At 38.6% G+C, this 120,746-nt stretch overlaps 15 protein-coding genes across 17 annotated transcripts; 7 read left to right on the top strand and 8 right to left on the bottom strand.

Annotated features, from left to right (window-relative positions):
* The first annotated feature begins 21,407 nt into the window (after positions 1 to 21,407).
* Positions 21,408 to 22,546, top strand: LOC133722724 (NAC domain-containing protein 17-like). The gene is made up of 2 exons (XM_062149596.1): positions 21,408 to 22,163; positions 22,418 to 22,546. Exons 1-2 carry the CDS (start codon positions 21,408 to 21,410, stop codon positions 22,544 to 22,546), a joined length of 885 nt encoding a protein of 294 aa, XP_062005580.1.
* Positions 22,547 to 30,368: 7,822 nt separating this feature from the next.
* LOC133722725 (uncharacterized) lies at positions 30,369 to 30,992 on the top strand. Its single transcript, XM_062149597.1, has one exon. The coding sequence runs from the start codon at positions 30,369 to 30,371 to the stop codon at positions 30,990 to 30,992; it is 624 nt and encodes a 207-aa protein (XP_062005581.1).
* A 6,811-nt stretch (positions 30,993 to 37,803) lies between these two features.
* Positions 37,804 to 40,283, bottom strand: LOC133722534 (uncharacterized). The gene is made up of 3 exons (XM_062149416.1): positions 40,069 to 40,283; positions 39,766 to 39,934; positions 37,804 to 38,202 (listed from the first exon to the last, which is right to left on the bottom strand). The coding sequence occupies exons 1-3, from the start codon at positions 40,126 to 40,128 to the stop codon at positions 38,006 to 38,008; spliced, it is 426 nt and encodes a 141-aa protein (XP_062005400.1). The 5' UTR covers positions 40,129 to 40,283; the 3' UTR covers positions 37,804 to 38,005.
* Positions 40,284 to 40,408: 125 nt separating this feature from the next.
* LOC133722532 (ABC transporter I family member 20) lies at positions 40,409 to 41,812 on the top strand. Its single transcript, XM_062149414.1, has 3 exons — positions 40,409 to 40,956; positions 41,049 to 41,279; positions 41,372 to 41,812. The coding sequence occupies exons 1-3, from the start codon at positions 40,438 to 40,440 to the stop codon at positions 41,576 to 41,578; spliced, it is 957 nt and encodes a 318-aa protein (XP_062005398.1). The 5' UTR covers positions 40,409 to 40,437; the 3' UTR covers positions 41,579 to 41,812.
* Positions 41,813 to 42,055: 243 nt separating this feature from the next.
* Positions 42,056 to 45,211, bottom strand: LOC133722533 (ADP-ribosylation factor-like). Its single transcript, XM_062149415.1, has 7 exons — positions 45,103 to 45,211; positions 44,302 to 44,460; positions 44,113 to 44,183; positions 42,857 to 42,976; positions 42,650 to 42,768; positions 42,455 to 42,536; positions 42,056 to 42,359 (listed from the first exon to the last, which is right to left on the bottom strand). Exons 2-7 carry the CDS (start codon positions 44,447 to 44,449, stop codon positions 42,354 to 42,356), a joined length of 546 nt encoding a protein of 181 aa, XP_062005399.1. The 5' UTR covers positions 44,450 to 44,460; positions 45,103 to 45,211; the 3' UTR covers positions 42,056 to 42,353.
* Positions 45,212 to 46,089: 878 nt separating this feature from the next.
* LOC133722531 (WAT1-related protein At1g09380) lies at positions 46,090 to 49,566 on the bottom strand. Its single transcript, XM_062149413.1, has 7 exons — positions 49,292 to 49,566; positions 47,708 to 47,770; positions 47,504 to 47,620; positions 47,162 to 47,411; positions 46,814 to 46,972; positions 46,577 to 46,728; positions 46,090 to 46,486 (listed from the first exon to the last, which is right to left on the bottom strand). The coding sequence occupies exons 1-7, from the start codon at positions 49,477 to 49,479 to the stop codon at positions 46,321 to 46,323; spliced, it is 1,095 nt and encodes a 364-aa protein (XP_062005397.1). The 5' UTR covers positions 49,480 to 49,566; the 3' UTR covers positions 46,090 to 46,320.
* Positions 49,567 to 60,457: 10,891 nt separating this feature from the next.
* LOC133723392 (GDSL esterase/lipase At1g09390) lies at positions 60,458 to 69,957 on the top strand. Its single transcript, XM_062150219.1, has 7 exons — positions 60,458 to 60,819; positions 62,461 to 62,728; positions 63,791 to 63,961; positions 64,153 to 64,313; positions 64,427 to 64,691; positions 64,793 to 65,071; positions 69,897 to 69,957. Exons 1-6 carry the CDS (start codon positions 60,613 to 60,615, stop codon positions 65,023 to 65,025), a joined length of 1,305 nt encoding a protein of 434 aa, XP_062006203.1. The 5' UTR covers positions 60,458 to 60,612; the 3' UTR covers positions 65,026 to 65,071; positions 69,897 to 69,957.
* Positions 69,958 to 77,546: 7,589 nt separating this feature from the next.
* Positions 77,547 to 79,928, top strand: LOC133719784 (pentatricopeptide repeat-containing protein At1g56690, mitochondrial-like). Its single transcript, XM_062145955.1, has one exon. It carries the CDS (start codon positions 77,702 to 77,704, stop codon positions 79,811 to 79,813), a length of 2,112 nt encoding a protein of 703 aa, XP_062001939.1. The 5' UTR covers positions 77,547 to 77,701; the 3' UTR covers positions 79,814 to 79,928.
* A 1,773-nt stretch (positions 79,929 to 81,701) lies between these two features.
* Positions 81,702 to 82,421, bottom strand: LOC133723472 (protein NIM1-INTERACTING 3-like). Its single transcript, XM_062150291.1, has one exon. The coding sequence runs from the start codon at positions 82,294 to 82,296 to the stop codon at positions 81,901 to 81,903; it is 396 nt and encodes a 131-aa protein (XP_062006275.1). The 5' UTR covers positions 82,297 to 82,421; the 3' UTR covers positions 81,702 to 81,900.
* An 8,729-nt stretch (positions 82,422 to 91,150) lies between these two features.
* Positions 91,151 to 93,432, top strand: LOC133720116 (uncharacterized). The gene is made up of 2 exons (XM_062146297.1): positions 91,151 to 91,242; positions 91,959 to 93,432. The coding sequence occupies exons 1-2, from the start codon at positions 91,206 to 91,208 to the stop codon at positions 92,354 to 92,356; spliced, it is 435 nt and encodes a 144-aa protein (XP_062002281.1). The 5' UTR covers positions 91,151 to 91,205; the 3' UTR covers positions 92,357 to 93,432.
* A 462-nt stretch (positions 93,433 to 93,894) lies between these two features.
* Positions 93,895 to 94,508, bottom strand: LOC133723053 (protein NIM1-INTERACTING 3-like). The gene has a single exon (XM_062149887.1). The coding sequence runs from the start codon at positions 94,394 to 94,396 to the stop codon at positions 94,049 to 94,051; it is 348 nt and encodes a 115-aa protein (XP_062005871.1). The 5' UTR covers positions 94,397 to 94,508; the 3' UTR covers positions 93,895 to 94,048.
* A 1,042-nt stretch (positions 94,509 to 95,550) lies between these two features.
* LOC133720981 (inactive glucose-6-phosphate 1-dehydrogenase 4, chloroplastic) lies at positions 95,551 to 99,988 on the bottom strand. 2 transcript variants are annotated; one of them, XM_062147474.1, is made up of 12 exons: positions 99,752 to 99,986; positions 98,720 to 98,918; positions 98,317 to 98,579; positions 98,021 to 98,115; positions 97,751 to 97,865; positions 97,426 to 97,631; positions 97,231 to 97,339; positions 97,095 to 97,132; positions 96,868 to 96,988; positions 96,586 to 96,788; positions 96,120 to 96,320; positions 95,551 to 96,005 (listed from the first exon to the last, which is right to left on the bottom strand). In XM_062147474.1, exons 1-12 carry the CDS (start codon positions 99,848 to 99,850, stop codon positions 95,768 to 95,770), a joined length of 1,887 nt encoding a protein of 628 aa, XP_062003458.1. In that variant the 5' UTR covers positions 99,851 to 99,986; the 3' UTR covers positions 95,551 to 95,767. The 2 variants fall into 2 exon arrangements, with proteins under 2 accessions (XP_062003458.1, XP_062003459.1); XM_062147475.1 differs by having other exon boundaries at positions 95,865 to 96,005; positions 96,102 to 96,320; positions 99,752 to 99,988.
* Positions 99,989 to 101,470: 1,482 nt separating this feature from the next.
* On the top strand, positions 101,471 to 104,142 carry LOC133721977 (uncharacterized). Of its 2 annotated transcripts, none has more exons than XM_062148759.1 (5): positions 101,471 to 101,657; positions 102,445 to 102,770; positions 103,231 to 103,335; positions 103,455 to 103,502; positions 103,681 to 104,142. In XM_062148759.1, the coding sequence occupies exons 2-5, from the start codon at positions 102,510 to 102,512 to the stop codon at positions 103,918 to 103,920; spliced, it is 654 nt and encodes a 217-aa protein (XP_062004743.1). In that variant the 5' UTR covers positions 101,471 to 101,657; positions 102,445 to 102,509; the 3' UTR covers positions 103,921 to 104,142. The 2 variants fall into 2 exon arrangements, with proteins under 2 accessions (XP_062004743.1, XP_062004744.1); XM_062148760.1 differs by having other exon boundaries at positions 101,471 to 101,628.
* Positions 104,143 to 105,354: 1,212 nt separating this feature from the next.
* Positions 105,355 to 107,912, bottom strand: LOC133723364 (polygalacturonase At1g48100-like). Its single transcript, XM_062150180.1, has 6 exons — positions 107,434 to 107,912; positions 107,171 to 107,338; positions 106,552 to 106,596; positions 106,241 to 106,448; positions 106,072 to 106,153; positions 105,355 to 105,926 (listed from the first exon to the last, which is right to left on the bottom strand). The coding sequence occupies exons 1-6, from the start codon at positions 107,803 to 107,805 to the stop codon at positions 105,422 to 105,424; spliced, it is 1,380 nt and encodes a 459-aa protein (XP_062006164.1). The 5' UTR covers positions 107,806 to 107,912; the 3' UTR covers positions 105,355 to 105,421.
* Positions 107,913 to 110,211: 2,299 nt separating this feature from the next.
* On the bottom strand, positions 110,212 to 111,588 carry LOC133722726 (zinc finger CCCH domain-containing protein 19-like). Its single transcript, XM_062149598.1, has one exon. It carries the CDS (start codon positions 111,586 to 111,588, stop codon positions 110,212 to 110,214), a length of 1,377 nt encoding a protein of 458 aa, XP_062005582.1.
* Between the last annotated feature and the right edge of the window lie 9,158 nt (positions 111,589 to 120,746).

Genomic DNA, 120,746 nt, shown 5'->3' on the forward strand with positions numbered 1-120,746 from the left:
GGAGATTCAGTCTCTCAAGCAATCTCTTCGAAACAAGTTTGCTATTAAGGATTTGGGAATTCTCAAGTATTTTCTTGGCATAGAAATGGCTACTTCTCATAAAGGCCTCTTTCTCAATCAGAGAAAGTACATACTTGATCTGCTGCAAGATGCAGATATGGAGGATTGCAAACCAGCTCGCACTCCTCTTGACAGCAAGCTGCAACTTAATGTATCAAGTGAGCCTTTCGTAAATCTAACCTCCTATCAACGGTTAGTTGGTAAGCTTATCTATCTCACAATCACTCGACCTGACATCTCTTATGCTGTAAGCATTGTCAGTCAATTCATGCATGCTCCAACTTTAGCTCATCTTCACATTGTGAAGAGAATTCTTCGTTATCTCAAAAGTTCTGTTGGAAGAGGTATTTTGATGAAAAACAATGGAAACACTCACATAATGGGATACACTGATGCTGATTGGGCAGGCAACTCACTTGATCGAAAATCCACAACTGGCTTCTGTACATTTGTTGGTGGAAATCTGGTTACTTGGAAGAGCAAGAAACAAACTGTTGTTGCTCGTTCTAGTGCAGAGGCTGAATATAGAGCTATGACTTCCACTGCATGTGAGCTTATTTGGTTAAAAGGTCTCTTATCAGATTTGGGATTTCCAAGCTGTCAACCAATGTCACTCTTCTGTGACAATCAAGCTGCAATGCATATTGCCTCTAATCCGGTATTTCATGAAAGAACCAAACACATTGAGGTTGATTGTAATTACATTCGAGCTCAAGTTCAATCCAAGGTCATTGATACACATTATACTCGAAGTCATGATCAATTGGCTGACATTTTTACCAAATCTCTGCCTACTGCTCAGTTTCTCAGAATTTTGGGCAAGCTTGGCTCAATGAATCCTCTTGATCCAGCTTGAGGGGGAGTATTGGAAATAGTGACAGTATGGGGTTGAGTATGGTTGCGTGGCAGTATGGAAGCAGCATGGCTGCAGCATGACTAGCACGACTTGATTACTGTTTTGTACTTACCTAGCATGGTTCACTGATTTGTACATTACCTTCTACTGTTCATATCTTACCTTAGTTGTTATTCTTAGTTGAGAGTTTAGGTGGTAGACTTTGTATATCTATTGTATCCGTGTACTCAGTTTTTTCAACATATGAAGTAATACAAGAAAACTTTCCACAAGTCTCTTGCTTGTTTTCTTCAGAAAGGAGTTAATAAAAGGAAGGTTTTTAAATTAAAAAAGAAGTTGGAAAATTTCCAGTTAAAACTTTGGCACATGCAAGCTCTGTTACTCTCAGTCCAAATGGTTGGTCTTCATCCTTATTTTACAGCTAAGTATAGCAGGGAGGGACCAGAAATTAGTGGTATTTATCTTGACAAGCTTTGTGTGCAGGTAGGCGGTTGTTCTGGGCAAGATCAATTTGGTTTGGTCAAAGAGTGTCTGCATGCATGTGCACTCTTTTCTCTCTCTCTACATATGCTGCAGAAACATTTCTTGTTTCTTGTATATGAAATTTTTTTAGACAAATTAAAATTTTTAGTTTTTATTTACCATTTGATTTATTGATACGTAATATTTGTTTTGAGCAGAGTTTTTGATTTTGCGACCAGACGCCTTCCTTTTTGGTTCTTTGTTTGCTGGAAATTGCTGTTCAAACATGAGGTTATCTGTAAATAACCGAATTTATAGTATTCAATTACAGTGGGTGTTGGAGGCAAACAGAGAAATAATAGTTCGATTTAATTCTGTAGTTCGATTTAGTTCGAGTTCAGAAAGGAATAAATATGATTTGGGGATTTAGATGGGAATTAATCACACAGATTTTTATCATTAGCTATATGGTTAATCCAGTCCATCAACCATGCTTTGATAATTAATGACCATCCTATATTGTTAATCCCAATATTTGGGTACTGCCAGCAGTCCCTGATAGAGTAGGGTTGTAATACCCCGAAAAATCCAAATTAAATTCCGTGGATTTTTAGAAATGATTTCACGATAATAGGAGCGAGTACGAAGCTTGGAAAAGTTGTGGAATTAGTTCGAACGATTTAATTTTCGAAAACGAACGTTTTTAGGGGGTCAACAAAGTTGACTTTTTATACGTTCAAAATTTGGGAAAACTTCCTTCATGAAAGTTGTAGAGCTCGTCGATACGAGTTCGTGGACATGTGGAACGCAATATTCGGAGTTCGTATGATTAAGTTATGAATATTTGAAAATTGGGAATTTTCTATAAATATCGAAAAAAAAATCAGAAATTTCATTTGAGGACGAAATTTTATTCTTTTTGCTGAACGGTCCCCGAAACCCTCCGTTCTCTCTCCTCAGAACCGTCGGGTACCAGCTGACCCGACCCGGATTTTCTGCCGCCTCCGGCGTCCTCTGGCTCAGGACCCGGCGCCTCCCGAACTCGCCGCCGCACGCTCAGTCACCTGGTGGTGTCATCTTGCTCCGCCGCTGCCCCCAGAAGTGGATCGAAGCCCCCCCGAAGCTAGAACCCGACCCGACCGGAAAACCACTTTTCCGGCGTTGCACGGGCCGATCCTCCCCATTTTTGTGATCTCCTCCTTCCCCTGATCATCCTCATATCCTCCTTGCTTGACGATTTGGAGTGTGGAGTGAAAGATCACGAGTTGAAAATTTCGACGTCCCTGATTCAATCTGGAATCTGATCAGACGCACGAGATTAATCCAACTTCAACGCTTGATCTAGGACGATCTAGGCCAAACCAGACTTAGCTCCAGGTATGGAAGTCGACCACCCTTTCATTTTGAACCAGTTTGTAGTTGGTCACTTTAGCATCTGAGGTGGTTGGCCGGCGTTGACCGCCGCGTTGACCGCCGTCTGACCTCCGCATGTGGCGGCGCGTCGGACCATATTTTGAGTTTATATTATCTGGACGGTGATCTATGCATCCATACGAGCGTTTTGATATATTACAAGGTTATGTTAGAAAAAGTTGGTAAATAGTGGATTTACGTTTTTACGTTACTATTTACGGTTTTTACGTTTTATCTTCGGTTTACGATCTGCGAAGATCAGACCATCGGTTTTACTTCAAATTTTAGTATGTTGATCGTATGACTGTCCCGGTGACTTTGTGAGGTCACGGGCGAAGATCCGACCGTTGGATCTTCGTATAATTGAGAAATAGTGATTCGGAAGGCGATTCGTGAGAATCTGACCGTCGGATTTTCATATAATTTTGTGGAGATGTTAGTAAGGGCGATTCAGGAAGATCTGACCGTTGGATCTTCGTGATAATTTTGGAGGATGATCCTAAGGGCGATCCGTGAGGATTCGACCGTTGGATCATCATATAAATTTGATCTGACCGTTGGATCATCATTAAATTAGAATCCGACCGTTGGATTTCTGTATATGTGTGGTCTATGAATGATTTCTAAGTTAAGATCGTGTTTGACTAGGTGGTTGATGGATTGATTGGTGAACGATTTCGGATCGTTGTTTTTGAGCTGTTAAGAAGACGCAGCGGGAATTTAGAGGTGAGTAAACCTCACGTGGTTCATATTACGAACCGAGTACCTTTAATTACTTTATTTTCTGTAGTAATTGTGTGAAAATATTTATGGAATAAATATTTGTTTTAAATCATATGGACTTGATCAACTACGGTCCATAGGTAAGTAAAATGATTTAATTATACAAAATGAATTTCATGATTTTCTTGTGTGAACTATAGTTGGTATTAGTGGTCATTCCTGAGTGGGTGATTACGTATATATATATATATATTTACGTGATTATATGTGGAATGGTGTGACATTGAAGAGTGTGGAATTGTGATGATTTATTTATTATGGTTTGAAATTTGACTTATCATATTTATATGTGATGATCATGATTGATGAGTTCTTGTTAATATTCATGATTTACATTGGAGTATGTATAGAGTTGGAGAATGTAGGATTCTGAGGACGAGGTGTCCGAAGTTTGACGGTTATGGATAACCGGAGTGTTTGTGTACTGAGGACGGGGATGTCCAAAGTGCGACGGTTTATTATTAACCGAAGTTGTGTACTGAGGACGGGGATGTCCAAAGTGCGACGGTTTATTATTAACCGAAGTTGTGTACCGAGGACGGGGATGTCCAAAGTGCGACGGTTTATTATTAACCGAAGTATATGGTGCTGAGGATGGGGATGTCCAAAGCGCGACGGTTATAGTGTTAACCGAAGTATTTTTGCCGTTGCTTGACCCTAGGCCAAGGTGTCAGAGGTAACGAGGCAGTTAGAGCTCTAACGTGTTATTGGGATGGACCAGAGTGGTGTTATGTGGGTTGGGTGTTTGCAGGACCAGTGTGGTGTATTGTGATTTGAGGATTGTGAAAATGTATTCCTTGTGGTTTTCCATGAGTGGTTTGATGTCTCTTTGCAGACGTAATACTGTTGAATTTTACTTGAATTGTAATTTAATAAATCAACAGTTCTTTCTTGTTTACTCATACTGGCTGTAAAAAGCTTACCGGGTTTTGTGTTGTTGCAACTCCCGGTACACTATTCAAATTGTGTAGCGGGTAATCCTACAGGACAGGAGAACCAGGACGGTGATCGTGCGGTTAGAGCAATGGTTATAGTTTTACAGCAATTGTAATAGTGAGGCGAGTTAAGCTCATTTGAGCCTTACAATTTGATTTGGTGGGAGTGTGCTGTAATAAATAACTTGAGGATTTGGGTTATTGTAAATTTGAGAGTTGTGAAGTGTGGTTGTTTGTGAGAAAAAAATTCAGGATGTTAGTTGTAATTTGTTATTATTCATGTTTCGGATTTGAATTGATTATTCAAAATTCGGGGCGTGACAAGGGTACAGTGGGAGTCTAGCTTGGGTCTCTTCCTCCTCTATATTGGAATTAATCCAGTCAAATATCATCCCAACTTTGCTGACTGAGCAGGTAAAAACAAAATTAATCTTGGTTACGTTCTGGCCTGACATTTTAACTACTTGATATTTGCCCTGTTAGAAAACCTGATGAACAAGACATTACATAGAAACCTTGAATGTACATCATATACACTTAAGTAAACGTATTTGTTAGAGTTTGTATTTAAAATAAGTTTAAATACTTATCCTAATCTGTTTGGATTGATTTGAAATCAAATTAGGACAGTTGCAAGAAGTTATATATTTGAAATGGCAGTTACAGGGTGATGGCAGTTTCTTGATGGAAGAAACTGTTATTACATTGCTATATATATAACGTTTTGGTCCCTTTTGATTAGGGGTGGGCTCGCGAAACCGAAAACCGAAAAAAACCGAGCCGAAACCCGAACCGAAGTCGAAAAAACCGAACCGAACAAGGAAAAATCGAACTGAACCGATTCTGAACGGTTCGGTTTTCAGTTTCGGTTCTCCAAGAACCGAACCGAACCGAGAACCGAATTCATGGAAACGACGTCGTTTTATGCTAGTTTTCCAACCCTAATTTATCTTCGTCAGTTCGAGACTTCGATCACTTTGATGCCCGCAGCCCCCGATATTTCACTTCCCTCTAATCCTTTCCTCTCGTCCTCTCGAGCCTTCGTGAAGACGTGAATCAAGCAGCCTAAATCATCACATCGGTCGCTCGCCGGAGGTCCGCCCATCAACCGCCAGCCTTCGTGATATCAGAAAACCTCGTCCTCTCGAGCCTTCATGAAGACGTGAATCAAGCAGCCTAAATCATCACATCGGTCGCTCGCCGGAGGTCCGCCCAGCCTAAATATTATCCGATCCAGGTAATATCACGCATCGAACTCAAACTCTCAGTCTTTACATCGACCTCATCAAGCTTTTGGAACATCTTCAGTCCCTAATTTGGAGTTGTGTGAAGAAGCGGAAAGAGGTAATTGTTTCTATTTTCTCATTTAATGTTTTTGGGATTAATGAAGTTGTAATTTTTATGTTATAGATGATTGTATGTATTTCAATGTCTAATGTCTTTCTTTTTACTATTCTCTTATGCCAATGTAGAATTGCTTAAGATGCCATGTGGAGCTGCGGTGGGGAGTAGTCGGAGTGGTATGTTACCTCCAAAGTCGAACACTTCATCTTTCCGAGCTTGAGATCATGCCTTCCTTGAGTTCCTTCATATGTTGATGTTTGTTCATTATCTTTGTGATGTTTAATCTTTTAGTGAACTTAAACATTTTCAATTTGTGAGGTTAGTGTTGATGACTTGATGGACATTATAAACTTTGGACTTTATATTTTTTGACCATTTCATATGTTGATGGACTATATTGTTGAAATGTTGATGGACTTTATAAATTTTGGACTAAATTTATTGTTTTGAAGCTTTGAACTTTGAAGTTTGAATTGTGAACTATGGAATATGGATATGGATTATGGGGTATAGATTATTGCCTATTGAATGTATAGGTTCGAAGAAACAAAAAACTTCCGGACTTAAAATACCGAAGAGGTAGAATTAAAAGTGGTAAAAATCTGTTAAAAAAAAAAAAAAAAAAAACCGAACTGGAACGAACCGAACCGAACCGGACCGGTCAGTTCGGTTTTCGGTTTCAACTTCTGAAAAACACAGAACCGAACCGAAGTCCAAGTTCGGTTCAATTCTCAGTTTAGGCCCAAAACCGACCCGATTTGACCCGAACCCACCCCTACTTTTGATACACGATCTGTTCTCATAAATTAGTCCCATCATACTAAGAGAATACTGGAGGTGGAATCAGGAGAAGACTAAGATGAATGATTCAAGTGCATCATGTAAGATTCCTTCATATATTGTACAGTTTATATACATTGCACATATCAGGATAGATATGATGTTTTAGTCCTATATTAGGATACGACTAGTATATCACTCCTAAATAGTTTATCCATATATTATGATAGACATGCTTCTGCAATCCTAATATACTATGCGTTTACTATTGCAATCCTAAATATAGTTCACACATATAACATTGTTTACATGTGCTCTTTCTGAGATAGATTTATAGCATTAGATTAGTGTAGTTCTAACATGCCCGACTTGTTGAACATGCTCTTTTCAGAAAAAAGTACAAGCACAAACAAATTAGCATAAACCAAATAAACCACACATTCCCTGCTCCCATGGTGTATAGAATGCGTAGGGAATCATCAAACTAGAGGTGGTGCAAATTGCCTTAACAACTCAAATCCATGCATAGTGTTGTGTTTACTTGCATGGATTTTTTGATATTCAATAATTAGTTCCCATATTCTATATGAAAGAATGAATAATGCACCACAGATATATAGGATGGTCATTAATTATCAAAGCATGCTTTCAATTCAAAAGTGAGGATAAACTCTCGTCAGTGGCTTTACAGAGAAATTAGCCGTAGCAGCTAGCATTATAAGACACATTACAAATTATAACTCATATAATCTTTGTGACAGAAGTAAAACCTTGAATCCAGCACTGTATGCACTGCTGCACGTGATATATTTGACGTTCCAGCTATTTTCTATAACACAGCATCTCAGACCATATATGGGGGAATCCCGAACCAACTCTGTTTATTTGTGCAGCTTCTTTATATTTCTCTACTCTATGGTACAGATTTGACATGTGAAATCTAATTGCTTTCTCAAAAAAGGTGAATGAGTTGTGCGTGTTAGGCGCCATAAGAGTGAAGAGAAATCCCGTATCCATCGCGCCCAGTACGTGGCTAGCTCATGGTCAGAACTCAGAACTCTACAGGACTCTGTTCATCACTGTATAGACAATATGTCCATTCACCAGTCATCTATCTGGAACTGTTTTCACTAACTTGTGATCCTAGCTTAATGAACACTTTTGAAAATGAGCTATTTTTGAGATGGAATGCTAAAGACAGAGAATAATTTATGGCAATCGAGAAGTATTAAGCTATGATAAACACTTGACGGTGTGGTAGCAACATGACAATAAGGCAAATGAGAAACTGGTGGAGATTGGTCAAGAAGATAGAAGCCTTGAAATCAAAAGCAAAGCAAAAGACAGTAGAGAAGGAATTATCAAAACTAGAAGGCTACTTGATGATAGGAGGGAGTACTAAAAGGATGGTGGAACACATGGTATAGATAGAGTCTAAGGGAAAATAATGAGGGGAATGGAATACACAGTAGAGTTTAAATAGGAAAGAGGAAAGAAAAATAGGAATTTCTAAAATTAAAAGCAAAGTAAGGAGTATTTCAGTCAACACTTTGGCACATGCAAGCTCTCAGTCCAACTGGTTGGTGTAGTCTTCACCATTATCTCCCTGATGGATGAAAATAAAACAAGCTAGCAGGGAAGGAAGGACCACTCAATTCTTGGTGAGGATGAAAGGTATTTATCTTCACAGACTTTGTGTGAAGATGGAGTTGGTAAAATTAATTGGCTTTGGTCAAAGTTTGCTTGCATGTGTACCCCTTTCTTCTGTTATGGTGCCGATTTTGGCAGGAATTGGAAAGCTATCATTGTGAAGAATTATTCAAAATGCTATACATCGTGAAATGACAGCGTAATAGTGATTGAGAAAGGCATATGAATACATATTTAGCGAACTTTCTTGGTATTTAACGACATATATGGTGTACAAGATGCAATTTCTGGGGGAATTGAACGCAGACTTTCATGATTACGAGATTAATCTATGCAATCAAGGATTATCTATGATTACAGATTTTCATAATATATGTTCCTTAAAAATACTTTTGAAGACCAACAACAGCAGTAAGACGTGCACTGGCCTTGCTGACAGAAGGCAATGAACATCAGAGTCGGTTATCCACAGCTTACAATTCGATGCTGATTAAACTTATAATAGCCGAAATAACGAGCGGCAGAATCAAGTCTTGGCATATATAAATTCAGTTAGTCCAACATGAGTGAACTAATGATCAAGTGATTAATTGAATGCGTGATTAAATACAATATATTTCATGACCAAACCAAAACCATGGAAACATAAATTCCCTCTTAATCATATTGATATAGAACAGTAAAGCTGTAGATTAAGCTATTACTACAATATTTAAACAATGCCCGAGAGGATTTCACAAAAAAAAAATGTTGAGGATATCGGAATATTATCAACCAGCTGTTAGACAATGTTGTCAATGGCAATAAAAAAATGTTGTCTTTACATGGGAAAATGTCCTAGTCTTTTGAACCGGGTGTACATACTAATTCTGTTTGCAAAATGTTTAGTCTCCCTGTAGAAATGACTGTAAAAGTGTAAAGTATAAGAGACAGGATTGTATTGATGGAAAAAAAGGCAACTAAAGTCCTAACTCCTAAGCTGTTTTAAGAAAGCTTTCGTGTACAAAGACCCATATCATCTAATGAAAATCTTTAAAGCCAAGCATTAAAAGAGAAATTATAGTTCCGATAAGAAGTTGAAGGCCAATAAAGTTACTAAGACATGCCCCTGGCCTTTGTGGAGCGAGGGCAATGAACATATCGGTCATATCCAAGATCATTAGTCCCACATGAGTAAACTAATGATGGTATACAATATATGACATTACCATATCAAAACAATAGAAATATAAATCCCCCCTTGATAATATTGTGGTACTAGGTATTTAAAGAGTGCCCCAACCCCAAGAGACTGCTTCTCACAAGCAAAGAAAAAGAATAACAAAGAAGATACAATGGAGATATTCAACTCTTCAAGGAAGTAGGAAACACTGAAGAGAAGTGCAACGACCCGACAATGTTCAGTCGATCGGCTGAAAAACTTTGCCCCAGTTTCTCCCTCACGTGTTTCAACCGAAAAGCAAGGAGCGATGGCATACACTGTCCCTTTAGCCTGTTCTTGCTGTGGGTCACAAAGTGCTGCCTGAATTTCATATAACTTGTGATCCTAACTTAATTAATAGAGTCCATTCCATACATAGGGCCTTGTGAGCTATTGAAGGCCTTCCTTGCAAGACAGAATTTAGTTTCTGCAACTCATGGAGTAATTTCTGGATATGAGAGGTGGAGATGGATAAGGATGGTGTTTAGAAGATGAGAGGGGAATATATACAAGGGTTGATATGGAATAGAAATCTAACAGAAGGTGGAGATTATATAATTGTGAACATCAGAGCTTGGGGAGAAAAGGAGGGTACTTGAAGGTTTGATTTCTGAATGGAGATTGAGATTCTCTGTGTTTGTACTATTTTTACTGAACAAAACTGAAGGTCAAAGCTATATTATTTGCTTCTGCCAGCTGCTTGTGCAGATCGGACTGCAAGCTTATATTACAGTTATTGCAACGAATATATGTGGTGTGTAAAAAAAGTTAAAAAAATACTATTCAAATCGGATTTACAGAACACTATTGCTTGTGCACTGACCTAATTACTTATAGAAGTTAAAAAGCCAGTTGACAAATTGATTTAAAACATGCCCAAGAACTTGTTCCTACTGAGTAAGATAGGTGCTATACAACATTAACTAGATACTTAATTGCTACTTAAGAGTTTAGAGCAATACCAACTGACAGGCAGTCTCGAGTTGATCACGGTAGAAAGCCAAAGTCATTTATGCTGACAATTTTATTGATCAATTATGCACATTTTCACTGGAAAGATGAGTAGTGCACAGGTTCACACACACACACAGAAGACAAGATTTTAAGCCAAGATATATTTCACAATGATGTATTCAAATAGGGGCAATAGTAGACAAAGTTTGAGTAAAAATTCCCCATAAGTACATGACTGAAGACCAAAGAACAGGTTTACTGCAAACTCCTCGATACAGAAATAAAATTGTCCCAAAATGGGGACGACCATAGATACATAGTCGTAAAAAAGACATAACTCAATTACTTGGCATGGTGGGGTGGGATTGTGTTTCAGCTTTTCACAGCTAGAGATGAATTCAAAAGTGAAGCATTTCTCACGATCTTGCTTCCATTCCAGGATTTCATCCGTGGTATATATCTCTCTTCTTTGTTGGCTAGTTGTCTCTCATTTCTTGCCAGCAAATAAAGAGGTGGTGAAACCAGCCCTTCTGTATTACAGTACGCATGTGATATGAGGATGTAGCTTCTACGTGTGTGTGACACTATGCCATAAGCACACTATCCATTTCACCCTAAATACAGTTTCAAAAGCACAGGGTAAGGGTATCCTAAAGCATGGTTTGGCCACTAAGATTGTGAATATCCCCACTTCATCACAGACTGAAATATCTATAAATTGTGATCCCTAACTTAATTAGTGATCCATATTGAAGGCTTTCTAAGATAGAAGACATGCTTTGCAACAGAAGGAACTTAGTTGCAAGCTGAAGTTAACACAATAGGTTCTTGAATCTGGATGGATGATGTATTAAGCTATGGCAGCTATTACTTTGATGGTGTGGCCGGTGACATGACATGGAACCAGAAGCAACAAGTTAATACAGCAAAGATAATAGATTGTGTTAGATGAGAGAGAATGATGGAGAATGAAGAGATTGTGTAAAACTACAATTGGTAAAACACCAGAACTACTTGATAATAGAAAGAGAGTGGAACACAGCACTGACACATAGTAAAGCTATGGATATAGCTAGGCTCATAGTCTGAGGGAAAACAATGAGGGAATGAAAATATAGAAGGGTTAAAATAACAAAGGAGAAGATTTTCAAATTCAAAGCAATACTGAATTTTTTTTTCTTTGAACTGAAAGCTCTGCTATCAATTGAATTAGATATTGGTGTATTAATTATCTTCACAGGTTCAGCAATTAAGCTGGTGGTGGTTGGCAAGAGAAAAACCATTTGGAGAAAGCTAGCTAGGGTGCCTACAGGAATGCGTATGTATACCTTTTCTCTAGTCTAGGCAGATAAGTTACATTTGCTAAAGATCCAGACTGACTACACAAGCTGATGCATATTTAGTTGTAATTTAAGACTTGGAGCAATGCCTAACAGCTGGTTCCCATAAGATAATTGAGTAGCATAAATGTATATCATGAAATACTCTCAGGATCCAGATGGGTGTTTGGTTTTGATCATTATTTCTCTGATGATGAAATTAAAGCATCGTAGCAGGGAAGCACCAAGAAATAAGTGGTGTGAATTAGAGGGTATTAATCTTCAGTCTTCATGTGCAGTTGATAGTAGGCAAATTCAATTGGTTTTGGTCTCTAGGGTTTAGGGAGCAAAGTAGCCATGCATGTGTAGCTTTTTTTTTTTTTTTTTTTTCCCTCTATATGAAACAGAAATATTAAGGCTACATAACAATCCCAGTGTACATAATAAGTTCTGATGAGTTTAAAAGGGTTTAACATCTGTGTTACTAGCATAATATGAGATTTCAAGCAGAGTCAAGAAGTAATGATCTGGGGACTTGAATCTATCCATATCAAAGACCAAGTCTTTTTTCTTTTTCATTTTTGGACAGAATCAAAGATTGAGACATACCATTATATATATCCATATCGTGCAACACTCTGTACAGTAATTGGGTTTGATTTCTTGTTTTCATTCGGGGGCTGCCGCCGTGCTCCGAGTTGTGGTGGCATGTTTGGTGGTGGAGGATGTTGTACATGTTGAAGGTTTCATGGAGTGGGGAGGGTCCATTCAGGCTTTTTGGGTCTGTTTGATTAGGTTGTGAAGTTTTGATGGTTGGTAGACTTGGGCCTGCAGACGTGGGTTCCAGGCAGGTATGGGATCCGGATTCATGGTGGATCCATATATAGCTCCGATAGTTAATTTTTGTATATGACCGATTGACCGGTAATGTTGAGCAGGGTTTATCGGTGTGGTTACGTTGAAGACTCTATAATTGGTTTATACAGAAATCTACAATAGCTTACTCTATAACATGCTTAATAGTGGGTATTGCATTATGTGTACGTACTAATGTCTCATATTTGTCGTGCAACTCAATTAGGGTGATCGAACTTTCCCGAGCAACCGCCCCAAACCTAGACCTTTTCCAACAAAACCATACCAAATTGTGGTGGCGGCCGGGTTGTCGTTCCATTTCGCTTGGTTGGTGATAATTGAGTTAGTAAGATGCAGAGCTTACAAAGACACAAGCAGACCACTACCTAAGGCTTTTAAGAACTAGGCAAGATTGCAAGAATACCAGCGAGCCTCAGTTGAAAAGGGAATTATGAGGTCTGTGTTGGACTTTACAAGGAAACAAAAAGCCTTATTGAGCCACTCGATCGAGAAATCTCTAAGTCTCTAACACCATGAACTACATCCATCAACTTCAGTTTTGACAGGATCGACATGGAAAACGTACATCTATCAATTAATAAAGTTCAGGTAAGAAATTGAAGACCAATTAACAACGGTAATACAACAGTATGTAACATTACCAATTCAAGACCATAAAAATACATAAGTACGTTCCACCTAAATAATATTGTGGTGTAGAACAGTTGAAATAGCTATAGGTTGAGCTGGTTCTACAATATCAAAGAATGTCCCAAGAGATTGTTCCCCACAATGTACGTAAGATTTAGAATAACAAGGAAAATAAAGATGAAGATATTGTCAACCAGCAGCTAGAAGACATGGATGACTGTTGTTGGCATTCTTGCGCAAATGGTGGGAACTCGTTCAATTTCTGATGTTGCCACCCCTACAGAATCACAAGCGATAACTAGGCTGAAAACTTTGGCTCACCTGTTGCCAATCATACAGAACTATAAAGAGTAACGGCATCCCCTCATCCGGTATTTCAAAAATGCGCTGCTTCACGCTCCTGCTATGTTTGTAACTTGTGATCATAACTTAATTAATATCGTCTGACCATTCCATAATCAGGGATTTCTCAGAGGGATCATGGCAGGCCTTATTTTCAAGAGAAAGAGTAATTGCAGTAAATCATGGAGTAAATTCCTGAAATGAGAGATGAGAAAGATGGGAAGATGGAGTCTAGATGACGAGGAGGGTATAAAAGGGTTGGGATGGAAAAGAAAACTAACAGAAGTTGAGATTTTATAATTGCAAATATCAGAGCTTGGAGATAAAAGGAGAGCACACGGTAAATTTTTCTAGTCAAAAGCTTGAAGATTTGATTTCTGTATGGAGATTGAGATTCGTTGTGCATGTACTGGTCTTACCAGACAAACTGTCAAAGCTATGATATTTGCTTCTGCAGACCAAACTGCACCCATATAGCCGTGATATTGCAACGAATATCTGTGAAGAGTAAAAGCATTTTAGAAAATTACTCCTTAATCGGAATTAAAGGTCTCATTATTGCTTCAAAGTCGAAACAGAGTAAACAGTACTACTAGTCCAAAAAAAATAAGTACTACTAGTGCACTGACCTAATAGCTTTAGAAGTTGGAACCCAATTAACAAAATAATTTGAAACAACTTCTTCCTACTAAGATAGATTCATAAATACCATGATCGAATTTGATACTTTATCTCTTGCGCTGTGACTTTTGGGGCACCGGGGGATTAGGCAAGACAACCCCAACTTTGTTGTTGCTTAAGATTAACACCAACTCATATAGGTACCGAGTTTCGAGTTAATCACATAGGAACATAGGATAGGATTTTTTATGATTATATTAGATGATAACAAAAGTCCATGTTGGGCGATAGAAAGCCAAAGTCAAGTTATGCTGACATTTTAATCAATTGTACAAATTCTCTTGTAGTTCTGCAAATCCACTTCTGTGTTCCAGTTAACTTAGAATAGGCATGCACTAAACTAAAGGGGATGCAATTTTCCTTGCCAGTTAAAACCATAGTGCTGAATCCTCTAATTGATTTAATAATTTTCATTATATTATAACCCTATTGTAAAATGGATAACTGTATTCAACTGTTGAGCTTAGAAAGCAGAGTGTTATGGTCTTCTGGGACTGTATAGTGCAAATATATGCCATATCGATTCGGTCTTTGTACTGGATTTTGCTGTTAAAGCAAGCCTTATATATGTGAAACAGAAAATCCAAACTACAGTGAACGTTGGGGAAGAAGGAAAATATTCTAAAAGAAGATCCAAAGATTCTTAGTTTTCTTTAAAAAAAAAAGAGTACGTAGGTTCCTTCATCCTATACGGACGAGAACATAACATAAACATATATAAAAGAAAAACTGGGGCATCAAAATCAGAACAAGATCCAATCAGTGGCTTAATATCATTACCAACTTCATAGTGTAGCTTCCATATATGGCCCAATTCTACTATTTGATACTTCAAGACCGATCGATAAGAAACAATTGCAGCAGACTCCTCGTTTATACGTCAACAATACCAATTTTTGGGACCAACCAAGACCCTAACTATTTCACAACGAAAACACTCTTTTGAATACAAATTGCATCTTTACTTCCACTCCTGCTGCTCCTCAATGGTAGCGTCTGCAAGATTTTCTTCCTTGGTTCTTCAAGCTCCTCTTTGCTGGAAAATAAAGAGGTGGTGATGGTCTCCGTTGGCATTTTGGACACCCTATTCATTTCCCCTTCAGAGTTTTCAAGAGCAATGTGCAGGAATTTTCTACAGCACGAAGCGATGAGTTTCTCAACCGGCTCAAATTTCTATAACTTGTTGTCCTGACTTAATTAGTGGTCCATGTTTACGGCTTTTCAAGATGGAAGGCATGATTTCCAAGACAAGACTAGGAAAACTTAGTTGCAAGCTGAAGATAATATCCGGAGTGGACGAGGCCTATTAAGCTATTACAGCAACTACTTTGATGGTGTAGACAGGACAAGAAGAAGAAGCCAGTAAGGTAATGGAACAGCAAAGATTACAGATGCTGTTAGATTAGAGAGAGTGACGGATGACGGAGAACGGTGAAGAATGAGAGAACGAAGAGAATATAAAAAACTACAATGGTAATTATCACAGCGACTTGATAATAAATAGGAAGTGTAACACAACGGACACACATAGTTGATGAATTAATAGATGGATAGGCTGAAGGAAAACAATGAAGGAATGCTTATATATAAAAGGGTTGATATAACAAGGAGAAGATTTTCACATCTCAAAGAAAAACTGAATTTTGCATTCAGAACTGTGGCACCAAATCACCAATTATAAGCAGGTGGTGTTGGCAAAAGAAAAACCATTTGGTGGTCCAAGTTTGCCTGCAGTTTTGTGTACCTTCTCTGTTTTCTATATATGCAGAGAAGTGTTACAGGCTAAACGATCCAGATTGACCACACAGAAGCTGATGCATAACCTTTAAGTGGCATTTAGTCCTAGAAACAGCTTGTTCCCATATATTAGATAATTAAGATGCAAAAAATAGTACTGATTGTAATTCTTGATGAAAACCATTTGATCAAGGAAATTACTAGCATCATTGGCCACTATAACACTCTGAACATCAACTTGGTAAGACCTCACTTTTGAAGGGAAATGGCTACTTATCATTGTGAGAGATGATCTTCAAAACGTAAGCTATCATTGTGAACATATAATATGTTGAAATATAGTTTCAATTTTCATATTAGCATATTGTCACCGCAGTTCAAATCAGTATTACGTACTAAAGAAACCAAAGCGGTGTGTGTATACTCCTGTTGATCAAAAAATTCTACTTAGAAGTTGCTTTAACTTCTAATCTCCGAGGTATAATGCACCCGCTACATATTGCCATGTTCTTCACTCTATTGTTGCGTATTATTGGAGACAAAATCAAGATTGTCTCCAAAATCTCTGATGTGATTCAAATTGTACAAATTTTTATTGATTTCAACTGGTATTTTGGGGTTTCTTTTTCAGCATTCGAGAGAGACCAACTTGAAAGTGATGCATGATCTTGCTTCCAATCCAGAGTACATCCACGGATGATCTGCCACTTTTTCTCTTCTCTGTCTTGGTCAGTTATGTACTAATGTGTCTACTCTTCCCGGCAAATAAGGAGGTGGTGAGTTGGTGACAGTAATAGGTATTTCAAATATTTAGAAAGAGATGCATTCAAAACGTTAAATAAAAATAAGGTGGTCTCCGACGACATTTTAAAACAGTGCAGTAAACTAAGCTGAAAGGACTTCGAAATGAAAATTGGACTCTTTTTCTTTTTTTTGAGAAGATTTTTTTTTCCCTACTTGAAATGACATACACCTATAAGATAAAATAAACCCATCACATTGTACCAAAAAAAAAAAAAAAAAAAAAAAACCCATCACACCCACTACTACAAAAGTGGACTATAGACTCCATTCCAAATGGTGCCATTTGGCCCTACATCAACCTTTATTTGGTGACTATGAGCAATAGCAACGGCTGAGATACCATTTTAGTGACGGTTTCTTTTGCTCTCGTGACAAATACACAAAAACGTCACTAAAAAACTAATAGTGATTTCATTTCAAATTTTGAACTTTGTCGGTCTCGTCCCTTTGTCCATTGTTAACTCTTTGAAACAAATATATATCATTGATCGAATGGTGATATTTTGCATGCTATCATTTTAATATAAAATTCAAATACTCAATGACAAATGCTCAGTGTTGGAAAGAGTACCAATACCGTATACAATAGTAACATTCTGCACAACTCACAAAAAAAAAAAAAAAAAAAAAAAAAAATATTCATAATACCAAGTAGAGTACAGTATTCATAACACCAGGTAGAGTACAATATTGTCTGAAGCATTAATTTGTACACTTCTGTATTTCTCTACATACATCTTTGATGCAAATTTTATAGGCTGGTTCCTTCATCTTCTTCAACTAAAAAGAATCAGTTGCTTTCAAACTTCTGAAAATCCAATAGAAACATAAACTATCTAGATTTTTTTTTTTTTTTTTTTTTAAGAAAAGTTATGTGTGTCCAGGCGTCCAGCTTTCACATGATTTGGGCATGAACTATATTTACCAAAAAAAAAATTTAACTCTTTTTTTTCTTTTACCTTGAAAATAAAAAATAATTTTGTATTTACTATTATAAATTATAATATAGGCTCTATGTCCCAATTCTGTCCCACGAATAATAATTTGCCACCTAATCAATAGTCTACCAGCCCACTAACTCTGTTAACTCTCATTTAAAAAAAAAAAAAACGTTTTCTCTTCCTTGATACAGAATTTCAGATCGATTCTGATAAAAAAAAAAAAAAAAATTTCAGATCGATTGAGCCCAGAAGAAAATGTTTCAAATCCCAAATCATCTAATTGTTTCAAATCTGAACGAGTAAACTCATCTCTTCACCCTTGCCTCTACAGTCTCATACCCATCTTTGTTTTTGGTCTCTCTGTCTCCGTCTTCATTCTCATTGCGGTCCACAACGCCCTCTTCCTTTTGCTCTCTGCTCTCGTCCTCGCTTTCATTATCTGGAACACTCGTCATTGGGCAACCAAAGCTGCAGTCTTGTTCTTTCTCAACTCTGTTCCTGAGTCTGACCTTCGTGTGGCTCAGCATGGAGAGCTGGTCAAGATCACTTTGGAGATCTACCAATCCAAATGGGACGTTTCCCCAATTTTTCAATCTTCTACAATTTTTTACTTTCTATTGTTAGATCAATTTTTTTTTATTTTTTTATCTAGATTTGTTAGATCAATTGGGTTCCTTTAAATGAAAATTTGAAGAATTCATTTCTGGCTTTTACCAATTGCTGGGTATCTAGAGATTGATAGAAACTCTATCTTTGACAATCTGGGCCACTGTGAGAAAGAAAAAGGAAGAGACTTTGGTTTGGTGGAGAGCATTTTTGTTTTGGGTTATTTTTGCTTGATTGAAGGAAGCAGCCATGATTGTGATGATGAAGTTTTGGAGTGTAAAAGGCAATGGATTTCAGAAAGAGGATGGAGAGTTTTGCACTTTCTCTCTGCTTTAATGGTGTACAGATAGTAAGAAACAGGGCCAATTTTGATGGGATTGGAATTTGGGGAAGGTGGAAAGAGAACATGATCAGAAGGTGACTAGTAAGAAACAAGGTCAATTTTAATGGGATTGGAAGGAAACCCTCCTGGGTTTTGAAATTAAAAATAATATAACTTAAGGCCCCGTTTGTTAGCCAGTAAATCAAATCTATTTCACATTCAGTTTCTCATTCCATTAAATTGTCGTGTTTGGTTAAATCATAAGTCTGGAAAAGAAAGTAAAATAAATGAGTTGACCGGAGTTCAATTCCATAAAAGAGGCGGAATAGAAATACCATCTAGGGTGTGGTATTTCAATTCCTTTACTCAATGGAATTGAAAATTTACTTGTTTAGCCCCTCATAAAATCTGGTCAATTAATAATTCCTATCTCCACTCATTCATTTTTAATCTTCCATATTTAATTTGATTGGGTATTATTGGAAAATCATTAACAAATTAATTCTCTTAAATCATTTTCTAATCTCAAGTCTTGAATCCTTCCAAACATCACAAATGGAAATGCTAAATCAATTCCATTCCATCCTTGAAAGGAAAATTAGTACAATTCATTTTCCCACCGTAACATTCCGGTCAACCAAACGGGTCCTAACAGTGTGAGGTTTCTGTTAGTGGAAAAACACATGGCAGATTATTATTCGTGGGACAGAATTGGAACATAAAGTTTGGGGACAGGTGATTTCCTCCCGCACGTTAAAAGATTAGAGCCTTGCAAATTGCAATGACACCAATGATTAAGATCATATTATATCATGCAACTTTCAGAGCACCAAAACATCAAGTGCACCGAAAAAAAATATAAAAATTCCAATGCTGTTTGCTCCGAGTTTTCTGGAGAGACGAAAAAAGTTTGCGAGCGATTCGTGCTTCCTTCTTCCTTCTTCCTTCCGGCGGCGCATCCTTGGGATGTCGTCGTCAGACGGGTAGGTTCTGTTAGTCAGTCCATCAGTGAAGGTCGGAGTCAGAGTCGCAAGAAGGACCGGGAGGAGCGATGGTGGAGCACTGTGTTTCAGCGGCGATATTTGCAACCACCAACTTGGGTCACCGACGCTTATACCTCCCTCTTTCCGGGATCGTGGAGGCCTAGTGGAGAGCGCTATAATAAATCCGGGTTGCTTTCCGGATCCAGGCACAGACACAAGGGTGGGCTGAGGTGTGCTACAGCCCACCTCAACATTTTGGGGGGAAAAAATGATTATATATATATACCAAGTTATAGCACCCCTAAAAAAAAAAAAAAAAAAAAAAAAAAAAAAGTCAAACATATATATATAATTGATTCAAATTCGATTATTGATGAGTTTTATGCTTTAGGTAATCGAAGAGCACAACTTAAGTAGTTGAATTTGTATTAACATTGAATATTTAACTTTCAATTGTTTCAATTTTCTATTGTTAGATTTGAGTAATAAAATGCATTTTGTGGATGATATTTTAGCAAGTGTTATGCAATTAAGATATTCCATCAAAACAAAATAGACTTTGCCAAATTTTTAAGAATAATTTTTCTTGCCAGGATAAGGTAAATTTAGCCCACCTCAAATTTAATTCCTGGTTCCGTCCCTGTCCAGATCCAACTGGTTATTGAGAGCCACGGCGACCCGACGTGCTTCGACGGGCAGGGGGCGATGTACTTCTAGGTATTTCTTCTTCACGGTTCGTCCTTCGTGTTCGCCAACGGGAGGTTTGGACAGTGGCCTAGTTCGGCCATTGATGCCAGTCACGGTTCGACTGAAGCATGCGTGGACATCGGTGGGCAGGCACGAGGGCAATCTAGGTCATGGGCCTGTTATCTGTTCTTGGGCCATTGCTGGTGGACTTCTAGTACGTATTTATTTTCAATAGTTTGTTTAATGCTTATGTGTATTTATTTACAATAAATACCTATATAGTTTTTGTAGGGAGAGTCGGGCTGAATGTCCATGTCTGCACTCAATGTGCCTTGTATGTCCTAGTGAGGAGTCGAGTCATTATCAAATGGACGAATCCTCCTAGTGGCAAGATGAAACCTAGTGCCACCAGTTATAGTTCTGGTCGGCAGCATATTGGGAAAGCAGGTTTAATTGCTATATGGCTTTGTATGAGATTTATCTTTTCGGTATGTCACCCTTGTGAAGCAAATGGTGTTGCCCAGATATCTGGTCGGTGCATGTTTGAGTACATAAGATTAGTGGGGGTTCATGTTATTAATTATTCGGGATGCTCTCTCTGTACTTATTGTAATTCGGGGTTCAGTCTTTACGTCTCTCCCCTATTATATTCAACAGTTTCATTAATGAAAGCTTGAGGGCGGCTGCACCTGCAGCCCTTGTTTCAAAAAACAATAATCAAGTGCACTGTAAAATTTTCGCTCTTTAACCGCGAATTCCTTAAAAACCTCGCTTGGTGCCGTAGATTCCCTGGTCCAACCGGGGGGGGGGCGGTCATGGCCTTTTTTTCGTCGGTACTTTGGTGCTCGGTCTGTCCGTACAACTATGTTTCCTTCTGCAATCAGGCTTTCGTAACTTTATCCCATCCTGTATTTAAGTATTTAAACTCCCTTTCCTAGACGTATTCGAAACTAGAGAACCTTTTCCTCAACCTCGTGGAGTTGTTTCTTTTAGGGTTTTGAGTTTTTGACCCGTTTTCTGATCTTTCTACAAGACCTAACGATGGTATCAGCAGACGACTTGGTGATCGTCTTTCGCCAGCAACCAGGGTTCCGGTTCCATCCCACCGAAGAGGAACTCGTCCTCTACTATCTGAAACGAAAAATCTGCCACAAAAGGTTCAAGCTCAACATCATCACTGAAACCAACGTCTACAAGTGCGAGCCGGAGGAGCTTCCCGGTTTGTCTTTATTACAAACCGGAGACCGGCAATGGTTCTTTTTCAGCCCTAGAAATTGTAAGTACCCTAACAAACCTACAAGAATAAACAGGGCGACCAGACATGGCTACTGGAAAGTTACTGGAAAAGATCGCACGATTACGAATAATTCACGGTCGGTTGGAGTAAAGAAAACCCTAGTTTTCTATACAGGCCGTGCGCCTAGTGGGAATCGCACTGACTGGGTGATGCATGAGTATACTTTGCACGATGAGGAGCTGAAGAGATGTGGGACTGTACCGGATGCTTATGCTCTTTGCAAGGTTTACAAGAAAAGTGGACTGGGTCCAAAAAACGGTGAGCAATATGGGGCGCCGTTTAAGGAGGAAGACTGCTTTGATATGGATGAAGTCCAAGAAGCCCCAGTGAAGCAAATTGAAAATCAGATTAGTAGGGCGAAAGGAGGAGTTAATCCAGTCATTAACAGTTACAGTGATAGTTATGAAATCCCACATCCTTCTTCGTTTGATAGGGACATGGAGGAGTTCATGAAAAAGATTGCTGGTGAGGCTGAGCATGACATATGTATCATGAAGCAGGCATGTTTCTACATGACTTGAGGCCTAATTTTGATCAACATCTATATATATATGGATCCAGAGCTGGACTGGGGTAATTATATTGACCATGATCAGCTGAACTCAGAAGAATAAAGTCAATTTAACAATCGGCATGAATGATAGTACTAGTGTGAACTGACTGTAGACGACATTAATCATGGCTGACGATTATATATTTAATACTTTGGACAATAACCTAGAAAGTTATTAAGTTCTTGCATATGCTTTTACAGGGTCGAAGGCTGTACTCTTGCCTTGATATTGAGTCAGCTTCTAAAAGGCTTATGTCTTTGGGACCGAGTTTGCAATATGTAGTTCGATTGCCACCTTGCACGACGGTATTCCCTTCATGCCAACATTGAGAATGGCTTAATTAGGCTCCGTATATTATCAATATACAGATTCTTGGTAAAATTATGTCGATTTTGGCGAAAATAATAACAATAATGATAATCTCTCAAGTTAATTATTTTACTTTTCCTAGTTCCAACTTGAATTGTTGGACTACAAATGTTACCATAACAACAGAAACAAGTTGAGGGGTGACACCAAGAAGTCTCGACATCTTTACTAAATTAAATTACATAATGAACGACACACATGCAACGTACCGTACCCTAATCTTTCTTCAACTTGTATTTGGTAGTATGAAATTTTTGAGCCAATTAATTAACACACATACAACAAACAGTACCCTAAATATATTATAATAGAAATTTAAGCATCTACAACCCAAAATTAATTAATTATCAAGTACTAAGGACGGCTCCATGGGAATGTGGTTAAGAAATTTTTTAATTTCTAATAAAATATTGGAGATATTCTAAACTCAAATTCCCCTTCCTCGATTTTTTAGTTAGAGAAAATCTCAAGAACGTATGCCAAAGTATATGCACTTGCATGCATGTACAACCATTTATAATATAGATGAGTTTTCTTTGAACAGAATGTTAATGTGTAGTCAATATTTACTATAAAATCAAGTCAATGCGTGATGTATAATTGCAGGCATGCATGACAAGCAATTGAACAACATTTATATATGATGATGAAAACAAAGACTGAAAAGGGTTGGATTAACTTCACAGGCCGGCAAAATGACAGTCCCATATATATAATCAAACGACCCTTTAACCTCAGCAGGAGTTCTATTTGGCCGCATACATTTCCCATTAGTCGGCTACAACATTGGATAATACAAGTATATATAGGGATATATTACTATAATATGTATAGTACTTTTTTTATATCAGGTAGTTAGCTGTTAGTAATTCACACACCCATGTAGGGGTGGGTTCGGTTCCGATCGGTTCGGTTCTGTGCCAAAACCGAAAACCGAACCGAATTTAGATTCGGTGCGGTTCGGTTCTGTTTTTGTGTTTTGAGAAGTTGCCACCGAAAACCAAACCGACCCGAACGGTTCGGTTCGGTCCGGCCCAGTTTCGGTTTTTTTTTTTTTTTTTTTTTTGAAAAACAGTTTTTTACCAAATATACTTCTTTGATATTAACTCGAGAAGTTTTTGTTTCTTCAAACTTATAATAACAATCTATAACAATGACTTTACAAGTTTACTAATGCATGCTTTGTACTTCAATAGACAATAAACTATAATTCCATACTTCATAGTCCATAATCCATATAATTCAATTGACATAGTCCATCAAAGTTCTAGCATCAACATATGAAATGGTCAAAAAATATAGAGTCCAAAGTTTATAAAAGTCCATCATTACATCAACACTAACCTCACAAATTAAAAATGTATAAGTTCACTAAAAGATTAAACATCACAAAAAGAATGAACCAACATCAACATATGAAGGAGGGCAATGGCACGATCTCAAGCTCGGAAAGATGAAGTCTTTGACCTTTGAGATGATGAAGTCGATTTCAGATGAGCACCCGAACTAGTAGCAGCTGATTTAGATTTGCCTCTTCATTTTCTAGATATGCAAATTACTCCTATTCAAATCAGTAAACAGAAACGTGAGTATAGAGGTCAAGAACACATTTTTAGACCAAAAAGCTACTGTATAGACTATAGAGGATTAGAGGACAGGTTTGCAAAGCTATAAAAAAAAAATAGGGAAAATGCTCATTTACCCAATTTTAGCTTAAAATGTGCCCACTTGCCCGACTAAGAGTTTTTAAACCCCATTTACCCAAAACACTCTAAGGGATTATTTCCCCTTTACCCAATTAATTCTTTTTATTAATTTTTGGGACTTTTTTGCCCTCTCCTTCAATCTCTCTACTCTCAGTTTCTCTCTCTCTCTCTCTCCCCCTCACTGATTTCTCTCTCCTCCCCCCTCACCGATTTCTCTATCTCTCTCTCTCTCTCTCTCTCTCTCTCCAGAAGACGTCGGATCTCTCTCTCCCTCCCTCCATCCCTCCGGCAGGTCGCCCACGACGCCTGCTCTAGCCATCGCCGCGCCGAAACTCGTCGTCGTGCTCTCCGCTGCCAGGCTCGACGCCAAGCCGACGGTCCTCGTCGCTGAGAAGCTCGGCGAGGCCGGGGTTGACCTTCTGAAGGAATCGACGACGGACTGAAAATGGCTATCTGCTATTGTGCAGTCATAACCATAAAAGTTGTAACATTAGTGCCCCCCAGTAGACTTTGTATTGGGGGCCAATGATGACTGCTTTATTTATAGACGGACTGAAAACTGCTATTCCAAAGTAAATGTAGTGTTAAATTACAGTAGTTGATCAATGAAAAAAATTGTGTTGTTTGTGTCAGTCTAGTGGGGGGCAGTAGACAGAATATTGACCCTCATAATGTGGGTTTTTAGACATTATCTGTTGTTTTGAGTGTGAATAACTTGTATAATCTGCGAAACATAGGAAGCGGTGTAATGTTTGATGGTCTATTGGGGGGCAGTAGACACATTAGTGCCACCCAATAATGTCTTTCTTAGGAGACAGTAATCATCTCTTGTTGATTTGTTTGTGATAAAGTGCAATACACTGTGAATCCTTGAAACTGGTGCAAGTTTTAATGGTTTAGTGGGGGGCAGTAGACACATTACTGCCCCCAAATAATGTCTTCATACGAAGTCAGAACCCTTCACTTAACTGGTGCAAGTTTTAATGGTTTACTGGGGGGCAGTAGACACATTACTGCCCCCAAATAATGTCTTCATACGAAGTCAGAACCCTTCACAAAACTGGGGCAAGTTTTAATGGTTTAGTGGGGGGCAGTAATAATGGTTTAGTGGGGGGCAGTAGACACATTACTGCCCCCAAATAATGTCTTCGTGTTAAGTTTAGGGTTTAGGGGCAGCGTTAGGGGCAGTAGACACATTGCCGATGAACTGCGACGAGGACGTTGGAGTGGCTGGATCGCCGATCAATCGAACGGCGACGAGAACGTTGGATCGCCGACTGGAGCTTCATCGTCGTGTTCAGATTTGGACTGCATCTCCGGCGCGGCGATCAGAGAGAGAGAGACAGACCGGAGGTGGAGATCATGGGGAGGAGAGAGAGAGAGAGAGAGAGAGAGAGTGGAGGTGGAGATCGGGGGGAGAGAGAGAGAGTTTGGGAAGGAGAGAGAGACTGATAAGAGATGGATGGGTTTTAATTTAATTAACAGGGGCTAAAATGTCAATAGATGTAAGATTGGGTAAATGGGGTTAAAAAACTCTTTGTGGAGTAAGTGGGCATTTTTTGGGCTAAAAATGGGTAACTGGTCACAGCCCCAAAAAAATATATGGACAGATAGCAATTATCCATATTAAATCAATTATACATAGGTTTGTAAAGCTATGAATTGAAATTTGATCAGTGCACCTTTGGGGCCGTGTAACTTGTTCCAATCACAGTTGAATACAATTAATATGCAGTCATGTATGATGTCTGCACAATTAGATTTTTTTTCTCTTTCACTATTTGGTAAGCAGGAAAGAAATAAATCCGCTTTCCTTGATATGGAAAAACTGCTTTTTCTAACAGCTCTGCCACATGTTTGTAAACTTAGATATTCATGAAAGAACTTTCTCAAAGGTCCCTTATATGAAAGTGAAATCATGGAAATCAATCAAAGAGCAGCAAACCACCAATGGAACAAGAGTTCAATTTGTGCCTGTGTGTGAGAGAAGGAAGAAACAAACAGAAAAAAAAAAGTTTAAAATGAAACAACCATGAGAAAAATCTTACTTGTGCCTAAAAGCCAGAGCAAAGAAACTAAGAAAGTAAACCGGTACAGCTCAAAGCTTTCAAAATGTCTAACCCCTCTCATGCGAGGGAAGAAGTTGAGGGAAATTAAAATTCCTTTCTTTGTGTTCTGATTATCATTTATGTACGAAGTCAAGCAGAATCAATCAACCAGACTAGTAACGAAACAGAGAAGATAAACGCACACCAGATATGACCAGAAATGATAGATCTATGATAAATTCTACATATAAAAACAAAACTAGTGTTTCAAACTAACATTGAATACAATTAATATGCAGTCATGTATGATGTCTGCACAATTAGACTTTTTTTCTCTTTCACTATTTGTTTCTAATTAGACTTTATTTCAATTCAAAAAGAATGGAACCAAAACAATCCCACAAAATAGAACTCAAGATCATGACATTTAAATTAGAAGCACACCCTTTATCATGAACCAATAAATATACAAAATGACCAAATACCATCTCAAAGGCCACCCTTTGAGATGCGGTTTTGTTCGGCTTCGGTTCGGGTTTCGGTGCGGTTTTTTTCGGTTTTCAGTTTCGCGAGCCCACCCCTACACCCATGTAGTGGTATCCCAGAGCCAGGACACATGCACCGACATTGCGGCGAAAGTCAGCCAAAGCCAGACTAATCCACTGCACCGCAGACGCACGAATTCAAAGGATCCCTCAAATCTGTTGGCTACAGGATGGAGTTGGGATTCGAACGCTAGACCTGGGGGTTCCAGACTAGGCCGTTCGACCAACACACCACACCACATGGTTATGTATAGTACTTGTTGACCTTAATTGTTAATTTTATATAATGTATTCTCACACCCATAAAAGTACTTTAAAGAGAAAAGATACAAAAATGAGGGAGAAAAACTGAAAGAAACACAATTTCAACTAAGTTACCAGTTTCGTTTCTAGTTCTGGTCCTCATGCAACATGACAACTTGAATCCATCCTCAAGCCAAGAAACCCAACAACTAATCACGAACTTAACCAGAGTTGGTAGGGATGACAAAACACTTGCTTGCGTGGAACTCTCACTAAAGTTCAAGCCCTAACATTCACAAGTCCCTCATTGATAGGTTGCTAAGTACTAGGATCATGCGGGATTCATGTGACGCTAATGAATGTGTCAGCTTCCAGAGAGTCTGCGTGACTGCGTCATCATGAGACCCGACAGTCGGATGCCTAAGGGCAAGTTCACCCGTTGGGTCACCAGGTCACCCACTATTCACTACTTTTTAGTGTTAATTTCGTGCCCTGGGTCACGACCACAGTGTATTTCGTGTCCTGGGTCACCCGGTACAGTGTTCTGGGTCACCATGGTGACCTGCACAGTGTATTTCGTGCCCTGGGTCACGAGCACAGTGTCTTTCGTGACCCAGAGAATGAAAATATACACTAAAAAGCAGTGAATAGTAGGTGACCCGGTGACCCAACGGGTGAACTTGCTCTAAGGGCTTTCGAAGTGGAAAATCTTGGGCCAACGGAGTCTGACTTCTCTCACGTGGTAATCAGCACTAGACCAAGATATTAGTTGAGTTCCTGCAGGCCTCGGGTGGTTCATAATGTTTCTAGATTGGAAGGTAGCCCTCCCCATCCAAATACCATGTAAAAAAAAAAAAAAAAAACTCATAGATCGTGCTAAAGATAATGCAACCGATCGAGACAGTACTCGACTTCGTCAAGCAACTCCTTCAAAACACAACCATCTCCAAACCACACAAAAGGATGCTCTCACAGCTTGCGAGAATGCTTATGTTATCGTGTCTTGGTCATTCGACGAGGCTGCCGTGGAGTTTTCCCAAAAAGATTATGGTAGTGCATGTGGCCAAGTCCGAGTCTATAACGCCGAGAGTTGAAGACAGCTGTCAGCAGTCGATCAAGACGCTGCCTTCAGCTCAGTACCGCTGGTTGACAGAAACCGGCAGATGAGGATTCTGATTGCCATGTCTGCGGTTTCAGTGCAAGAACTCCATAATACTAGGGTTCATCCCCCAACTTCTATCTAACGACTAATTAATCAATAGCTTAGTTTTAAACATTCATTCATGCAGCATGCAAAACTACATATATCTATAAAATTATACATTATAGAAGATGAATTGATTAATTATTATTAATGCTAGTAAGAGTACGTGTACATTAGACTAGTTGTCTATTACAAATTTACAATAGTAACTTGGATGAATTTTATTGATGAATAAAAAAAATTAATTATTGGTTACTTATTTGCCAATATGAGTCAATGAGTCGTGCTGGTTAGGGTTTGTAATGAGTCAACATTAGTCAATATAGAGCTAAGTGTGGATTTTCATTTTATTCTCTGCCACGTTTTAATATAGCCGCATGTGTTTTCACAAAAAATTTAATAAAAGTTTAAATATCCGCGAATTTAAGAATCAATGTCAATTATACAAATATATCACATGTTTTTACGTACATCACGTGTCATCTCGATCGATTTAATTGAAGTGATGTCTATCAACATTATTCTAGTATTGATGGTTATAGATCAAGACTGAATTACGCAATTACCTATGACAATTAAATCATTAACTAAAGTTTTTCAATAAAAAAATGACATTTTAGTCCCATTTTCAATATTTTTGAGCCACCTATCTTCTCTTAAATATAATACATATGACCACTAAAGACTAGAGATATGAACCATGAGTAAGTTATTTCACCCGGTCGTACATAGGATGAAAATAAAATCAATTGCATATATTTTCTTGGAATGACATTTGTACATACTACTAGGTAGTTCACTAGGTTTGGCAGCCAACTGGGGCCCATAGGAGGACCCAGGTACCAGACCACGGGCCGGGTTCACATCCCACCATGATGGTTCTCGTCAGAGACGGCACCCTGGGCACGGAGGTGTCCGGACCTTATCAGCACGGTTCATCTAAATATACACCAAAAAGCTGATATAGCTGCAAGGGGACAACATGCGTCCCACATCATCGAAGATAAGGGGAAACCCCTTTCCCTTGCTTGAGTATTAAAGCATCAGCACAACCACCTTTTACGGGTAATAACTCTTTTATCCACTATTCCTATAATTCATTTATATATTAGTATCTTACTTAGGCATCGGAGGGGCGTAAACCGTCCGGTACGGTTTACCCCTTTAACGCTGTGTTCCTAGTACAGGGTTTAGAAGTTGGATCGGTACCCCAGGTGGTATAGCATTCTGTGTGAAGTACCCGGAGAACGCCACCAGAAACAACATTTAACATATATAACATATACGATCGATCAGTTTTGACTGAATGCAAGTGCTTTGTATTACAATCTATAGACCCATATTAACTGGGAGTACATAGGGGTTAAGTGCTTTGTACCTCTTGAGTAGTGAGAGGTCCAAGTACATGGTATATCCAAGTAATCATTTTCACACCCAATCATACATAGTAATTAAATCAAGAAATCTATATATGGTGTACATGGTTGTTTTAATTTTTAGTTTTTTGACTGGATATAGATGGTATAGTTAAATGGTGTCTCTATTCAGCGATTCATTTTGGATTTAAACGGTATGTGTTGCATCAAGAATTAGTACGTACGTACCAAGGCATCCACTCCCTTTCTTTTCACCCTCACTTTAGCCAGTTTCTGATACGTACGTAATCACATCGGCAAAAATTAATGGCTTCTGCTAATCACTATTGGCCTATTGCTACATGCTTCTTCCTTTTCTATTCATAATCCTCATGAATATCCATCCTTGTTTGAGTTTTGACCGGCAAACTGAAAGAGGGTCCAGAAAATAAATGGTATGGTACATATTTTCAAATTTTGTTAATTAATAAGCTGGTGTGAATATAAATGGTATGGTTGAATAGCATATATATTCGATTCAAACTTAGCATATATATTGCAACAAGAATTACTACTGCACATAACACAAAGTACTATAAATTACTACTCCTCTCTGCCGTCTAGTATGTACTACTTGTTCTAGCTTCTAATTCTCATTAGTTCCCAACACTGCTAAGATCAATGGCTTTTGCTAGTAAGTTAGTACTTGTTTCATTACTGTTGGTTGTGTTCCTCATGATCAATATCAAACCGTCACTGAGTCAAAGCACACAGCAACTGATCGAGAAGATATGCCGGTCCACAGAGGACTATGGGTTTTGCAGGAGAACTTTCCAAGCACACTTGAAGTCCCCAAATGCCAATATTGTTGACCTAACCCAGATAACCCTAGAGGTGGCAACAGACCACGCAACTAAAACTCACGAGTTTATCAGGCAGACGCTTGAAACAACAAGAGACCCGGCGTTGAAGAACGCTCTTACCGAGTGTGAGAATGCTTATGGTCTAATCATGCATGCATTTGACTTGGCGGTGGTGTCGTTTTTCTTCGGCGACTACAAAAATATTGAGAAGGAGGAGCGCATCACACCGCGAACAGAAGCGAGCTGCGAAGCAACACTCTACACGCCGCCAAATAAGCAGAAGCACATTTTGGACGAAGGAAGCAGGGAAATGAGGATTTTCATTGGCATGTCGCTGGTTTCAGCGCAGGAACTCGTTCGATCAAGGCTTAAGCCTGCACCTGCTCCTGCCCCTGCTCCGCTGTTCGTAACACCACCATCCAAGGCATCCGTTTTTCATTAATGTTTAGACACAGTATATGAAACTATTGAATGGAACAAATAAAGATCAGGATTACGATGTGATCGTGTATTAATTTATTTAGACAATAAAATGAATATTGGCAACACTAGCCATTTTATAGTTAAATTTAGGAGTCTGGTATATCTGCTAAAATGAATAAGTTAAACACTCTTCAAAATAGCTAAGGAGCCAAGATAGAGAATATACTAAAGATGCTTTTAGCAATGCTAGCCATTTTATAGTCAAATTTAGCCAAAATAGCTGAAAAATTATTTTGGAAAATTATTTAAAATGTATTTACAAATTACATAAAATAACTTAAAATGGATGTATTAAATTAACAAAATAAATACAGAGTCTCATCTCGCTTTTGATGTTTAAGAGCGAATAGTTAAATGGTGGTTCTAGTTGGACCTTCAAATTTAATATTTAAATCTCAATCTTTTTTCAATTGTTTTATTTTTGAAATAGGACGTCAAGCCTTTCATATATTCAAATATAAATGATTACACAACATGACCTACCCCCGAGATGGCCACATCAATATCAAGCCATGCATGCTACCCTAAAGCAACCAAATGAAATCACTATGGTAATAGGACCGAGAACCAAAACCTAGACAATGTTAGGGCAAGAAAGAAAAATAAAAACCCCAACTAATTTGACAAAACCTAGGACCACCCTGCACAAAGGGGGCTCCCCTAGGATCCCAAATGCGAACCCAATGATTGGGCCTGAGAACCTTAGCCCACAAGAGGCCAACTGGAAGCAATGCCCAAGCCCAAGCAAAAGAGGCCCAGGCCCAACAAAAATTGCTCTGGGCACCCAAGCAAGCTGCACACCACCACCCTCAGTTACGTCGCGCCGGGAGAGGAAAAAAGTCGTCGAAGCCAACCATGAAGTCGGATGATAGGAGCATAATTATGCGATATTAATAACGTTAATCTCTATACTTTCTTTGTTAGTTTAGTATATTTTTTCATTATTTACGTTGTTTATTTGTTTTATAGGTATCTTGAAGCAAAGAAGGAGAAAAGAAGCAAAAGAGGGATTGAAAGGCAAAATCGGCAAATCTACTTGTGCAGATCAGTCAACTTCGACAGATCACTGAGACCAGATCACAACGATCCAGAGAATTATCTTTATATTGATGGAAAGCCTTGGATGTCTAGTTTCCATATCTTTTTACAACTCGTCAATATCATTTTTCTAGAAAACGTTATGGCCGATTTAGTACAAAAAGGTCAGGCTGCGCGTGAATCTGAGGTTGGACGGGAATTTATGTTTCGAGGCCCAAATCACACCAAGAAGCCCGAGGACGAGTTTGTGCTTCATATTTTAGCTTAATATGGACAAATGGCATGATGTGAATGGTTGGAATAAGTCATCAAGTTCAAGAGCCAATAGGAAAACTCCACCTAAGCACGTGAACCCTAATTCTTTTAGGTTTTGAATTTCCTACACAACAAGAAAGATGAAGGCAACCTCTAAGCATATAAAAGGAGATCAATCTGCAGCAGCTCTCTCTCTAGCTCTCTCTCTTCCTCCCCTTCTTTAGTTAGTTTTTCTTCTATGTTTAACTAGTTTTTATTAGTTAGGGGGCTGCTTGAAGCCCCTAGACATGAACTACAAGATGATTTGACCTTTGATGTTATTTTCTTTTAATTCACTATGAGACTCTAGTTTACTACTTTTCCATTGATGAATGCTTGCTTGTATGCTTTGAGTGCACGCTTAGTATGCATGTTAGAGTTTGATGCCTGTGTCAACAGTTGGACTCCTCAAACCTTCTAGAGAAGCAATTGTTAGTTTTCACTATCAAGTAAACTAAGTCCTAGGTTCAGCAAGGCGCTAAGTTTATTGCGATGCCTAGTGATGTCTCAAAGTCTTTTAGACCTTAATGATCTCTTCTTGTTAAATCTAATAAGCGTACATTTAGGTTGCATGTTAGAGAATAGCCTAGGTGTAGAGCACTTCTTGCCTAGCATACGAAGTAAGAAAGGGTAATAGGTTGTGTTCAAGCGTACCGAGCCAACCTGAGCATCTTCATCTAGATTATTTGAATTAACATTGAACAAATTATTTTGTGTGTGATTGTCTGGGGTGGATGCATCTTCCCTAGCTAGCTTTATTTTCATTGATTTCAAAACCCATCTCAAGACCAGTTTTTGTTATTTTCAGTTTCTGTACTCTATTTTTTCGTATTTATTTTATACAGTAAACGATCTCCGAATAATCCAAAATTTTGTGTGCTCGACGCTCTGTGTGTCTAGTACATCTTTATAAATTTTCATAATTTTCTGAGTAGTTTAGAGTAGGTTTTCGACTGCTGTTCGCTAGGAACAGTGGTCACTTTTGTGACATTGTTTTGAGTAGTTAGAACCATAGTCTTTTGCGGGAAAGACCCTTGTTTACCCTTGCTACAATTGACAATCTTAAGTGTGAATAAGGAAAATCAATAGCTTATAAATTTAGCTATCACCGGACCCCCCGAACCCATACTTCCAGCCTTACTTCGACGCAACCCCGCCCATACAATCAGCATGTCAGAGGTCGAGGATCGACCACTACCAAGAGGAGGAGTGGCCTGCCACTCAGAAGCCACCCACCACTCTCTAGCATTCCATATCGGACCCCGCCTCCAGCCAACGTCAAACATCGTCCCAGATAGAAACCAAACTCCTCTGTCGTCGGTTGCATCAACCAAACTTGCCCGGCCACCATCGCAGCAACTCCTTCTGCCCCGCAAAAGAGAAGAGGCAGATCCAGGATCCCAAATGCAAATCGTCTCACACAACACTGCATCGGAGAATAGCCTCCCCCGGTAAGAGTCCTTCAAGCAATCGAAAACCTGACCAAACACCTTTCGACACCGCAGTGAAGGTTTGAAATCAAGAAACGGATACCACAGCCCACAGGTTGAATCGTGGGAACCACGACCTCGAGGAGGGCGGCAGACAGGCTTCACGAGGAGAAGGAGGCTCATTGGAGGCCAAGAAACTCGACGGCAAAAATCCTAGGGCTAGGGTTTGCCGTCGCCAAACAAGAGAAAGGAAAGCTCTCATTTATGAAGTTTTATATAAGAGTCATGTTTTTAACTTTTTTTTTTCTCAATTGTTATTCAATTTGGAGGTCCAACTAGAATCACCCTTTAGCTATCTCCTTCTTAAAGATTAAAAGCGAGATGAGACTCTATTTATTTTGTATCTCTCTATGTAACAAAGTCTAATATCTTGCTCTTTAACTTTTCTCAGCTGCACATAATAAACATGTTAAAAGTTTAATAAGTATGTGCAGCTGATGGTCAAAAAAAAAAAATATGTGCAGCTGCTAAAACAGATAAAAAAAAAACTAAATATGCTTTCTAAAATAACTAAGGATAAGGAGTCTGGTTAAGATGTTCCAAGACTCCTCAATTCTAAGGTAAGAAGAAAATAAATTGTTAATATTATTTAGTTGCTATCCTTTATATTATGGGGTTATTTTACATCAAGTGATAGAATCTCTTGGACTACCATAATTGACTGCAGTAACAAAGGGATATTCAAGCTAGTTTGCTTAGTGTCAGATGACTTTACATTGTCTTGTAGGCTCTTACATATTAACCTTAAGGACTGATAAGTACATTTGAGTGCATACAGATCAACCTTAGTTCTAATGCAAAAATTAATATTAATGGGGGAGTGATAAGTAATTAAGTACATTTCAATGCCTCAGTTCAATTTCAAGGACGATTTTTTGCCGAATTTGCATGTTCTTATTTTTTGATCAAAAATTTCTTATCACTTCTAGAACTAAGTGAACTCAAAAATCACTAAACAATTTTTTGAAGTCCCAAATCAATAAAATTCAGTAAAAAAAATTCTTTTAGGGTTTTGGTGTTCCGTATTCCTTCTAAAAATCATGCTCTTTATGGTCACCGGTCACCGGTGAGCTTATGTACAGGAGAATTTTTTTTAAAAAATAATTTATTATTTTGGGCTTGATTTTTATTTTTTGAACAATTCAATTAACCAAAGGCTTTTTGGGCAATTCGACCAAATTTTGGTGAATCGCTTTAACACCAAATTTGAGCATTCTTTTATAGAAGTAAAGATAAACACATTTCATCCGGGAATACACAGGGGGTAAGTGCTTTGTACCAGTTAAGTGGGAGGTCAAAGTACGTGGTATATCCAAATAATTATTTTCACACTCAATCATACATAGTAAATCAAGAAATCTATGGTGCACATGGTAGTTTTAATTTTTAGTTTTTTGACCGGATATAGATGGTATAGTTGAATGGTGTCTCTATTTTCACGATTCATATTAGATTTAAAGGGGTTATAAGCATGGTGACTTACACCCGTTGCGTGATTGCGCAGGTGGATCGCTTAGTAGTCTAATTCCTCGATCTCTAGGCATCTTGATGTGAACTAGGGACCCTTGAACCGGCTCTAATTTATGTCAAGTGAGTTCCTACGACCCTTGAACCGGAGTAGGAATACCATGAAAGGGAATTTCGGTCCTTGAGCCTTGAACCGCCTTGGATACGACTACCGCCAAAGTAGGAAATTTGCATCTACATTAGATTAGCTTCCGACACATAGAATTTGGGTGAAGGAGCATTCCTAACACCCGACATTCCCATTTATATTGTTTACACTTTTATTAATTTCTTTGCATTTTTATTAGTTGCTTTACATTTTATTACTTTTTTTGTTAAGTTAGAAACAACCCCCAAACATTAAACTTTTCCACTCATTTATGCATATCCATCACTAGGTTCTTAGTTTTGATTAGGCTTTGGTGAAAATCAAAGCCGAGCATTGCTAGGGCTTGGTGCCTTATATTAGTATTTTTATTCACTCTATTTTCCTTTATTTGCTTAGTGACTTTAGTTCTGACTACTCAAGAATTGTGGGTTAGTCACTAATCTCCGTGGTACGATAATTTTAGGCTTAATACTTCCCTATCTTGACACGATTCGTACATATTCAAGTCAATATATCTATTGCATCAAGAACTAGTACCAAGGCATCTACTCCCTTTCTTTTCAGCCTCACTATAGCTAGCTTCCAATACTTGATCACATCATCAAAAATGGCTTATGCTAATCACTGTTGCTACATGCTTCTTCCTTTGCTAGTGATATCTTTAATGAATATACATCCTTGCTTGAATTTTGACCCACCTACTGAACAAAGGGTCCGGAAAATCTGCCGGCAGATGGAGGATTTCGGATTCTGCTACCGAACCTTCACAGAAAGCATCAAGTACCGAACCTTCACACAAAGCATAAAATCGATCTCAATCCGCGGATAATGTTCTTCAGACCCAAGTAACTTTAGAGCAAACCTCCAAAAATGCACACAACGCACACAATATCGTAGTCCAACTTCTTGCAAGAGTGAAAGACCAACCAACAAAGAATGCTCTTATCATGTGAGAATCCTTATTCTGTAGTCTTGCAGGCATTCACGGAAGCCAGAGGAGACTTTGACAGAAGGGATTATGATAACATGGTGAAAGATGAAGGCATAGCACCGAGAGCACAAACCAGCTGTGAGATTACTTTATTACACGACCAAGTCAAGTGAGAATTCTCGTTGCCATGGCCGTGGTCACTGGCCATGGACTTCTTGGTCACTGATAGCTTTATCTGATTTGTTGCTTTTGCTAATATTTGGCTTAGTGCCTTTAGGTTCGAAAACTTAATTTAAAAGTCATGATAGTTGGTCAATATGGTAAAGCTGATGCAGAGACATATTTCTTGATAAGTCATTAAATGGACTCATCCTCACTTCCAATTCCAATACTTTATCACAGCAAAAACGGCTTCTACTAACCCTTACTACATGCTTCTCCCTTTACTGGTTATATTTCTGGTGAATATCCATCCTTGCTCGAGTTTTAACCCCCAAACCGAACAGAGGGTCCAGAAAATCTGCCGACAGATGGAGGATTTTGGATTTTGCTATCAAACCTTCACACAAAACATAAAATCGCAGTCCGCAGATTTTGTTCTCATGACCCAAATAGCCCTAGATCAGATTACAAAAAATGCAATCAACACACACAATGTGGTAGTACAACTTCTTGACGCGTGACTGACCAACCAACAAAGAACTGTCTTACAGCTTGCGAGAATGCTTATAACGTAGTCACACTGTCATTTCAGGATGCCTTTGCAGAGTTCAACAGAGGAGATTATGACAGTATGCTTAAATCTGAAGGCATAGCACCACGAGCACAAGCTAGCAGTGAGATTTCATTCAATACACCACCAAGTCCAGCGGACCCGTTGAAAGAGATAAGTAGGCAGATGAGAATTCTCAATGCCATGGCTATGGTCACTGGTCATGAACTTCTTGGTTATTGATCAGAACCATTCATGATTCATTTTTATATAAATTTGGTTTTATATATTGTGGATCTGTGTTGCTTCATTACCTGCTGTTAACAATGACACTGTTATTTTGGAATAATCATATTGACATGTAGCCGGTGATCATGGTTGAGTTTGATCTCGATCAGACTCGTCAAGAAATTGACCCTGTACTTGTCTATGTTCATTATTTTGCATATTCCAAGTGAACATCTGAAAATCCTAGGACCTAGATACAGCTCTATACTGAGTGGAAGCCAAGGTACGGGTGGCAAATACCCAAATTACCAAATACGTCTCGCGGAGCAAACCCCAGGCTCAAACTTCACATTAAACTGATAAACTCATAAAAGTATGCAAGGTACTGTTGAATCCAATGATTTCATTCTTCCAGATCAATCAAGTTGGTCCTCACAAATGGGCTATTGATTTTCAGAGATACATTAGAAGAACAAAACTTCTGAATATAATGAACATTAACATAAGAAGATATAGCCATTCTTCAATAACCCCGTACTGAACATTGAGGTTATAGTCAACTCAAGTCAAACAACACGTATCTTATATGAATGCAAGATGAGATTGCTCAGAAGATTTACATCTAAAGAAACATAGATCAAGCAAAAAGTAGGTAAGATACATTTCATCGGGCCAACAAGGCAACACGATCCTTTTGTATTGCCTGTGTTAGGTTCATATCAAAGAGCTCGCACCGTATAGGCATCTCCATCTCATAGAAAGGGTTCTTCAAGACATAATCAGTGTACAGCTCATAGATGTGTTTCAAGAGACCTTCCATGTGCTGCGTACCAGGCTCACTGACAACAAAGAACTTTGTCCCTGCAAAAGTGAAATTACCTTATTGAACAGCAGTTTTACAATCCAAAGCACTTTTACTTGCAAGGAATAATTGAACAGTCATAGGAAACAAGAGGCAACCAGCAATCCACGATGCTAAGCCTAAACTAACAGATACAGTTTCCCTGTATTAGGGAAAAGTAAAGCATATAAGAAGTGAATCAAACATAACTTCAGGATGGGAACATTCAGGCCAGGCAAATGAATTTGATATTTTGATGCGACTCCAAGACATAGTACAACAACTCTCTGGCCTTTTGCAATTCAACAACAGCAGTTGCCATGGTGTGTTGTATTTAAAGTGTTGACATCTAGCATCTCCCACACCAGAACAAATACATGTAGTGGACACAAATATTTTTATGTTACCTTTTACCAAACCTTTAACAAACATAGAAGATCCCAAGTAGACCTAAAATTAATACTCGAAAAAAACTCTCGTTGCATGGCCCATCTCCAAAAACAGAGCAAGCTTAGTGCTGCTTAAAGCCTTAAACCCAACAAAAGAAGTCTTAAAATAAAAGAACAACATACAGAACAAAAAAATAATTATAATTTTATCATAGCAAAGGAGATAACAATGCTGACAAGTAACATACAAAACTTCATGTGGACAGAAATCTCTCGGCACAGCTTCTCTTAGGAAACACAGAACAACAAGCTTGACCTTGGTTAAATCTTATGACTTACAAGTCATAATAAGAGTACTAACTGCTGGCATTCTCAAACATGTAGCATATAAACTCCAATGACAATCTTCAGCATTTTCCACAGAGAACTGAAGTTGGGTTTAGGGGATTACAGGTCTGAAACCTCTCAGGTTATCATAGCCACCAAAGTCGTCTATTAAAGATCAACAGATTACAAACAAAATCAGAAAATCCAAAAAGCCTGTCAAAGTCTGGATACCTCAATAGTCCATTTATTTCTATACTTTCTTCAGCAATTCAAATACATTTGCACCACAATTCTTATTCCAGTCTTCCAGAATAGCAAAAGTAGAATCTCAAACCCTCTTCCTCATACCATATTGGTTGCTCATGAATTCCTTCACTTAAATTCAAATTCTATATCAGAAAGCAACAATCCAAAACCTCTGTCACTCACTAAATTACAGACTCCCAGCTATCCCGGAGGACTGAATTGATGCTTCCTGAGAAACAACATCTCATATTTTATTTCTAATAATTCATCCCGAACTAATTTCTATCTAACTAAAAAACATAACAATTTGTTTGTCCCTATTTGATGACAAGGCACTCCATTTCAAAGTATCCAATCTCTGGTTACTCTCAGGCTAGAATGTTATAAATGTTCTCGGGTTGCTTCAATGACAGGGCTAGTGCTATTAACGGCACAAATTCTACATGAATCTATACAATCAATTTCGCAACGAAAACAGTAAATCACACATATCTAATTGAGAATTCGCTGACATATTTAACATCTTGAGTTCATCAAATTCTACCAATGCAACCTAAACCCCCCTTAAAATCACAGTGAGATTTCAAAACAAACAAAAAGGTGAAATCTTTGGAAACTTACCGGTAAGTGACTGGAAGCAATGAAGATCAAAGGTATCAGCTTGGAGAAGCTCGATGCCGGCGCAACCGGAAACCGGAGACAATTGCTGAGAAATGGCGTGCATTGAGTGCCACAAGCTTGCAAGCCTCAAGCTATCATTAGTGTCCATCCTTCCCGCCGATCCATAGTCCTAATTTTTTTTTTTCAAAAATTCAAAAAAGCCATCAGAATTCACCACCGCTAAATTGGGAATTGTAATCGGAAATTTTTCTAAGGTTTTTATTTTCAATTTGATGAGATTTTGAAGATTAGGGTTTTGGGTACCTTGTAGAAGATCAAGCCGCCTGATTTGTTGATGATGTAGAGGCTGTAAATCGCTGCCATTTCCAAAGTCTGTTTCTGAATCTAACTAAATGCGTCGAAGGACGAAGAAGAAGAAGACCAGTGACGGCAGCAAGACCCAATATATGGATCTTACGCCCGACTCGTTTACGGTTCTGCCCGACCCGAGTCAGAAGTCCACTCACCTTTTGTCACGTGTCACACCCTTATTGGACACGGGGACGCACCGAGTCCGCAGCCTCGGATGTGACTGTGAACCGGCCACGCCTCCCCTCGACCACCAACCTCACCGGTCCGAAAGCTTTAAAAACTCCATCAATTCTCACACACTTCCCATCTCTCTAACCAACAATGGGTGTGAAGCAAGGTTCCGAGCCAACGATCGTGATCGACCGTCTAAAGTTCACGTACCCGGGAATCAACGGCCACCCGCCGCCCGGCGCCAAGCCTCTGATCGACGACTTCTCCCTCACGCTCAACGCCGGCGACCGATGCCTCCTAGTCGGATCCAACGGCGCTGGGAAAACCACGATCCTCAAGATTCTCGGAGGCAAGCACATGGTCGACCCCAGCATGGTCCGGGTTCTGGGTCGGTCGGCTTTCCACGACACCGCTCTCACCGGCTCCGGCGACCTGTCGTATCTCGGCGGAGAGTGGCGGCGTGACGTGGCGTTCGCCGGGTTCGACGTTCCGATACAGATGGATGTTTCGGCTGAGAAATTGATTAACGGGGTGGCTGGGATTGACCCGCAAAGGAGAGCTGAGCTGATCAAGGTGTTGGATATTGATCTTTCATGGAGGTTGCATAAGGTCTCAGACGGTCAGAGAAGAAGGGTCCAGATCTGTATGGGTCTGCTCAGACCATACAAGGTACTTTTTTCACTCACATATTATGTAATTTTTTGTTTTTGGTTATGCATTGCACACCATGTGTTTGATGAAATGTGTGTGGATGAATTTAGGTGCTTCTGCTTGATGAGATCACAGTGGACCTTGATGTGCTAGCGAGGGCGGACCTTCTCCAGTTCTTGAGGAAGGAATGTGAGGAGCGAGGTGCTACGATCATTTACGCTACGCATATATTTGACGGGTTGGAGAATTGGCCATCACACATTGTGTATGTTGCTAATGGGAAGCTGCAATTGTCAATGCCGATGGACAAGGTTAGGGAGACGTACAAGCTGTCGCTCATGGTTAGTGTTCCGAACTGTGCATTACACACCATTTACTTTTCGAGTAATTTGATGTTGAGTTTGGATTGGATTTGATTTTATTTTATTTGCAGAGAACAGTTGAGAGTTGGCTGAGGAAGGAGCGCGAGGAGGAGAGGGCGAGAAGAAAAGAGAGGAAGGCAAGAGGTCTTGCCGAGTTTGATGAACAAATTGAGGGCAGCCGTGTGATTAATAATGGTTGGGCGGCCGGGCGCCTCAACTCCACCGTCGCCGGAGAAGAAAACTTTGTGTGGAGCTCAAACAGAGTTCTCAGGCAATAGATATACTTGGTGCCGGTGACAACAGAATTTGAACGTGCTGCCGCTGGTTTATAACATTTTGTGAATGTGATGTATGAGATAATTCTATGACTTTGGTTTCTCACCAGAGATCATTTTCACAGATCCCTTGAATTTGGATCCTTTGTATTTCATTGTATTACTAGCTTGTGTTCAATTTTGTGTGCACATATATTTGAAAAAAAAAAGAATGCCAAATATCAAATTGGAACGGAATACTTTGTTGTACTACATGTAGACAGATACAACTTTTCTCGTGAACGTTTTTTTTTTATACGAACTTTTCTCGTGAATGTTGGTAATAAATTGATCAACTATTCCCATGCTTCCACAGTCATAGCAAAAGTCCTTGTTATCCTCGACTGGCGGAAGTGTTGTTACCTATCCCGGGCATAGTAGTCTTTTTATCTTTCCTTTCAGTTTGGGTACTTTGTCCTCAACAATAGAGACAGTTTCAAATACCAAAAAAGACTAAATTTTATTGACAATCCATGAATGATTCAACACAGCATGCATTAAGTCCATCAAAACATGGTGAAGGGACAGTTAGGTTCAAAATCCATTGATTGGAATCCTAAACCGATACAAACAAATGTGTATGTAGAATGTAGAAGTCTTGAATTATTTAAAATCTACAGCCGTCAATCACTTTGTAATAATATCTAAACAGATACATTCTCGGGGAGCCGAGAAACAGAAGATAATGTGAGCCGTCACACAACTTGCAAACAAGCGGTTGCTGAAGATTACTGATCATTTAAGCCTGCAAAACAAGTAAATACAAGCAAGCAGACATTAGTTTCAGAACAAAGAACAGAGTATAAGTACTATGTCTGCAATGAAGAAACAGAAGCATACCTTGTTTGCGATATTGTTTGAGAGCCAGTCAAGACCCTCATAGAGCCCTTCACCAGAAGTGGCACATGTACTCTGGATGTACCTGCAAAAATAACATTGTATGAGATCTGTTCCAAAATCAAAGCCTTTTTATTTTATTGTGTGCGCGCATATATGGCAAAGGAGAGAGAGGGGTATAAGTATTCTTCAAAGTACCAGTGGCGTTGACGAAGAGAGTGGAGACCGAGTTTGTCAGTGATCTCTGCAGCATTCATAGCATTTGGAAGATCCTGCTTGTTGGCAAATACAAGCAGCACAGCATCCCTCAACTCGTCCTATAAATTCAAGTAGACACATTATGCAAACAGAGCATTCGAGGGAAGATTGCAATGAAAAAAGCAAAGCATTCAGAAGCTTTGGTACCTCATTCAACATGCGGTGCAGCTCATCCCTAGCCTCAACAACACGATCACGATCATTGCTGTCAACCACAAAAATGAGCCCTTGTGTATTTTGGAAGTAGTGTCTCCATAAAGGTCGAATCTACACAAACACAAAAAATTCACAACGTTGGTCAAAATCACAATATATACATCATATGCTGCATAAATAAGCACATTAGTGTAGACATGCAAATAAGAATATGCACGAGGCAAAATCAACAGAATTTCCTATATATTACAAGGGACAACTAAGACAAGTTGGCAGAAGTAGATGTAGTTCATGAATATGTTGTTATACACCGATGGAGTAGCAGCTACTCAACCCAAAACCATCAATAAGCATATGTATGCAGAAAATACAATAGATTTAACATATCCTTGTAACCATATAAATGAAAGGGATGAGGAAAACTGAAAGATAATACAGCTCTGGTCGATATAGCTTCTATCCTAAGAATAAAACATCTAGAAGGCTGTCCATGAACAAAATGTCACCAACTAGCAGCGTCTATATAGATGTCAAACCATGTATACACAGATGTATATGTCCGCCACAGCGTGGATAGCTTTTTCTCACATTAATTAAGAAAAATCTTGAAAAACAAGGTGGCAACAACAATCTAGCTTAGGTTTATGTTGTGTGCTAGTGTAGCAAATCTAACCAGCACACGACCGTCCATAAGCACATAAACCACATGAACTGTAACTATAAAAAAAGGGGTATTCTATAGACACATGTCAAATTTTTGCCAAAGAGTGGATAGCTTTTCCTTGAAGTAATAAGGAAAAACTTGAAAGACAAGGTGGCACAGAACTGTAGCTTAGGTTAATGTTGTGTACTAATGTAGCAAATCTAACCAGCACACGACCGTCCATAAGCACATAAACCAAAAGAACAATAACTAAAAAAATCAAGTCATACTATGTTATATGCACATGTGAAATTTTTGCCAAAGAGTGGATAGCTTTTCCTCAAAATAATTAAGGAGAAACTTGAAAGACAAGGTGGCACGAAACTGTAGCTTAGGTTAATGTTGTGTGCTAATGTAGCAAATCTAACCAACACACGACCGTCCATAAGCACTTAAACCACAGGAAGTATAACTACAATACTCCCGGGTATAAAGTATTGTAGAACCATTTGTACAAATTTAAGACTCAGAAAAACATCAACCCAATCTCAGCCTGAAAAGTGTATACATTGTAATTGAAATTAAATTTAGTAATGTTTTATACCTTGTCCTGACCCCCGACATCCCACACGGTAAAGCTAATGTTCTTGTACTCCACGGTTTCAACATTGAATCCTGAACAAAATTGTGGACATATATTACTTGCTAAGATCTATACATAATCTATATTACTTCTCACATAACCACTGTTAAAGAAAAAGTACAACCGCAAGAAACTGCTACAGAATCTTACCGATGGTAGGAATGGTGGTCACAATCTCTCCGAGCTTGAGCTTGTACAAAATGGTAGTTTTACCCGCAGCATCGAGACCGACCATAAGAATTCTCATTTCCTTCTTGGCAAAAAGCCGACTGAACAACTTGGTGAAAGACAACCCCATCTTTGAATTCACTGGACACAGAAATCAAAGTCAGATACAGGACATCCAACCAAAAATCTCAACATTCAATTTGAATTGGCAACCATTCATACACAATTCTAATAGATCTCGAATAAAACCATTGGATTCATCAAAATCCAAATGCGGCGTAAACATACAACCGAAAGGGACAAAATCATTATTATTTTATGCTATCCTGTTAGAATTCTTTGCAGATCACAGCTACTTGCATCGTTTCCTTTCTTTTAAACTCAAATTTCTCATCTATCCGAACAAATTACATAATCAAAGAACCGGAACACGCACACAGATTATAGATCTGAAAATCAAATACAAAAACAGCCTATGGATTCAAACTAGGAACAAAACCTTCAGCCTAAATTTTGAGAGGAGAAAATTTGAAATCCAAACAAACTCAGATTCAGATCCAAACACAAAACCAGATCCAGATTCAGAAATAGAAAACGATGCATCAATCAGGAACCGAAACAACACCAATGATTACACCAAAACCACACGGACCTAATCATACACCAAATTCACCATTCATTATAATCCGAGATTAAGCTGAAGCTATTCAACCATAGATATGAAAGATATACAGAGAGAAATATATGTGATAGAGAGAGAGAGAGAGAGAGAGAGAGATTTACCTTGGAGGGGGCAGATCTGAGAAGCTGCCCTGGAGAGAAATGAGGGGGACGCGATGAAATGGGCTCTGAAGAGTCTGTTTTGGGAATATAAATACGGGTCCGAGATAACGACGGGAATTAACGACGTTTGGTGCTTTAAGAAGAATTGACTGGCGTTATTGGGACGTTTGGTGCCGTTAGGGTTTGCATTGGTGCGGCAAGGTGTAGAGTAGCGCGTGTGTGCGCACTCCAACGTGGTTCTTTTTCTTTTCTCTTTATTTGCCCTATGCTTTCTCTAATTGCTACTTTCGGCCCCCTCCGAACAGATTCACAAATTATGAAGTTTATTTTTATCGGAGCACTTAGACCACTATTTCTATAAATAATCATATGTAATTTTGTATCTTATGAATGTGGATGGAAGATAGTCTAATACTTTAATCGCAGTATTTTCAACACCAAGACATTTAATATGTTATCTCAATTAAAAAAATGTTATTTAAATACGGATCTGAGATAACGATTTAAATGTCTTATTTTAGATAAATATATTTTTTTTCTAGGTGTAATTATTGGTAGAGTAAATATTTTTTCATGTGTGAACATAAATGTAATCTCAACTAAAAAGAGCTTGCGCCTTTTATTTTAGGTCGTCCACGGTGCATAACACACTGATCCACAACTCACAGTTCTATATTTCACAATTAGGTTGGCGTTTACGGTATATTCTGCTGATTTTAGGAAACAATTAATGAGGGGTTTGTAGAATTTCTTCCCATAAACAAGGGTATTGATCACAAATGAACTTTAGTTAGTGGGAGCAGGTTAGCCCAATCCTTTTATAAAAGATGATATATGTTAGGCTTGAGCTTTACTTTGAACCTAAATCCGGAATACAAACATGACCCCACAATTTGTTATGGCTATGCTCCAATGAATTTGAGAGTACAACACAATTGCCACAAAGATATTTGATGAGATCAATCTCAACTAGGAAACATGCATGCATACATATATATTACATTGGAAACCACTAGAAAATCAAACATCACATTACACACCGAATTCGTTGGACCAGACACCATGCTAATGACACTAAACTAACATTACATGAGATGATGATGATGATGATGAAACAATTTTGAAACAAAACCGGGGCGATTCGACGATGATACGATAGATTATGCTTAATTTGAGCTAATGCATGTCATGAAACATTCAATACAGCAGTGAATCTTCTCACTTGGGCAGCTGCAGCTCCAAGTCGTTTTTCTCAATTTCCTTGGCAGCAGCATTTGGCTTTGTATTTGCGTCTGTTTCTTTGCCCTCATTCTTAGCGGTCTCCTTGGTCTTCCCCCAAAGAACAGAATAGAGCCCGGCCACAATCAAGATCGATCCTAAAGCACTGAATCACCAATTTAGTTAGTACCTTGCAGCACAAGTAAATTAATCGAAGCCTAGCACAAATTCAAATAGACTGTATATATATACTTACGTTCCCAGGTATAATTTCTCATCAAGCAGAGCCCAACTCGAAACAGCCACAACAATGAGCAGCAAAGGGCTGAACACTGACGCATAAAGAGCTCCTTTCCTCTGAATGCTCCATGAAGTGAGGAAAAATGCTACTGCAGAACCCATAATCCCCTGAAATGAATGAAATGGTATCATGTTCGCGATTTAGTACAAAATTTAAGTTACTCGTTAAGTTGATTCACGAATAAGTACATACTGAATAGAGGCTCGCAGTAAGCTTCATGGGATTGGTCAATGACCATGCACGTCCATTATGCTCGACAATTACAGCAATGAGCCCACACTCCAAACTGGCCATGAAACACATCAATGTAGTGCTTGTGTAGGGAGCTGGAAACCTATCACTCACTGTTGCCTGAAATAAAATAAAAGATTAATTAAGTTGTAACTAAGGTTTCTACACAACAAAACTTGGGTCCTGTTTGATTCGCAAAATGGAAATGATTTAGGTTAAAGGACTTCAATGTCCTATGTTTCCCGGCATTTTTATTCATTTCCAACCCTCTAATCTGTGAATCAAACGAGAAGGTGCATAGGAACTTACTTGGATGATGAACCACATTGCCCAACCTAAGGTGCTGATGATGACTAAAAGGGGGCCAACAAAGGAGTTGGCATTGTTTCCTGAGTTTGACTGTCCCATTCTCTGAGCATAACTCCAGTGAATTTTGGATTCACCGATACCAATGTTTTTTCCATGGTAAAATGAGAGTATCATGGCTCCACATACACACACTGCTGTTCCCATCACCTTAGCCAACCCTGCCTTGCTCTTCATTTTTGCTGATTCTTGTCTGAAATTTAACATTGACTCAATTTCAATCTTAGAGAGATAAAAAGAAGAAGTAAAAACACATTAGGTAATACATGGTAAAGTGGTAAAAACCTGAAAAGGACTGCAAGGATAAATGTCATAGCTGGGAGCGTATTTGTCAATGCACAAGCAACGGTTGGAGTGGTTTTGTTCAATCCAAGAAAATAGAAAACTTGGTTTGCAGTTGCTCTGCATTTTTGGGATTCCAGTAATTGGGTCAATTTTGTTGCCATGAAAGAATAGTACATTAGCATAAATATAAATTTGACTACTTACCCAGTTAAGGAACATAGGAAAATCTGGAAAAGGATAGGCATTGTGATCTTGGGTCTTGTTTTCCTATTAGAAATTAATAGAAACAAGCAAACATTAATACGTTATATTACCCATGTTCTCCAGATTTCACAGAGAAAAGCATATATCCCAATTCCAGCAAACATGTCCACTAATGAATTAGAGATCAATAATATAAACTTGACAATTATAGCCAAGTCCAGATATACATATAGAGGCTAAATGTGGCCAACCTAGGGTTCTAGCTAGTGCACTAAATTAGGGTTAGAGAGACCTTTGTGCATGCGCACATAGGGCAGAGTTTTGCCGTGCACACGTGGGGCTTAGGGTTTCTACAAAAATGAACTTTTGCATTTTAGGGACTGTGCTTTATTTGTTCATACTTAATATGCAGGTTTAGTAATTAATTTCTGATCTGCTTTAGCTAATTAAGCCTAGGACGTTGAAACTTGATTTGCCAGCTAGCTCTATATGAATTTACTTAGATCTCGATGCATCCTTATTCCAAAAGAGTCCAGCTCCTACCTACCAATTAGCTATTGCTTTAAAGAGCTAGCTGGCTAGCAATGAAGAAAGACGAAGAAGAAAGAAGAAAGAAGAAGAGGACAAATGATTAAGTTATATGTGGCGACCATGCAAAGCTTATATAACTGAAACTTGTGCCACTCGTCCGAAGAATCCTGATACGTTAAAATTAAACGTCTAAAAACCCAAAACGAAAGAGCCCCACACACCTATCATGCATGGCCTTCTGCGTTTATTGCGTGCATCAATAACCATTTTGCCAAATCTGACTCGCTCACTTTGCAGACAATTAATTCTTCACCAGAAAGTTCTCGGGATTTGGATTTTCCCAGGAACTACTTACTTTTAATTTCACTAATGAGAAGAACAGTTTCAAAACTACTCAATCAAACAAAATAAACTTTTTTTACTGCTGGAAATTAAATCAAATCAGCAATTGAAGCAAGAACAATGATCGAAGAAAGAAAGAAAAGGAAAGATAGTGCAGATTCGAGCTCAGAGGTATGAGTAAATGCTCTCAATCATTAGAGCTCTCAGCTTTCATCAACAAAGCACTTTAAGTTAAAATAATCAGAATGCATGATGAGATAATTTTTTTTCCCTCCTCCCATTTTGATTAATTTAATACAAAAAGAACATTCTCTTCTCCCGTTGGTTTCCCTTTGTTTCGTTTCATAACCAGTCAGAAACCAAAATGAACAATTTGTTCTTTATACTATGGAAATTGACTTTGTAATATAATATGAAAAATCAGGCAAGCAGCAGCTTATTATAAAATAGAAAATTTGGCCCCCATTTCACTCAAATATACCAAACAACAATCCAATATAAGAATCGAAAACTTACATGCATGCATTGAGAAGAATTCACAAAACCCTTTAGCTCTATTGCATGTATCAAAATGAACAGATATATATATATATATATATATATATATATATATATATATATATATATATATATATATATATATATATACATATACATATACATATACATATACATACATATATATATAAAGCAGTTTAATCAATTTATTACCATTCCATCCAATAAGCGAAAGGAGCTAAGGCTACGGTGGCGAAAATTTGTCGATAAGCTACAAGAATAAGAGGGTTCAGCTCCGCCTCCAGAGCAAGCTTTGAAGTGATGTTCATTCCTGCATAGCACACTTGCACAAACACCATGGCCACAAATGGCATATAGCTATTACCATAACCAATTGCCATTGCGTTTTCTGAAATATATAGTACTTTCTTAACTTGTACTATATATTTGCAGAAGCAGCAGAACAAAGAAGCTACAGAAAGAAAGCTAGCTAGAGAGATTTGGAGACTGAGAAATGAGGTATTGGGATTATATAAGGGAAAGGTGAAACAGAAAGGTGAAGAGAATCTTTTGCGTGAAAATAAGAGAAAAGAGAAGCCGTTGGATGATTGATTGCATTGCTTGCAACACTTGGGCTTATGCATGCATACATTTGTCTTAGCTTAATGAGGTGGTTGCCACTAGCACATAGAAACGTTTTCAGTTTTTGTTCTTTTGAGGAGAAATTATTGGGTGGACGTCACACCAAGTGAGCTTTCTAGGCCAAGCTAATAAGCATTGGGGTGTTAGTTGTAGATGTATCTTGATCATTCAAGCTTCATCAATTCAATCTACAAACACTTTTGGGATGTTAGTGATCAATGGCACAATTTATAGGATTTCAACTTACCATACTTAGAAAAAATATATAACTCATCACAGTTAAAATTCTTACGGTAAGTTAATTATCCCACTCACGTTGTCTCACAATCCTTCAATTATAACGTCTATTTGTGATAATTTCCGTTAACGGATGTACAACATGTATGAGAATGCTTTTGGTGTTCATCATCATTTATCAACTCAAATATAATTAATTACGTAAATATCGAATCCGATGATTTATGAAAAGAAATTAGAATTCTTCAAAAAAAAGTGAAAAGAAATTAGAAAGAGAAGTCTCTTGTCTAAATTGCTTTTCTTGGCTTTATTCTATAGGATCAACCAATAATCAATAAATCACATCCTGCCATCAACCACATATATAGACTACACACACATGTAGACACAACTATACGAAAACAAGATTGAGATTTTGAGAGTCGAAGTAAAAGTAGAAGTATATAGCCAAGTGTAGATTCCAATTTGTATTATTATTTTTTTGGTCATACGATTCCAATTTGTATAAAGGATTTATTTGCATACTTGCATGTGGGTGCTCTACTAAAATTGAGAGGTTGGGCTTGTATCCCTATCAGAGTTGTTGGCTCAAGGTCTGAGCGAGCATAGTATATACGGTTGGCCCAAAAGTTAAATAAGTCATTGTGTCAATTTTCGCACACGACGTGAAAAACTTATGTGTGTTTAAAGAAAATTAAAATTGAGAGAGAATTGAATCGTACTTTCATTGATAATAGGGCCTTCTTTATATAGAGGATTACAAGACATAGAATCAGAGTTGTACAAAGAAAAATAATCGTACAATTAATCGGATATCTATATGAATATCTCTAATTCAAAACCCTATTACAATTAGGTCAAGTAACCTAGAGTTTGTGCTAGACACAGATTCTGGATTTACTTGAACACTCCCCCTTGTGTTGCCCAAACGTGGTGCTCATCTCGTTGCCTCATTAAAAACCTTGCCGAGTAACAAAAACCCTGTGGGACAAAAATAACCTCGGTTGAAGGGGAAAAAGAGCACAACACACCCTTCACATTTCGAGACCATACATGTAGACATCTCCACCTGATGTCTGCATCTCCCCCTGATGACTACGATCATGGGAGTTCGGATAACTTCCGCAAATGATGTTACCAACATGTTTCTCGAAAGTGGAATTTAGGCACTGACTTAGTGAGCAAGTCTGCCACACTGTCCTCAGATCGAACCTAGTTCACTTTGATCTTAAGGAGAGTCTATTGTTGCTGATTATGTTTGGTGTTGTCTCTTTTGATGTAGCCTTGCTTCATTCGTTCAAAACAAGCAGCATTATCCTAAATGCTCGTAGGCTCATCTTGGTAGACTTCAAACCACAATTGTTCGAACATGCATAATTATGGATCCAATCCATATAGAAGAGCAATAATCTCCTCATTGTTCGAAGATATAGCGACTAGGGTCTGTTCTGTAGACCTCCAAGATATCGCGGTCTTACCCATGGTGACACTTAACCAGTTTGGGAATGACTTTGTGTGGGTCAAAGAGATACCCAACATCAGCAAAACCTTCCAAAACACATGTCGTTTTGGGATGGGGATAGAGGACGTAGGCTAATGTTGGCGGTGTTCCTGGTGTGTGATGGGTCTGAATCCATCGTCTCTCTGTAGGGATAGAACAAGTCCATATCAATTGTACATCTCAAGTACCGAAAGATATCTTTTACACCAATCCAATGGTGTCGCGTTGGCGCAAAGTTATATATAGTTAGCAAGTTCACTACAAATGAGATGTCCGGTCTTGCGCATTGTACTAAGTACAATAATGCGCCTATTGTACTTAAGCATGACATTTTTGCCTTTAGCACGTCTTCGTCATCATCCTTTGGAAGAAGATGATCCTTTTCAGGATCAGAAAAGGATCAAGACTACGGACGATCATGGGGGTGCTTGAAGGCTTGACTTGTCAAAATGCCTAAGCATCTATCAACACGATGCTCAAGTTCCAAACCGAGACATAATCTTGTTCTTCCAAAATCCTTCATCTCAAACTTGGATTTCAAGTGTTCAACGGTTTCCCTTAACTCTTTAAGGGCTTCCAATGAAGATCATGTCCAACATGAACCGCGATAGAATCCGAAACTTGTTATGGAAACGCGCGGGCATATCTCTTCCCAATCAAGTAGTCACTTTAGTGAGCGTTTCAACCTTATTGTAAACGCGCTCCGTGGTCTAGAGCTACTTGATTTGGGTAAATGAAGTTCACCATGAACCTTCATGTATATTCCGTATCTAGATCCTCATAGAGATACGTAGTGAGCACATTTGTAAGCTGCATGTTCAGTTATTCGTAAACTACCAAACTAACAGGGTAGTGGAGTGCAATGACATCCATTACGAGAGAATATGTCTCATCTAGTCGATTCCATGGCGTTTTGTGAGAAGTCTTGCGCCCTAAGGCGAGATTACCATCTCGTTTTCTCATCACACTTTCTAACGAAGACCCATTAGTCAATAGGTTTTATGTTAGGAGGTGTTGGTATCACTGGCTTGAAAATCTTCCTCTTCGTTAGAGAATCCAACTTAACCTGGATCGCATCTTTCCATTTAGGCCAAATTTCTCTACGTTGGCATTCATTCATCAACGGAGCGTGGTTCGATATCATCGGACTCAACAAACTCATGCGCAACGAAATGCGCGATTACATAATCAATTATGATGGAGTTTCTATCCCACGTCTCATGTACACTAGTGTAATTTTCAAAGAGCTCTATATTCTCAAGAATCGGTTCTGATGTTGAGGCGTCCCTCAACGACAACTATAATCCGGAAGATTCTCATGAGACGGATTTTGAGTGTCGATGATCCAAAAATTGGTTTGTCCCAAAGTATTCTTCGAACCCACGGGCCTCCCACGCATCCTAGCTGGGGCCAAGGCCTATAACACCAGAGTGCCACTCTCTTTAGCGTTGGCGCCATGCCTACCTCTGTGTAGGGTGGCGCTACGTCCTCTCGTAGGGACGTCCTTCCTTGCATGCATGTTTTCAGCAGATATGTGTGATCTTGTCACTTTAGTGGGGATCGAGATGAGACATAGTGGGATCAGGCCACTACAATTCCTGACTTTCCTGCTGAACATTCGTGTTCTTATCTCTCCCTAACGACCGGAATATTGTCTCATCAAAGTGACAATCTGCAAGACATGCGGTAAAGAGATCGCCTAGCAAGGGCATTAAGTGGCGGACGATTGTTGAAATCTCAAATCCAAAGTAGTGGCCCATTCGTCTGTAAGGACCTATCATAGTGCGCTGTGGCGGCGCAATTGGTACATAAGTAGCTCACTCAAATGTGCGCAAGTACAAAATAATTGTACCCAGTCACTAGTTGTAACGCAGAGATAGATTGAGTGGCAGTGGGTCGTAGACGAATTAGCATAGCTGCATGCGATATTGCATCACCCCAAGCGGATATAAGGAGATTGGTGCACATTACCAATATCCGGGCTACCATAGTAGTCGTTTCTGCGAGACCACTTGGGTGTGTTCATGGGAATATGATGTCCAACATCAATCCTATTACAATAATCATCGAAAGTCTTCGATGTAAACTCTCTAGCATTGTCAAATCCAATTGACTGAATAGGATGATCCGGGGAGTGAGCTCGTTGTCATATGATATGTGCTAGGAGTGGAGCATAAGCAGCATTACAAGTGGACAATGGCACTACACGTGACCAACGTGTTTGCTTGTCAACCAACATCATGAGATATTTAAACGTCCGCAAGTTGGTTGAACTAGTCCACAGAATCCCCATGGACTCTATGTAAGAACAAAATGAGTATTTTCATATTCTTTGCACAGAACGGTCTCATTCCTAATTTCCTTAAGGAACAACCTTTGTAAAACGAGCGAGAGGCTTTAGAAGCAACCAATGAGGATTTTGGTTGGGCCTGAGCGTCTGAAACGCTATTTGAAACAAAGTTGGTGATTGCAGCATCACCTAGGGAGCCATCACCATGATGGACGCCATCTATGGCGTTATGGATAGGGACTGTGCCAGCTCTAGGCTGGTGGTGGACGGCTGTGGCGCCAGAGGCAGCGGCGGCGGTCATACTTAGTCCAGGAATCAACTTTTGATTCATGCTTCGTTTCGCTCGAGAGAATGGATGTCCTTGTGAAGTCTTTAGTAGACGGATCATCATATCATGACCAGGATGACGTATTCTATCCTGACAAAGCCAATATGTGTCTAAATTTAAGCGATCTTCTCTCATAAATTTATTGGATTTAATAGCTCGAATAGTGACATAGAGTCCATTAGAGAGACACACAAACTTCTCTAAGATGCAATCATTAGAGGTATTACAAAAGAACTCATTTTTGTTCTCTACATGCGTTTCTGCATGAAATCCATTAGTTATTCATAGGTACGATTTGCCCTAAGAGCGTAGAGAGTTTCTATGACACTAGTCAAGGTGCCATTTGGCAAGGGGAACTTGAGATATTCCATGTCCTTGAATTAATACTGATGGCCCAGTCATTGTAGTCACAAAGTAATATGCTCAGAATCAAAATGAAGTCATAATGAAAAGAACTCGAAATTTTATTCATAAGCCAACAGAGTACATCACTGTCTCTTAACCATTTAGAGAATCTAATCCAATTGCTAGCTAATGCAAAACAAAGATAGTCGTTTGACTTCTTTCGGTAATTTCAAAATAAATATGACCAGGTGAGTAGAGATATTTCGGTGGAGCAAGACTCGCTTAAGTACCACTTATCTCAAAACTTTCCTAGATATCATACTCATTTTGGATGAGCCTATGTGAAGAAAACTAAACCAAGGCATTTACTACAAAGTATATGGCAATTGCCTATTACATCGATCTCTTGAAAAAATAAAGACTTAAACAGAATTAGTGATCTATTGATCCCAGCCAAATTTGTAGTCTTCAACCCTTCACTCTAGATCATCTTTTTGATCTTCTTATTCCACATAGTGAGCTTCTCTTGCTTCACAATATGCTTTGTCGGCGGTGACAATTTCTTCACGAGCTCTACAATTGTGTGCCCAATAACCGAATAATCCACATCGAGAACATACATCTCTGTGCTCAGAATCCATTGATTGAGGCGCTTTGAAAGCGTCATTTGGATGGTTCTTAGTGTTGGTGGCGCCACCAATATGGCCAGAGGCGTTGCCTCCTCTCTCTTTCCAAGTTGACCTCTTCGGTTCCGTGTTCGCCTATTTTGGCGGTTACCTTCCTCATTAGAGCGAGAATATGGACCAGAACGTCCAGAATTATCCCTAGATTTACGGTTTAGCTCTTGGCGCCCTCCCTCAGGGGCGCGACTATAATTGGACTATGGAATATGCTTTGTTCCCACAGGTCTCGAATTATAGTTTTTCACAAGGATGTTGTCATGCTTTTCAGCTACATTCATAGCTCCAATGAGCTCATGAAACCTTATGATCCGTCCTGTAGTAACATCGATTCGACAGTTCTTTGCAACCATCAAAGCAGAGACGGGGAAGGTAGAAATAGTCCTCTCAATCAACATCACATCTGTGATATCTGTTCCACAGAATTTCATTAAGGATTTAATGCGAAGTGCTTCCGAATTGTAGTCAATTACTGACTTGAAATCACAGAAGCGGAGACTATGCCATCGCACTTCCAGTTCAGGAAGCAGGGAGTCACGGACATTGCCAAATCTTTCTTCGAGTGAGACCCACAGTCTTCTAGGAGACCCACAGTCTTCTAGGGTCTTCTTCATTCATATACTCGTACTGGAGCAAATCATCCATATGACGAGTCATTAGGATGATTACTTTCATCTTATTTGCCTCTAAGGCTGCTCTATTTGCTTCCAAAGCTTGAGCTTGCTCAACAGTTAGCACATCCTGGCTAGGCTCAAGAATCGTATCCAGTATTCCATCGGCCTTGAGATGTTGGTAGACATCACGAATCCACTTGTGATATCCAGAGCCAGTTATTCCCAATGGAGCGAAGTCCAGTTTGTTCAGGTTACTCATCCTGAAAGAGAACAAGAAATTAGAGTTAGTTTCAGAGCTTAAAAGGCTACCATGAAAAAACATATAATTTTTCTGAGCGTAGTCGCTCCTAAGAAATTATGAATTTCTGAGCGTAATCACTTCCAAGAAATTAGGGATTTCTGAGCGTAGTCGCTTCCAAGAAATCCGATTCCAAGAGGTATTGGATTAGATCGAAACAATGATGTAAGTGGTTGATCATAAATTCTCTACAAACTCTAAGTTTGGAGATCTCAACAAGCTCCAAGCTTGGAGTGAGCATAATCCCCCACGGTTCGGCTTTTGGTCTTCCCTATGAAGAAGAAAGGGGGAGTAGAAGAAAGGAGTTTGCAAGTTCTCGATAAAAATAAGAGAAATTGAAAAAAAAAACTCAAAAACGGGAATTTTTAGTAAAAAAAATACCTCGAAATAGTTATTGTAAAGTCGACGGAAAATCTCACCGGAAAGGTGCCGGAAAAGTCGCAGGAAATCTGGCCGGAAAATTCGCAGGGAAATTGACCGAAAAAGTCACCGGAGCTGACGTGGCTGTGGGCCAGGTGCGTCAGTGGGCCGAGTCTCATCTGTTGGCCGAGCTCTGTGGCTTTTGGGTTGCGGGCCTCTCCTTCTCTCTTGGGCTGCTTTCTTTTCTTTTTCTGGTTTTTCTTTTCTTTTCTCGCTGGCGGAGTTACTGCCCATCCGGTCACATTGTGGCCGGTTTATGTGGAGGTAATCTCAGTTCCTGGATGCTGGGGTCAGGTTGGCGATGACGGCCAAGTTTGATGATGAAAGGCGGTCTGGAAGCTTGTGAACCGGGCAGGGGTCCCCTTTTTTTCCTTCTTGGAAGGCTGGTTCGATACTTCCGGTGGCCGGTTCGATGGTTTTCCGGCCTGTTCCAGTGGTTCTGCCGCCGGTTCTGAAATCTTGGGATTGAGGGCTTCAATATATGTGGCGGTGGTGGGTAGGGTTTGAAGGCTACGAATTTAGGGTTTCGTGCTGATATTGTGTTTAAGGAAAACTGAAATTTGGAGAGAATTGAGTCGTATTTTCATTAATAATAGATGTCTCTTAATATAAAGGATTACAAGACATAAAATCAGAGTTGTACAAGGAAAGATAATCGTACAATTAATCGGATATCTATGAATATCTCCGAGAATATATCTAATTCAAAACCCTATTACGACTAGGTTAAGTAACCTAGAGTTTGGGCCAGACACATATTCTGGATTTACTTAAACAATATGCCAATTAAAAGGTCTCAATTCTAGATATCCACTCTTTTGATAATTTTAGTCAATGTTCTAAAAATCGTTAAGCATAAAGCGGAAGTTGAGAAGGGGCCTAGCGCCTAAGCGCTTAGGCGCGAATTAGACAGGTGTCTATACATTTATTTATTTATTTATTTTAATTAAGTGTCTATTTGAAACAAAAAAGTGAAAAACTATCCTTAATAGTAAAAAAATTTATTTTTATTTTTTTGACATAGAAGTTGATCATTAGATCAAACAACCAAAATGCCAAAATTTACATATACTTAAATATTTCTATTTAAGCGATGTAACTCATTACATTTCTATATGAGCGTGCTTTTTAAAGCGAACATGCAAATAAAGAAACTATGTGTTTTCAAGGAAAAAATCATTGACTATAGCCTCCCAGAGGCCAATAACCAATTGTGATACCAAAAGAAAGTCACTTTCTAGCAAACAAATAGGAGCACCTCCTCCATAAGCTACTTGGATGCATCCAAGGTAGTTATCGACTCCCATCTAATAGGCTGATACTTAAAGACCACATCTCGACCCAAAATGGCCAAGAAGATCCAACTCTTGGGTCAGGCCCCCCAAATCAGTAAATGATACATAAGGGTGGCAAGACACCCTCTCTGTGAGCCCACAAAGCAGGCCCAAGGCCAAGCATAAGTCCAAACCCAAGCTCAAGCCCAGAGGCCCAAGGCCAAACTTAAGCTCAAACCCAAGCAAGGCTAGCAAGAAGACTATCTTGCCTCCCCTGACACAGTCACTACCGCCCTCTTCAGCGGCCAAGCAGTCCAGCACATTGTCCTTGGCCGCGATGATCGTCGATCAAACACTACATACTGCCTCTTTCTTCTGCAACCTAGCACTGCAGCCATGCCAGACCACAATGCCTACACCAAGTCTAATAAACCTAGCACCAACACCCAATTCTGCCATAGATCCAAGCCTAGCGAGAGAAATCAAACCACTAGCTAACCCAACTCGATGTTCACCTCCATTCAAACAACAACTGCAACCCGAAATCAAGGCGCACTCTCAACCACACTGACAACTACTGCACCTCGAACCTGCAGTCTTCTTCCTCAACCAAGATGCACCATCAACACAGACACATAGAGGAATGGAAACTTGATGTCTAGCAAGATGAGAAAAAAGTTATACTTATAACAGATAGTTACAGATAAAAAGTTATTTGTAAATATTTGACCCAAGAAAAAATATTCTGAACATCTTTTTTTATTTTTTAAATCTAGCATGCCTAGGTGCCACCCAAATTAGTCGAGGTGGTTGGCCACCACCTAGCGCCTAGATCGCTGTCTAGGGGGAATTTTTAGAACATATATTGATTTTAGCCTTGTAATGTTGCAAACTCAACACTGTTATTGAAACCTCCTTAAGACAATTGAAACATTGTAGATCTCTCTAAACATGATAAACTACTTGTATGATAAATAGTTGAAAGTTAGATGAAATTGTAGTTTGGAACAAGATTATCTAACATGGTATACGATATACCACAAAAGGTTTAAACAGTTATTAACCATAAAGATAACATTTTTTTTTTGTTGAAACTGAATAATTTATTACTTGGGGGAATTAATCCTCCATAGATAGTACATCATTAAGTCACTCTGGGCTATTACATATCCAAACGTGAAAGTCAGGAATAACAAGCGCATGCTTAGCAACTACATGCACTGCCTGATTACAATCACGTGGAGAGAACATACATTAAATAGAAGTAAAATAAGAAAAATAAGACTTTACTGCCTTCACAAGAGCCCCATCCACATCCCAATTTTCATCGGAAGAGGATATCCATGACACAGCTTCCTTTGCATCCATTTCAAGGACAACATGTGAGTAGCCTCCATTTCTTGCTACTTGAAGACCCAAAATGGCAGCATATAATTCGGTAGCTTTTGGAGAGAAATTACCAATCAATCCTTTAGGAGCAATCACCAAAATAGACTCATCCCAACTTCTGATCACAACACCTAGACCATGTCTGCCTGCATTCAAATTAACAGCCCCATCTACATTAATCTTGATAAAAGGAAATCTAGGTCTCCTCCGACCAAGTCATCCGGACAAAAGGCAAAGTATTCAGATTTCTACTACAAACAGTAGCCTTATTCTTATCAATGTGAACTTTAGCAAATTCTTCCATTAACAGCTGTGCTTTCTCTACAACCATCAATGCAGCCTGCAGGGTTTGATTATTAAAAATAAACTCATTTCGTGCAAACCAAATGCCCCAACACAAGTAAGCCAAATAAGTTAATTACACCTTAGATAAAATGGAAATGGCATACCGGCCGATAGAAATCAGCAAAATCACCTCCCTTCCAAGAATTGAGCAAATAGAGAAAAGGAGTAAGACACCATACCTCCGTTGAAGAACGGCATAGCCAAATTGCATGCAAAACAGTTTCAGCATTTCTTGCACTCCACATCTACTGCAGATTGGTGAAGAAATGATGTGTCGAGAAAACAAATTCTGACCACATAGTAAGATGGAATGAAAACCCATCCATAAAAATAACTTCACTTTATTTGGTATTGCCATTGACCATAGACGTTTCCATAGATTATCAACTGAACCAGCTGAAACATAGAGGATAACATTGTGTGCAAGAATAACAGCATGGATTTTGGACCTTTTGTCTTACCGTTTTACTCAATGTTGCACCGTAATTGTGCATGTAAACTGCTGCCGTTATTTTCGCCAATTTGGTGCAAAATCGTCATTTATATGGTTCAAGTTCACGTGTCATTAATTTCAGCTAATATCATTACTATGGTTTTCCTTATATTTTACTCTAATTTACACACAATTGAATACCAAATTGACGGAAATCACCACATGCATTAGTTAGTGGAGAGAAACTCAAGTACTAAATTGAGTAAAAGGGTAAACACTAGACCCTTGCCAAAGAACAAAATCAGTAGACCAGAGTTATGAAGTTTACAACTTTTGTTGTTCGACGTCTGAATTAAGAACATGCTCTTTTTTTTTTTTTTGAAGGGAGAACATACCTATAAATGAACATAGATATTCTTCCACAGGATCGGAGGTTCGCGCTTAAATTGTGGAGTTCCTTTTATGAACTAGTTTGAGGGGCTTACATTACAATTAAACTTTTCTACGCTCAGGTCAACAAAGCTCCCTCTTTGCTTGTAACAAAAACAAACGCCAGGCTCTGAAACTCCCACAAGCCTACACCTTTTACTTGATTTTGGTCTCGAAAATTCAGACATTCTTTCGTAAATTTCAAAACCAAGATTACATTTTGTAAGGAGCAGAACTTTCAGAGTTTCATTTGGGATTCATTCAGGGTTTGAATCTTTTATATCAAAGTTGCTGAAGGTGATTAAAGATATGAAAGCCACAGAGGAAGAAGAAGACTATGATCCTTTGTTGTTAGAGAATGGAAATCTTGAAAAGAAAGATAGGGAGGGTTTAGGCAATCCAACAGCGCCTTCTCTTAATCATCAAGCATTGCATTTGCCAAAACATAATATAGCCTTTCATGAACAAATCCCAACTGAAGAAAATGAAAACTACAGTGTCACATCTCAACAGAAGGTATCATTTTCTCTTCTTATATGGATGTTGTCATTTTGGCTCTGTCCGTCTTATTGGAATGCAAATATATATGCTTCTAAACCAAAGAAGAGTCATCTCGCATGTTCAATTCAGTACCCTAAAGTAGCATTCCAAACATTACGTATGTTAGATTGTGTGTCCATAAATCATAATGCGAAAAAATAAAAACTGTTAGTATCTAGAGTTAAACTTGTCTCCTCTTTTATTTCTCTTCAATCCTAAAATCGTTGGTTAATGACAAATAGTTCGAATTGGTCGCATCACATCAAAATTTGTCGGACCACAATAATTGGTTCAAATTATTGTCACCCTAGCAAATCTAAAATTGTGATTATGTGCGATTATTCAATTGCAAAAATGTTGAAAATATATATGAAAAGACAATTGACTTAGCATCGAGTTTTTTGTGGTTTGGAAGAGCTAGATATTCTGACATAAAAGAAAGAAAAAACATCAATGAATATATGAAAGCTGGCATTTTCATTGAAACAGATATACTTGGAAGGGAAAATCTCACAAACAGTACCTGACCTATCGGCCACTAATAACTTTCGTACCTCAAGTTAAAAAAATATCAGATTGATACCTGAACTTCTGACCCCGACCCAATATCAATACCTGAGAACAGTAAAATCGTTAACGGGGTTAATTTTTGAAGGGTAAATATGTCATTTCACTGTTCATCATCTCCAAAACTCTCCCCTCTCTCTGCAATACCAGATTTCTTCTTCTTCTTCTTCTTCTTCATACCTCATCACCACTATCAACCAACCTTTCACTTCTTCAATAGCCACCGTCCCATCCACCACCAACTCCTCTCACCTCTCCTTTGGTCGATTTGGGTTTGTGTGTGTGAGGTATGAAGAAGATAATGAAAAATCTGGTTTGCATAGAGAGAATGGAGAGTTTTGGAGATGATGAACAGTGAAATGACAGATTTACCCTTCAAAAATTAACTCCGTTAACGATTTTACTGTTCCCAGATACTGATATTGGGTCGGGGTCAGAAGTTCAGGTACCAATCTGATATTTTTTGAACTTGAGGTACGAAAGTTATTAGTGGTTTGAAGTTCAGGTACTGTTTGTGAGTTTTTCCCTACTTGGAATTTTAAAGATGTCAAAAAGCATCTTCTCTTCTTAGCAGAAAGATAGGTCATTCTTTTCGGCAATAATCGAAAGATACAAAACTTACTTTAGTTTAGGAGGTCAAATAACTTCCAAGATAAGAAGTGCAAGCTACCATTATTGACTCAAAGAATGTCACTATGGTAGGATTTGGAAGGAGATGGAGCAAATCACTATTTATCGTGACATAAAGAACATCATGTTTCACATATGATAAAAATTTAATTCTATGCAAGTTGAACTCGTTGCGATTTTTATAATTTTTTCAAAGACGATAGAGAACTAAACTTGTAAAAATAATTAAGATATTCGGTACGATGGTCTTTTTTCTCGTAAAATTGAAAATTATGCTCTTCCTTCACTAACTCAAAAAAAGAAAAAGAAAAAAACTTCTTAATGGGATTTGAGAAAGTAGATGACATTGCATTTATATGAAGCACTCAAACTCTCAAACACTCACATCCACGCTGACACAGTGACACTCACTCATTACAGAAGCAGCAGCAGCATTGCTTCGCCGTGTCCATGGCTTTCTCTTTCTCCATCTCCGCCATATTGCTTCTCGTTCTCCTCTCATTCTCCGTCACCGGCCAGCAACCCAGCTATAAAGGCCCCATCATCTTCAACTTCGGAGACTCCAACTCCGACACGGGCGGACTTGTCGCTGGACTCGGCTACACCATCAACCCCCCTTACGGCCGCACCTACTTCCGGCGATCCACCGGCCGGATGTCCGACGGACGCCTCATCATCGACTTCCTCTGTAAGTGCTCCCCACCTCGAATATAGTGACTTCTCTTTTTACCTTCATCTTACGTGGTCACGTTGTCCACCGTAAGATCATCTGAACAGTGCATGCCTTTGTCGGCGCTTTTTTCTTTTGGTGTTGACGGTGGTTTTTTTATTTATTTGTTAAATAAATCTGAGTGTTAATTGCGAAACGACATTGTAGCGTGGTAGTAATGGGTTGAGGCCCACCCTAGTTAAGGTGATCGAGATCTGAACCATGTGAGACCGGCTTGTACAGTCTTGTATTTTTTTTTTTTAATACAAAAATTAAATAGATGTGTGATTGAAGTCTCTTAAATAACCTGAGTTTATAACATCAAATAAAACTGCCTTAGAAGTTTAGATAGGAATAATATTAGACCAAAATTGGTCGGTATCTAGAGAATGGACCTGTATTTGCTTAATCTTTTTTTTTTTTTTTTTTTTTTTTTTTTTTTTTTTTTTTTCTTTTTTTAAAAGAGGATCAAATGATTTCACTCCTACCCCCATGGTGACTCGAACCCATGACTTCGTACATAGGTAGTGGGTGTTCTAACCACTGAGCTAACACCACTTCGTCCGTATTTGCTTAATCCTTGTTTCTAAGGATTATGCTTCTCCTACTTGAACATCTAGTGCGAAAATGCCCTTTACTTTGAGCCTGATGTAGTGTTGAGCTATTTTAGTTGGACACGTGTACTTATGCATGTGGATTACTAAGATTCTACAAAATCTTCAATGGATATTTGTCTCATTGTTTGTGTTACTATACTAATAGTAAATAAACAACCTGAAGCTGTGTTGAGATTAAACAACTCAATGAAAATCTACATGATATGATAGTTTATTTTTCTCTCTAAAAAGGGGTTTATTTTTCTATAGAAAGAGGTTTAGATTCTAAAGTTAAAAGCCAGTGTATACAGTTAGACAATCTGATTTATTATATTGTTAGAAGATTGACATAGACTTCATGTGTAATGTAAGAGCATCTAATTAGTCTTGTCATTCTTGTGAGGCTTTCTCTAAGAGATATCCATATGTTGTTTTTCTTGTGCAGGCCAAAGTTTGAATACAAGCCTATTGGCTCCATATCTAGACTCTCTGTCAGGGTCCAAGTTCACAAATGGGGCGAATTTTGCAATAGTCGGGTCGTCTATCTTCCCTAAACGCATCCCTTTCTCTTTGAGCATCCAAGTCATGCAGTTCCTTCATTTCAAAGCTACTGCAGGTATCTCTAATGGTGACTATATTTCATCTCATTACATTACATTTGTATTTGGAATTTGAATTTTGTTGCTGCTCTTGCACAGGTCTTGCATTGTAATTGATAGCTTGGGGTTTTTTTTTTTTTTTTTGCCTTCTGCACATTACTAGATGTGTAAACTAGCTAGCTGATTGCGTTGCTTAATGAACTTTTAGGCTCAAAAGACTTGATAGATGATGAAGGTTTTCGGAAAGCACTTTACATGATCGATATTGGACAAAATGACCTTGCTCAGTTGTTTTCCAAAAATCTCTCGTTCACGCAAATAACAGAGAAAATCCCACCAATTACTACAGAAATCAAGAAAGCCGTTAAGGTGAGTCTGTTGTATATACAAAAACATTAAAACATCTTGTGTTTTTAGCATTTTTACGGCATTAATTTCACACTTTTATTGATATAAAATATCTCTACTGCATCAATTTGCAGACTATATATGACCAAGGCGGGCGGAATTTTTGGATACACAACACTGGGCCATTGGGTTGTCTCCCTCAAAAACTTTCATCAGTCCAGCAGAGGGACATGGATACATATGGATGCCTCTCGACCTACAATGCGGCTGCAAGATTGTTCAATGTAGGATTGCGTCATACATGCGATGAGATGAGATTTGAATTGAAGGATGTTAAAGTAGTATATGTAGATGTATATGCCATCAAGTATGACCTTATTGCTAACTACACCAAATACGGTAAGCTTATTTCTTGCTTTAAAAGGATTAAATTATGCTAGTCTGCGAATAGTTCAATCTAGTACAGGGAATCAGGATACAATTGTTTTTGTCCGATGTAGGTTTCACTAGTCCTCTAATGGCATGCTGTGGAAACGGAGGTCCTCCATACAACTATAACATGAGGCTGACGTGCGGCTATCCCGGTTCTCAGGTTTGCGAGGATGGATCCCAACTCATAAGTTGGGATGGGATTCACTACACTGAAGCTGCAAATACCATTGTAGCTTCAAAAATACTTTCCACGGATTATTCTATACCGCCAATTCCATTTGATTTCTTTGTTCGTAGTTAGTCGATTGTTGGATTTCATTGTTTCCACTTCAGTTCTCTTGTACTGAATTTTCTGTAGAATGAGACCAACAAAACTACTATACTCACACAATAACAAAACAAGAGTGTTGGAGCCGAGCAACAAGGAGGAATATTATTAATCACAATCTCTTACACTCTCCCCAGAAAGTACAAGAGCAGCACTACTATATATAATAGAAATGCAGCAACTACAAATAGTCTAAAGCAAAAGCTGCACTAAAGCAAAAGGAGACAGCATGCTCAAGTACATCACGCCAAAAGGACAACATCTTAAAAATACTCACCTAAAGCACACCAGACAACACTACCACACTAAAGCACTAGGAAACTATTAAAATAGAGCAATTAAATAAAGTTTGGTTTACAATTCCAACAGCCTCCCTTAAACCAAACTGAGATCTTCAAACTTCATCATCCCCATTAGCTCCTTCAACTTCAAGAAAGCAACTGTTTTCAGAGGCTTTGTAAATATATCAGCTACTTGATCTCCAGATGGACAATAGTGAACTGCAACCTCTTTCATCTTCACCAAATCTCGAATATAATGATGCTTGGCATGAATATGCTTTGTCCTCTCATGAAAAACTGGATTCTTTGACAATGAGATTGCTGAGTTATTATCACAGAAGATTGTTGTAGGATTTTTCTGTTCTTGGTGCAAGTTTCCAAGAATTCGACGCAGCCAAATTGCATGAGTAGCACACCTATTTGCTGCAACATACTCTGCTTCAGCTGATGAAAGTGCCACCACTTGCTGCTTCTTTGAAGACCAACATATAGCACCAGAACCTATATCAAAAACATAACCTGAGGTGCTCTTTGCCTTTTCATCTCCTGCCCAATCACTATCTGTGTATCCAACAAGTTCATTCAGACAGTGAGCTGCATAGAAAATACCATCACTTTGAGTTCCTTTGACATATCTCAGTATTCTTTTTGCTGCCTGCATATGTGACTGACGAGGAGATTCCATAAATCTGCTTATCAGTCCAACTCCAAACGTGATGTCAGGTCTGGTAGCCGTCAAGTAGCGCAAACTCCCAACAAGTTGCTTGTATCGTGTGGGATTAACAAACTCGCCACTGCCATCTTTCTTCAATTTCAATCTCTGTTCAACTGGAGTTAAGATTGGGTTGCAAAACTCCATCTTAAAACGTTTGAGAATGTCTCCAGCATACTTCCTTTGTGAGATAAAAATCCCCTTCTCACTTTGCACCACTTCTATACCAAGAAAATAAGTCATCAACCCCATATCAGTCATCTCAAAGTGAGATGCCAAAGCCTCCCTGATTTCTTCAACTAGCTTTGGATTATTACCTGTGATAATAAGATCGTCCACATACAAGCACACAATAACGACATCTCCCTGCAAATTAGCTTTAACATATAAAGTATGTTCATATGGACACCTTTCAAAATCATTCTCCACAAAGTAGGAATCAATTCGGGTGTACCATGCCCTCGGAGCTTGTTTAAGGCCATATAGCGCCTTTTTCAGCTTATATACTTTCTCTGATTGGCCTTCCTTCACATAACCAAGTGGCTGCTCAAGATAGACTTCTTCCTCAAGAGTTCCATTTAAGAACGCAGATTTAACATCCATTTGAAATATTTTCCAACAATTATGAGCAGCAAGGGAAATCACCATTCTAACAGTATCAAGCCTAGCAACAGGAGCAAAAACTTCAAGATAATCAATACCTGGTTTTTGCTTGTAGCCTTTGGCTACCAACCTCGCTTTGAAGCGATCCACGTCTCCATTCGGCTTGTACTTTGTCTTATACACCCATTTGACTCCAATTGCTGCCTTTCCTTCCGGAAGTGAAGTGAGCTCCCATGTGTCATTCTTTTCAATGGCATGAATTTCGTCATCCATTGCCTTAACCCAATGTTGTTGACGACAAGCCTCATCGAAAGTAAGAGGATCACAATCAGCATACAAGGCAAAATTGACAATATCTTCATCTGATATGCTTCTCCTTGTAGTGTTCAACTCATAGTCTTTCAAGTATGATGGCAAACGATGCTCACGCTGAGGCCTTCCTGATGCAACTTCTAGTGGAGACTCGGTTTCTGGAACTTGGTTAGCTGGAGATTGAACTTCTGGATTGTTAACCTGCTGATCATCTTCAATTAAATCATCTTCCAATGGAATGAAAGTTGCTGGTCTGTCTTCTTTTGAACACCAATCCCATGCACTTTGCTCGTCAAAAGTTACATCTCGACTCACGATTACTTTCTTCGTCTTCGGATTATAAAGCTTGTACCCCTTTGTCACCGTACTATAGCCAATAAAAATGCACTTATCAGCTTTGTCATCAAGCTTCTTCCTTATGTGATCTGGAACATGAGCAAATGCGATACATCCGAACACCCTCATATGTTGAATGTTGGGTTTGTGACCACTCCACACTTCATATGGAGTACTTCCATCAATGCTTCTACTAGGAGACCTGTTCAAAATGTATACTGCACAAGAAACAGCTTCTGCCCAAAAGTACTTGGGCAAACCTTTAAATTTCAGCATGCATCTCACCATATCCATAATGGTTCTGTTTTTCCTCTCCGCTACGCCATTTTGTTGAGGCGTGTACCTGGCTGTCAGCTGGTGCTTAATACCATTTTTCTTCAAGAAGTCATCACAAACAATATATTCTTGGCCTCGATCAGTTCTCAACACCTTTATTTTTCCTCCACTTTGCTTTTCAATATAAGCCTTGAAGACTTTGAATGTATCACATGCTTCAGACTTATTCTTCAAAATATACACCCATGTCTTCCTACTAAAATCGTCAATAAAAGTGACGAAATATTTTCCACCACCATGTGAAGGAACTTCAACAGAGCACAAATCAGAGTGTATAATCTCAAGAGGCATTTGAGCTCTCATAGTCTTCCCTTTCGGAAAAGTATCTCTATGCTTTTTTCCAAGAACACAAGTCTCACAAACTTGATCTGGCACATGAATAGGAGGCAATCCACAGACTATATTCTTCCTTGCAAGAGCATTTAAGCTATTGAAATTTAAATGCCCAAAACGCATATGCCACAACCAATTATCACCATTTGCCATAGAACTAAAGCAAGGTAACTTATCATACTGCATATGCAATGGAAACAAGCGATTAGGAGCCATGGTTACCTCTGCTATTAGTTTCCGTCGAGGATCTCTGATGGTGAAGACTCCTCTGAAAATTCTCATGTCATACCCCTTCTCTGATAATTGCCCCACACTAAGCAAGTTGTGACTGAGGCCAGGCACATAGTATACATCGGATATGGTGTTGTACATCCCATTCTTCAGCTGGATAGAAATCTTTCCCTTTCCTTTAACTGGCATCCTTGCAGCATTCCCAAATGTAATCTCTGACCGTATTGACTCATTTAGCTCAACGAACAACTCCTTGTAACCGGACATATGATTGCTGCAGCCTGTGTCCAGGTACCATGTGATCTGTTCACCATTACTCATAGCACTGAAAGCCATCAACAAAGTCTCTTCACTGTCATTGTTGTCCTCTGCAAACTTGGCATGAAACTGCTTGTTCTCCGACCTTCTCAAGCTGCATTCATTCTTGTAGTGACCATATCCATGACAATTAAAGCACTGGACATTTGCTCTATCTCTTCCTTGACTCCAATGAAAGCCCCTTCCTCTTCCTCTTCTTGTTCCAAATCTGCCTTGTGAACCTCTCTTGTAACTTGAGTTTTGGTTCTTCTGAGTTGAGCTTGACTCACCACGGGACGACCAATTTTTCTCCTTTTTGAAGCTTAACTGAGTCTGCAATGCTTCTTCAATCACCATTTCCGACTTCTCATTCAGCCTTTGTTCATAGGCCTGCAAGGAACTCATTAAGTCATCCACCGTCATAGCATTAAGGTCTTGAGACTCCTCAATGGCTGTGACCTTTCCTTCAAATCGCTCCGTCAAGGTTCGGAGGATTTTCTCCACAATCTGGAGTTCTTTGATGACCTCCCCATTGGCCTTCATTTGGTTGACAATGGCCAATGTTCTTGCAAAGTAATCGGAGATACTTTCCTTTTTCTCCATTTGAAGAAGCTCGAACTGTCGACGTAGAGTCTGCAACCTCACCTTCTTCACTTTATCTCTTCCAATAAAGGTATTGATTAGACAATCCCAGGCCTCCTTCGATGTGGTAACATGTGCAATCTTCTCATAGACTTCAGAATCAATTGCTCCATAAATATACATCAGGGCTCTGCTATCTTTCTTTCTGTTTCGAATCAGTTCCTCCCTCTGATTTTGTGTGAGATTTGCTTGGTCTCCTGGATCTGCAAATCCATTTATCACCACCTCTGTGTACTCCATTATTTTGAAGAAGAGCTCCATCTGCGATCTCCAGTGTTGGAAGTTTCCTTTCCCATCAAATTTTCCAATTGGACATTGAGGAAAATCATTCCCTCGGTTCGCCATCGATCGCTACACCTGCTCTGCTATATTTGCTCTCTCTGCTGTACCTGCTCTGCTGTACCAGCTCTGATACCAGATGTAGAATGAGACCAACAAAACTACTATACTCACACAATAACAAAACAAGAGTGTTGGAGCCGAGCAACAAGGAGGAATATTATTAATCACAATCTCTTACACTCTCCCCAGAAAGTACAAGAGCAGCACTACTATATATAATAGAAATGCAGCAACTACAAATAGTCTAAAGCAAAAGCTGCACTAAAGCAAAAGGAGACAGCATGCTCAAGTACATCACGCCAAAAGGACAACATCTTAAAAATACTCACCTAAAGCACACCAGACAACACTACCACACTAAAGCACTAGGAAACTATTAAAATAGAGCAATTAAATAAAGTTTGGTTTACAATTCCAACATTTTCAAAGACTCGAGAACATAGTAGACTTTGGAGAACAAAATTTTGTGCCTGTGTATCAGATTGAAGCCCCCTGGTCTTACAGATATTGTTACGAGCTGCCAAAACTAACCAAAGTCAGGCGATATTATGTAGTGCTCTACCACACTAATACCTAACCAAAAAATATGCATGAACTTTCAAGAATCTGTACTGAACTATGATAGTTAGAATTTGCACACTAGCATTCTGAACATAGTGAAATCAAATTGTGAGAAATGAAAACAAAGAAGAAAGTGGATAGATAAGTGGGAAATCTCATCCTCGTTAAAAACAAAATTTTAATCCAACCAAATGGCGCAGTCAACACATATTTGATTGGCATAACTAGAAAAGTTTACCCCGTAAAGTTTATCTTCACATATGTTTTTCAAATCATATTTTCATTAAACTAGGATATTGACATTACACAACAAATTCTATGACATAAACCGAAAGTCATCAGATAGACATATAACGCGTTACAAACATTTGGGTAAAAAATTAAGGCCTCACAGTATAAAACAAGACACCTTTTCTCCTCAAAATTTTACTTTTCTCCTGATCAGAGAGAAAAATCTATCCTCCTCCGGGCACTGAGATGTCCAGTGGTCACCAATCCTCATACAATTATTACATAACCTGAGCTCAGCACGTCCAGCGTCTTGGTTACAACAGCCCCCTGAAAACAAACGATTACAAACCGTACAAACTACGTCAGAGCCACTGCTAACAGTTGCATTCTTTGGGAGAAGATCAAGGTACGGGCATCGAGTTGAACTGTGTTCATCCACCGAGGAACAAATGATACATGTACCTGTTTACAGTTTGCAAATCCGTTAACAAACAATGATAAAAATATTAATGAGTACGGCGCGTGACAAACACAAAATATCAGTACTGTTAGCAGAAGACAATTAAAATTAAATTACACCAACAGATCTATGTCATGAGCAGTATGAGACTTTCTAAAATAAACAAATAGAGAAGCTGTAGATGCAATGGTTGAACAATTAGTTAGTGATAAGCACATAAATGTACATGATTTTGTATTGATTTCTTCATGTTTTCTTAGCTAGTTTTCCATCTATTTGAGTCATTTACTTTATTTTTATGTTTTGTAGGTGTTATGGAGCAAAGTAGAAGAAAGGAAGCTAAATCAGTAAATCTGCCTGTGCAGATCAGTCAACTTCGACATGAAACTGAGAGCAGTTCAGCATGAACCAGACAGTGAACTTTACATGCTTGGAAAGCCTTGGATGTCTAGTTTCTTGAACTTTTAACGGTTTGTTTATATCATTTTTCTACAAGACGTTACGGCCGATTTAGTACAGCAAGGTCGGGCAGTCCGAGAATCTGACACTTTGACGGAAATCCATGATTTGAGGCCCGAATTCCTTTTAGAAGCCCAACGACGAGTATTAACTGAATATCTCTGTTTATTAGAGATATATGACATATTTTTATGGGTGAAAATTATTAGGAATCTTAAAGGAGAAGCTACTTGATTCCTAAAAGGAAAAGAAGTGAAAATCTCCTAACCTAAGCAATAAAAAAGAGGGACGTCAGTTTAGACGTGGGGGAGCCGCACAAGAGAAAGAGGAGGACGACATCTTCTGCCATCATCTAGTCGTGATCTCACCTTCATTCATCTCTATTTTTCTTTTCAATTCTCTTGATGTATGCTTTCAGCGAATTCATGACTATGACTAGCTAAATACTTTTGTAGCTAGGGGCGATTTCAAAGCCCCAAACATGTTCAATTCATATTGATGACAATTCAGTTTTTGGTTTTCTATATTATCAATTGAGTGTTTGTTTCACCGTGTCTACAAGATGAATCTTTACTTGTTTATCAAAAGACTTCTAAGAATAACCAAGATAGCAGCAAAGATGTTGTATCCAGGGTATCTGAGACAGTGGCAACTTCAAAGGTTGATACTTTGATACTTGATCCAGGGAATACTAATTCTATTATTGGAAATTTCAAATTGCTACCTTGTCCAAGATATGAAGAAAAAATGATGATTAAATGTATAGAAGAATCAGGTGATCATGAACAAAGCAACTTACCTGAGAAAGCAATGTCAATAGAACGATATTATAGAAAGACACCACATGTTTTGCTGGGTGAACTTGTAGGAGTTGATTCCAATGGGCATTCTGTTTTACATGGAAGGAATGATGGCTGCTGTAACGGAAAGCTCTTACCGGGACAACTACCATAGGAATAATTGGTGCCATGGCTGTCTTTCTCACTGCTGATCAGTGAGGTACTATTGACAAACAATATGTAGTGGGTGATAATTACTGCAAGTTCTATAACATTGGGCAAACGATCTTGGCGACTATGGCAGGAGATGCAGCATTGTGTGAGGAAATGCTAAACACATCAAAAAAGGTGGTCAACACAGCTTTTTTCCCTGCTGAATTTGAACGCATTCACCTTGTAGCCCTTACTGCAATGGCTTTTATTAATAATTGGGAAATATGTAATCCCGGTAAAGCATGTAAAGCAGAGACCCTAATTTCTGGTTGGCACAACACTGAGGCTATACTGTATTCGGTTGGACCTAAGCGACCGGAAGGAGGTGGTATAAGATGTATAACGCTCCCTGGAATTGTCACCACATCAGGAAACGATGGTGAACATGCTAAGAGGTTTGCAAATCAGTATATAAGGAAAAGCGACACTTGTTAGAATTAATGCTTTCTTGCTCCATCTGCGAATGTTCGCTAAAAGTGCGTTCGCGAGATGAGTGCGTTCGCGAAGTGAGATCGCTGTGAATGTTTGCTAAAGTGCATTCGCGAGATGAGGTCACTGCGGGGAAAAGTCAGAAGCGAGTTTGCTGAAAAGTAGTGTTTGTGAATAATAGTTCGCTGAATAACTAAGTTTGTTCACTAAAGGTTTGAGTCCGTTCGTTGTCGTAAAACTTGCTACGGTGAAAAATATTTTACAGCCACTTGCATTACTGTTTGCTCCACTCAAATTTAAGCTAGATATTTTGTATCTAAAGTACTTTTAATCTAGTTTAATATGCTTTCATCTGAGATATTTTGTAGGTTAATCTTGTACCTTATATAAGGGAAGAGATGGTTGATGTAAAAGGATGAACAAGTTCAGAAACTCAAGTACACAAGTTTACTAAGTTAAGTTGATTTGTTTATGCTTCATTTGCTACTGCAAATTAATCAAATCAACAAAGTTGTGGTTTCGATTATATTTTGTTCAAATACAAAGTAGAAGCTATCAAAAATATCTCAACATGGTATCAGAGCTCTGTTGATCAATATCAACTGTTGAAACAAAAAAATCAAACACAAGGAACTGATCTAATATGGCTAATTCAAGCAACTCATCAGAAATCAGAGTTCCAATCTTCAGTGGAGAGAACTTTGACTTCTGGATGATCAAGATGAGAATGATGTTCATCTCACATGAACTATGGAGTTATGTGGATGAAGGCTATACAGTTCCAGAAATTGAAAACATGTCTAATGCTCAGAAATTGGAGCTGAAGACAAACATAAAGAAAGATGCAAAAGCTCTAGGAATACTGCAAAACTCAGTCTCATACGAGATCTTTCCAAGAATCTCAAATGAAAAAAAAGCTAAAGCAGCTTGGGATGTTCTGCTGCTTGAGTTCAAAGGCTCAGAAAAAGTTAGAGCTGTTAAACTTCAATCTTTGAGAAGAGATTTTGAGTATACTAGAATGAATGATGTAAAAGGATGAACAAGTTCAGAAACTCAAGTACACAAGTTTACTAAGTTAAGTTGATATGTTCATGCTTCATTTGCTACTGCAAATTAATCAAATCAACAAAGTTATGGTTTCAATTATATTTTGTTCAAATACAAAGTAGAAGCTATCAAAAATATCTCAATAACACTGATTGTGAGCTGCTAACATTCTGGGGTACTGTAGCTGCTGCTCTACAAACTCCCCACACTGGCGGCCATGTCCAAATGGGTAAAGTTCCAAGAGACGGTCCCTACATCTTAGATTGTGCTTTCTCAGTGCTAGAGATAGTGCACCTCTTCTCTAGTGCACCTCTTTTACGAAGAATTCAAGCCCCTCATGTCAGATGGCCTTTTTATGGTGGCCGAAAATTTAAACTATACCCCTGAGAATGATAAGCGACTGTGGGAAAAGATGGAAGTATAATACGGATGGTGCTTTTGTACCCGATAAGCGAGAGGGTGGCGCTGGCGTTGTTCTAAGGAATGACAATGGGGAAATTGCTGTGGCTAGAACCACTCCCCTTTACGGTTTTACTTCTCCTAGACATGCCGAGATCATAGAGATCTCATGCGGGTTGCAACTAGCATGGAGCAAGGATATACTCAACTAGAAATGGAATCGGATGCACAAGCTGTTATTCATGCGATCCACCAGGTAGAAGATAACCTTGCACCTGATGGGTACCTTTTGGAAGGGATCAAGATGTTAATGCAGCACGTTCACTCCCTGATTTGCAGCTATGTTCCAAGAGAATGTAATGGAACTGCACATGAACTAGCAAATCACGTAAAGAACCATCGACAAGTCTGTACGTGGTTTGAGGATTATCCTCCTTGGTTGAATGTTTGTAAGCAGGCTGATTTAGATGTCTAGATCATGTGGTCTTGTGTGGTTTAGGATGGCTGTTCCATCCCCATGTACTGTATTGATCCTTTTCAATAAAATCTCTTTCTAAAAAAAATATATTCTTAATATTTTATATTTAATATTTTAGAAAATAGTATTTTATTAATATAAAATATTATTTAAAATATTATAAAAACAGACCGGATCATTAAAGGTTCATATCAACTTAAATCAATATTTGATCTGTTAAATAAATGGATTAACGGATCCAGACCATTAATAGATCAACGAATTAAATTTCTCAATCCAAACATGTTCAATAACCATAAATATGGATCAAAATCCAGTCCATTTACAGGTCTACGTAAAGTGCTACTAGCCTCTTCACACACGCTTACACATGTGTAAATTTGATTCTTTTTTTTTCTTCCTATTTTTGAGTTTTTATAATTGTCCATCCTACACTTTTTATATTATATAAGCTATTTATTGAGTTTTAATAAAGCAAGGGCAAAATTTGAAAACAAGAACATGACCCAAAACTCATCCTAGGGTTTGAGCAGAACGGCGGCAGGCTGATCTAACACCGGCGAGATTCCTCGTCAGGGCGAGGTTTGCTTAGGGAGGAGCACTCGAGTCGAGGAAAAATCAGGGAGGAGTCAAGGATTGTGTTGATCGGTTTGGGTCGGCGGATCCAGATTTCTCCTCTGAATTTTTCTGGGCTAGGGACTGCAGCTTGTCGTCGGCGATGAAATTTCGGGCTGCTTCCCGGTTCACTGCGGAGCGGTTTGTTTGGTGGTTGGGTCGTCTGTGTCTGGCGCTTGGAGTTGGCTTCGGCGGGGAAGACTCTGATCGACTCGGGGTCGCGCAAGTTGGGACAAATCGGTTCTGGTCTGATCTTTCGAACGTGCTGCGTTGGTGGTCCAGTTAGCTTGGATACAGAAGGGAGGCGATCTATGGCCTTCTGGAGTAATCGACCGCCAGAACTTGCAACGAAGGTGGTGTTGCTCAGAGCAAGTTCATGGGCTTGGAGTTGGGCCTGGGGCTCTGGGCCGGATTCTGAGTTTGGGCTAGCTGGGCTTAGTTACTTGGCTCTCAAGGAGGGTGCTTTGCCACCCTCACTTGTTACTTAATGGATTGGGCAGGCTCGACCCAAGAGTTTTAGACCTACTTGGGCTTGTTTGGGGCTAGTTATGCTCTTCAAGTGCCAGTCTATTCGAATCATGACTTCTTCGAGAGTTGGTAATTATCTCGAATATGATTGGTGGATTTCAAGCGGCTTATGAATAAGGAGGTGCTCCTATTTGTTGGCTAGGAAGTGGCTTTCTGTTGGTACCACAATTGCGTGATTGGCTCATGGGAGACTAGTGAATGATTTTGCCCTAGAAGACATGGAGTTTCTTTGTTTATAAGTTCTCTAATTATAGCGAGCTTATCATCGACTTGTAATGAGTTTGCTTAGCTTAGATTAGGGTTTCCGGATTTTCTTGCGGGCTATCTTTTTGTAAGTACAGCTAGACTCTAGCCATTGGCAGTCTGCCGGCTATTGATTCTAATGATATCAATTTCTATTCAAAAAAAAAAAAAGGGCAAAATTTGAGTTTTTGAAAAATTTAATCATAAGAATTTGTTTACTTAATTAATATTGATGTCCTAACTAGAAAAGAAAAAAAATTTCATCAAATTGGTGCCTCAGAAAAAAAATTTGTGTTCGCTAAATAATATCTCCATCAATTTAAATGAACTGCGATGAGCTGCCACGAAGTCGCCGGACCATGCCACCTCGACCCATGCCGCTGCCACAAAGCCACACCGCTCGATTTGCCGGTATGTGAGTGGGGCTTCATCTGCTGAGGAGGTCGAGATGAGAACCGGCAGATGGGCGTGTCAATTGGCTGTTACCCCATCAGTTGACTCCGATTATATATCTTCAAATCCGATTGCTTGGCTTTGGTTCAGGCTACCAAAGATCACAGTGGCAATCTATCACTTCTTGGTCGTCTTGTGGATGACATTGTAGACTCCTTGCATTCTCTGCCAGGGGCTTAATTTGCCCATGTTTATAGGGAATCAAATGTTGCAGCAGATAAGCTTGCTAAATTAGCATTATACTCTAGGTTAGATGTTTCTTGGGTGGATACCATTCCTATGGCTGTTAGGGAATGTGTAGACATGCATTGTAATCGTAATCGTTACTCTCTTTTGAGTGCTAATAAAGTCTGACGTACGTCATTCTTTCAAAAAAAAAAAATTCATTAATGTAAGTTCCATATCGACTATTTTTATAGTCTCAACCTAATCTATAAATATATCTACCTCATATTAATGGTATATACATAAGCCTATTTCCAAAACCTAACTCATTATTTATACTATTATTAAGAGAATATGCTAACAATAACCAAAACTGAAAATTTTGACAGATTTAATCATGAAAGATTAAAAAAAATTAATAATAAATTAGGGAAAATGCTCATTTACCCAATTTTAGCTTAAAATGTGCCCACTTGCCCGACTAAGAGTTTTTAAACCCCATTTACCCAAAACACTCTATGGGATTATTTCCCCTTTACCCAATTAATTCTTTTTATTAATTTTTGGGACTTTTTTGCCCTCTCCTTCAATCTCTCTACTCTCAGTTTCTCTCTCTCTCTTTCTCTCCCCCTCACCGATTTCTCTCTCCTCCCCCCTCACCGATTCTCTCTCTCTCTCTCTCTCTCTCTCTCTCTCTCTCTCTCTCTCTCTCTCTCTCTCTCTCTCTCTCTCCAGAAGACGTCGGATCTCTCTCTCCCTCCCTCCATCGCTCCGGCAGGTCGCCCACGACGCCTGCTCTAGCCATCGCCGCGCCGAAACTCGTCGTCGTCCAATAATCACAAAGGTAAATATAATAATTATAAAATAGATTTTTATAAAGAAAATCATTCCACTCACCTTTCTCTCCCACTATTTCCTCTCTGCAACAACTGTTTTATTTCATTTTTTTTTCTAATAAAATTAAACTCTATGGAACATGTATGAAAGCTAGTTTTTGGAGCAGAAAAAGAAGAAAAAAGAGATAATTACACTCATTATATTTGAAAGGGCCAATACTGGGAGACACCTCTTTCCCGCGTTTTCTAAGCTTCCCTCCTTAAACTGATACGAACTTAAGCACCGGTCTATCTTCTTAACGTGGGTACTGCAATTTGGAGCTTATCAATGCGGGTTCGATTTATCCTATATCGGCAATACTGCACAAGTAATGCTATTTTCTCTAATTCTCAGATTTCTAGGCACGCTCGGCTTGGTCAAATCGAGAATGCCCGAAAGGTGTTCGATGAAATGCCTGAGAGAACTACCGTGTCCTGGAACTCAATGATTTCGGGGTATTTTCAAAACAATCAACCCGAGGAAGCCCGAAAATTGTTTGATAGAATGCAACTTAGGAACTTGGTTTCTTGGAACGGTTTGATATCCGGGTATATCAAGAATGGGATGGTTAGTGAGGCCCGGAAAGTGTTTGATTCAATGCCGGAGAGAAATGTTGTTTCGTGGACTTCGATGGTTAGAGGGTATGTGCAAGAGGGCAAAATTTCGGAAGCTGAGTCCCTTTTTTGGCAGATGCCTGGAAAGAATGTTGTTTCGTGGACGGTGATGTTGGGGGGACTGATTCAAGATGGCCGGGTTGATGAGGCTCGGAGGTTTTATGATTTGATGCCGGAGATGGATGTCGTGGCAAGGACTAATATGATTGGTGGGTATTTTCAGGCAGGCCGCTTGGCTGAAGCGCGTGAGATTTTCGATGAGATGCCGCACAGGAATGTTGTTACTTGGACTACGATGATATCTGGGTATGTGCAGAACCAACGGGTGGATGTTGCTAGGAAGCTTTTTGAAGTGATGCCAGAGAAGAATGAGGTTTCGTGGACAGCGATGCTGATGGGGTACACTCGGTGTGGACGGATCACAGAGGCTTCAGAGCTGTTTCGTGCAATGCCGGTTAAGTCAGTGGTTGCTTGTAATGCAATGATACTTGGGTATGGCCACAATGGGGAGGTAGAAGAAGCAAGGCAGGTTTTTGACAATATGAGAGAGAAAGATGATCAGACATGGAGTGCTATGATAAAAGTCTATGAACGGAAAGGTTTAGAATTGGAAGCACTTAAATTGTTTACTTTAATGCAAAGAGAAGGTGTTAGGCCCAATTTCCCTTCTCTGATAAGTCTTTTATCTGTTTGTGGAAGCTTGGCAACTCTTGATCATGGTACACAGCTTCACGCCCAGTTGGTGAGAAACCAATTTGATCTTGATGTATATGTTGCCTCAGTTTTGATCACAATGTATGTTAAGTGTGGCAACCTTGTGAAGGCAAAACAGGTCTTCGACAGGTTTGGTGAAAAGGATGTTGTTATGTGGAACTCAATTATCACTGGTTATGCCCAACATGGTTTAGGAGAGGAAGCTTTACAAGTTTTTCAAAAGATGTGCTCTTTGGGGATACCACCAGATGATATCACCTTTATTGGAGTTCTTTCAGCATGTAGCTATTCTGGGAAGGTAGAACAAGGTCATGAGATTTTCGGGACAATGAAATCAAAGTATCAGGTCGAGCCAGGAACTGCACATTATGCCTGCATGGTTGATCTGCTTGGTCGAGCAGGCCAGGTAAAAGAGGCAATGGATTTAATAGAGAAAATGCCAGTGGAAGCAGATGCCATTGTTTGGGGTGCCTTATTAGGTGCATGCAGAACGCATATGAAGTTGGATTTGGCGGAAGTTGCGGCAAAGAAACTTATACAGCTAGAGCCCCACAATGCAGGACATTATATCTTGCTATCAAATATGTATGCATCCAAAGGTAGATGGCATGAGGTTGCAGACCTGAGGAAAACGATGGGAGCCAGAAGTATTACCAAGTCACCTGGCTGTAGCTGGATTGAGGTGGAACATAAAGTACATATGTTTACTTGGGGAGAGACCACAGGCCACCCAGAGCATGTGATGATCATGAGAATGTTAGAGAGACTAGGTGTATTGTTAAGAGAAGCTGGGTACTGCCCTGATAGCAGCTTTGTGTTGCATGATGTGGATGAAGAAGAGAAGGTCCAGAGCTTGGGTTATCACAGTGAGAAGCTGGCTATAGCGTATGGACTCCTTAAGGTGCCACAAGGGATGCCCATTCGGGTGATGAAGAATCTTCGGGTTTGTGGGGATTGCCATTCTGCAATTAAACTAATAGCCAAAGTTACTGGGAGAGAGATCATTGTGAGGGATGCTAACAGATTTCATCATTTTAAGGATGGCTTGTGTTCTTGCCGAGACTATTGGTGATTGCAGAACCTTGTGCTGAGGATAGATCCTGCAACAGATTGTACATACCCAAATTTATTGTCTCAACTCTTCACTGTCCAAAAGATTCAGCTTCAAAACTTCAGAGTAAGGCCTATCATGATGGGTCTGAATTTGAAACGGCCTTACTCCGAAGTACTTTTAAGAGTAGACACCAAGTTAGAAATGTTCTGCATAACTGCTTATAGAGGTGAGGCTTCTTTTTAGTTTTGCAGTAAAAACATGCACTGGCACATTTCCAACTGGAATACATAAGATTTCATAGTGTTACATTGTTTTCTGTTAAAATGCTAACTTATTGTGCTACTTTTGTAGTTCATATTTTAATTCAGAACATGACATGATAAGTACATAGCGAGTACTGAGCCGAGGTGCTTATTTGGAACTTGAAGATTTCTGCTGCACAAAAGTTCACGAAGAAAAGGGCATCTTTTAATATTTCATTGCTTTAGACCCTTCAGCTCCAATACGCTTATTAGTTTGTTGTATTCGAACTCTAGTTTCCTCGAGGCCTAACTATCAACTACCAAGTTAGTGAGTGTGTTAACTTGGGACAGGGATGGGACATGGAGTTTGGGGACAGGTGATCCCCTCCCATTTAACAGTTGGGTAATAATGATGAACTACTGAAGATTTGAACGGTACAGATCATTCTAGTAATGTTATGGATTATCATCTCTTCTACTGGATAACATGTCATGATTACATGCTTAATCGTGGTTGTTGCGGACATGATACCATGTTAGATGGGACTAGCACTACATCATGGTGCCTAGTAGTTTATTATAAAGCAAATCCACTTTAGAATGATGCAGAAAGAATCAGTAAAACAGAAGCAACTCACTCATATAAAAGCAGCGAGAGTCTGTTTTATATTTTGAATACTCTTTATGTTACAGTGAACTTAAACTTGTATTGAGCTTCTTTCCCAAGTTCATCAATTGAACAAAATTAGGAGGTAGTCAAAATGATACGACTATCAAGTTGTGGATTACAGTTCATACTCTGTAGTCTGTACAGTCATTTATGCTGCAAACGGTTACTCTACTTGAATATATTTGTATGAAAAAGAAATTTTAAGGTATGATCATATAAAATTTTGATGAGAGAGGTAAACACATATTTGTCCATATAGTCGGTGATAGAAAAGATTTTCTCTTTATAAAGATATTATAAAATCAACTTTTCTTAACCCTATCACATGGTATCAAACAAGTTGGAAGAGTTGTGTTTCAAACTTAAAAAGTTGTTTCCTCTCTGCAACACTAGAATCATGTATAGCCGTATAGGAATGATCGATGTATTGTCTAGGTAGGACCTGACTTCGAGTGTGATACTGTGATGTCCTTGATTCCTTGAATGTGGCTCACCGCTCACCTGTTGTTGTTCATTTTCAAATTTGCAATAGATCATAATTTGATTTGCGCCATGCTATTACATATTCACTAATTTTCTTCTTTCGTCATGATTTATGCTTGTGCTGGGGGCTACTACATAGTACCTAGTACCTAGTACCTACCAAGATATTTTTTTTCCCTGGTAAACTAATTCAACTCTCTTTCAGGATTGCTATCTGCTAAGTTCTGATTTGTCACTGTAATTTCCATTAGATTAGATAATAGAGAACACAGATATTTGAGAGTGACATGCTAAGTTCTAATTCAACTTTCTTTTAGGGTTCTGTACTGACTACCGAACCTCTTCCAAAACAAACCCCTATTATTTCTTCACTCTTAGAGTTGTTCTCTCTCTCTCTCTCTCGAAGCCTTTATCTTCCTTATCCGTAAAACAATAGTAAAACTATAGTTGAGGCAAGTAGCAAGGGCAAAACCGTCACTCCATTTTTTTAGACCAAGATGAACAGTGTATACAGTTCAACCGAGTTTTAGTATATTAAGAATTTATTTGATCAAAAAAAAATATTAAGAATTTCTTAAAGCATTACAATATAGAATACATGTCAACCTGAAGCATATGGAGGAAGGTGCATGCACTGTTAGGTGAACATTGACCTGCCTTCCAAGTTACAAGTTTCAAGTTACTACACTTGCAAAGTTCCTAATTACTTCCTACAGAGAAAGCTTCAGGTCTAAACCATTACCTCCATCTTCTTCCATTTCTTCTTGAATTTTACAAGGGCTTGCACCATGATCAGCACCAGTACTCTTATCATCTTGAATTTTAAAAGGGCTTGCATCATGATCACCACTAGCACTCTTATCATCTTGATCAAGGAAGTCTTCTGGTTGGAACGCTGGGTTCCAAGCACTGCCGGCGGTAGCCTTCTCTTGATCCTCTTCCTTCTTATTCTGATCTCTCTTCTCCTTGGTCCATTTCGAGCTTCCCCCGAGTAGGTGACGCACCTGTCTCGTACTCTTAATCAGAGCGAAGAATTTCTCAATCTTTTCCTCATCATCATCCTCTTCTTCATATTCCATCTTTCTTTTCTTTCTTTCTCCTTCCATACTTCGTTATACTCTGAAGTTTTCTGTTTGATGATTGAGAGAAAGATAGACACAGATGTTGCTTATTGCTGAAGGTGCTGTGTGTCACTCAAGATATAGAGAGATGGAATTGGCTTTGCTCCTGGACTCATGAACTAAAGCCCGTGACTCTAGCCCTTTTATCGAGTCTTGGCGCCCAAAAAAGTCATGTAGTCTGTCGCAGTCATTGACAAGAATGCCCAGGAAACAAGACTCCCAATGGTGAACAGAGAGCAGTGGCACATAGGTCATTTCACGTTATTGGGAATTTGGGATTGTTGCGTCACAACTCACACCCATGACGGAATCGTAATGTTTGTACCGACTATTGCGTGACCGTACTGTGACATGTGATCGTCTGGGGTCATTCAGGAAAATTATGTTTGTTTGCTTGCTTTGTATAGTCTATTCGGACCGTAAACGTATAATTCACTTAATAATGTTTACCCGTAATTAGAGTAAACGTATAACTCACTCCAATAATGCTTATTTGATCAATGCTGGACTAAAGGACTATAGAAATTATGTTTAATTAATTATCACCCAAAACTACTATTATTACATGACCTCCATCAAAGATTGATATCATCTATAGCTAATAACTATACCGCTTTGATTAGAGTACCTTAGCAGAACGCTCTGTTAGGGTTTGTGGTGTGGCGGCCATTCTTGGTGGTCGTGTCCTATACCTACTCCATTCATGGAGAAAATCTCAAGCTTTTGCCTCTTCATCTTCGTCTTCCTTGTCTTCCGAGGCAGTGCTTCAGTTGAGCGGAGGTTGGGCGCTGATGGGGCTGTGTTGGTGGGCCAAGTTGTTGTTGGTACCCCATCGGAGGGATGCGGTGATTACTGGGAGGAGTGGGATCCGGGGAGCAGTCTCGGCGATCTCAGGGTTTTGGGGCAAGGTCTCGCTGCAGATACTGTGGTGATGGGGGCTTGGTCGGATCGTTGGTTGACGGATAAGGGCAGAGGGGATCTGGTTTCTTCTTCTGCTGGTGGCTTTGGATCTTCATCTGCGTGGGACTACGACGCTAGGCTGAAGAACGTCGGATTTTGGTGCAAGGTGAGGGGATGGGGTTCTGGTGGTGATGGCCGAGCAGTTTGTTGGGACTTCGATGGCGGTGTTCTGTCCGTCAGCGATTGCTATTGCAGTTTGGCATCCTCCATTGCAGGTCCTCGGGACGTGTTCGCCAGTGTTGCTATCCAGCTCGTTGGCATCAGGATCCGGATCTGGGATCCGGGTGGAGTTGGTTTTGGCCTGCGGCCCACAATCTTTGTTGGGATTTTTATGATTTACTAGAATGGATTGGGGCTCATGTGCCTTATTGGTATTGGATCCAGGACCCAATTCTATGGTATTTGTTCATGAAATTAAGATCGTCTGCCAACATGGCCATGTTCTGACACCCTTGGCCGGCTTCGATCTTTAGGTGGGAGAGTGCCTTCATTCCGACGCCAAGTTGATTTTTGTCAATTTGTGCGTTGGAGTTCGATGGGTAGTCAAACCACCGACTACTCAATTCACTACACGGCTGCAATCCGTAGTGTAAAATCAGCGTTGCGTCTCGACGTTGCTGCTCCTTGCGTTATTAAGTTTTTATATTTCATATGTATTTTTCTTTTCGGGCTGTTTTATTCCTTTCTTGATGTCTTTTGGCATCGTATCATTGTAATATTTCACTTTCAATAAATGGCTGACCTCCTTCGATTCAAAAAAGATTGATTAAACATAATTTTTTTCGAATAATTACAATCCGATGAATACCACAAATATTTCGTTAGTCCAAATGGACCAAATGCAATGCGTACTTGCGTAACATGTTTATTCTTAATCCAAATGTTATTATTTTCTTGGGTAGTTGGGTTAAAATATAAAATAATTTAGCTTTCATTTATTTATCTATATTATTAAGAGGAGAGTTTGTCAACCAAGACATAATTTTTTTTACCAAAAAAATCGCTCAAATATTAAAAACCTCTAACGAGAAGGGAAAAAATAAAAAAGCCAATTCATAAAATAAAAGAAAAAGAAAAGAAATTTAGCAAAAAAAAAAATGTGGGAGCAGTTTTCTTCACATTCTGTAAAATAACTACCCACGTAATTATCCACACCCATAGGGTGTATTTGGTGTCTAGTTTTTATTATGACATAACTAGTCGTATCATGTTAATTTATCTCTTCATCCCATATTAATATTGAACATTGCTTTATGCAATCAAAAGTTTTTAATTGACCGCCCGGATGGTTTTTTTTTTTTAATCAAAAACCCACAACGGGTGGCAATATATTCATCTCAAAACAGAATGGCCATTATGAAGATATGTTAGTACTGACAGTGATATATAGAACTAGATCCACTCATTAGACATCAAATCATTGAAATAGCATGTCTCATCCTTCAAAACTACTCCAGAAGATTCGCTAAAAGCACATAAAAGTGCATAGCTCTCTAAAATAATAAATAATTATTGAAAATAGACTAGCTACTAACATGAGATTTAATATATGAAAGGCTTGACGTCCTATTTCAAAAAAAAAAAAAAACATGGGATTTAGTGAAACATTTCTTACTATAGTGCAATACAACCATATATGCAAGACTTAATTAATCCAATACTACTTCTCTTGATAAATCTAGGTTTAAATTCCCTTAATTACAAGAAACAAACTTTTGATACCAGCATAATCCTAAGCCTGTCTAGTGGTCTTAGTGGCTTCGGCCTCTCTCTAGTTTTCTCTACGCTTCCTGTTTTTCGGAACCTAGCACTTGATTCCAGTCTATTGATATTTAAGTTAGTTTCTCTGATTGTACACCAAATGAGGTCTCTAGGCAATTAGGGTTACTCTAGCAAGGATTTAGATAGTTGTTGGATTTGTCTCCTTATGGCTAGGTCTAAAATTTGTGCTCAAGTTGTTTCCCAATGAGGGTTACCTGTTATGTGCTTAACAGCTTAGACCATCTAGGTTTTATTTGGTGTAAGACAGCATATGATGTACGTGCTTTCTGGCCATGGATAAGTAATGAAATTATCTACTTCTCAAAAACTACAAAATTGATTAATAACATTAACAAACTAAACACTTGAACTGAATTTTCTTACAAACTTTTGAGAGAAATGAAGAAAAATTGAAATTGTACTAACTAGGACCATTAACTTGGTTGGTTTCTTTGAGTTTATCTCATTCAATCATATTTTCTGAAAAGCCAATTTTGTGTAGATGTTTATCAAAAAATTTTGTGGTAGAATAGTGAAATAGGCTAGTTAAATTTCTGATTTTTTTATTGAAAAAATGTATTTTTGACTTCAAAAGTATTATATACTATTTTTTTCTTTCACTTTTTCCCCTTATTTTATATGTATTATTGAATGAAAATAAATGTAAATGAATAATGTAGAATTTAAAAATTAATTAATTAATTAATTAAAAATGCGTTCTCAAATTTTTCAATAAACTATTAGATGAAGTTGTCCGAGTAATAAATGTATGGGAGATGCTCTAATGAGAACCTTTAAATTGAAAACTTTCAAATCAACGGTTGTGAGACCCACTTTTTGGTTACATGCCAGCAAATCAACCGTTAGATGTTTAGGTATACATGAGTATATCACTTCTGAAAATTTCTACCAAATTACTAATAGTTAAGGTACCGGATTAGATCAGATCAATGGACGAACTATATCTGTCAAGCCTGAACCTTTCATGTTCATAAATGATAATCACGATTGTAAATACCTTAATGATTTTTCAACCAAAATTGAAAACTTACAAAAATGATCTACTAGTGAATATATAAACATCTTACGGTTGATTTGCCGAAATGCATTCCAAAAGCAGATCTCACAACCATTGATTCGAAAGTCCACATAAAGTCCTAATTTTAGTGGTCCTCATTAGAGCCCCACCCATAAATGTATATCTTTTACCTATACATGTTACCATGATCTTGATCGAAAGTCTATGAAAGTCGTTTGCTTTGCCTTACGTAAAAAAAATTATAAAATTAATTGGGCGGTTATAGTTGGACATTTTATCAATTCAAATGAAAAGACAAATAAGGATAAAAAGAGAAAAAGAAAAAAAAAAACATATACTCAATTCAATTGATAAAGCTGTGAATCACTCTACCACAGGGATGATCCAAGATTTTTCAGCCTTTCAATTTTGAGGCTTTCAATCGAAGGATAATTGATGCAAAAGTTAAAAGTTCAAAATTTATATATGATCCATATGACTATAAATTGTTTGGACCCAAAATGATCATTTTGGCCTGACAAGGCACGTCTTGGAGAAATTGAGCCAATGTCAGTGGCTCAAGCTATATATTGTCGACAAGTTCGAAATAAAGCCTACTATGGAAGCATGGAAGCATGAAAGCATGAAAAGTCAACTTTAGCACATTTTCCTACTTTGGCTAGGAGAAACCGAGCTAAACAAGGAAGGAGGGGCGGCAGACTAATCAAACAAAATTCAAATGAGCTGAAACTTTCCAGATTAAATCTAGAAAGCCCAAGGATTATTTATTATGAAGAGTGCCAGAGCTAGTTTTGAGTGGAAGGCCTTCAAACAATTAGTCCAATTTCCTTGTCTAGAGAGGCTTGGAAAACTGGACCTGTAAGAGGTCCAGCAGCGTTTTCGGCCCAACCACTATATCAAAAGCTCTGAAATTTTACCAAGTTGATCTACACTCATAGTGGAACATTTCTTATGAAGAAGTCATGGTCAAAATCTGAGTGCTTGATGGAGATAAAATTGAAGGAATAAAGGAGCAGAAAGTGCTTCCTTATCTCCAAAATTCATCATTCTTTATCTCCAATTATGCCTCCTTATCTCCTTATCTCCGAAATTCATCATGCTTTACCTCCAATTATGCTTCCTTATCTCCAAAATTCATCATTTCTTATCTCTAATTAATGCTCCACTATCATTTGTTTAATGCTAAACACCTTGGCATGGTAGCCTATAAATAGAGGTTACAATGAAACACTTAAACACACAATTCACTCATCAATACATCTCTAAGATGATCTAAGTCTCTCTAGAGCAAACCTCTCTAAGAGCAACTCCTCTCCTTCTCTTTCTCTTACCGGTGATCACACTCCTAGTCCTAGTCTTCTCAGAAGCCGACTTTCAGTGCCACCAAACCCTCTGTCAACGTACTTCGGTCCTAGTCTCCTCGGGAGCCGATTGTAGTACCACGACCACAACGGTTATGGAACCAGCCAAGAAAGGGTAACGCCTTTGCAAACCAGCCAAGCTAAAGTCACGCTTTAGCAAGTTCTCTCTACTTCCCAGTGGTTCTCGCTCTGCTCGATCTACAACATCGAGTATCGATTGTGATTTTCAAGAAGATTAGCAAAAGTCCTCACCACGAGGCATAAAGAATCTCACGACGAGGTTGGTGCTCTCCTCGTCTACAATTGCTTGAAAGAAGTCAGGTCAAGGGACACCCCCGACGACCGCACCCGAACGGTGCTGGCACGCCCGCGCAGAAAAGAGACTGTTGACCAGCTGCAACAAAATTGGAGCCAAACATAAATAATGAAAGAAAGACGAAATCGGTATTTTTCTTCACTAAAATATAATGGCTAACCAATCTATTGTATATACATGTAATAGCTGAAACAATAAACGAGTGAAATTGTGAAGCCATTCAATACGCTCAAACAATCGAGTTGTTGAAAATAGATATTTAATTGTTTAAAGATGTTTTTTTTTTATCAGATAAACAACTCAAATGCTACAACTAGTCTTTCAAAGGGGAGAGGGAGATTATGTCACTAGACCAAATGGTACTGGGCATTGTTTAAAGATGTTTTGAAAAAATTAAACAGATGTATTTAGTTTTTTTACATCTTATATAAGAGCATCTTTAGCAATGCTAGCCATTTTTAAATTATTTTAGCTAGTTTTGAATTTATATTATTTTTAAATGAATATTAAATAGTTTAAATGTATTTATAAATTACATAAAATAACTTAAAAGAAATGTTTTAAATTATAGAGAGCCTCATCCCGCTCTCTATATTTAGGAGCGAGATAGCTAAAAGTTATAATAGAGAGCCACTTAGGAGTCTGGTGTAGCTGCTAAAATAGATAAAAAGCTAAACATGCTCTCCAAAATAGCTAAAGAGCTACAATAGAGAGTCTGCTAAAAATGCTCTAATTAAGCTAATTCTTAAGGGAATGATTAAATTTTTGAACTACCATATGTGCCCTCACATAATATAGATATTAATAAACAAATTATTTCTATACGAGGATAAGATAGTCAATAGACTATATCATATTTTAAAAAATGTAATACCTCCCATAAAAAAAGGAGAATCTTCTCTAAAATGGACAATTCTTAGGTTCACCCCTTGGGTGAATGATCATATTCACCATCTCTTGCAATAAACGCATTATAAATGTATAATTTTCTAATCCAACCATTCATGTTGTATAACGTAATACAAAGATTAGTTTTGTAAAAAATCAATCAAATTGAAGACTTTTTAGTTATTCATTTCTATGAAATACATGGACGGTTCATCATAATAGTAGTAAGTGTTGTTAGAACCATCCATTTGTTTGATTCAATTAGATAATTAAACGATTTCCGATTCGATTGATTTTTTACAGAGATAATCTTTAAAGGCTAATTTAAGAGATGGACCGTTGGATTATAAATTTATTCAATAAAAGTATTTTAATCGACAACGGGGGTGAATATACTCGTTCACCCTAGGGGAATTATTAGGTGGTTCAATGGGGAAATTAAGAGAGAAACTGCTCATAACTTTTTTAATTTAAAAAAAAAAAATATATATATATATATATATATATATATCTATATATATCTATACTATTATTAAGAGAAGAAGATTTGTTAGCCAAAACAGAAAAAATGTATCAAAATGACCCTGAAATATTAAAAAACTATACAACTCATAAAATAGATAGGGGCAATATAGTCAAATTACAAAATAAACAAAAATGAAAATGAGAAACATATAATCAAACTACCCACTTCTATCATTCCATGAAAAACTACTCACTCCTGTAAATAACTTTCCACTCCCTATTAAAAAAAAATAATTCAATTTTCACACACATAGTGTGTGAAGGCCATCTAGTATATATATATAAAAACTAGTTGACATGTCCGCACATGTTAAGAGGCTAGTGTTTGGCTCCAATTTTGTTGCAGCTGGTCAACAGTCTCTTTTCTGCGCGGGCGTGCCAGCACCGTTCGGGTGCGGTCGTCGGGGGTGTCCCTTGACCTGACTTCTTTCAAGCAATTGTGGACGAGGAGAGCACCAACCTCGTCGTGGGATTCTTTGTGCCTCGTGGTGAGGACTTTTGCTAATCTTCTTGCGTCACCAAATCGATACTCGATGTTGTAGATCGAGCAGAGCGAGAACCACCGGGAAGTAGAGAGAACTTGCTAAAGCGTGACTTTAGCTTGGCTGGGTTGCTAGGGCGTTACCCTTGCTTGGCTGGTTCTGTAACCGTTGTGGTCGCGGCACTACCGTCGGCTCCCGAGGAGACTAGGACCGAAGCACGTTGACAGATGGTTTGGTGGCACTGAAAGTCGGCTTCTGAGAAGACTAGGACTAGGAGTATGATCACCGGTAAGAGAAAGAGAAGGAGAGGAGTTGCTCTTAGAGAGGTTTGCTCTAGAGAGAACTTAGATCATCTTAGAGATGTTGTTGTTGAATGTGAATGTGTGTGTTAGAATGAGAGGAGAAGGTGTTTATATAGGGAAGAAAAAGAAGAGTGAAATGATGAGTGGAAGAAAAATAATGAAAGTAGATCTAAGTTCACTTGTAAAATATGGAAAAGATAGAGAAAAGATGAAATGAAAGCAAAGCATGAAGGTGCAGCAACATGGAAGTGGTGATGATCTATTAAAGAGATTGTAGAAGAAAAATATATCCAAGAAAAAAAGAGAAAAGCATCTAGCTTTCTTCATGTGGGTAGGAAACATGAACATGTGAATATTGAGCTGGTTTTAGGTCAGTTTCTGCCCCTTTATTCCTTCAATTATTTCTCCAACAAGACTTCATTATATGCCTTCGACTTCTTCATATGAAATGTTCAACTATGAGTGTAGATCATCCTGACAAATTTTCAGATTTTTATTCCATGTGGTTGGGCCGAAAATGCTGCTGGACCTCTTACAGGTCCAGTTTTCCAGTTTTGCTTCTGTAGAAAATTGGGCTGATTGTTTGAAGGCCTTCCACTAAAAAAAAGCTCTTGCACTCTTCATAAGAAATGATCCTTGGGCTGTCTAGAATGGATCTGGAAAGTTTCAGCACATTTCAATTTCATTTGGTTAGTCTGCCACCCCTCCTTCCTTGTCTAGCTCGGTTTTTCCTAGCCGAAGTAGGAAAATATGCTAAAGTTGACTTGTCATACTTCCATAGTAGGCTTTATTTAACCTCTAAATATATATTTCGAGCTTGTCGACAATATATAGCTTGAGCCACTGACATTGGCTCAATTTCTCCAAGACACGCCTTGTCAGGCCAAAATGCTTATTTTGGGTCCAAACAGCTAGTATTTAATAAAGTAAATTAGAGATTTAATATATGTGAGAGATCTAAGTATCAAATTTAAAAGTTCAACTTCAGGACCACCTAATTCTCCCTAAAACTACTCTCAAAATTTTGTGAACAGCCACGAGTCCTCCACCTCTTCACTCCAAACGGCCACGTACTCTGACTCTGACCCTGACCCAAAGAAACGTACACGTACTCTGACTCAGACCCAAAGAAACGGCCACGTAGTTATCGTCTCTTTGGCCTCCAAAGTCCCATATACTCCCACTATACTCCAGAGGCAGAGGCAGTGAAGTTGACTTCTGTGCGCTCTGATTGCTCTCATCACACATTTCAGGTGGAATATGGAATCCTATTCAACCAAGTCAAACTCATTTGCAGGTAAGCAAACATTCTTTTTTGACTCATTTGTTTTTCCACTTCTCTATGGTTCCAAGAAAACAAAATGATACACACAAGTAGGTCTCAAGATGAATCCACATGCTTTAAGTTATTTGAATGCTGAAAACTGAAGAAGCGGTTAGAAATGAAGAATGAATTTAGGTTTATTTGCTTTTGTTTATATAGGGTTTGATAGAAGTATGAAACTTAATGTTCACCTGTTTTACTTTTTGTTTGCTGAGGAAGTTGGGGATGTTAATCTTGGCTTCTGTAAGTTAATATTTATGTAAGCGTCTATTAATTTTGAGGAGTTTGCCTCTACTACTGAAACATCGCATTTGGGTTCTCTTTTGCACCTCGACTTTTTTGCAACTAGAAATTTGTACTTTACTCTCATCTGGCTGTTAAAACATTGAGAATTGAAGGTATTCGAAACTTAATGTTTTATGTGTAGCTCGGCCTATAGTTAGCTGTTGCCTGTAGAAGCCTGTATTAGGCTAAAATGTTAGAATGGCAGATATCCTATGAAATTCAACTTTTCGTGGAAGGGTAGTGAAATTGAATGCATGTATGCATGAGAATTGAATTTCAATACTTCCACGAGTGTTTTCCAATGCTCCTTTTTGACAAACCACACCCCCTCTTCCAATTTCACCCCCTTGTGTGGAAAGAACTTTCGTCTCAAAACTTGGTTTGCGCTGCTGTTTTTCTTGCAGTGAAAGTGGGAATTCCAGAACTTTTGAATGGAATAGGCAATGGAGAGGAATCTCACGTGGCCGACAAAGTGGCCAGATTTCGTGACCATGAGGGAAATTTCGTACATACTGAAAAGTATGTGTTTGATCCTGTGGAAGAAACAAGTAGCTCAGAAGAGAAGGGTAAGCATATTGCTAAGCATGGAGAGGGTTATAATTCCAAGAAGAAAGGTGACAAGAAAGATGATGAATATGAAGATAGTGATGCTGAATTGCTGATGAGAATGTTATCCAGCCTGATACTGAGTTTTACGAGAGAAAGAAGAAAGAGGGTGTTTGCATGGACTTTGTTCACCAGGAGATTACTGTTGAAGACAATCTTAAGGCTCTCTGGGCTTTGCCAGAGTTTGAGTTTCTAGATAACTATACGGGTTCTCTCACCTTGAAGGACTTTCCTTATACTCCTGGAGGTGTTGCCAAGTTTTTGAAGGATAATGACATGCAGAAAAATAACATGAAGGATGTAGTATATGGTTGAATTGTGGTTAAGCTTATATCCTTAAAGCTTGTAGTACCTGATAACGATGCTAGTACCGAGAATACCGACTCCGATGTAGGATTAGTTAGTGAGGCCGTGTTGAATTGGTATGCTCACCAAGCTAAGACAATGTTGGTTGTCGCTCTTCATGTTTTAACCAGGGATCCTGGAAGCAAGCTATAAGATGGTACGACTCTTACACTGCAGCAAAAGGTGCATACTTGACTGCTGCTAGGTTTGAGAATGTTGTGAAACTTATCATATCTTCTGGTGCTATCAGCACTATATGCAAGCTGGTAACTGTTGGCTGCCTGAGATCGGAAAGCAAAGTGTTGCAGTACCGGCTGAAAAGGTTGTCTTCCCCTGCTCTTGTTAGGGTAGCAATTAACGCCATACCGTACAGGCAGGTTCTGGAATGGTTTCAACCTGATGCTTTGGCTGCTTATAGGAAGTTTGATGAGGCAGGTTTAATTAGTTGCCCAAATTGCCTCGGGTCCATTGGGTGCCTACTGTACTGGTGAGGTCGATCCTTTTGTTGGTGACCAATTCCTGATGATGTTAAGATAGTTGAGCTTAAGCGAATTGAAGCTCCTTATGATAGCAATTAGCAAGACTCTGAAGCAAGCTTACATAATCCTTGAGGAGGTCGACTACCCTTTCGGTCATTTGTATCAAGGGAAGAAGGCTATTACTACTATGGACTCTGGTACGTGACGTGAGGTTCAGAGCACTTGTCAAGGCTTTTCGTTACATGGAGACAGAACAGGCTGAAAAGATCGATTAAGCTGAAGAACAACGATTTCACTATTGCTGGTCTTAAGCCAGGTAATGCCAAGTCTGCTCAGGTCCTAGGAATCCAGGCTATTTGGACTGGATATAGTTAAGATTCTTGAATGATGCGTTTTGTTTTAGGCAATAATCCTTGAATGATGGTTGCTGCTAATGCATTTTGGCTGATATAACCCCATGTTTTAATCTTTTTTTTTTTTTTTTTTTTTCTGTAAATGGTTTAGGACCTATATATAATCAATCATTCCGGACCTCATTACTTTTGTTTTTGCTTTTCCTCATGACTTGTAATTCATCTTTTGTTTTTGGGAATTATAATGTCCCCAAATGTGGCCCATTGTTTTGGTGCATCAATTATAGTTGTTCATTTTCAAACTTGCAATAGATCAATAATTTGATGGTTTGGTTTGCTGATGCCATGCTACTACATCACTCATAATTTTCTTCTTTCATCATGATTTATGCTGGTGGTTACTCGTAATAGTTACTAATTATTACCTATCCAGATTTTTTTTTCCTGGTAATACTAATTAAACTCTCTTTCAAGTTGCTATATGCTAAGTTCTGATTTGTCATTGTAAATTCTATTGGATTAGATGATACAGAACACATAGGTCAACTTACAGAGGATTAGTAGCTTAATGGGTGCTTAATTTCTTAAAATATAGAACACAAGTCAAACCTGAAGAATATAGAGGAAGGTTCATTCACTGTTAGGTCAATATTCGACCTGCCTTCCAAGTTCCAAGTTTTCAAATACTACACTTTCACAGTTCCGAACTTCCTACAGAGAAAGCTTCAGGTCTAAACCATCACCTCCTTTATCTTCTTCCTTTTTGTCTTCTTCTTGATTCTTCGAAGGACCTGCACCATGACCATCACTAGTGGCTTTATCATCTTGATCAAGGAAGTCTTCTGGTTGAAATGCCGGGTTCCAAGCACCGCCGGTTCTCTTCTCTCGATCCTCTTCCTTCTTATTCTGATCTTTCTTCTTCAATGGCCAGTTCGAGCTGCCCCTGAGCATCTCACACACCTGCCTTGTACTCTTAATCAGAGCAAAGAACTTCTCAATCTTTTCCTCTTCATCCTCTTCTTCGTAATCCATCTTCCTCTTCTTTCTGTCTCCTTCCATAAAGAAGAGAAAGAAAGAAAGCTAGAAAAAGAGAGAGAGAAGCAAACTAGAATTTGTTTTCTGTATATTGCTTATTGCTGAAGGAGTTGTGTGTCAGTTAGAGAGATGAGAACCGACTCTTTTATATAGAGCCGAGTCCCCTTTGTTTAATCACGAAAGTCTCTTCTACAGAAGAATGCCCATTTGCCCCTGTGAACTTCAATAAAGTACGGGCAAGCAATGGGTGCATAGGTCACTTTGATGGTAGTGTGGAATATTGGTTTGCGTCAGACCCATAACGTAATGCTTCTACCAACTATTGCGTGACCCTAGAATCATGACACGGGATAATTTGACATCTTCTTTCTGGGTTTTGATTCCTTCATAAATTGAGCCATTCATACATCATAAAAGGGTATCTTGTGTTGTTTGCTTGCCCAGAACAGTCTAGTGAGTCAACGTGTGTATCATGTTTTGTTATTTTTAACCACTGTGCAAAGTGTTTTTTAATGATCTCAATTGTTTGTTACCAAGTCTAAAAGTAGTGAGGGTTTGAATAAGACAATTACATTGCTAGCCGCATCTCCCAAAATAATGAGACTCATCTATATATGTTCGCATATGATCACTATTTAACAAACAAATAGGGTCTATGTAGCACTCAAGTTTTCTAGCTCCGATTGAGTTACAACTTCATGCACTTCTAGATACTGTGAGAGTTTGTAACTCTAGTGGCTCTAGTGATTAAGAGTATTTGTTTCTATATTAGAACTTATAAATATGTTTAGAATATGAATTATTTAACTTTTTGAATACTGGTTTGTGACATCACATGGAGCCTGTTGATGATAAAGGCTTTGTTCCATCAATAAATCATCCGCGTTCACAAATGTAAAGAACTGCATTATTGCTTGTAGTGAAATAATTGAGCTCAAGTCTCTAGTTAACCCTACTTAAATGGGTCGATCAAATAATTTGCCAAATGGAAGGTGTGGCTTGCAAGTTGCAACAAACAACCAACAATGCTCTGCGAGAAAGATTAAGCTTCTTCCATGATTTAGGAATATGTGGCCTGCATCAAATTCATTCTCAAATCCCAACTCATGAAATTAGCCGTTGGACCCGATTCAAAATTGGTAGGATCTCAGAAGGGACCCCCCCCTAATTCACATAAATCTGGTAAACAGTCCTTATGAATATGATAAAATGATGGAGACACCTGCATTATCAATCTTACATAATGTGTCGGCAGAAACACAAAGCTATGAATGCAAGGAACCGCATCGAAATGAATCATTACATGATGAAATAAATCTAGAACTCACTCATTTTACTGTTTTTCTTTTGAAAAGTACTCATTTTAGTGTTGATGAAGAACTTTTGAAGGCTTTTCTAGTCCTCAGCCCATGGAACCCCATGTTTAGCCCACAGATAGTATGCGCCTACTGGACCTCTACCCCCTAACTCGTACAGCTCAGGTGCTATATTCTTCTTGTCTATCTCACTCAGAACCGGAGTTAGAATATTCCATGCAGCTGCAAGCTCATCGCTTCTCAAAAATAGATGACTGTCTCCATCCACAACATCGAGGAGAAGCTGCTCGTATGAATCAGGCACCTCCACATTGTACCTGCCATATATATTGACATCAAATAAGCACATTTATGCCAAGCAAAAACAAGTATTTTGACATTACTTTGCAGATAACTTATGTCTTGGAGCATACTTTGCCTAAAGTGCTTACTTGTCCTTGTAAAGCAAATTTAGTTCTGGAGAATCTAACTGCAGCCCCAATCCTGGAATTTTATTGTTTACCCGGACTAGGATGGCTTCATCCGGTGTATCACGCAGAATCAGTTCATTAGTAGCAAGGTCTATATTATGCCCCATACGCTCACGGTAAACATTTCCGGGGACATGATGAAACTGTATGCGTATTTCCACTCTGCATTGTACTTGGTTAGCATGTAGATTGTAAGGTGTTAAGCAAGAACAATTTTTAACTTAAACCAACCTTTTCCAATCACTAATCCGTTTTACTGTACTGTAAAAGATGCATGTACACTAAGCAGAGAAGTTTATTCCATGATTGTGTTCTATGTTAGACCACATCTTTTCCATTGCTATCAATCAGTAAAGCAAAAAGGGGGCAATAAACTTTAACTGACATAACAATTTTGCCCATATAAAGCACTAGTCCAATATCTAACCTGTGTTTGATGAGACCCATGCCAGTTTTGATCAAGAAAGGCACACCATCCCAGCGTGCATTGTCAATATACAATGCAGCAGCAAAGTATGTGGGGGTCAGGCTGTTCATATATGCATCAACCTTATCACCAGCCCTGGCTTTATACTGGCCAAGAATAACATCACTAGGTTCCAATTTCTGTACTGATCTCAGAAGCTTGGCCTGGAAAGAAGCTTCTCATCAGGGGAAAAAAAAAAAAAAAACTATAGGGATTGCAAACAAGTATAACATGCAAGAATACCTTTTCATTTCGGATATCTTCTCCATCTAGACTTATTGGTGGTTCCATGGCGAGCAATGCTATTGTTTGAAGTATATGACTGTGTACTATGTCACGAATGATCCCATAACCATCAAAGTACCTGCATAAAAGGGCAAGAACATAAATACCATGGAGATTCCTTTTGGATTCACTATATCCACTGAGATAAATAATACAGCCACCAGGAAGGTAATAGGAAGGAATACCTTCCTGCTTGGACACCCAAGTCTTCTGACAAAATGACCTGCATCATAATTTAAGTGTTATACGTAACATTTCTACATATATTAAAAGGGTACATTAGATCTTGTTGTATGTATACGAAACATAAAGTTGAGTTACCTGTACATTTCGTATATATGTACGGTTCCATAGTGGCTCAAATACTAGATTAGCAAACCTTAGAACTGTGAGATTTTCAATAAGGTTCCGTCCCAAAAGATGATCAATCCTGAAAGAAAGTGTGTCAATTACGCGAAATAGACTACAAGTCTGCTGTTTGATATGTTTTGAAAGTATAAACAGATTGCTAGAGACCTGTATATCTGTTTCTCCTGAAACTTAGAAAGGAGAGACTGTGTCAACCGATGAGATGATAATCCATCAAAGCCAAAAGGTTTCTCAATGATCACGCGATTCCAGCCTTTCAGGGATTGGGCATTATCAGCAACAGAACATGCAACATTTATAAGTGCTTCTTGCGGCACAGAGAGGTAAAATATCCTGTTTGCTTCAGATTTTCCCTGAGGTAGGTTAGCTGTAACAGAATCAATTATCTAAAGCATCTAGCTAACTCTAGAAAATTAAATATGAGCACCTACTAAGGGGAAATGTTGTCTAAATGTCTGTGCATTCATTTTACCTCAAACTGCTTCATAAGTACATTGAGTTTCGACATGCCTTCTCTATTGTCATAACCTCCATTGATATAGTACGTTCTCCTAAGGAAAATATCCGTTCTGTCTCCACAATTTTGTCTGAGAGGTATTTGTATATCAGATAGTTAACTTCAATATCAGATGTCTTTACTACAAGAGAAACTTAAGGCCCTTTGATAACACATGCAATGAAAAACAAGGAAATATAAACTAGAAGGCATCTCATGGAATTTAAGGTGGCAGAGGAAGCATACTGATGCTCGACACGACAAGTCAAATTGGAAGCGATCATGGATCTCAGATCTTCATCTGTCATATCTTTTCTTGAATAACCAAAGATACAAACATTCTGCAGTCAAACATTAAAACATAAAGAAGCTTACACTCTTTTCTTAATGAAAGGATCACATGAAGGTTCATTGTATGTTCTTATGTTAGACAGATTTAGTTTTATGCTAGGACCATTCTACCATTGTTTGATGACATTTTCACAACAGCAATGCCCTTAATATCCAAATGGATGAAGATATGACAATCATCTTACTCCTACCTCAGGAAGAAAGCCACTGTAATAGAGAGCAAAAAGTGCAGGAAAAATCTTTCCCCTCGCCAGCTCACCAGTTGCTCCTATGACTGCAATGCAGAGTGTGGGTCCTTCACCACACTCATAGGGAAACTTGGAGGAAAGAGTTTGTGGCATAGAAGGGGATTCCGCAGAAGTAGTTGACACATCAACAGAAACATGTGGTTGGAAACTTGGCACAGAACTTTCTTCGACCTGCGAAGTTATTTTTGTTGTTTCATCATTTGAATCTGCAGATACACCATTTAGAATCTGTAAACATTTATATACAACGAAAAAGTACAGTGATCGGATAACATCAATTCTTTAATGAACGAATCAATTATGGTAGTTATTAGTACCCATCGAGAAGTTTTTTGATGCACCATACCTTCTTGTAGGTGATCTTTGAGTTGATTTTTAATACTCCTAAACTCATTGGTAGATCCAAGTTCTTGCTTCTGCTTTTGTAGGTGTAGGTTCTCAACTATCCATTGTTTTAAGCCACAAAATCTTCGGCAGAAATGTACAGGGCCTCCATGGAGCAGAACTTGCCTACGTGACTCAGAATGTAAGTAGTTTGCTGGAGCCTACATATAACCCAGAAAAGGATGAGTCTTTCCTCATTTCACACATAAGGGAACAAAGCACCAAGTACATTACAGATGAAAACTGGCCAGGACTAAGCTTGAAAAGTTAGAAAGAGCCTCATCCCTGCCCCATTTCCCATTCCCCAACTCTCCTAAAACCACCATTTATAGCATCAAAAACTACAAGGAATGCTACCAGCACCACCATCCTCCCTCCTCCAACATCAAAATTACCATCAAGCAATACTTCTTAAAAAATTTAAATGGAGAAGAGGAGGGCAAGAAAGTGACTAGATTATAGCATCGTTGAACATGGCGTCTGAATTGTCATTGCTTTAGACTAGGCCACTAGAGCATATGGGTAAAAAATATGCAATGGAACTAGTAAAACTCCACACAATGAACCCATTAAAGTACTAAACTTTACAGGCTATGATGCCCACAAATGATTTGTTTACATTTAAACAGAAAAAGGAAAATAAAGAGGAAGATGGGCAACAATTAACAATGCCTAAAGTTCAAATTTCACTTCCCATATGCCAAATTCAATACTTGAAACACTATAGAACTTCAATTTCAACTAAAGAGATCACACTCTTGGCCCATAGACTCAATATTTCATCATTCACCCCATTTATACTTTGAACCTATTTGAGAGAATTGCTTCTTCCCCATCAATAATATACACTCAACTTAAAAAGTCCCAAACTTTCACACCCTATTTCAGAAACACACACTTAACAGTTAACACCACACTATACAAACTAAGAGTGAAGTAGAATGCATTATAAATGAACACAAGCCCAAAATTATAAGGTTGACTGAGAACACACCCCTAAAGAGAACTGGTAAGCACTGGACCAGAGATAGCTTGGCCTCGAAACTTTGGATTCCATAAAGGGTACAGAGACAGCTGAAAATGACATCGACATCCTTTGATCTCTTTCTCAACTCAGGTCTAAGATGCTTCTAAAAGTTTGAAGCTTTAAGCTTCTGAGACACTGTTCTTACTTATTAGTAGAAAGAATATTACAGGGGGGACGACTGTAACCAACGACTTATGGCTTTGGGTGCACCAGAACAAAACTACTGAGAACTTCGTGATGCCCATGATTGGATGTGTCTGAAAATTAACGGTTCTGATGGGAGTGACACAGAGATTTGGATTTGGTATGTAGTACGTCATAGGTAATGGTGTCTAGTGTCTACCTGGCTCATTGAATTTAGTGAATTGTCGGACTGTCCTTATCCAAAGAAAAGTAATTTTGGGTTTTGGCTTGGTTGGAAAACCCTTTCTTGAGTTCCTTCTAGTTGTTTGTACATTTTGGGAACGTAAATTTGCTGCTCGAGTACCGCTTGCTCAGTTATATTGTACTGTTTGATATCCATGTTGGAATACAACTATCAAAAGTTCTTTAACTGAATACGTACTAGGGATTCTTTGATCTCTTTCTATTGATTGGTCAAGATCATCAACGTTTTAGTGGAAGATATTGATCATCATCTAAACCCTAAATTTGATGCATTGCTTTACTCATTTTTGGTTTTATCATTTAGTAAACAATTTTAGGGGACAAACAATGCATAGCAAGCAAAACATTGATATAAATTTAATAATTACTAGTTGCATACCAAACAAATGGAGCAAAATTTTCAAAAACAAACGAGTGTTATCATCAATAAAAGATTGTGTTGTATTATATGCGGGCGTGTGACAGTTTTTAATTGTAAATGATTGTAAAACTGAAACTCATTGAAGACTAAAAATCTCTCAAATGATAAACACTACTTTAAATTCTAAAAAACTATAAGTTTATAAAAATATAAAAGTCGTAGATATACACTCAGCCGTATAATGATTAAAGATCATTACAATTTCATATTGGACAAAAATTTTCAACAACTAGTTACTCCCATGTTTCTTTCTTTCCTTCCGGTACTATTTGTTTCCCGATCCAATGAATGCAGGCTTATTTGAAAGGGACAACACTAAGGGAAGGTTCAAAGTAGCAATCGAAGGCTACCAACAAGTGATCATTAGTTTCACTGACCTTTAGTTGAAACTCTCTTCCCTTTGGTCACAAACCACCACATATAATCCTTGCATAAAGTATTTGAATACTACTATAGTTAATGTAAGTGGTTTCTCCTCATTTTGAGATCGTTGTTACTCCTCAACACCTCTAGTTCCCTTTAGGTTGCTCGTTCTCATTCACTAGTTTTTGCAAGATGACATTTTGCAAATTGCAATGGAACTCAATGGAAACTATGGATTCTTTGTTTTTTTTTTTTGACAAGGGAAACTAAGGTTTGGTATATTGGTTTGTTTTTCTTTGGTAGGACCAAATTGCAATAATCAAACAATAAACGACAGATGATTGGATAAACAAAAGGAACAGTTGCGAACTCCAATAGCGAATGTATCCAATTCGTGGTTTGCATCCTATTATATATCCAATCCAAAAAAGCCTTGTCATTGCCAAATTTTATAATGACATGAACGACTATAATAAACCATAAATACATCATGTATCTAATCTTGTACACACTGTTTTTGTTGTTGGATAGTGACCCTCATCCACTACCACGTTCCTTAACATAACCCCTCTTTCTCTCTCTCTTTTAATCTGATTGGAATCTTTCTCCAGTTGTAAATAAAATCATCCCCGAGCAGATAAGACCAGTGGTTGAGGGCTTGTGAAGATTTCAGGCAAGAACAGAAGCTCTCTTCTTTCATTGGTATTAACCTTCATAATCGTTGAACATGTTTTAATTCCCAAAGACTTGTTTTTTAATTTTCAAACTCTCTTCTTTGGTAGATTGGTTAATGGGTTTCCATATATATCATCATCTGGGTGTGGAATCAGTTTGGTTTTCATTTTTTGGATTCTGATGGGTTCATTTTTAGGAACTTGATGCTTATTGAGGGTCTAATCTGATTTTGTATGCCACTGTATAAGAATTTGATTATCTTCCTTTGCTTGATCTCCATGCTGTATCAGATAATGGAAGATTATCTTCCTCTTCAATCCATAAATTGTGTTGTTTCCCAGTTTTATATGCCCTTTGGGTTTTCACATCAAAACATGATGATTACATGATCTCATAGTCAGAAAGTTGCATATTTAAAAGAAATGAAAAGAATTGCGGTTCAGTCCTCTGATATTCCAAGTGAGCTCATAGACCATGTGTTACTGTTGCAATTGCCGAATCTTGTTGCTGAAGTTTTGAAATTTAACTTCTGAACAGTATCAATTCATATGAGTGTTTAGCTGGTACTATGATATTGGACTCTTGATACTAAATTAGTTAAAAATCAGCTTCTGCTTTTTGAAAAAGCAATTCGATTTTGTGGGAAAAACATTAATAAGTGTGAAGTCTCCTCATTGATGTAAAATGAAATTTCATAGATAGCATACCACATTGAGGAGGATGGTGATGGTAGACATAGAAATTTCATAAGTTGCCTATGTTCTTGTATTTATGGCTCTGCATTTTGTTCACTCATTTCCTTTTGTTTGGTCAGGTACTTAGATATCTTCTGATTTGATGCTATAACACATTCCTCAATTGTATTCTAATAACGTGTAAATGGGTTCCGAAGGTCCTGCAACAATAACAATTCATGTGACGGGTTTTAAGAAATTCCATGGAGTTTCAGAGAATCCAACTGAGACAATTGTCAGTAATCTCACCGATTATGTGAAGAAGAATGGTTCACCAAAAGGTCTGGTTATTGGAAGTTGCAGCATTCTTGAGACTGCAGGACAAGGAGCACTTCTTCCCCTATACCAGACATTGCGATCTGCAATAAGCGAGAAGGACTCTACAAATTCCAGCAGAATTATTTGGGTCAGTGGTCTCAATTCTAGTTCATCACTTATTAGTATACACACACATTGCTGAATTGCACCTTTAGGCTAAAGAGCAAAGCATGTATAATTAGTCGTTGAGTCACAAAACCCTACATATATAATCACATTAGGATGATCTGGGTTCAGCATTTCGGACTAAAATATGTTTTGCATTTCTCCTGCAAAGAAAGTTGTTTATTTGTTCCATACAGGAACTGAATACAGGTATAAGAGTTCATAAGGATATCTTGAGTGGCCCTTTTCCATCTTGGTTTATGTTTGTATATATCTTTAGAAACTATTCAGTATCAATATCAAACATAGTAACAATAATGTCTGCGCACTATAGAATAAAGGTTTGACTAGAATGAGTATAATTTGAGAGATTTCGTAGGCTGAGTACTCACATTTATGTGTCATGTACCTCACTCTTTCTTAATTTTACCACATTTATTTAGGTACACTTTGGAGTTAATAGTGGTGCAACTAAGTTTGCCATTGAGCATCAAGCTGTCAATGAAGCTACTTTTCGTTGCCCTGATGAGATGGGATGGAAGCCTCAGGTTAGACAGAAGTTCTAAGGTTTTTTTTTTTTTTTTTTTCCGTGGTGTATTGAGATTTTATTTGACATGGCCTTCTAAATTGTTCAGATTATATTTTAATGTTTACGGTCCTTTTGCAGAAAGTCCCTATCATTCCTTCAGATGGTGGAATTTCATATACAAGAGAGGTATAATGGGAGATCATAATCATTCTTTCATTTTTGTTTCTTATAGTATCTTGACCTCAAATATTCTTATAGTAATTACTGATAGGTTATCTTTAGTATGATGACAATACTGCATGACTGCAATGATTCATAATTTTCATTTAGTATTTCAGAGATTTCTTGTTCTGTCTTTGTGCAGACTTCTCTACCAGTTGAGGAGATAACCAAGGCCTTGGCAAAGAAGGGTTATGAGGTGATGACCTCGGATGATGCAGGGCGCTTTGTATGCAATTATGTCTACTATCATTCCCTTCGGTTTGCAGAGCAAAATGGGATCAAATCTCTCTTTGTGCACGTGCCTCTCTTCTTGACTATAGATGAGGACACCCAAATGAAATTTGCTGCATCCTTGCTAGAGGTACTTACATCATCATGTTAGTACTCCTATTATCATCATCAACCACACCTGTATGCCAAAGCGCTTGTATGCTGGTATGAAGTCACCACGTTTATTAAGGTGGATGTATGCTTCGTACATGGAAAAGCTTGAATAATCAGAAATTGTAATCTAAGATAAAACTGCATTGAATGAACATTCTCATGATGTGTTTTCATAAATATTTTCCAGAAGGTTTCGGTAACTTGCCGAAATTTTTCAAAATCCAGTTGTGAACCGTAATCCCAGTTTGCTGTTAGAGCTTGCTAATACTCTTATTATTTAATAAAATGAACTGGAATGAAATGACTGGATTAACCATCCATATGGCCATATACAATAAACTTGAAAAAGGAGACTCCAAAACAGAGCAAGAAAGTGAGGAGATATATCATCGGCCGAGAACTGTGCAACAAAATTCGTTCATTTATTCACTTCAGCTCATTGGCAGAGAACTGTGCAACAAAAGCTGCAATGAAACTTGTATTTATCATGAAATGCTCAAATGTGAAGTAAATGTATGATTCCCTAATTTATTGTATCCAAAAACTGCAATACAGATACTAATTCTGCTGCAATCCAGCTGAGGCAAAAGAAGAACGTTCTGGGTGTCGAAATCCAACTGAAGCCTGGAGTGATGTTACTGTCTGCTTTATTTTCTCACTTTTCTTTCCCGTTCTGTCTCACAAACAATCTGTAGGGTTCCAAACCCCATTATTGGTAGTGTGTTGGGGTATCACTTTCAAATTGTCACAATCTTCGCCACCCTTTGTTCCCTTCTAGGTAGAAAAAGGATGTAAATTTAAGCAATATCTGAAATGAGCTTGAACACGTGTATGATGAAAATGGAAACAAACTCCAAAATGGTGCTGTCTTAGCAGTGCCGCACTACTGCTTGTATCAATAAGAAGGTGGAGATCAGCTGAAGATAAGATCACTACTGCTTGTATCAATAAGAAGTTTCTCACTCCTCTATAGAGGAGATGCATGTTGGTGAGTTGTTCATGACCCATGCAATATGCTATATTTGGTAATGTGCTTGGATTGAACCAAATTGGAATAAAACCCATTCGAAGGAAAAGTTTACTGTCTTGTCAAGTGTCAACATTGATGTTGAATGCAACGAGAGCCCTCAAATTATTAGTAGTCAATCAAACCAGCTCAACCAAAAAATCAATTGGACAGTTCTTAATCAGTCAACATGGGTGTGGTTCAACATGATGCATATATACAACAAATAGAGAATTATATGTAGCAGAAATGCATTTGCTCTCTCTATCCAAGAGCAGAGATGCTCTTGGATATCGAGAACAAAATTGGAAATACTTCGACACACAGAAAGAAAGAAAGAAAGAAACACAGACAAAAGCTTAAAAAATCCAAACCATGTAACCATATATATATGTAGCAGAGTTTTAGACTCTCAGTTACTTGGAGCTTTGTTTAGAATAGCTATCATCTTCTATATATATGTATTTATAATCTGATCCATATTAGTTAACATTTAACACCCATCATTATCATTCTGGGGCAACAGTTCCGGGATGCCCCCTAACAAGCACAAAACTGGTGGAACGGTAATTGTCTGCATAGTTCCATAAGCACTCCAGCAAAGCGGGCTCGACACCAAGCGTCCTTTTGTAGCAGGGAGCAATTCCACTTCAGAGAGAGTGAGGTTTGTGCAAGGCACTGAGTCACTGCAAGCGAAATGCATAGGCGGGCTTCGCACATCATAAGTACCCCTTATGTTGGTGTACAAGATATTTGATATGTGAACTGCAGAGGTTTGGTTAGGGCAATGCTTGGTGAGGCAGTAATATTGGTCTAGCACAATGGGGTTTCGTACGGTGTCCATGTGAATGTTGTGGAATGTTATGCTTGACACAGATCCTGATCCCCCTTGCCATGTTTTGATCCGAACCCCATTGTCAGAGTGCTTGATGATCGAGTCTCTAACTGTGATATTCGAAACACATGCTCGGGAATTGCCAATTCCAAGACTGCCAATGCTGTACCAAGAAAGAGGATTTGGGTTGAATCAAATTTTGATAATAACTGAACTCTTAGAAACCATCCGTACAAAGCTTTAAAGCAGTGGATGTACCTTTCCAATCCTATTTTAACCAAGAAAAAAAAAAAAGGCAGTGGATGTACCTTATTCCATGACTTGGACCACAAGTAATATTCCTAATTTCTATATTATAAGAACCAGTCCCAATTGATACACAATCATCACCTACATGAACCAAAGAGCAAGGTGAGCTTTGTGAAATGGAGAAGACAAGTCTAATATATTGGAGGCTGCTGTGGAATAGTTAATTACCATTGGATACGAGTGAATTGTATATTTTCACATTATTTGTGTTCTGTATGTGAATTCCGTCTGTGTTGGGACTTAGAGCAGGTGAATTTATGGTAAGTGATTCTATGAGAACGTTTTGACAATTATCAAACTTGAAGTGAAACTGGGGGCTATTCTTGATTTTGAGTCCTTGCAGTTTCAGATTTGAGCACATGAAGAACCTTACAGCCTGCAACAGAAAATGAAGTCTCTAAACAACATTTCAAATAGTAGTGCTCATTACTCTAGAAATTAGATACAATTCAGAAGAATTTTGTGTCTGTGTAACTTACAGCCGGGCTATCACAAGGTCCAGGCATTGTTGTTCCATTGATTCCCTGTTCCATTACATATAGACGAAACAGTTACAGAATTGGGATGGAACAGTAAAATAAAGATTTCATTCAGATCATGCTCATCTTTTTGGGGTTTGATCATGGCTTATGTCTAAAACAATGTCATTTTAGATTTCCACTTAATTTTCTTTCTAATATAGCGCATGATATGAAGTGTTTTTGCCCATTATACTTTTACCGTAAGCACATATAATCTTATAATATTTCAAATCCGAGTACACTATAAGGTGTTTTTTTTTTTTTTAACAAAATTATAAGGTGTTTCTATAAACCAAAAAGAAGTTCTGAACACATCAAATGATCAAAAGCACTACAAAACATGCTCTAAATCCTAAATACTAAACCCCAAACCCAAAACGACCATAAGCACAAGATCAGTACAGTGCCGAAAAAGATCTCTGAGAGAATTCTATATATTTTTCAAAAATAATGACTGCTACTACACGGATACAGACTCTGTTATTCTAGGAAGTCCTCTTCCAGAAGAAGATATTTCTTCTACTGAATTGGGTAAGATGGTGATGAGGACCAATAACAAAAGGCGTAGTTTACGTACTTTGTGGGGTTTACAAGGAAGATTCCACCATTTCTCTCCTCTACCATCTATTACACCACCTCCTTGCATTGACATTCCATTGATTCTGTAGAAAACCAACCACTGTCTCTTACTAATATTTTTCGGCCATGAATCCGGTCCATTTGGCGGCACTAATGTCCCATCAATCTTTTCTCATCAACAAGCCAAACAAAAACATATCAGATTCTGGTTGAGGAAAAAAGTAGTAAAACAAAAAAAAAATTTACCAAATACATTTCAACCTGCAATTTGAGGCCAGATTTACACGGCCCTGTGAATATTGTAGACTGTAACATAAAGGAATGCCCTTTTGGAACAAGAACTTCCGAATCTTCAGTTTGACAAGCACTGTCCCAAGCCATTTTAAATGCTTTTGTATCATCAGTAACACCATTCCCAACTGCACCAAAAGTTCTCACATTGAAAACAGTGGTACCAAGAGCAGAACTACCATTGTAACTCGGGATAACAGCAGCCGTGGGTGCAGGAGAAGGAGGCACTGAAATTTGAGACAGTGAAAGCGAAGAAGTGTAGTGAAGTCTGCCGTGTATTGGAAGAAATAAGAAACAAAAAAAGAAGTTGAAAATTTGAGTAAGAACAAAGTTGATCAGCATGGCTTTCACTAACTTGATGTGGAGCAAATGGAATGAAAGACTATTGGGTACTTATAATAGAACAAGTTCTATTATCCTAGAAGACCTAGAGTAGGGTAGCCCTTAGTTTTCTCTAGGTATTGAATTTCAAAGAATGCAACTGAGATTTTTCCACATTCATCAGCTAGGTTTTATAGGCCAGGGTTAAATAGAAGCAAGGTACCCACGATCTTAGGAAGTTGAAGATTACCATAAGAGTTAAAAAAAAGCTACATATGTGACCACTTTGATCACCACCACCACCAAACAAGTTGCAAAGAGATAAACCCTACTACAAACTTTGGGAATATCAGAGGCTGTTAGAGTTACAGAACATTCAGTTGGGACTTGGGAGTGTTATAAGTCATTTTCATACTAGGAATTTTTAGTGGGAAGCTACTTTTATAAGGTCGCTCCACGCCTAACACACACATGCAACAGTATTGAGAAGCCGACCACCTCCATTTAGAGCTATGGCTTTGGCTTCTTTTGCTGAGAGAATGCATGCGAGCACTGGCATAATTATAGACACAACGTCACTGAAGAAAAGTTGGTGCTTTAGGATCTTTAAAATGGATCTTTATGTTGAACCAAGAATTGCATAGCATGATTGTAAAGGAGCTGAGAAGAATTAGAGGAGTGGTCATTTTGCGAAAGCTAGCTGTTAGATCTATAGGTTGCAGCCTCCCACTACATTTTTCAGTTATTAAAATATAATATCCCCCAATGTGGGAATTGAAGTATTGAAGAAGACAGATATTAAATATTGTGTTCTTTAGGGTTTATAATGAGGTCATCATGCAGAAAGCAAGTTTAATGCTTTGAAGAAACTCAATCCAGTGATGGCCGGCCGCCAATAACTTCTTGCAGCTGGTTATTTTCTTTTGCAGTGCGGCCACATTCTGTGTTGTCTGTGTGAACTAGGTATTGCTTGGTCTTTAGGCAATTTATACATTATCCAAACGCTTTAGTTTTCAAAAAAAAAAAAAACCCTTTAAGGTGGATGAGGGACACTTTGTACGTAATTACACTTTTTGATCTTTAATTAATCCTAATAGATTTTTAGCCTTCTCTTTTGGGTGGGGGGGGCAGAATAGTTCACGGAGTCAGTAGATGACAAGTGTGCATGCTCGCTATTCGTAGCTAAAAAGGGCCACAGTATTAATTCCAAGAGCAACAAGAATTCGAACAGAGTCGACGTATGCATGGACATTTCAAGAAGCTTGAAGTTAGTCTACTTTTAGCTAATGGATGTGCCTAAAACGATGGTATTTTGGACAGTGTGTTAGAAATTTATAATTTGGGTATCTACCTGTTAATTGAGTATTATAAATAACCTCTTATCTAGCATAAATTCTAAAAGACAAAACACAAATCACAAATACCTATTGAGGAGGAATTAACCTGCACTAAATCAAATATGCATATTTATTTAGATACCTATAATCTGAATATCTACCTAACATTTGAGTATTATAATTAACCTCCTATCTAGGTAATAGGTGTTGATTCATACTGCTTAAATCAAGAGTCTGATTTTGTTATGGGAGATGTCTGTGAGTGTCAATTTCATCTACGATATATTTAGGGCTTGTGGCATCTTTTGTAATTTTTAACAATTACATGTTTTATTATTTGTTTCTAGTTAATAAGTTTTTTATTTTGAGATGAACCTAATTAATAGATTTGGTAGTATCATTAATCTTATGGGTGAGTTTAATTTAATATGTTATTAGAAAATTGGGTGTGTAATAAAATTTCCCAAAATTAATACATTCATGCTTCAAAGAAACTGAATTCAATGATTGACCAACAGCAATTAGCTTGTGGTTACGTTGGTGACCTCCTTTACGTACATTCTTGCTCAGCAGACACTTCTTTACGGCCATACTCTCTATTCTATGTGAACTAGGGATTGCCTTGGTCCATAGTCCATATTCACGTACAGTATATTTCAGTCTTCAAGTTACTGAGGAATGAGGGTTTTTACAGTACTTCTAGTAATAGTTTCTACCTTTGATTTCAACAGGTTTACCTCCAAACTTTACTAATTAATTAGCTAAATCTGATAGCTAGAAATGTGGGTTTCTGCTCTCAATGCGGTTGTAAAGGACCTGGGGTGCGTAGTATGAAGTCATAAACTAAGCCAATTGAATTTCTTCGTAAAGACTGTAAAACTTGCACTCAACATACTCACCGAACAGGATGGGAACCTTAATTTCATACACTGAATTTAAGAATCAACATTAATATGCATATATGTATGGAGTAGACGTTGGAATTCGGAATTTATCCAATAACGATTAATAACTATGGTTTCTTACTGTCAAGTGTTAACAACAACGTTAATATTTGTACAAGTTCCGTGTTGACATACATATGAGTAAGTCATAAATTGCTGGAGTCCAAGTCCTCTGCAATGACTTGTGGCACCTCTTTTCGGAGTCTTTCCTGCTCAGATGGTTGCTTTAGCATATTTCTTTGTTTCAAATACTCACATAACTCTCTGCTGATCCATCCATGCTGATTTTTCTCGTGATGAATGCATTTCTGTAACCGGACCAACTCTCTCTCAATCCAATCCTTAGTTATATCTTCATGCAGCTCTCTTGCTTTTTGTTCAATTTCAACAACCGTCGGTCTCCTCATCAGGTCAATTTTCACCCTTTCTTGCAAATCTTCACAATCTTCCTCAGTGAAGTCACAATCCGATAGCATAGAAATTGGAACCTCTCTTGTTAGCAGATGCAGGAGAATTTCTTCTCCATTGTTGTGGTTCCTAATTATGCCTTTCACTTGTGAAAGTTGGTAAGAAGATTTTATCTGAAAATAGTCCTCGGGTTCATTTTCCACTCTCACATAACTTCCAACTAGTTTTCTTTCCCAACTATCAGGCTGCTTGGATATCAGCTCCTCCACTAAGCTCCTTCTCAAGTAGACAAGCTTCATATTACTAGCAACTATAGATGCAAAGCGCCACTCTGATTCGTCATTCCTAGTCGGACTAGGAATCATTTCCTCCTTTTCCTCGGAGTTATTTTCCTCATGCAAATCAGATTCTGATGTCATATGCTCTGATGAGCTCACTAATTTTTGCTTCTTGTGGTTGCTTGCAGCAAGATCGTCACTACCAAATTCATCTTCGTTATCCTCACAAATTTCGGCTTCTGCCTTCCGTTTGCCCAATGTTGACTTGTGAGTTTCTGTGTCTTTACTGTCATGACTATCTGTTACCCCTTTGGAATATGGGAAGTAGAGATCATCCAAGGTCAAGCCCTCCTTTTCCTTGATGATTTCCCAACATTCTTTGAATCCGTATTCAAATGTTTCCGGATCCTCGAAGCCTAATTTCTTTCCATCTACTCCATACTGTCCATTTTCTTCTGCAAGCCTAACAATCCCTAAGCAGTCATTGCAAAGGCCAAGTTTCTCCTTCCCTCTCACCACTGCAAACTCCGAATTAGCATCGCTGCTTTTGCAGCAACTACCACACACTGCAAAAGTGCAAAGAAGGCAAGAGAGGATCTTAGTTCCAGGGGCGGCAACACCGCACGCTGAGCAGGAGTGGTGACTACAAATCCAGCGCTTTTGTTTCTTGAGGAAAGATATCTTCTTTCCAACGCAGCGAGGGTGATAGGCTTTGGAGCAGCCCTCGTGGTCGCATAGAATTAGAACCCCACCGTCTTTGCAGATGAAGCACCAATCCTCTGACTCTGAATAATCATCCATGTGATCTTTGTTCGTTGATCTCTGATTCTTCTTCATATTGGTAGATGAAAGCAATGAGTTTCGATATCTCGGAATTGAACGCGTGAAATGAAATAAATTGTCATTGCTTTACTGCACCTATTTTATAGAAGATAAGGGATTCCTTTTCCGATAAGGATAGGATATGATAAACGTGCACTGTCAGCAACTAATTCCATTTACGATTAGGAAAGAAGTTAATATTAATTAATTTTGTTTTCCTTTTCTTGTTAATCAATCAATATTGATCCTTAGCTCCATAAGGAATTGCTATTCAGCAAAAAAGTTCAACTTATGAACATGCATGCTTGTTCCCCAATTTATCAAAGAGAGAAAATATTATGTCATGAGAACAATAAACGTGTGATTCGATCATTCTAATCACTTAATAAGTTCTTAATTAAAGGACCTTGCCAAAATGACATCTTCTTTTAAGAAAGCATTATAGCAAGAGAGAAAATACCCCAAAGTCATCCAAATCTAATTAATTAATTTTGTCTTATACACTTATCCTGGCCTTGCGACCAAAAAATCCTTGTTCCACCACTACCTCAATTGCCCACATTTTAATTATGAATGAATACATAATGTTACAATAAGCATTGAGAGGTTTGTGCCTCTATTACTGCTTGAAGCTTTACAATAAGCATTGACAGCCAAACTTTCTAATTCACCTATCAAATCTGCAACATACAACTGTAAGAAAGAAATTGACTGTAAATATTTAACTGTTTACAAAGCATACCTCATTATTATAATTAGGTTAGTAGATGAATAACTAAAAGTCTCTCCAATCAAGCAAAAACAGGATCGGAGTTGAATTCTGATGATTTGGGCATAAGAATTAAAGCCTAGTTTCATTTTGTCTATTGACATAAGTCTCACATTTGTTAGTGGGAGATCGTAACCAGCTAATTGTTATATGAGTTATTGAATTGTTGATGTGATAAAAAAAAAAAAATTGAATTCTGATGACAACTAGTCATGCATAGTTGGAAGTTTGGAACTATAGGGCCGGCAAGGCAGGCTGGCTTAAAGTAGACCAAAGTTCTATTTTGTTTCAAATTCAATTGCAACAATTTAGTTTAATTCATCAGACCTGTTGTGCGGAAGCGTAACAAACACAATATTGATATGGAACTAGATGAGCGACCAAAACAACGAAAAAGAAAGCAAACACAAGAATTTATAGTGGTTCACTCAATCAATGTGATTGAGCTACGTCCACTTTTGAAGCCGGCGAGAAATTCCACTATAATCAATTGGAGAGAATACAATTAGAGTTTGATGATAAACTCTCTACCCAAAATCCCAATACACCAATACCTAGTTAACTCTCTCTCTCTCTCTGCAATATTGGCGGCATATATGTGTATTAATTGCCTAATTAATCTAGACATACATACATACATACATATATATATATATATATATATATATATATATATATATATATATATATATCCTATCCTAATTAACCTAGGGGTGCCTTGCCCACGTGATCACCATGGGCCATTCAAATTGGATTTTGTCCACCAATATAATAAAGCCAATATTCAATAATCTCCACCTTGGCTTTACTTGATGTAAATTCTCCAAAGTAGAACTTCAAAACCAATCACCGCTCCGACATCCCCGTAGGGAATTTCAAATTCTACAAATACCAATCAAGTTCAAGCAATGCTTGAACTTGCTCAATGGAACCGACTTTGTCAACATATCAGCAGGATTATCTGCAATTCCAATTTTGAGGAGTTGAACATCACCATCCTCCACCATCTGACGAATCTTGTGAAATTTGACATTGATATGTTTAGTACGAGCATGAGTAACTTGGTTCTCTGCTAAATGAATAGCACTTTGACTGTCACAAAAAATATCCACATATTCTTGAATAATTCCCAAGTCCTCAAGCAAACCACGAAGCCAAACTGCTTCTTTTGCACCCTCTGTTACCGCCATATATTCAGCTTCTGTAGTCGACAAAGCAATTGTAGGTTGCAAATTCGACTTCCAACTCACCGGTCCACTAGCAAGAGTAAACACATAAGCTGTAGTAGATCGACACTTATCCAAATCACCTGCGAAATCAGAGTCCACGTATCCAACAACACACTGACTCGTCTTATCTTGCTGAAAAACCAATCCAACATCCACAGTACCAAGAATATACCGTAGAATCCACTTCACTGCTTGCCAATGACCTTTACCTAGGTTATGCATATATCTGCTCACCACACTTAAGGCCTGTGAAATATCCGGTCTAGTACACACCATACAATACATCAAGCTACCAACAGCACTAGCATAAGGAACTTTGGCCATATATTTCATATCATCATCTGTGTTAGGAGACATAGTAGATTTAAGCTTGAAGTGAGAGGCAAGAGGTGTACTTACAAGTTTAGATTTATCATTCATGCCAAACCGATGCAGTACCTTCTTCAAATATTGCTTCTGTGACAAACAAACTTTGCCTCTTGATTTATCTCTTTCGATTTCCATGCCCAAAATCTTTTTAGCTTCTCCCAAGTCCTTCATCTCAAATTCACCACTCAATTGTGATTTCAATTTATTTATCTCCACCTTGCTCTTAGATGCAATTAACATATCATCAACATATAAGAGCAAATAAATGAAAGTCCCATCCTATAGCTTGCGAAAATAAACACATGGATCATAAAAACTCCGAGTGTACTTCTGACCGAACATAAATTTATCAAACCGCTTGTACCACTGCCTTGGTGATTGTTTCAAACCATATAATGATTTATGCAGTTTGCAGACCCAATTTTCTTTACCAGCAATTTTAAACCCCTCTGGCTAAGTCATATATATCTCTTCTTTTAATTCACCATGTAAGAAAGCAGTTTTTACATCAAGCTGTGCTAACTCAAGATCAAACTGTGCAACCAAGGCCAATAAAATACGAATAGAAGAATGCTTAACAACAGGAGAAAATACCTCATTGTAGTCAATTCCTTCTTTTTGTGCGTAGCCTTTAGCTACCAATCTAGCCTTATACAGTGATCCTTCCTTTTTAGCAAACACCCACTTGCAACCAATTGCTCTCTTCCCATGTGGTAACTGAACCAACTCCCATGTTTTATTCTTGTGAAGAGACTTCATCTCCTCACCCATAGCTTTTTCCCATTCTACATAATCTGCATGTATGACAACTTCTTCATAAGTAGTAGGAATTTCTTCTTTAGAAACTGGGAGTGCATAAGTCACCATATCATTAAGCCAAGCTGGCTTTTGAGCATTCCTTTTTCCCTTTGTAGTTGCAATTGGTCCATCTTGCTGTGTAGGCTCTTGGGTTGGAGCCTCTACTTCAACACTCATGTCCTCAATATTTAAATCATCTGAATCAACAATAGGACTCACTGGATCAATTGGAGTTTCAACAATTTTTTTCTTTAACTCCACCTACTGCAAACTCTCTACGGTCATTCTCTGCTCTTCAGAATTTTTCTGCTTGTTCTGATCAACCATAATAGCCTCATCAAAAGTCACATCTCTGCTTACAACAACTTTCTTCACATCTGGACACCAAAGCCTAAATCCCTTAACACCCTCATTAAATCCCAAGAATATAGCTTTCTTGGCCCTTGGATCAAGCTTGCTTTCCCTGACATGAAAATAAGCAGGACAATCAAAAATATGTAAATAATGATAATCAGTAGCAGGTTTACCAGACCATACCTCCATGGGAGTTTTTCCCTCAAGTGCAGCAATAGGTAACCTATTAATGAGATGGCTTGCATACACAACTGCCTCAGCCCAAAATTCTTTTCCTAATCCAGCATTAGACAACATACACCAAATTTTCTCCAATAAAGTCCGATTCATGCGCTCTGCCACCCCATTCTGTTGTGGTGTCTCTCTAACTGTGAAGTGTCTCACAATGCCCTCATCTTGACATAGTTTCAAGAACGGATCAGATTTGCATTCACCACCATTATCTGACCTGAGCCTCTTAATTTTTCGACCGGTCTGAGTCTCAATCATCTTCTTCCACTTCACAAATATATCTAAGACTTCATCTTTATGCTTCATGGTGTACACCCATACTCTTCTAGAGAAGTCATCAACAAAAGAGACATAATAATGCTTACCTCCCAAAGATGCAGTTTTGGTTGTCACGCCCCGGATTTTGAATGATAAATTCAAATCCGAAACCTGAATAATTACAATTACAAAATCCAAATCTCGAAACTTCGAGTTCATTATTACAATTCACTCTCACAATATATTATAAAGCTCAAATGAGCATAACACACCTCACAACTTACAATTGTTGTAAAACTCTAACAATTGCTCTAACCGCACGATCACTGTCCTGGTTCTCCTGTCCTGTAGGATTACCCGCTACACAATTTGAATAGTGTACCGGGAGTTGCAACAACACAAAACCCGGTAAGCTTTTTACAGCCAGTATGAGTAAACAAGAAAGAACTGTTGATTTATTAGATTTCAAGACTACCACAAACCCACGTTACTTTCTCACTCTCATATATATATATAGACACTTATGAGTTACTCTCAATTTAGCTCATAAGATCACTCACTCTCATATATATATGTAGACACTTATGAGTTACTCTCAATTTAGCTCATAAGATCCCTCACTCTCATATATATATATAGACACTTATGAGTTACTCTCAAATTCGCTCATAAGATTTCCCAACATTTGGTAGACAGACTCATATATATATATATAGACCCTTATGAGTTACTCTCAATTTCCCTCATAAGGTTACCATATATATATTGACACTTATGAGTTACTCTCAATTTCACTCATAAGGTCACTCCACATTTGGCAGACAGACTAGAGCTCTAACTGAACGTAACCACTCGTCCGGCCACAGACGTGATTACGATTTAATACTATTAATAACCACCAGCCCGGTACGAGAGCGTGATTCACTAATAGATGCCATGGTCACCTCGTGACCTAGTGATCTCCACAGATCACAACAATTTATTGTTCCTCAACAATAAAACTCAACACCTCTCACAATATATTGTTTCTCAACAATAAACTCAATACCTCTCACAATATATTGTTTCTCAACAATAAACTCAACACAACTCCAACAATACATATTATTTCACGTAATAATATATATACAGACATTCACACAGGAATGTCTAGTAATACCAACAATAGTTCATATGATTGCAACAAAATAAGCAATTAATTGTATTGGGTTCGTAATATGAACCACGTGAGGTTTACTCACCTCGATAATCCCGCTGCGTCTTCAATTCAGCTCAAAATACGATCCACAATCGTCCACCAACTCAAACCGTCAATCACCTAGTCCAATAATGATCTTGACTTAGCCAACAACTCAAATATGAAATTAAACGACGATCCAACGCTCAGATTCAAATTAAACGATGATCCAACGGTCGGATCTGAATTTAATGATGATCCAACGGTCGGATCCTCACGGATCGCCTTTAGGATCATCCTCTAAAATTATCACGAAGATCCAACGGTCAGATCTTCCTGAATTGCCTTTACTAACATCTCCACAAAATTATATGAAAATCCGACGGTCAGATTCTCACGAATCGCCTTCCGAATCACTATTTCTCAATTATACGAAGATCCAACGGTCGGATCTTCGCCCGTGACCTCACAAAGTCACCGGGACAGTCATACGATCAACATATCCAAAATTGAAGCAAAACCGATGGTCAGATCTTCACAGATCGTAAACCGAAGATAAACGTAAAAACGTTAAATAGTAACGTCAAAACGAAAATCCACTATTTATCAACTTTTTCTAACATGACCATGTTATATATCAAAACGCTCGTATGGATGCATAGATCATCGCCTAGATAATGAAAACTCGAAATATGGTCTGATGCGCCGCCACAAGCGGTGGTCAGTGGGCGGTCAACGCCGGTCAACCACCTCAGATGGCAAAGTGACCAACTACAAACTGGTTCAAAATGAAAGGGTGATCGACTTCCATACCTGGAGCTAAGTCTGGTTTGGCCTAGATCGTCCTAGATCAAGCGTTGAAGTTGGATTAATCTCGTGCGTCTGATCAGATTCCAGATTGAATCAGGGACGTCGAAAAAGTCAAACCATGATCTAGCGTTCTATACACAAAATCGTGATGAAAGGCTTACATGGGGATAATCAGGGGGAGGAGGAGATCACGAAAATGGGGACGATCGGCCCATGCAACGCCGGAAAAGTCGTTTTCCGGTCGGGTCGGGTTCACATGGCTGGGGCGTCTTCGATCTCCATCTGGGGGCAGCGGCGGGGCAAGACGGTGGCAGGGAGCGGCTGGGCGTGCGACGGCGAGCTCGGGGAAGGCCGGGTCCGTGGCCAGAGGAGGCCGGAGGAGGGCCGTTCGGCCGGGTCGGGTCGAGCGGTTCGGCCGCGTGGGAGAGGAGAGAGGACGGAGGGTTTCGGGGGACTATTCCGCAAAATCTCCATTTTTTTGTCCTTAATGAATAAATCAGAAATTTTTCCTATTTATAGAAAATTCCCAATTTTCAAATATTCATAACTTAATCATACGAACTCCGAATAATGCGTTCCACATGTCCACGAACTCGTATCGACGAGCTCTACAACTTTCATGAAGGAAGTTTTCCCAAATTTTGAACGAATAAAAAGTCAACTTTGTTGACCCCCTAAAAACGTTCGTTTTCGAAAATAAAATCGTTCGAACTAATTCCACAACTTCTCCAAGCTTCGTACTCGCTCCTACTATCGTGAAATCATTTCTAAAAATCCACGGAAATTAATTTGGATTTTTCGGGGTATTACAATCTACCCTCCTTAAAGAAATTTCGTCCCGAAATTTGAGCGTAAGTCAATTCCTCTCGATTAAGGTTGACCTAATCATAGAATCTCCATCTTTTCCAAATCTGTAGTAATCTACAAAGCCACAATCCTTTGTATAAAAATACATTCCTAGGGCCACTAAATCCTTTCATCACAATGTAAATTCACAAAACAACTGCTCAACAACACTCCACATCACATACACAAAATCGTCACATGGATCATCTCATAGATCCTCACATAGATCTTCACATAGATCTTCACATAGATCATCACTCTGTACTGGCATACAAGCACAGTAAACACTCCCACAAAGTGTTTCGCTACTCAATTAGCATCACGGTAAATCTCCATAGTAAAACTCAAGCATGCACCTTTCTTCACAACAATAGAGATGCATCACTCAAAACAAATCATCCCCAAAAGCACGCCAATAAAATATGTCACCCAGTGACGATGACTTGGGCTTGTTCAATCCTTGGGCTAAGCATTAGGGCTGGCCAATTGGGCCTGAAGAAATCGGACCATCCACATTTCGAACCGGCCCAAACCACTTTGGGTTTAACATTTGGGCCTACTATTCGGGCCGAACAATTGGGCTTACCATTTGGGCCTACCATTTGGGCTTACTATTTGGGCTTACTATTTGGGCCTACCAATCGGCCCACCAACTTCCAGCTCGGCTACGGTATGAAATTGTACATACCGTATATACGTATGCATACCGTACAGATCGTATATACGTATGCATACCGTACAACTGTATATTCGTATGCATACCGTACAGACCGTATATACGTATGTATACCGTACATACCGTATATACGTCGTATATCAAGCATATACGAGATCCAAAAATATTTGTAAGAGGTAGGGTTCGAACTCCCGACCTCAAACACGAAGGTTTTGCTCCCAACCACTGAAGCAAAAGCTGCCTTCATTAATATATGCTCACGTGTTATATTTATTATGTCATAAGCGACATAAATAAAATAACGGGGGAGGCAAGGTTCGAAACCTCAACCTGCCGCACGAAACCTTTGTCCCCCAACCACTGGAGCACAAGCTGTGCTTAATATAATGTGTACAAATTTTATACTTATTATGTCATAAACGAACATAATAAAAATAAACAAGAGGCGAGGTTCGAACCTCAGACCTCTTGTACACGAACTGTACACTCAACCACTCGAGCACGGCTGCTCACGTTATTATCCATACCAATCCTTTTATTTAAACCAACTGTTTCAACTGTTTCAACAATTCGGCCCAAAACATCCAAGACTGTTGCAGAAACCCAGCCCAACGTATCCAAAACTGTTACAGAAATCCAGCCCAACTCATCCAAAACTGTTTCAGAAACTCGGCCCATCATGTCCAAAACTGTTTCTGAAACTCGGCCCATCAGGCCTCCACCCACAGCTACAGTGATGCCTTGATCCGAGACAGGCCCAAGTACGGCCCACTTGTGTCACGGCTTATCCCTTCCGTGATTTACGGCAGTCAAATCTGCTTTCGGCTACAGCTGTCTGCCACAGCGCCTCGAGATTCCCTCGGTCCCCTTACACGCTCTCCACGCGCCAACAGCTTTTCCGGGTTTCGGGGCGACTTTAATCCAACGCGTGGATTGAATCTCAGAGATCGTCCATCCAACGGTGGAGATCTGCTCACCTCGTTCTATAAATAGGTGCATCCTGGAGAAAAACTGTTCACACCAAAGAAAAGAAATTTTCCCCAGCCATTCTCTCTCAAACTCTGCAGCCTTCCTCTCGAAACTCAAATCCTTTCTTCATCAATTTCAATCCTTCTCTTCTGATCTTCTCTCCCATCTAGTTGATTCAATCCCATCTTTCCTCTGAACTTTCAGATCTTCAATCTTTTCCTCCAAATCTTCAATCCTTCTTTCTCAGATCTTTTCTTCCATTTGAAGATTCGATCTCATCTTTCCTCTGAGAATCTCAGATCTCCAATCACCAGTTCAACAACTCCAATCCTTCTAACAAAATCTCCCTCAAACACTAAACCATGTATTCCTCGATTTCCACATCCTCTCACCCCATGACCCAAGAGCCACGAACTCTGCAACTAATGGAGCTCCAAACCCGCAACAAATGGAACCACAACAACAGCAACCAACAGAGGAGGGAGGAAACACCCAAGCAGCTGGAAGTAGTGCCAACATGGATTTCTGGCGAAGCCGTACCAGGTGGATTCCTACTCTCTCAGAACAAATAAGAATCCTCAAGGATCTTTACTACGTCAAGGGATTTAAGTGCCCAACTACAGAGCAGATTCACGAGATCTGTCTCCAGCTGAACCAGTATGGGTATGTTGAGGGTAAGAACATTTA

This window comes from Rosa rugosa, chromosome 7, assembly GCF_958449725.1.
Source record: "Rosa rugosa chromosome 7, drRosRugo1.1, whole genome shotgun sequence".
Lineage (NCBI taxonomy): Eukaryota > Viridiplantae > Streptophyta > Magnoliopsida > Rosales > Rosaceae > Rosa > Rosa rugosa.

Bases quoted from the DNA above. Each gene is read 5' to 3' on its own strand.
- LOC133721977 (XM_062148759.1), top strand. From the start codon at position 102,510: ATGGGTTCCGAAGGTCCTGCAACAATAACAATTCATGTGACGGGTTTT. The intron at 102,771-103,230 runs GTCAGTGGTCTC...ACATTTATTTAG, and splicing joins ATTCCAGCAGAATTATTTGG to GTACACTTTGGAGTTAATAG. The intron at 103,336-103,454 runs GTTAGACAGAAG...GTCCTTTTGCAG, and splicing joins AGATGGGATGGAAGCCTCAG to AAAGTCCCTATCATTCCTTC.
- LOC133722533 (XM_062149415.1), bottom strand. From the start codon at position 44,449: ATGGGGTTGTCTTTCACCAAGTTGTTCAGTCGGCTTTTTGCCAAGAAG. The intron at 42,977-44,112 runs GTATAAAACATT...GTGTTTGTGTAG, and splicing joins ATGTCGGGGGTCAGGACAAG to ATTCGACCTTTATGGAGACA. The intron at 42,537-42,649 runs GTACTTTGAAGA...TTATTTTTGCAG, and splicing joins TCTCTTCGTCAACGCCACTG to GTACATCCAGAGTACATGTG.
- LOC133723472 (XM_062150291.1), bottom strand. From the start codon at position 82,296: ATGGAAGGAGAAAGAAAGAAAAGAAAGATGGAATATGAAGAAGAGGAT.
- LOC133722532 (XM_062149414.1), top strand. From the start codon at position 40,438: ATGGGTGTGAAGCAAGGTTCCGAGCCAACGATCGTGATCGACCGTCTA. The intron at 40,957-41,048 runs GTACTTTTTTCA...GGATGAATTTAG, and splicing joins GTCTGCTCAGACCATACAAG to GTGCTTCTGCTTGATGAGAT. The intron at 41,280-41,371 runs GTTAGTGTTCCG...TTTTATTTGCAG, and splicing joins CGTACAAGCTGTCGCTCATG to AGAACAGTTGAGAGTTGGCT.
- LOC133722531 (XM_062149413.1), bottom strand. From the start codon at position 49,479: ATGGCAATTGGTTATGGTAATAGCTATATGCCATTTGTGGCCATGGTG. The intron at 47,412-47,503 runs GTTTTTACCACT...GTTAAATTTCAG, and splicing joins ATCCTTGCAGTCCTTTTCAG to ACAAGAATCAGCAAAAATGA. The intron at 46,729-46,813 runs GTATGTACTTAT...CATTCATTTCAG, and splicing joins TTACTGCGAGCCTCTATTCA to GGGATTATGGGTTCTGCAGT.
- LOC133723053 (XM_062149887.1), bottom strand. From the start codon at position 94,396: ATGGAAGGAGACAGAAAGAAGAGGAAGATGGATTACGAAGAAGAGGAT.
- LOC133722726 (XM_062149598.1), bottom strand. From the start codon at position 111,588: ATGAAGAAGAATCAGAGATCAACGAACAAAGATCACATGGATGATTAT.
- LOC133719784 (XM_062145955.1), top strand. From the start codon at position 77,702: ATGCGGGTTCGATTTATCCTATATCGGCAATACTGCACAAGTAATGCT.
- LOC133723392 (XM_062150219.1), top strand. From the start codon at position 60,613: ATGAAAGCCACAGAGGAAGAAGAAGACTATGATCCTTTGTTGTTAGAG. The intron at 64,314-64,426 runs GTGAGTCTGTTG...ATCAATTTGCAG, and splicing joins AAATCAAGAAAGCCGTTAAG to ACTATATATGACCAAGGCGG. The intron at 64,692-64,792 runs GTAAGCTTATTT...TGTCCGATGTAG, and splicing joins TGCTAACTACACCAAATACG to GTTTCACTAGTCCTCTAATG.
- LOC133722534 (XM_062149416.1), bottom strand. From the start codon at position 40,128: ATGGCAGCGATTTACAGCCTCTACATCATCAACAAATCAGGCGGCTTG. The intron at 39,935-40,068 runs GTACCCAAAACC...AAAAAAAATTAG, and splicing joins GCGGCTTGATCTTCTACAAG to GACTATGGATCGGCGGGAAG. The intron at 38,203-39,765 runs GTAAGTTTCCAA...TCACTTTTGCAG, and splicing joins TTGCTTCCAGTCACTTACCG to GGACAAAGTTCTTTGTTGTC.
- LOC133720116 (XM_062146297.1), top strand. From the start codon at position 91,206: ATGGAATCCTATTCAACCAAGTCAAACTCATTTGCAG. The intron at 91,243-91,958 runs GTAAGCAAACAT...TTTTTCTTGCAG, and splicing joins CAAGTCAAACTCATTTGCAG to TGAAAGTGGGAATTCCAGAA.
- LOC133720981 (XM_062147474.1), bottom strand. From the start codon at position 99,850: ATGTCGATGTCATTTTCAGCTGTCTCTGTACCCTTTATGGAATCCAAA. The intron at 98,580-98,719 runs GTATGGTGCATC...GTGTATCTGCAG, and splicing joins CAAAGATCACCTACAAGAAG to ATTCAAATGATGAAACAACA. The intron at 96,321-96,585 runs GTTAGATATTGG...AGTACAATGCAG, and splicing joins ATGGGTCTCATCAAACACAG to AGTGGAAATACGCATACAGT.
- LOC133722725 (XM_062149597.1), top strand. From the start codon at position 30,369: ATGGCTTTTGCTAGTAAGTTAGTACTTGTTTCATTACTGTTGGTTGTG.
- LOC133723364 (XM_062150180.1), bottom strand. From the start codon at position 107,805: ATGCTGATCAACTTTGTTCTTACTCAAATTTTCAACTTCTTTTTTTGT. The intron at 107,339-107,433 runs GTTGAAATGTAT...TGATGAGAAAAG, and splicing joins AATCTGGCCTCAAATTGCAG to ATTGATGGGACATTAGTGCC. The intron at 106,597-107,170 runs GTACGTAAACTA...GTAATGGAACAG, and splicing joins TTCCTTGTAAACCCCACAAA to GGAATCAATGGAACAACAAT.
- LOC133722724 (XM_062149596.1), top strand. From the start codon at position 21,408: ATGGTATCAGCAGACGACTTGGTGATCGTCTTTCGCCAGCAACCAGGG. The intron at 22,164-22,417 runs GCATGTTTCTAC...ATGCTTTTACAG, and splicing joins ACATATGTATCATGAAGCAG to GGTCGAAGGCTGTACTCTTG.